The following is a 106,029-nucleotide window of genomic DNA, read 5'->3' as shown; positions in this document are numbered from 1 at the left end:
GCTGAAGTAATTTCTTAAATCCAACACCACCAACAGATGTTGTTTCAGTTCTTTATATTAACATTGTATGAGCTTATGCTGATGGTTTTGTATTTATTGAACGTTGTCTCATGCACAGGTGTGTCTATATGAATATATACAATAAATATTAGGAATTAATCTTAAAATCAAGTCAACAATAGAAATCTTGGAGTACATTACAAAGTCCTGGATCACCAATAAAAAAAGATTATTCATTGTTGACAATATAATCTAACTTTTATATCCATTTCTCTTCAGTTATGGAGCTTTTGATCTCATCACACTGTCTTCCGATTGTCTTATTATGGAATAAATATAAATATATTTTAATAATATACAATATAATAAAGGTATATAAAGGTGACGACTCAAATACATGAGTCAAAACACAGATATAGGTGCAGAATTCAGGCAAGTTTAATGACAGTAGAAGGAAAACAATATTCCAAATTGGTGGGGCAGTAGAAGGGCCCTGTCAGCACAAGAGGAAAGAAAAAGTATGTGGCAAATAACGTAGAGCTGGGGGTTACGTATAAAAGAGGCTAAATGTCCTTAAGGTCAGGCAAGAGCATGTGGAAGAGCTGGTATATGGTGCAGCGGCGGGTGGGGTTCAGGTGTGTTAGGTAACTTATTATGCTAGAAAACTTAAGATACATAAAGCTAATTGTGTCTTGATTTTTCCTTCTTGCATTATATTTTAGCATTAACTATGATCAAGGTATTGGTGTCCAGCAAAAGATACCCAGGTTTGCCTTAAACAAGTCCTAAAGAAGATGTTACATTTCATATAGATAAATACATAAAAAAATAGAGAACGTTATGTTTTAATAAAATGAAAAACACCCTGTGCTGCATGACGAAGATTAGTTATGGATAAACCTGGTCTAGCTCCTCTTTACTTGCCTTGCTCACAATGTCACATATTTTGGTGAGTCAGGTATTCCCAGTCAGAACAAATCCATGTCTGAGGAGCAGTGTTTCCCTGCTTATGCTTCCAGGTGTGAAGTTAGATAAGGACAGAGTGGAAAAAGCCTTCTGCAGCTCCCATCCCCTCACTATGTCTGCCTGACGGATCACTGCATTCCAGTCCAAAATATCCTGACCGAGGATAATTTGGCCTGAAGTATGTAAAAAGCGAAAAGAATGCACAGAGAAGTGAGACAACATTGTAGGCACATTAAAACGGGTCATTACTTGAGAGTTACAGCTGAAATACATATGAACACATTCTTAACTTTAACAATCCCTTTGGGTCCTGTTTTTTATCAGCTGCAACAGTGGATTCAATACAATATGCTAAAGCATCTAAACTGATTGGATTTTTATGTCCCAAATGTGATCATGTTGACAAGTTAAAAGCACAGATGAGAAATTGTATTTGTCTCAGGTTGTGACTTGTATTTCTATGTTTCCTGCTTGGCTGGCTCCTTAGGCAACTGGATCACCATCAGAGTCAGGACGGCTAATAGTATTTCTTCTTTGTGTCATTCTCGTTAACTGTGGCAAAACCGCAACAACACTGAGTGAGGAATTAAGATTAATTAGCATATTTCCAACATTAATCTGTTCCATTCTATTAGGAACATCTTAATGTATACATTTGTGGTTTTATGAGAATTTCCATTTTCCACTTTTCTGTTGTGTCTATCCCCAGCGCCGCATTTCATCAGTTTCTTCATTCATTGTTTTATTTTTCTTGTCTGTTTTTGTTAACAGGCTATGTGTAGTAGATACTTTTTTATAATAAAATCATTGGTTTCTTTATTAGTTTCATCCAATTCCAGACTCATCCCGTAAGAAGACCTTCACACACAAACACACACACACACACACACACACACACACACACACACACACACACACACACACACACACACACACACACACACACACACACACACACACACACACACACACACACACACACTTTTAATTCTGATGAGCATCTCCACCAATCTCTCTTATCAGCCGTCCAGCAGACCAGGCTGTAATATAATGATGTTTTTTTTGCTGTCGCTCTGCATCAATCCACCATTCCATTTCCTTTCACAATTCTTCTTTCATGTTTCTCTTCCTTTCCCTTCAATTCATTCTTTATTTCAGATGAACAACCCCCCTCCCTTGTCTCTTTTTGAATGACTTGAATTTAAAATGAGAGCTTTACCCACATGAAAATTCTCAGTTGCCTGTATTTTGCTGTGCTGTGTTTACAGCCTACCCTCCCATTACCTCTGAGGTCCTGGGAGAGTGAAATAGTTAGCCACATTTCCAGTAATAGCATGTATGATAGCCTGGCTGACCCTTTGCCCTTGGGACTGTAATGGCAATGCATGGCTCACTTGGTAACAAACTTGGCACCAAACACAGTGTGATCACAGCCCATTAGCTGTCAACAATGGTAATGTAGCAGTGAGCAGTGTGTAACTGGTGAGACCACATTGTTGACATTTTATAATCTTGTACATATGGAATTTAAGCATAATATTTATGATGTCTCATAGTCAAACTAAAGCTTACATCAAGAAAGCCATTGAAAATCTGCTTCAAACACTGTGCAGATCTCACAGTAATTACCTGTTTAATCCACAATTTCATTTGAACTATCAAGCTTTTTATTTGTGGGGAGAGCATGTGTGTTTAGAGATCTGATATCACAAGGAAATGCTTTGCTTAAAGCTGCTATTCTGACAAATAATTTATTAGCAATCAAGCAAATGACAGATGTTGCTAATAATCATAAACTGCTAAAGAATTATCGCTTGTTTATTGTTTCTATAAGCCGATGCAGGAAAACCCGTTATGCATGTTATGTTGCCTTCTCTGACACTGCAGATTGCCCAAGTTGGCCTCCAGCTATCACACACGGTGAAACAATCTAGCTGATAAACGATGGAGATTGCTTGAGTTACTTGAGATCAGAACTGAATATTGAACTTGTGCCAGCTGGCCAGAAATATGATCCCAAATGCACCATAGGTGGTTAATGTGTAATTAGAAAACAGTTTGCCCACAACACTTATCAATTTGATGTTGTTGATGTGTCAAGTTTGCGTTTACAGCTTGTTTATCCTTGTTTCTGCCCCAAGTGGCCAAAAAACAGTACATTGAACAATTAAATAGCACTGGGCAGATGTCTATAACTTCGACAAGTTTGGTCTAACATTTGTTCGTCATCTAAAGTACCAATGCTCTCCTGATATGATTGCCAGAGAACTAACATTCACAGAAGATGGACCTTAAAAGAAAGGTCAACACACACACACACACACACACACACACACACACACACACACACACACACACACACACACACACACACACACACACACACACACACACACACACACACACACACACACACACACACACACATTTATAAGCACACATAAAGGTCAGCAGCTCCCTTGGGTTCCTCTGACTGTAGCTGTGATCGGCAGGCTAAACGCTTTGACCATCCCAACGTGCAGCATTAGCTCCATCTTTTTCTTCATTCCCTTTCTTCCTTATCCCTGCCTTCCAATCACTCTCTCTGCATTTCTCATCAGTCTATCTTAAGCAAAAAGCAGACTATCAATTTGCTTTTGCTGGTCCACATTGAACAACTGACTTTTCTATAATCTGATCAATGAAACTGAATGTCACAGAGGTTTTCTATCAAGCAGAGAGAAGGTCAGTGTGTCTGCCCTGGGTAAATACCACATTAATGTAGCTGCCACTGCCATTCTCCCAGGCCTTAAACAGGACAGTGAGTCAAAATATGGAGGTGCCTTTTTGCAAGGCAACCGTGATGCGAATTCAAGTTGATGATTTTTCCCAAAGGAAAAAAAGTAAGCTGATTTCCAGGTTTTGTCAAAAGCTGCCAGCAATCTCATGTAAAAAGTTTTGACTAAATATTCAGTTGTTTTGTCAACTTCAAACTGTTACTGTACTTACCCAGTACCCAGTAAAGTGATTTAGCATCACATTTCCCAAACCCTTTTCAGTTTCTTCCCAGGCTCCAGGTCACAAGCAGCTCATCAGAAGTAAAGAGAAGGTTTTGTTTTTAAATTGTGACGCAGTGAATCAGCTTTCCAATGGAGAATGTTAATGCCATCTGTTGAGCTTCCCATAGTGGAACAGTTTTGATGAAATGTTACCCATCTCACTCTGGTTTAATGTATTTACTGATTTTTTCACTTGTTTATTTTCCTGCATCATTCTCATTCATCTGGACCAAAAACAACCAACGTTTGTCAACATATACTTATTACAGTGAATTAAATTCCAGTTACACAATTACAAAGTAACATTTAGAACGTTGTTACATTCCCAATCAGATTTCTCATTAAGAAGGATCAAAAATATCCATAACAATTATTTCAAATGCAGCATGGAGACTGTGATAAACAAGGTAAAGTATGAGATCAAAAAATGACGAGAAGAAACAGTATTCAAAGTATCCTAAATCCTTGCAATTTTCACTCCGCAATACATTTGATTAAGGCACAAGAGGGCTTGTGGAAAAATAATAATTTCACAAATCATAAACGGTTCTAATCAAAGATCATAATATGCGCAGTAGGTGATGTGATGATTGGCCTTTACACTGATGTATAATCAGGATACATCTGGACTAGCTTAGTGTTCTTAAAACAATCTTAAACCGTGTCAGACGTTTTATGTCATGGTGTGACCAAAGGAGTGAACAAACCATTGCTGCCGCAATAATTTCAATTCAACAAGGTTCAGACACCTTTTGAAATTAGTTTCAAACAGAAGGGAGCTCTTTAGCTCAGGTCAGATCATTTTAAGAGAAATATTCATAAAAATAAGTCCTGGGAATGAATAAAGCTGTTCAATTATTTGTTAAATAAATACAATATCTAAGGTGTTAACCCAAGAATGGGTTTATAGGTAAGTGTTTGCCAGTGCCTAATACGACCGGTGAGCTGAAACATGACTTCTGGATTATGACAATTTTTTTTGAAAGGAATTACTAAACAGAATTTCACACATGTCAAACACATTACATAAATCATTGTCTAACAAAGGAGTGATTGTCAAATAATTGTAGAGGAAATCCTTTAAGGTAAGGCCAAACAGATTCTAATGCCTTTTGTTTTTCAATTATCCAATCAATGTATCACAATATAACAAAAAATATCAGCTCCTTTAATCGATTGAACTTAAGGAACAACATTTTCAACTTAGATGACAAAATAAGCACAATTTCAACTTGAATTTGTAATGGTGAAGCTGTAAAAACCCACTGCGGACACTTCATCTGATAAATGAGAAGAGTGGTGTCAAACATTTTCAAAGTAGAGGGTTTTAAATGTCCAATGTGGAGGGGTGATGGAGAGGATTGCAGGGTTGAGAGGTTGTCTAATGGAGAGGGTTCTATGTAACTCAATAATTTGTTGCCCCGTGGCTAGAAACAAGGATGCTGAAATGCTGAGATGCTCAGAGCAAAGTAGGGTGGAAGAGTAAGGGCTAATGGTGCACATTAGCATAAAGCTCTTTGTGTGTCCACATAGTGAGGCTAATAGTGACTCACAAAGAGAGAGTTTGGTGAGACATTCAGGATGTACATTACTTCACTTCCAGGAGAGTTCCACATTGATCTACACTCTGCCAGTATCACTGGGGATTCAATGTTTTAATTAAATATTTCCTGGATGACTTCTATTTTCACCCAACATAAATGTACGTGCCTGCGGCAGGGCTTAGTCGAAGGAAGGGAGCTCTAAGTGTTTGTTTTTCTTTGTGTATGTTTTTATGAGAGTGTGTGACTTGGTGAAATACCCTTTCTTGTATGGAAGAAAGTAAACGAGTTGGAAAGTTAGATAGATAGATAGATAGATAGATAGATAGATAGATAGATAGATAGATAGATAGATAGATAGATAGATAGATAGATAGATAGATAGATAGATAGATAGATAGATAGATAGATAGATAGATAGATAGATAGATAGATAGATAGATAGATAGATAGATAGATAGATAGATAGATAGATAGATAGATAGATAGATAGATAGATAGATAGATAGATAGATAGATAAAATGCAAATACACATACAAAATGAACACAACGTTGTTGTTCTATTTTAGAAAAAGCACAACATGTGAGCAGTAAAGCATTAGTAAGAATAGTAACCTATTGTGTAGTGTTAACTAACATGTCTTAACATGTCAAGGAGTGTTGATGCACATTTGGCAGCCATGTTAAACGGACAAAAAGAAAAGAGAGGAACAGGAAGACTTAAAAATAAATGAAATATGAGAGGCTGAAAGGTTAAAATGAAAAGTGCATGATTCAACAAGTTTAAGCTTACTAACCCAATCTCTGTCTATCTGCGCACACACACACACATACACACACACACACACACACACACACACACACACACACACACACACACACACACACACACACACACACACACACACACACACACACACACACACACACACACACACACACACACACACACACACACACACACCACACTTTATTGTTATTCACTTCTAATGTGCAACTCAGAAAAAGAGAGACACTTCATGGCACACAAATAAATTAATGTTTAAAAGTTTTAATTACAAAATGATTGCATAGATTAGAGCACAAGACAGCTTGCCAAAATCAATGCTTAAGGAAAAAACTGGAAAAGGAAAATATGAGTTATTGGGAAGAATTTTGAGGAGTTTCAATTAATTAGCTCCCCCTGTTCAGACTACTGCTTATTAGTATTCTGCAGGAGATGGAGAGAAATCGAGGAAAAAACAAGAGGGAGGAAGACTTAAAAGGCAGATTAAGGGACAGCATACAGAAAAAAGAGATGTGTGACAACGGGAAGTGTAAGTGACAGAAAGAGAACCAAGGGGAATGAATTAAAGAGGAGCAGAGAGTAAGGACAAGGGAAGAACACGCTGAGCATACAGCTGAAAAAAAGAGGGAAAATTGACAGATATGAAAGGAGAAAGGAAGCAACAGAGTGTAACATCTGGGAGCAGAGCTCGCGCCAAGACCGAAACAATCCATCCTTTCTTGTTATTAGAGGCAAAGAAAAGGACAGAAATGCAGCAGTGCGCCGTGGGGTTTTCAAGGCATTTAATTGGAGATGAAAAGAAGCAGTTTAAAATCCCGGTTCAAACTGAGTGGCACTAAAGAAAAAAATGTGATGTTGAGTAGGAACCATAAACCGTATCTCACATAACTTGCAACGTGAACTTTGAAGTTCTGTTTCAGCAGTAAGGAAAAATTATTCAAAATCTGAGGATGCAAATGCAAAGAATGTTAAAATCCATCCTTGAAACATCACCTTAACTAAAACACATGCATAAGGATGGTCATTTTAGCTCTGTTGTGGCAGGTTAATAATGTCAGTCTACCTTAACAACTATTGGAGGCATTTTTAGCTTTTATTTTATACCTTCATGTTCCCCTAGTAATAATCATATTCACTTTGGTGATCCATTCAATTTTCCTCTGATGTTATCACCAGGTCAACATTTATATTTTCCCAATGATTTTGCCTAGCACACTAAACTAAGATGGTTAACATTATAACATTATTCCAGCTAAATATTGTCATGTTAGCACTGTCATTGGCACATGTTTGCATGCTAATGTAAGCATTTTGCTCAAAGCATCACCAAAAACTCCAGCCTCACATGCCTATAGACTTTTCATATATAACTTTCATTTCTTATATAGATGTATCAGTTTTTAACTGGCATTTAATGAACTTCCTTTTTCTCACATGAGTGCAAGACAATCGCATAGTAAGCGTATCAATATTTTTCAGGCCAATCAAAGACATGTGATATTGCTCTATTGAGTGGGACAGCAGCTGACCTGGTTGTAAAGTTTCTATTTTGTCTCTCTATATGGTATGTGTAAAAGCCGAAACATTTCTTTTAATTAATAATAGCTTTCCTGTTCTTAAACAAGGTCATCTCTCTGCTGCCACTGCTACTTATTTATGCATAACTCTCCCTGAACTTTTAAGAGATTATTGTTTCCTCTCTCTCTCTCTCTCTCTCTCTCTCTCTCTCTCTCTCTCTCTCTCTCTCTCTCTCTCTCTCTCTCTCTCTATCACTCTTCTGTTTTTTACACCCTCCTACTTTTTTAAGACCAAAGAAAAGATATGCATGAACGTTTTTTTATCTTCATATTCATGGTCTGGTGAGCATCGTTTTCCAAGCCTAATAAGGTGACAGAAAGGACTCCAAAGGAAATCAGTACAGCTTCAAACATGTGACTTTTTCAGAATCACACACTATCCTTTCATTATTAGCTAATCAATATAAGATTAGCAAAAATATAGATTAGATTAGATAGAAGTCAATATCATTAAATAACAAATATCCACAAAAGAGAATCTCCCGAGCAGCTGTTTGCCTTAGTGTGATAAAGTGGCTGTATGAGTCACGATGTATTAAGAATTACTCACATACAGGTTCCTGAGAAACAGCCTGTCTCAGTTTTGGATGCCTTCATAAATACACTCAAGCTGAAGGTCACATGGTAGAGCGTGGTGATGGGTTGGGCACAGGAGCAGGAAATAGCACCGAAATTACACTGACGGCCCCAAATAAAACATCAAGTCTCTATTTCTCTTTAGTGAATTTTGACCCATAGTAGTTTTTTTTTAATTACAGCTCAAGTGTCAGATGATAGCTTCAACATGATAAAACTTTATTTTTGGGGAAAACAAACGGTGCTGTGTGAGGCCAGGAAAGAAGAAATCAAAGTAGTCTGTGGCAAAGTAAATCTGCTGGACTGTGATTGCTATCTCTCTTTGTAAATTGCATACACATTCCCTGCTTCCTGTTATTTCAAAAGAATGAAAAACAAATTATACTGGAAGGCATATATGTATTAAAATGTGGTCTGTTATCTGTTCAAGCTATATTTAGAAATACTGTCATTTGCTATTATGATGAGATTTAGATGAGAACACTGATACCACCCTATACAGAAAATAAAATGACCTTATCATCTAAATCTCAAAAGTACTGAGTGTACTTTCTTTTTCAAGAAAGTTGCAGCTACTGGAAAAATTGAATTAGAAACTAATAAAATATCCACTTGTTAAAAAGTAACCACTAGATATGAAACCTCAGTTAAAGAGTTGAGATAAAACATCTCAGACAAGATGCAGGGAAAAGGCGAGAGTTGCTTAAGGGTCCTGTATGCCAAACTGCCTGTCTCAGCATAGGCCCCTCTCACTCTTCCTAAATCACTGTGAATTAATTACACCACCATGATTTAGGTGCCAACCACTGTGCCGTGAGCCTAGTGATAGCCTCAGTGAACAGACTGCTTTATGAGCATAGAGACGGGTGGCAGAGATGGACGAGATGAGAGAGGAAAAGATAGACGGGGCTGTTAAGGAAACTCATTATTGAGAGGGATGGATTAAGGGTGTTACACATAAACACTTACAGGAGCTGAATACTGATTACCCTAAGTGCAGATTTATATAGCTGCTTGAAATTATCTATCTTTGTATTGAATGGTTGATCCCCACCTTCCTTCCCAACCTTTACAAGCTGGAGGGGGAGGCTGTGTCAAAGTTGACTTGAATCCATGTTGACTCCTCACACATGTGACTGTTCACTTCATCCTCCTAGCTGTCCACAGAGTCCGGTCACAAAAGATGAAGTATAGCCTACACCACAGCTGTTACAACAGATTCTTTTTGCTTTCTTTCTTCCTGTGGGCTCCTGTGTCACAGTGGGATCTTTCTTTAGGCTTTGTCTCTCTTTGTACTGCTCTCACTATCCATCTTGTTTCCTCACTGCTGCTTCATGAGTCCTCAAATAGCAGGCCAGTAAAGACAAATGACTGGCTAATAATCTCACAATAAAGGATATTGATTGACATGTTAATAGGACCTACATCATGCCTTCCTGACCTCCTGTCTCTTTCCTTTATTCCCGTCTTTGTGTGCTTCACGTGACACCGAGGGACATCCTGTCACCATGTGAATAGTGGCCGTTCATCTCTGGGTACAGCTGTGCCCTCAGTACTGTCTTTGTATGACCCATATTCTGTCAGCAAAATGCCCGACCAGTTATTATGTACCCCCCCAACTTGTTCTTCTTCAGTGATCTGAGGGAAGAAATATTCAGTAAACTGCAAATTCTGTCACTGGAGCTCGCTAGAGGCTTAAGGTTATAGCATATGCCTAAAAATAACATGTGGTGTTCTGATTGTAGTTTGAAGGTTGTGTCAAGTCTTTTGTAAGTTTCATGATTATCTTTTACAAATAAGCCTTTAGAGATGGAGGGGAACATTAAGAAAACATATTTTGTGATTTTCTTTTTCATACTTCTGCATGTTTTTACTAGGTCTGCGTCTAAATAAATTGAAAATGAATGTTTTACTGTATGGGCTTTTCACAATCCCAAGTGAACCTTCCAACCCACCAAAATGTACACTTACCTGAAACAGGAACTGAGATAGGCCATTGCTTTGAAGGCTAACCAGGCAGTTAGCATGGTACTGATTCCCTGGACAAAAAGGCAATGGGATTTTCTTCATTATTTCTTTGCAGAAAATGAGTTTTGTGGCAAACAAAAGGTCACATTGCATTTGCAACAGCACCGCAATCGCATCAATTCAACTTTAGCATCACTAATGCGATGCTCCCACTTGATGGTACGGCTACATTTAACTGGGCTCAGTCTTTTTAGGTAATCCACCAGAAATAGTACCTAGCTTCCAAATTTGAATGCTGGTACACATATTGGGTGTTGCTATAAGGAACAGGGAAGCTTAAAAAATAGTAGCCAATACAAAATTTAACAAGGGATTCAGTTACATAACTCTTTAAAAAAAACAACCAAATCACCTGTCTGTTTTTCGCAGCGTATGATGTTAAACTCTGTGATGGAGAACCTGCAAAATCAATACATCTCCTTTTCCAGGACAAAATGATATTACTCTAACCTGCTACTCCCACTCTTTCTTTCCATTAACACAGGAAAAAACACTCACAGTCCCTTATGGTGTACACACACAAACACACTTAATGTAATCCCATACACCTGCATGCTCATACACACTCTCCCACATACACCCTGGGGAAAATTAGATGTCTGAGCAGTACTCCAAGCAGCACTCAGTGAATGTCAAGTGGTGACTAAGCAGAAAGAAAAAAAAGGGAGGGAAAGATAGCAAAGGGTTTAAGTCAAGGTGGGGTGGATGGTGAACACATATAGAAATTAGTACTTTGAAATAAAGGTGTCAAACAGTGAAGAAGATGAACATTTTTATCTGACTAACTTTTTGATCATCATGCATCACCCCTGGAATTTCCTATCCATCTCTTTTTGTTTGCACATAAAACCCTTAACGATGCCTGCTCTCTCTGAGCTGTTGTTTATGATCACAAGGTAACACATCATCATTTTTTTAATGCATTTGCATCTCACTATTATAACTCCTGCCAAATCTAATACTCTGTGAGTATCTGTGTGAATTTATAGGCTCATTTCAGCCACCATTGCATTGTTCTTCATTTGGGCTCCTCTTTTTGTTTTTTCTTTCTTTCTTTTTACAATTTGTCTGATGATCTTTATCTCCCTCCCTCTCTTCTCATTATTGCCTTCATAATGAGGTGAGCATTAGTCAAAGGGTCAGTTTAAACAAAATCTCTAACCTTTTTATCAAAACAGGTACCCTTTACATCATTGTTTTGTCTCTATCCATAATTCAGAAATTAAAGTGGTCACATTTTAATTGTATTTTTCGGTATTTGCCTTCCCTGAGAGCTTATTAATTATATGACATTTATTCTGTATGATTGGACAGTCACGGCTGAGTGTTCACAGTGCAACTCCTTTCTATTTTTTTCCCACATTTCAAATTGGCTGGGGATGCAATCTGTTTGTACTCAAACACCCAGAGTCATTCACACACACACACTATTCAGCCATTGTTGTTGTTTTATAAAGAACCTAATTGAAAAGCCGGGCATGATGATCGGGCAGTGGCAAGTGAGATTCATGACGCGTTTCGGACATAAGGTCATACATCATACTTTGTGAGGCAGGCGACAGAAGCTGCCATTATTGGATCAGCAATGCTTCATTAAGTCTCCACACGACACATTCTGCCACTTATGCCTGTGGACAGAGAGATGGAGAGGAGGGAGAGAGAAATAAAGTTAGGACAAAAGCCAGTAGAGGGAAGAGACAATGAAGAAGGAGCTTACAACTGAGTGATGGAGAAAAGAGAATGACAACTAGTTGGGCATAAGGCAAAGAAAATTAAGATAAGATGGAGATTAAATGTTAAAAAGAAAAAAAAAAAAAGAAAAAAAAAGATTTTCTACATTTTTGCAATTCATGTTCATTTGATTATTCTTTCGGTAGATAATCTGACTTAAATTGGTGAGTAAGGAAACAATGCATTAGAGACAATGTCCTGAAGCTTTCTGTTAATGCTTGCTTTGTCAACACTTTCCCAGGTACTTAGGCAGTGAGTTGGCAAACCCTCCAGCAGCTTACTCACTTACTCAGAAGATAATTTCACTTCATCAATCCATCATCCATCCATTCATCATCTTTATGTGGCAATAAACCTGAAAAACATTGTTCACTTAAATTGTATGTGGTTAGAGGAATACAAAGCACCAGGAACAATAATGTCAACCTATTACAGTATTATCATATTCAAAAGATTTAAATGCATCACTCCATTGATTCACAAACATGTGATCGCAGATATCCACATTGTGTACACTGCAGGACTGTGAGCCCACATTAACAAAGAGATGGTGCTATCTGCTGGTTGTTCTGTGCATCACATGTTTGAAACAGCAGCAGGCATTTTGGTTTTTCTGGAGACGGATGCCTTACCTATGACTGTTTTCCGACATCCTATGAAGCTGCTGCAAACCCGCACAGGTTTTTTTCAATAATTTTGGTTAATTAGACAGGAGTGTAAAGCACAGGAGGTTTGCATTCATCAGTAACATTGACTGAATACACCTGTTTTGGTGTACCAGGACATGGCCATACCCATACTACCAAACTATTTATATGCCAGATATAAAGATGCCTGAAACAATTTAGTATGCTGCAACACAAGGTATGTTAAATGCAGCACGGCAAAAACCAGGATGACCTATATTGCATCCAGCCACATTTTGCATTATGCAAGCTAGCATGTTTTCTGGATATTCGGACCCACAATCTGCCGGGCAAAGGTATGTCCATGTTTTTGGTCAAGGGGATCAAAGTACAAGGAGCCAAGTAAGGACAAATTATTATTGCCTATTGTTTGCACTCTGCATGCAGCAGTGCATATTTTGTAAGGTCAGCTTGAGTACAGAATGTACTGAAAATAAAAAGTTTGGGATTTGGTGCAATTCATCTCATTTTTAATGCTAACACTGACATTGACATTATCTCCTCGACAGTTTGTGTATGTTAACAGAATTAATTGATTAAATATTTCAAGGTAAACCTCGACACACTGACAACCTTTCCTAAATGAAGTCACATTCAGATTTTATCAGTTCGTGTTTCTCAAAGAGAAGAGAAACACATTGCTATCTCAATTAAAATCTTTGTTCCTAATTAGAAGCTTTAGTGGGTAGGAAAAACTAATGCATCAAAAGAAGAGATATCAATAACAGGCTTTTAACACCAATATTGATTTTGAGTCATGAGTGCAAAAAAAACCCATTTAGAATAAAGCTGTTAAACATTGGACCAATTTTCTTGTTTGTAAAATGATTATGATTACGCATTAACTGTAATTATCAAAGTCACTGCAAATAATCTGTTTTTGATTATAGAATTACGGATATAAATTATTTAGTGAATAAATCCAACCATTGTAATACAATTAAAATATGTATACAACAAAATTGATCAAGCTGCTTTACTCTTCTTGATAATTAAAAGTATCTATGTTCTACACATTTCACCAAGTTGGAGATACATTGATCAGAGAGCCAGCCACCAGTATCTTCTTTAACTCTGTAATACAAATGGCAAATGGCATATATAAATTATGTTGGCCTAAGCACTAGAAACAACACATTTATTCACAGTCACAGTCTTACATTATGTACAGGGCCGGTCCTGGGCATAGGCAGTATAGGCGAATGTTAAAGGCGCATCCATCCATGGGGGTAGCCGTAAATTGGGGAAAAAATAAATAAATAAAAACTATTAACAATATTTGATAAGAACTACAGAACTACGCCTACATTACCCTGTACGCAATGTGGGCGCAGCACTGGCCCACCTTGGTCAGGGCCGGTGCATAGTTAAAGATGCACCACTGTGACCAAATAAAGTTATGACTCAGAGTTACGTGATATCACTGTTCCTGTTTTAATGATTATCGATATTTGGTTGATATTATTTTGGCTTTGTTAAAGACATAGTTGAAAATGTGTTACACTATATCTAAAAGAACATAGAGCTACCAGCTGGGCTTTACCCCCACCTAGTGGAAAAGTCACATCATTGGTTAAGGCAGAGCCAGGCCAGATGTTTCTCCCTGTCTTTAGTTTTTGCTATTGTTTTTTTGGTTTTGTTTTGTGGAGATATTTATTTAGCTTGAAGGAACACAACTAAAGTATACTCCCCGTATACATACAATAAGATGTCCAAAGAAAATTCTCCTTAAGTTAATTTGTACATTTTTATTACATTTTTATTCATAACAGCAAGAATCAAAAATAGCAATGCAGGCCCCGTGAAATGACAAGATCTTTTTTCTCTTAAGTACACATTTCCATCAAAGCAGGCCCACCGCAGGTTATATTAGCTACATTCATGACTTCAGTTTTTATTGACATGATGTTATAGGTAATAAAATCCCAACAAACAGCTACCAGCTTCAGAAATACAGTTTCTCACCTCAATTTAACTTCTGGATTCTTCAAACACATTCCGTTGTGATGAGATTATATTTATGGCTTTAGACAATCAGCGTTTTTTCTCTGTATTTGTGTGCAAACATGAAATATCCTTTCAGGGGGCCTGGAGCAAAAAAAACAAGCAGAAACAAACTGCAGCAGAAGACAGAATACATCATATATGCACTACAAGCAGAAAAACAAACAAGAAAGGAAAAAAAGTGTACATTATATCATAAAGGTAAGCATGCGTGCTTGTAGGAGATGAGAGATGACAAAGATGATCAGGACACAATTTCAAACTAACAACTTAATGACCAAACCACAAAACAGTATTTCAATCTGAAATGATTCATAAATTCTGCCTGAACTACATTCCCTGTTTGGTCAGTTTCATCTACTAGAAGCACAGCTTACATAAACATAAAGAACACATTTATAGCTATGGTGTTTGTGTTGCATGTACTCTCCAAGTGGTAAAACTTGAGAGTATATTTTTAGGAATCTTTTTTTTTTGTTCTTGAATAAATCACTATTCTATTTTTGTATTTTTATATATATTTTATTCCATTACATTGATAGAATATTGTATATTGTGAATACATCTTTCTGTGTAACATTTTTTCTTATTCAATATTACTGTTGTCATTTTTTTTTTTTTTTTACGGAATATGTATTTCCTTTAACATGCATTCCTCTTGGTGTAAAGTAAGGAGACAGGAGATGTTGTGATTGGTTGGGCCTGTGGGCGTGGCCATGAAACACAGACCTGTCAGTACAGGCAGGTTTGGGGACCAGACCAACCCAGTCAGGCCCTTACACTGGAGGGTAGTGGACACCTCCTCCGGACGGTTACCTGGCAAACTACAAGCTGCTGACAAAAAAGAAGAGCAACACTTGGCCTTTTCTGAAACGGGTCGGAGAGTAAGAACTCAGTGCCCTATTGATGCAAGCAAATTTATTCAGCCTTTCATTAGATTTTTTTTGTTATCCTAGCAAAATTCCTTGTCATTATAGACATTCTTTTTTTTATTCAAAATAAGATCTCAATATACATGATTCTCTCTTTTTTGACTATGTACAGAGTGCAAAAAAGTCAACCTTTATCACCTTTATCGCTTCAAGATTCCCCACCCCACCCTTTTTGTTTGCAGATGGTTAAGTAAGAGACGAGTGTGCAGACTCAGTGTCCTACTCACCATGTTAACCTGACCCCACCAGTGACGTCCCAAAAGTGATCAAATATGCAGCTTGTTTTCCAACATGGCCCAATTTCCAGGGAGAGTAACAATATTAAAACAATAGTTACTATTTGAAATGGATACAGTAGAAAATAACATTTTTACTCTAAACATCTAAGAACTAGATCATTATAATAGTATTTTTTTTCTCATATGACTAGTTACAAACCTTACAATCGTTAAAATATTACTCAGTTATCGGCGATGGTTGCCACAGTGACAACTTAGCCTCTCTTCTATTATTTCATCACTGTTAGATACTCATATAAAACATCTTTGTTCAAAGAACACAAACAGACTAGAGAAATGGACAATATGCATACAGTTCAACAATATGCATAACGTAGAAAATATTCAGTTTACAATCATAATGATACTAAAGTTAACATTACATGGAATTTCAGGAAAATGTGCATGAGGAACACACAGACATATTTTTTAACCTTATATTCAGAATAAGATAAATATGAGCAAAACTTAAATTCAAACTAAACATCAACATACTATCCAAACAAAATAAAGTAAAACACTCCTCATCTAAAAGAAAACAACAGAAAGTTCAGAAAACACTGACAAAAAAGTGACAATTACATAGTGCTTTGTGTGTGTTAAAATGGCGTGGATTAGGCAACTGGATGGTTCAAAATGGCATGTTGCATTGTGCTGACCAGATGGTACATTCTAAGGCTTTGGATGAGTTATACAATCGTTTATTTTCCTGCCACTTTCCCTGTTCTGTCCACCAATTAAATATGCCTGAAGAACACCCAGAACACAACCAAAACACAGAGCTCTAGAGATCTACTCTATACTCCCAATCCTACTTTGGGCTCACTTGTGCTACCCACACATGTTAAAATAGTCCTACCCACACTCTAGTAACAGTGACACAAAATACTTTGTCTGACTATCTGAAAGCAGCTCTCATGTAGACATATTCAACAACTATTCTTAAATATGTCAAACTACAAATACACTACACTGAATCTTCTTTGACTATCTTTCTTAAAATCTGCATAACCATAGAAATGAAAAACAAATCGGGTCATATTAATACATCACCAGTTGCACCGTCATTTTTAAATTATGTCTCAGCATTGAACCGGTAATTTCCTGTCTAAACATCTGACATCAACAACAGAGTCTAAGCAGAAAATAAAAAAAGCTATTCATTCAGTAGAAGATTTGATTAAAGCAGACATCTGGGTAAAGTAATCTAATCAGCAGTGATGCTATCAGGAATCACAGGTGATGACAGGTCACAACATTGGACACCACATGCTGTCCAACAAAGAAAATAGACGTCTTAAAGGGAATTGATGAGTTTAACACTTTGTAGAACTGCTTTAATACCATTCATTTGCGTTTGAGATGTATGGCACTTTACAGGGATGCCTGCAAGGTTAAATACATGTGTTTAAGAAATAGAAAGGTAGGCTACAAAGGTTTGAAAGACAGCTTACAGACATTCAGTTGCTATTTTGCCTCTGATGGCGCTCATGTAATTCCCCTTTGACCAAAAAAGAAATCATAAACAAAATGGCTGTGCATGCATATGTGATTCAGTCAGGTTCTTTTTTTTACTTCAAATTAAATACAAGGTGCACCTTTGTGTAAACACATTTAGGTCAAAGACCACCAACCAATGAACAAACAAACATCATGGTTCTTGGTCAATGGACGTACCAATCCAGTCGATATTTCTGGCGACTGCTCCACTCGTTTACCTCATGTTAACATTCAAAGTGTTTCCGGTGAATAAAGGTAAGTTGCCTTCACAGATCGAAAGGCAGTCTCTAATGCAAATGATGGTCTTTCCTGTTGTTGTGTAATAGTGTGCATGAAGTACACGTGAAAACAATCCTAACCAACTGTGCCTCCTATGTTAACATATAGATTTATCTCAAACCAATTGCGATTTGGTTTTCCTTTTTACTCTTGATGTTACAGGCATTATGTTGGACTTGAAACCAGCGCAATCCACTCCATCTGCGAAAACACTGAAAAACAAATGTGAATAGTGCATAGTTTAGACAGTTCTTGAAGTCATGAAATTGGACCGTGATTTCACATGGCAAGGACTAATGTCAATTTTTGAAGATTCTACAAAACTCTTTGTTTGTTGTACTTCAATGGCAAGAAATTTGTTTGAACATTATTGCTTTCAAAATATTTGGCTCAAATGCATAAATTTGTAAAACCACAACATTTAGTTTTTACAAATTAGTTTTTCAGTGGATAAAAAAAGTAAAAAAGGCACTTAAAAAGATAACAAAAGCGAAAAATAAAGTTTAGCATCCGCACTGTAACTTGAAAATTGGATGGAGTTCTTTCTTGGACCATTTTACACTCTTCCAAATATATTCGTAAAAACTGGGTAATACATTTTTACGGAATCTTGCCGACAAAATAACTAACAGAACCAAGCTCCAAGTAACTACTTGACCAAACACCTTGGTCAGCTGCTTAATATGAAGTTGCAGCAAATCCTAAATTGATAAAAATATCTGACAATATTGTTAACACAAGACGTTAGAAGGATGTTCAGTACGTACTGTTCTGATTGGGACTCCTACATCTGGGTCACATACTTGTGACTAGTCATATGGTCTGCAGATATTATTGGAATCTGATTGAGGGGGAGAGAGAGAGATGGAGGGAGAGGGAGAAAGGCAGACAGAAAAAAAAATAACAAAGAAGGGGTCAGACTTCTATAATGAGGACAAACAGCACTTCAAGTTGACAATTAGATAAGGATTTATCCATCAAAATCATTGTATAAGATTCTCTGGAAAGCTAGCACATTAAACACATATATATACTGAGAAGTCAGAGCTGATACCAAAAGTGAAGAGTGAAGAGTGAAGAGTGAGAGTGAGAGTGAGAGTGAGATCAGAAGAAGACAAACCTGATTGGCTGTTGCAGTTGCAAAGGGAACACTTGTGTGAGATGTGGTGGCTGCAGACACAGTGACTGGTGTAGCACCGTGCATCATGGGTACTTGGAGGGAAAGATCACACAGGTAGTTGAGCCAGAGCAGATTTAATGCTTTTCATGTATTTATTTACTGTACTCATGTCTATCTATAGATGATGATAATAACAAAAAAAATAGGTGTATAGTTTAGATAGCTATAAATCAAATCTATTTTAAGTGAACTTTAGAGTTATTTCTTATAATGTGGCGCTGTAGCGGTTAAGACACTCCGGGACGGAAGTATAATAAAGCAAGGGTCAGGGGGGGTTTGAACTGCAACAAGCATTAGGTGACAGATCTGTGGCAGAGCAAAACGAGGTTTATTCAATACCACAAAGAGCTATTGCAGGGCATAATAAAACACATAACTTCTAATTAAAATGACATATTTGCATTCACAATTAAAGTGTTATCAGCCACACTGTCGGCTGCATTGAAAAGTGATTACATACAGTATGCTTCTAGGCTGATGTTAAAATCTCAATTCAAGAAATGGCAATTGTGCTCACAGTATGTGGTGAGTTAAATGACTCATGAATGAGTGCAATGGGCTCAGAGAAAATCATTAAGGAAAGCTGGCACCTACCAACACTTGTTGCAGGTGTCATGCAAAAAATCGAGCCTGCCCATCATGCATTGCAACAGGAAGTTGAGTGAAAAGGGAGGAGAAAATTGAAAAAACAAATTACAAGTGTTATAAAAACAGACATATAGGCTTTATCATCAATCATATACTTGGCCAACAATGATATATCTATCAATATAAGAAATTCTGAGTCAAAAAGGCAGTGTATTCTTTTGAGATCAAAGTCCATGAATCTTTCAGAAGCCCTCAATGAAACTTATATAACCAGAATAATAGATAACTGTGGTCGATAAAAAGACCAACTATAACACAATGTGAATTGGCAAATACTACACAGATATACATGCATAAAATAGTAGGCCTAATGCCTTTAAAAATACTAATAATGAACCTGACTCTTCACTCCATGCTATAGAAACACATACATTTATGTGCAGTTAAGTCCATGCATGTATCTTCCGCCTCATTATTAATAATGAAATCACACATTCAGAGATTCACTGCTCATGTCAAAACATAATAAGTTGTGAGACATGTGATTTGACAGCCAATAGCAATGGGATCACACAACACACATGGATCAAAGAAGGCTTGGGCCTTACCTGACGGTATGAAGGCAGCCTGCTGCTGAAACTGCATGTTGGCCAGGGCCTGTTGGTACTGGAACATGCCAGCATTGAACATTGTGGTGGCACCATTGGATTTTTCAAGTGCAGGTCTCTTTGGTAAAGGAGGCAACATGGGAGGGAGCCCCTGAAGAGGGGACAACACCAAAATAAAGGGATGGGAGTGAGGGAAACCAAAGGATGGTAGCAGTGACATTCAGGACAGAGAGAAAAAAGAATTTCATTAGAAGATAAAGTTGCCCTTTCATCAAGATATTACAGACACTTGCAAGCAAGCAGTGAACAGTGGCGCTATAGCTGACAAACTGTGACATTTATCTTGCTCATCATAACAGAAAAGTGTTTAAGCAAAATGTCACAGATTTATTATATGATTTTGAATTAAGCAGTGTTTACCAATATTTATTTTGCAGGCTAAGGCCTAACTAGATCTTTCTTTTACCATAACCATTAGCTTTGATACTGGTTTTTGTATTGATTGTTGGGCCGACAACAGAAATGATGTAGTAAGAGAAAGCTGCACTGCCAGCTCCATGAGAATAGTACATTGTAAGCCATGTTGAGACACCTTTTTAACACTTATACATGCATTATGGGAAGTGACAGAATCATGCAAAGACTGTTTCATTTGCAACTAAAATGTTATATTTGCATGCCATCAATAACTTGCTTTTGAAATGCACCTAAGGTGATGAACTGATCACTGCGAGTAAAATAAGTAGGGGTGGTCTACTACGTTCTTTTTTTAGTCCTTATGTCTAGGTTCAATATTCAAAAGGGCATTTTATAAAAAGGAAAACAAATGTATATACGAAACGAATGGCTTCATCAGTTCATCACCCCTGAGTGTTTACTCATTACATCTACTTTGATTTTTACAACTTAAAGGGTATATCTACTACACCACAGCTACATGCCAAGCTAAAAGGTGAAAGGTCATAGTACCAGGTCAAAAGTTGCGTCGAGGGGTCGCTTCAGTGATTTGACAGCCGACTGAGTCTTAATTAGCAGGCAGCGAGCACATGATGGCAATGGGCCAATGGGGTTCAAGCGCATTAACATAAACCAGCAAGCGAAGGTGCATCATGGGGGCAGCAGTACAGTGTGGGTTGGTGAGAAAAAACAAAAAAACAAAACAAAAAAAACAACAAACAAACAAATAAAAACAAATCATTGGAATGCAATATATACCAATAACAAGACTAGGGCGTGCAGAAGTAGTATGGTCTTTAGATTATGGTTAGAATCAAATTCTGTTACATGAACGATAATGTTAAGTGTGTGGTGTGCTGGGCCAGAAAACAAGATCCAGTTCAAGATCCAGAGCCAATTAACCAGAATTGCTGAGTTCAGAGTTAAGGCAATCCTTGATAATTGTAGAAAATACATTAGTATTATTAAGTCAATTAGAATGACCAATGCTCCAGATACCTACAATCTGTAATAATATATATAGTATATATACAGCTCCTAAAGATTGGCTGCAATTTCCATTTCCATCATGTGAACCTAATGACACACTGTTGTGAACCAAGTTCTGCCCACTCACCTTAATCTCTTCAATACAATGGCCATAATACAAAAGTTGTGAAAACTTTAATTCATTACACTTTTAACTATTTAATCCTAACAATTGGAGCAGAGGTAATCTTCCATTAATCCGTTAAACATTACCTGCGTGCTCAGAAGTCGAGAATCACTTGAAATAAATCAAACATAATATTATTTTTTCCTTATTATTTGCTTCAAGAATATATTTTTTTAATCTATAAATTAAAACCAATAATTGTATCTGCTTATCCAAAGTCTAGATTTGAAAAGGCAACAAACTAGAAAGCTTTACAGTTCTCTATTTAGCAACAATTGAACAACCATTGACTGCAAACAACAACAAAATGTACAACTATCGAAGCCGCAAAACAAGGAAGAGCAGGAGAAGGGGAGCAGTAGGCTCAGTCACAAACTAGCATGATCACAGCCAACTGCTAATAAAGCACACATAGACTCTGAATCTTCTCAGTGCATATTGGGTCATAGCTAAAGGTAGTAGGAACAGAGGAGACTGGGATATGTGATGGAAGGTTGAGTAAAAGCACAGGGTAGAAGGTGTTCACTTTAACAAGTAGTTTCATAAGATCTGTAAAATCTCGGCTCAAATGAGCACAAATGCTTATGTGCAGGTCATGTTGAATAAACCCAACATTAGAATAGCTAAAATAATTTGTTTTAGGACAGCGCATGATAAATCAAGTCCTATGACATAACTATATATGAATTACTTTAAGTTCAAACCACATTTAAGGGGTTTGAACTTTATCCTGTTGCGCAAGCTGAGGATGCCATTATACAGTACATTTTATTTAGCTTGAGTCTTTAGTGATTTTGTGATCTGTGGACAGATACCTACCATGGCTGCAGCAGCCGCTGCCTGGTTAACTTGGTGTTGGGCGGCTTTGATCTTGGCCTGCAGGTGAGCCGGGGGGTGAAAGTACTTGCACTTCTCCCTTGAGCAGCGACCTTTTATGTAGTCCATACACACGGTGACTGTGTTGTCGTTGGTGTCGATCATCGTGCTATCTGAAGGGTGGGCAAAGCGACAGTCGTTCTCCCCACGTGTGCAGTTACCCCGCTGGTATTCCCGACACACCTGGTGCACAAAATTACACAAATAAACACACGTTTTCCAACTTCTTTTTGTTAAATGTCAAGAACACAACATAAGAACACACCTTAATGAACACACACATCATGAAGTTACTGTTCACTTTACTTCCCATTTGATGAAGTAATCAATCTGTTCACTCATTTCAGACCTGACAATCACTTTACCAGACAGAGCTTACCAATCTTAGTGACATGTTCGACCATTACTGTTGATTGATAAGCAGCATAGACCGTAACCAGTGTTTACAGACTCATCAATCACACAACATTTATCCATTATTCAAATGAGATGTGTTGTTGTTTTTTCTGAAATAGACAGAAGGGGGCAACATCTGCTTGAGCAGCTCAGAAACTGGTTGCCTCAGCTTGAGTGTAGAGATTCAATGAGGCTCAAGGGAAATATGAGGCTGGTTACCCTCAAGGGTGGCTGCAGCCGACGTAATCTCCAGCCCACGCAAAATGACACACACACACACACACACACACACACACACACACACACACACACACACACACACACACACACACACACACACACACACACACACACACACACACACACACACACACACACACACACACACACACACACACACACACACACACACACACACACACAAATTATGAGGCAGCATTTTTTCCCCTAATTAAATTTTGACAAAGCTGTGCAATAACTTAAAATCTCAGGGCACAGTCAGCCTCCATTGTGTCTGAATTGCATTCAGGATCCTACTGAATTGTAATTTCATGGTGTGTTGTATCGATCTATCAGTTGTTGTAGTAGATACAAGCCATTTACCAAATGTCTGTTTACCAGTCTCACTGTCTGCATGAGTAAAGGATTTGATTTGTGGTGGAACGGCTGCCAGACAAAAGGCCACCAACAGTGTAATCTACAAACTACCCCTGCTCAGTGTCCTGTCATGACAGCTCATCATCCCCAATCACCAATCTGTGTGAGCGATGAAGCAGGATTCACTCTCTCTGTCTGTCTCTGCTTTCACATATGGATGTACACGTAGCCAAGCACACTCACACACAATAATTCCTTACCCCTGGCACCATTACCACCGCTGACACTCGTCTTATTTTAACAATTGAAAAAATGCAGGAGAGAATGCCTTGTTGTCAGGCAGATGTTTGAGAGGCAAGTGAGGGAGGGAGGAAACAAGGGAGAGACAGGAAATGTGAGAGTGGTTGATAAATAAAGAGTAAAGGACAGACAGATGGAGAAAGACAGAGTGAGAATCATGGAATTAGGTGAATTTGGCGGACATTGAAAACAATGAGATGAAAAAAAGAGACTGATTGGTAGAAACGTAATGTTCTCTGCACCAGGTGTGGACCAGGATTTTTAAACAGTGGTTAAGAATGCATTAGAGAGAACAAACCCAGTGGAAGTGCTTAGTTAGACAAACAAATAAAGGGCCCATTAATCATATTTCTGTCCCCATGGTAACTGTCCCTCTGGGCCATTTACATCACCATGGTTTCATGTAAGAAACATTATGATTTAATGCCCAATGAAAGGCTGCAGTATAGCCCCATAAAAGATAGAGACAGAGAGACTGTCCGGAAGGTATTACTCAGGATAACAGTCTGGAGGATTGTTTTCTGCAAAAGGAATTTCTGTCAGCCTCAAGGAAATAACCTGTGCCATATCTGCTCATGTGTGTTGGTCCAACAAATTCCAGCTATGTTTATTTTGAATGACACACACTAGAAACTAAAATATGTTCGTCCCTTTTCTTTTACATATTTTTAGTAAACCTAACCACTGGCTCTAAATCTTTTTGAGGAAAAACTGTCAAAATGGGCTGATTTTTCCTCCATTTCCAATAATTGTATTTGATTGATCAATATTACATATTTATTAGTCTGTTTACTAGAATTTGGGTAGGTTTCTCTCAATCCTTTGCTAGACAATCCTTTCAATCCCAGTTTGAATTAAGACCTGTATGTTCTTACTCTATCAACAACAAATTCTGGCTCATAACATCTCTGCAGTCATGTCATCATAACTTCTACATTTTGTTTCTGTTATATTTGTGTTAACTTGCACAAGCAGCTTTTCTGACACAAAAACAGGCCTACAAATTGATTTTCTTTCTCGCCCTCCATCTCTTTTTCTGTGATTGAACCACTCTCTTGCTCTGCATGTCATCCACTGGTTCATTGGGCCCAGAGACTTCCTCAGCCTCACCTCTGTTAATTACCAAGCTACCAAACATTACATTTTAAATGTAACCTTCCCAATGTTCTTGCACGCCTCCTGGCTGCCTCTAACGATTTGCCCATTATTCCACTTTGTGTTTCCCGGGTAGGGCTGCATAATGGAGTAGATTGACTTACTCTCCAATTAATGATCGTCTGAACACAGCTAGAGGAGCGGCACTCAGGTTTTAAATAACTGATTGCCTTCATGTAAGAATTAAAGATGTTTCTAAAAATGACATGATACAGTTTATCTTTAGCTTGTGACAAACAAAGCTGTATCCTGCTGGTTGATGGGACGCAGCATTGAAAATGGCTGTGTTTATAGAGATACTCTCATTAACGTCTATCTTTGCTTAAGTCTGGGTAATGACTTTATTATGGTAATTGGATGTAGTTACTGTACCATAATTGTGGGCTGGATACATAATTAATGTCTACAAACAGAAACAGTTAAACCAAGACTTTCCAAAACATTTCTTTAATATTCAAATAGGCACTGCCCACTTTTCAAAGCACAATATGTTTGCATAGCTGAGGAATAGAAGTGGGCGTGCTGTTTAGTAGAGTCACGTTGGTCTATATTTTAAGCTGCTACTAATATTAAAGAGAAAAAAAGATAATAAAAATCCAACCATCTGTTTGGTCTATGAAATATGTGTGCTTGTTCACGTTTAATATCTTTATACGTCTGTGTGTGTTTCTGTGAATGTGTGTGGGTGTTGCTCACCTCCAGTCTGTCTGTCCTCATGAGTTTCTGTGCGGCAGCGGCAGCAGCAGCAGCTGGTACGGGTACATTGGGGTTGCTGGTGACCAGTACTGGGCCACTGGGCAAAATGTCAGTAGGCATCAGGCCAGGCGAAACAGGGCCAAGGTAAGGGTTAAACGCAGCGGCTGCTGCTGCAGCAGCATTGACATTGGTTGCAAGGCTGGGTGTGACTGAAAACATGGGCTGTGGGGACAATCAAAAAGTCTGGGTTAGAATAGAAAATCAAAATAGATCTAAACCAACATATTCACATTTTTCAAGGTCTGTAAAAACATTTGAATAATTACAATGCGATCCTTCTGGCTCCTAAAAAAATGATCTATTACAAAGAAATAGCCCAATATAAGAGATGGATGCATCATCAACAGCCAAGAAGAGGATAACAACTGTCGTTTGGGTTGTGAATGCATAGAAGGTGACAAAAAAAGGCTATTAGTCTGGTAGAAAAAACATCTTATTAAAAAAATTGAGATAACACATAAATGAGGCATAGACTCTGTATGTGGTGTCACCTTTACTCTCTACATGTATCAGATTGAATCATACGCTTCACACACCAGAGATCACACACATATACAGTAGGAGTAATAAGGCGGTGGGATGTCAAGCTGTGTGTGTGTAGGAGGGGGGAGATGGGTTATACTGTAAAAACATGTACCGCCTGTATGGGCTTCTTGAGTTTGAAAGACACATTATGTGAGTGGAAGGCTAAGTAGTATGCTAGCTGACCACGTTCCTGACCTCAGAGCCAGTCTGAGGATTGTCTCTTGAGCCCCTGCCAACACGACACAGTGAGTAACATTCCCCCCAAAATACCTCATTGCTGCTCTGGGATGACTCAGAAAGTCAGGGATAATGGCGTGTAGATTTTTGTAATTCTTTCTGGACTCCCATATATGTAAGATGATTTTTTTAATGATATTAGTGTGGAATTTTTGCAGCTGAATATTAGTCTGATCAGTCAGTGAAAAGACTCAAAGTCAAGAGGTTGTAACAATACAGTGATGTCATCCTGCAAAAACGTTTGTGATCTTGAATGGCCTTTTCTGGAATCTACTTTTCTTTCTTTTGCCTTGATAGGTTTCCTACAATGACATGCCATTGCAGATTGTTGCTATAAATCACAATTGCAAAAGATTGAAAACAGTTATGTTACATTGTGCATATTTACACAGAATGATACAAAAAAACTCTCACTGCATGCCTCCTAACCACCGTCTGTGTGTACACATTAGTGATATGGAGTTTGTCAGGTAATATAAAGATTTCGTATTTTAAATATCCTGAATACAAAAAGTTAACATTTCAAGTGTCATCTTATTTTCCTTCTTTACACTGCAGAGGTAGTCTCTACTGTAGTCTGCAGTTTTGTTTTTTTCTTTGACATTAGCTGCGATGCAGCCACCTGATGGGGTTGAGGCGCCATCAAGGCACTATTGTTTGAAGCGCGGTCAAGCCTCTGTCGTAGCCAATCACATCCCGATCCGGCCGCAAAGCACTATCCCCGTAAACAAACCCACAGTTGCTATCAAGCAAACAATTTTCAAAAGTCTAGCTAGCTAGGTAGCTAGCTAGTGTTAATTTCTTCTTAAAACGTGGATATAGGAACATTTCTCAAGGAAACCTAAAAACCGCTTGAATCCAAATGCCAACAGAAGTACCTGCAACGATGGAGCAACAGCTGGTGTCTTTGCTAGTATCGAGTCACCTGATACATGTACACGAGGGTTCCCATGTGGTTCTGCCGGGAGCCAAGCCCGGAGCCGAGCCGTTAGCAGAGACTGTAGCCGAGAGGGGAGCTGAGCCAGGCGGTACCAAAATCGGTCAGCTTGCTGATAGTGCCGGGAATCTGCCCTATATTAGATATACTGCTACTGACTTCGGAGTTAGAGAAAGAGGCCCTTTTCAGCCCACCCTGCCGGATTATTCGAAAACGTCATCTGATAATTTAAAAACCTATACACAGGGTGCGATTTGACAAAAAAACAGAGGGGGGGATGTTTTTTTTTATTTATTCATAGACAAGAACATTGGACTTTTAACTTGCATAACTAGGGAGAAAAAAACGCAAAAAGTAGACAGGCCCTTTTTTCGGGTCCGTGGATTAGTCCCCATCACAACATGGCAAAACTTTTAATAACCCATACATGGATTTCTATTCAACGTCACAAAAACATGCGTACGCACTAACAGGCAGAAAGCACCATAGAACAGCATCAATGCTCTCCATGAAAAGACCCTCCAATTAACTTAAATCAAACACTCAAAATAATTCACTAAATAGCACAACGTGCTGTCAACACTCAGGGACAGGTCTGGAAAACTAGGCAAAGTAAACAGTCGGCTCTGGTGACAAATTTGTGGTGGCTTTTTCGTTTTTCCTATCGGGGCATTGTCTGCAGCATTTCGGCCCTCTTCTATCCACAATTCTGCAAATGGGTCCTGTAAAGTAAGATGATATGCTGCTCTGAACGCGTTTCATGTTTGGTTCAGCGCTGTTTTTCCTGCGAAGTTCCCGCACAAAAATGTTACAATGTTTTTGTGTTCGATGACGTTCAGAAATATGCACCGTCTGCCAGAAGGCTGCTGAATAGCCTACTCTGATGTAAAGACACTGAAGATCGTTAGATTTCAAGAGTTTAAGTAGGCTAGCAGTTAAGTTGCATTCATCGCTATCAAGGGGGGGAAATCCTTGTCCCCACCGGAGATAAAAATAATTTAGCAGAGGTAGGGATAGGAAAACCAGAGGGGGGGAAATCCTCACCATCCCCCCCTACAAATCGCACCCTGCCTATACATAGAATACAGCGAACATGTAGGCGCTGTGTCTTGCCTTCAGTGCTGGAAGTTTCAATGCAACAGAAGAGAGTAATGGTGTTTATGATGCCACGGCCAAGGTAAGATAAATGAGTTAAAGTTATAAGCTACCACGCATTATATGGACACTTTAAATTATTTTTAATAGCATTTAGTTCAATATGCATTTATTATTATAATTATTATTGTTATTATTATTATTATTATTATTATTATTATTATTATTATTATTATTATTATTATTATTATTATTATTATTATTATAAGTACTAATGATGATTTCTACCAGCTCAGTTAATTTGTTTCGTCAAAACACCGGCCACAGCCACTTAATGCCAGCCTATTTTTTTGATTAAACTTTAGTGGTTAGCTTGATTTTGTCTGCGTTTCATTTTTTCAATACTTTTGTGATGGGAACTTTTGTTATATGTTGAACTCTGCAGCTCTCTGCTGTTTTAGCCCGGCTCCTTTTTCAATATAAAAAGTAAATGCTTTAACAAACCACACCTGATTTTAGTAAAACATCTATGCCCAATTCATTTCCTCAATACATGCATAGTCTATGTAGACAGTTTTCAAGTAGGATCATAACAGAATATGTGTTCTTGCAGGATCAACTGTAGCGGTTAAAGTCCCCTCATCCTTCACTTTGCACCAAAGCACCCTGGGTCGCTTCCTTTGGATGTTAAGCAGGTACATATTATGTTATGGTGAAGGAATGATGATGACACAAGAAACTTAAGAAAAGTCTCTCACTATTATACAATTCTAATGCATAGGTCAAAATAACCATAAAGTTGAATCATCACCTTTGTAACTGTTTAAACAGGTCTAATGTTCAGGAAGATACCATTTATTGCAGGGCCGTTGTGTATCAGACTGCTAAGATTTAAATTGGTTTACCTAAACTGAGAAATTAGTATTGTATTTTATTATTGTATCCTTTCAATCATTAATGCCACATTTGGATGAATAATATTATATTTATTGTCACTACTTCTACTGGCAGCAATGCACTTTGATTGTGATGGCAGCTGAGGGTTCTTCGGACCAGTGACTGATGCTAAGTTGGGTTTTAAAGTTCTCAGAATGAATGTCAGTACTAACAAGTGCACCAGATCTTCACTTTACATCTATCAAACATAACCATGTTGTATTGAATTGCCTCACAATCTACATTATGGACACTCTGGGCTTTGTAACACCCTTCTTTAAACATATTTTCTACACTTTTTGCATCAAACAAGTAAACCAACCAAGGAGTGAGTAAAACAGTACTGTAGATAGATGTAATTGTTAAGTGGGCTGTCCACTGACAATGACTGTAATAAAAAGAATCACCAATACCATCACTCACATATAGCTGTAATGGACTCTAATTACTTCACCCTCTGCACAGTTCCATGCATGAAATAAAAACACTCTCCTACACCCGTGGAGAGAGGGTGGACAGCTTTAGACAAAACAATGGGAAAGCAGTAGATATAATTGACTAGAGATACTGTCCAGGGACAGGAAAACTAAGCTATGGACACAGGGGAGTGATGGAGGAAGAAAGTCTGATTGTTGGAAAGGCTAGTACCTGAGTCTTAGCGTTGGTTACCTTTGCATGCAAAGTAGCAAGGTTCTTTGACTTTTCTTAGTGGCGCAGGTCTAAAGCACTTTCTACTCCCTGCTGGAGTCATATCTCTTTCACTTTACCTACCTGTCTTTACTCTGTTCATTTATCTCTTCCTGCCTCACTCCTCCCTTTCTTCTTCTGCTGTGTCCTTCTCTGTCAGACTGTCTTCCTCCTCGTCTCTTATCCTTACTTTCTCTCTCCCCATGACGTAAACAGAAAAGGAAGGCTTTGCAGTCCCAGGGAGATCTATTGCTTCTTTAAACCCTTTCATGGTTTCCTTCGGTTTCTCTCAATGGGCCTCTCAACTCAGCCCCTCTTCCCTAGATAAGGGTGATAAGCCATCAGCTAAGTGTGCATGTGCGTGCTTGTGTCCAAGCATGCAGCATCTGAAGCTCTTTTGAAAAGTCTGAGACAAATTCCCTCCACCACTCTGACTTTAGCATAAAGGGACAGAAGCGAAGACAGAGGAATTTCTTCAAACCTGACTGACAGGTCTCACTGGCTCTGTGAGGTTTCATGGATCGGGGAAAGATTCATTTGAACTGGCTGACTGGAGCTGCTGCCCTTACCTTAAGATTGTTGGATCATGCAGCACAGTCACTAAGCCAGTTATGATTTACTGCAAGTGCATGTAGGTGTGCATGCATTGACTTGTGCATGTATTGCATGACAAATATATCGTAATATATATATATATATATATAAGTATAAAAACAATAACGTTTCATGACGTAATCTTTCAGAGTTGTGATCCTACTGCACGGAAAATGTAATTCAACAGTTGAAATCTGAAGTGTTTTTTATGCACCATGTGTCTAGGACAAAAGTCAAATCTATATTTGTTCATGATCATGTGAGCTGTGCATGCCTATGTGTCCTCTCACCACTGGCTGTAGCTGTGTGCCGGGCATCATGGCGTTGGCAAGCTGCATCTGCTGGGCCAGCATTGCCATGTTTTTCTGCTGGATAAGGTTGTTTCTTCCATTGATCTCCAGTTGGGTCTTAAGGTGGGGAGGAGGATGCAGGTACTTACAGTTCTCCCTAGAACAACGGCCCTGATGGATTGTGGTGGTAGGAGGAGGAAGTAGAACACAGACGAGGAAAATAAAGGAGGGAGGGATAGGGAAGATAAAGGAGGGAGGGATAAGGAAGATAGAGACATGGAAAGAGCATGATTAGAATAGTGTTTCCTTTAACTGTTGCCTAATGTAAAGAAGTAATGAGCCTTGACCGAAGTGGGGGCCTCTGATTTAGCAGGGTCTGACCAGACATCCCTAACATTTGGGCCTGCCACTGGCTTTGTCGTAAAGAAGAATGATCAGCTCTGCTTTCTTTTTCCCCCTTTTGAGCCTAGCTGTGCGCTCGCTAACTTTCCATTTTGAGACAAATTAAATATATTAATAATGATAATAATATATTCATTTAATTCCAATTTGTATTTACTTTATTTTTGAACATTAAATTGTTACATATTGTGAGAAATGTGTTGTTTCTTACAATTTGGCTTGGGAACCGAGCAAGTCACCGTTCCCTACACTGCTCCCCGGGCTCCATACATAATGGCAGCCCACTGCTCTAACACTAGGATGGGTCAAATGCAAAATGTAAATTTCCCTTCTGTGGAGTCGATTAAGGGTTCCTTCTCTTCTCTTTTAATTCTGGAGGTTTAATTATTTCCTAGTATTGTCCTTGAGGCCACAGGGATGCCTACCATTATAACTGAAAATGATTAATTGGGTATGTTGTATATTTGGGTTCTGTCCCTTAATAAACATAGCCTTGGAGAAAAAGATAATTTCATCCCAATCCAGATGATAAAACATTTAACAAATGTTCTTTGAATTGACACAGCATTTCCAATACAATTTTTTTCTTATAAATCCACTTGATGAACCAAATGAATCGGGAGCCATTTAGTACGGAGTATCTACTGATAGCAGGCCCCGATCCAATACTTCTATTTACCAAGCTACTTCCAAGCTATTCATTATTGTTTTAATAATAATATGTCAAACCCTCTTTCTAAACTTTTTGTGAATGTCTCTCCTTTTGAAAATGTCTCCCTCGATTATGTGTTGTTCAGATAGCCTTTTAGTCTAGTTTTGTAGCATTGTGACCGCACCAAAGTGTTGTAATACAGGTCCTCAGCACATAGAAACTGCCGGATGCTAACTTGCATATGTTGGGCAAATAGCACAATTAGCACAAGTTATGTTAATTAAAATGGATGGCATTATAGCCTATTAGACAATAGGAGAATGGTTTTTGGGGTATACATTTCTAACATTAAACTTTCGGGTACTCAACCTTTCACAGCTGGCAACCTAAATGTATGTAGACAACCTACTACATTTGTACATCTTGGGCGCACATTGCGTAAAAACATAACTCCTAACGCCTTGATTGACATTGCTAAAGAAATTCAACCAAACATTTGTCCTGTAATCGAGTAATCGATCTGTCCACCAATGATTGTTTCTGTCTTTTTATATTCAAAAGGTATTTCTTTTTTATTTGAGACAAATGATGGTACAATGAAGGGAGGCTCAAGTTCAAAACATTAACAATATATCTCTTTGTATACCCATAAAGACAAGCAACTAAAAGTAAAGCCCAATTTCTGACCAATTGAGACAAATGACTCAAGTGTCAATACTTAACATTATTTCAGAACAGAACAGGCTGGAGAAGCGATGGCGGATCAATAAAGATTGAAGACTTACAATAAACAAACACATCATAGCACTTCATCTGATATTTTGCTAGTGTCTATAGTATAGGCAGTGCAATGTGTTTCTGGGTCCTCTGAGCTGTGGGCGATTATATTCATCCAGCAGCCAGCAGCCCAAGGGGAGTAGGAGGGAAGGTAATTTACACTCTCATAATGCCTGCGCCACTGAACACTCCCCCAGATATGTGTAATATTTTATATATCTCCTCCTCTTTTTTTTTTACTCGCCTTCTCTCCTTCATGCCCTCTTGCCTCAATCCCCTATATATTCCCATCCCTGTACTGATTTTTATTCTCCTCATCATGAATACAGAACAGCTGAGGTGCAGACGTGCTGCTGTGATCTGTGCATGTGAACAGGTTCACGCATGTGTGCAAAGCTGAAGTACACCCTCACTCTGCTTTTGTCGCTTCCACTCTTTCTTCTTCTCTCGACTCAATCTTCCCTCGTCAAAATGAATCCTCCATGCGTCTTTTCCTATTACTTCTTTATATTAATATATTTTCAAGGGATGGGGAAAACAACCCAGTGACAACTACACAGTCCCACCTCCCATGGGGAATTAAAGGTTGGCTGTCATGCTACAGCTTATCTCAGTGAGATTACCTGCTACCCATTTCTGGCCACTATGACACCTGCTTTCATAAGCTAACACATACACTCTCCCACTCCTCCTCTATTCTTCCCACCTCCCCTATATCTTTCTCTTTCTCTGTCTCGTGTCTCTCTCTATCACTAATCTTATCTTTATTTCCTCATGCTGCCTGCTCTGCCTAGCTACAACAGGAAAGATACTCTCTATTGGAGAGCAGCACAATGTCAAGAGTTCTTCCATCTTCATTGGCTGAGAGCTGAAAATAATAGCACTCCCAGAAGGCTGATTGGCCAATGAGGACACATTAACATTGCTTAGTCTGGATACTTCCCAGTGTGTGACTATTGATCAGCGCTAATTGGTTAATGTCTTTTGATTTTCAATGTCACTTTCCGCCTGGGTGACTAGACTCCAGCATGTCAACTGTATGGAGTGTATTTGCCAATGCAGCGGTTTTTTTAAAACTCCTAAAGCATACTTTGAAAGCAATCTCTTTATTGATTTGCAATGGTCAACTTAAAGGCAGCTGTACTCAATATTTGTGTTATTTATATCATTTCAGATCAAATGATTACAGTATATTTAATTTAAAAGGGGCTTTGGCAAACCCACAAAATCCATCACCAAACTCTGCCTGTCTAAGCAGAAGCATTAAGGGAATCTTTGAGCTCATAACTCAAATGCCAATTTACAAAAAAGACATAAATGACAATCATCAACTAAAGAGACTTTGTTGTGTTAAAGGAGTGGGTGGAGAGCAAAAAGAAAGCAAAATAAGTGAATACTGATTGTACATTCCTCAGGTGGCCAGAACTCCAATGAGTGCAAATTTAACTAAGCGTCTGCTGAGTGTGTGGTATATTATTACATATATTCATAATACATATCTGATATTTTAAAATATGTGAATTTACGTTGGTTATAGTGAACAGCTCAAATTCTTCTTTTCGTAAAATGTAGTTTGAAAAACCAGCCCTTTGTAGAGAAATTGTAAAATCAAAGGGAGTTTCATTTCCATCATTTGAAAACCCTTCGACTGAATGAATGTTTATATGTTTAATCAGAATAATTAATTTTCTGGTCCTGATATATCACGTAGAATACCACAGGGGGATGGATTTGCTCATAATACATTGCAATCTAAAATGGATTATTTTGTTCCTTGGGGACAGACACCACTGTGAACATGTGTATACTGTCATCAGGATGAAGGTGCAATTATAATCATTATGCTGGGAGTAATGAGGATTTGTCTCTATGCATTTTATCAGCAGCCTTCAGAAAGGTCAGTGCCTTCACATACTATAGTCATCCTACCCCTCTGTTTTTACCATTCGCCCCAGTATCTTTTGCAGTGTTGTCTGAACAATTCTATCCTGCAGATTAGTCCCCATTGATCAGTTCACGCGATGCTTATGTCCTTGTTTTCCCTTCCCCTTTTCTCTGCTGTTCAAGGCTGCCTAAACAGTGTCAGAATAGGTTAATTGTGAGCCTGTCTGATCCAAAGCAGTGCTCCCTCTGGCTAAAAGTGTTGACTACCAGACTCCACTCATGTTGACTCTGTTTTGCCTTCACCTGTCTGACAGTCCTCCGCCGAGATTCTAATAGGCTAGTATACTACGTCTGTCTATCATGCATCTATGTTCTATTTTCCTCCTGTCCCTTCTCTGTCTGTCTCCCTCCCATCCTACTTTTCAGGTCATTGTCTGAACTGGTCTGTTTTCCCAGAAACCCGTTTCACCAAACAAGATAAACATCCTTTTAACATGTCAGGGCAAGGTTTTTGTAAACAGCCTTCACATACGGTGGTCTCATCACCAAATATAGATTCAGAAACTTGAACCTAATTCTTTTGCCAGGCTTTGGCTCTGACAAAGCATAGTTTCACTTGCTTTTATTTGGCAAACCATTTAAAGAAAGTGAACTGAACCAGCTGTCTCAGTCCCACTCTTAAGAGTATGTGTTTGCATGTGCACACAGGAGAATGGAGCATTCTGCACTTATAAATCAACTTGGCCTCATTACACCAGATACCTTTCAGACATATTTCAACTCCCAGACATGCATGCACACACACACGCGCACACACACACACACACACACGCACACACACACACACACACACACACACACACACACACACACACACACACACACACACACACACACACACACATGCACACGCACACGCACACGCACACACACACACTTGAAGGCTGGCACACTATGCACATAAACACAGACAAATATTTACAATTTCTTACTTTGGGGGGACATAATGGCATTTCTGTTATAATTGAATCAAACAAAAACACACAAAAGTACACACAAACGTGCTTATACACGTCCTCACCTTGAGTTAACTTTAACTTGAATAACATTGCAGCATTTTCACTGCAAGTTTGTTACAAGTTTCACATGTGGCTGGTTCTGATTTTAGCAACAACGTAGTTTTATTCAGTATCACATAATCTTCTATGAAAAGGTTACATCAACAAGGCCGTACAAAAACTGCTTATTACGTGTCACTTTTTTTTATAGTCAGCAAACTGTTAGTGGTAAAAAGGCTGATATGGGATTTGGGAAATTTGCTATGTGAACTAGATAATGCAGAATAATTACAAGAGATAAATCACATTTTCAGCCAAGAGGTCTTACCCTAAAGACACATTTTTACATGTGTCTTAATTGCTGGTCAATATCATTTTGTCTTCCCTTTGTCCGTCTATTCATTAATTAATACATTTAAAATGTTCTATCTGTTTATCCTGTTACTTTCTTTTGACGAGGATTATTACCTATTTGATCGAAATCCTGTTATTAAGGGTCTCAAAGTGTTTATTTGTTTGCCTTTGCTACTCCGCACCACACGGTTGTCTGGAGTGAACACAACTCAATTCGTGACAATATTTGCCAGATTAAGGGTCAAGATACTTGGGATCACATGATTATGAAGTCATGGACTTTTGGAATTATATGATACAAATATCTGTCCTATTTGTAGCATGTGATACTTTGGCAGCTCTCTGAAGAATGTGTCTATGGAGTCCCATCATAAAAGCTGTGGCAGAATTCCACTCACGATCTAGCAACAGAGACGAAAACAAGACCAGAAGAAAGGAAAGGTAGACAGTGAGAGAGAGTTATAAAAACAGACTGAGGGAGATTAATATGAATCAAAGCAGTCTGTCTGGCTGATTTCAGCAGTGACTTAACTGGCAGAAACCTACATCCTCAAAGGGTTGAATAGTGCATATCTTTCCACTAGACTGTGTTCCATGTTCTCTCCTGTAATCAGTCATTGAAGTGTTAATTATCATTAAATCTACCTGTCAATAATGACTCATTCCCATTTGACCACACATAATTCAGAAGCCTGTGATGTTTTACCCATTCTCTTTCTGCACAGGCTGTGTCTGAGCTTCCCTCAGACTACCAAATACCGTGACCAGTGTGACAACTGTAGAGCTCAAGTCTGGACAGCCACTGTCCCAAACCCTCGTGCTCTGTGTTATTTATTCTGCCTCACCCTCCTGCTACCAAAGACAACCATCAGTCAGTAAAAACGCCTTCTGGATGATGGGAATGGCAAAGCTACATAAACACACACACACACACACACACACACACACACACACACACACACACACACACACACACACACACACACACACACACACACACACACACACACACACACACACACACACACACACACACACATGCTCTCTTGACCAAAGGTTCTTGTTGGCAAGCACATGTCCGACAAATTATGACATCAGACACAGTACAAAGAACAGGCTGTCTGAGGACTGTGCATGCTGCCAGACTGGCCAATAACAAACACACTCACTCACCCACATACACATGAATACAGCACATTTATTAGGCAATAGACATCACTGGACTATTATGCCACATTTTAAAAGAAAACCTGAAGTCTTTACAGAAAAACATCCTGTAATCTTTGTCTCTTCTTTCTCCATCTCATGGTGTGCCACTGCTAATACTAGATGTCTTTAAGTCTCATTATCTCTTTCCAATCATTTATCAAATCTGGAACACCCCTGGTGCATTAGTATAATAGCCTGGATCAGTTAATGACTTTAAAACCTCATTTAACTGGGCAGAAGGAGAAGCCTTAGAGACAGTGACATAGATAGATATTGGACTCCAGAATCACAGTGAATGATAGACGGAAGTGACACAACACAGCTAGTAGAGACTGTAACTGAAATAAATCTGCTGATGAATCCACAGGAAAACACTTCTTAGAAACAAGTGAAGCTCCTTTTCGTCACAAATGACGCTAAGTCTGCAGAAAGCTTTTAGCCATAGTGCTCAATTAGCCATAACACCAATTACAGCTCCCAAAAGCACTACTTAGCCTGGCAATGTGTTAGCATGCTTTGGGTGGATGCGAATACAAAATCGTTAGCACAGGAAGCTAATGATGGAGCAAAATCATTAGCTTTCATGGCTAATAACAGCACTCTGCCACCGTCAGCTGGGCGGTTTCTTCTTTGTGATTCACTTTAAGGCTATGTGTGGCAGAAATGTTTGGTTAAGGTTACCCATGTTTAACTTATATTTTACTGGCTTCCATGATTACTTAAATGATCAGTGAACTAAGGTGAAAATAAAACTTTAACAGGTATTCACAATCAACATTAATTCACATCAATTACAGGTCTATATTGCTACAGTTCTTTTATTTTCCTAATATGACCTTCCTTGTATGATAGCAACATAAAGCTTGTCTGACATTGTTGATCGTTGGTTCGCATAGCTTCATATGATCCCATTAGTTTTCAATATAATGATTACTCATTTAAGTGCCAGCTGTTTTAATGTCACAATATCAATTATGAGTCATTCTCTTCAGCAAACGTGTGCATAAAAGACTAAATAAACTCCATCCGCCATGAACCCCTATGTACTGTTGCTGAATTCTTTGGATGTGAACATCCTCCATTGTCACAAATGTCAGTTATTAGTCAGATGTTATAATCACACTCCCTAGGCGAAAAGATAAGCAATGTAAAACCAGATGGATTCGGTAGAAGTCATTTATTTCATTAAAGTCATTTATTGGACTGGTCTTAGGTAATTTACATTTATAAATAACAAAGGAAAGAAACATAACCATCTTGAATCTGCCACATAGAGAGATGGTCTCAGGATCTGAATCAATCTCAAAAAGGGACCACACATACTACTCTACATAAATGCAAAACACTGTAAGGGTTTATCAAGTGGGTAGGATGCTGTCCAAGGACATAATAATTAGCATCTAAGTCGTTGGCAAAGGGATTAAATGTAATGCCAAGGTCACTGAGTCAGCAGCCGATCGTCCTTTTCATCTTTGCTTACCATTGTGGAGACCAAGCTCCTACAATGACCCCGCGGCAGTCATATAGCCTAGACTTGTTCATTTATTGGTTGCTCGTCTGCTTGAAATGTAAGTTATGATATTTGAAATGAGAGTCTCTACTGCTTATCTTTCTCTTTGGGTGCAACGTAGGTGGCAAGTGTTGTCCTGGCTCCTGTGGGAATGTCATTATAAAATGTGCAAAATGTGCATGGCAAAGCCTCTAATTAGCTTTGTTCTTATTAGATCTACAACACGATCTCCCCCCTGTCTCTCTCTCTCTCTCACACACACACACACACACACACACACACACTAGAGAGAGCCACTGCCCCTGAGACCTGGCCCTTCTCCATGTCTCTTTCAATTAACCCTCTTTCTCTATCCTCTTATTTGTTATCTTTTTTATTCTGCCTTCATCTTTCTGAACTTAAGCATTCTCTATTCACAATATCTGAAGTTTAGTCTAATTTTGCTTTATTCTCCAATACAATGTGCCAAGGAGTCCGGCAGAGACCAGACCCATTAAAACTGTCTTAACGGAAGACTGGTGAACAGGCAGACAGGATTCAACAGCTTTTAGGCCTAATTATTTTTCTGCCCATCTTTGTAAAACTCATTCTGCAGATATAGGAGTCTCAATGGCTGCTGGAAATAGACCTCTTCCTTTTTTCACATCTTACTCTTTCCCTAATGTCAGTCATTCCTTAGATTGCGTTTTTAGCCATTGTCATTGTGTTCAATCAAGAGATGGGGAACATTTAAATGAAAATCTTAATTCGAACACAGAGAGGGGAAAAGTGAAGATGAACAAAAGATGCTCACTGACAAAGACTGGCAGCTGCCTTTGGTTTGTGCTGTGATCTTTAGCAGCTACTCTAAATGCCTCAAATGTGAAAACAAAAGACGCTGCTGGCATCAAGCACTCGGCTGATTTCAGTGTGTAAAAACCGCATGAGTGGACACAAACAAGACACAGCCGCATGAGTGCACAGAACTGTGTAATATGACTGTTTTGTTTGTTGATCTTTGGAGGGATTTAGTTTCAAATGACTTTTTCCTTTTCTCCTGATTAAGCAAGTCAGTATGAAATGCAGTAGAGTTGTTGGGCTGGAATGTGTTGTTTTATTCCACATCTGATGACTCACGGAAGACGTGGCAGATAATCAGAAGACCATACTGTGAAGCTCTCAACTCACAAAGTGGGAGAATGGTTGACTGACGGAAGAAGAGACATCTCTTCTTGGATACAGTATGCTACATTCCTGCACTTGCACATAGTGTCACACACTCTCTTATTCTACTTCAACGAAGGGTGTCACTGCACTGGCATCAGCAGCTAGTGTCATTGCTGCGAGGTTAAAGCAGATAAGAGAGGATTAGCATTCATTACTCCATAAAGTGATGATACCCTGTGCAAGCACAGAGCAAAGCTCAGACATGCTCTAGGCACACCCATACACACAAACACAGGCCATTTTTTCTCCATAGCCAAAGCACAGTTTCTCTGTTTCTCTAAAAGACAAAGTGTCAAAGCTAAAACCAAAGGGAAGTGACACTAATATAGAGCTAGAGCATGTATCCTTTGTACCAACAGCAACTTCAGAGCTGGAAAAAACTGTGCTTGACCCAAACAATTGAAGAAAACAATTGATGTACATTGTTTAATTCATTGATATTTTTTATAACATTGTTTTCATTTAAGACTCATCACACATAACTGAGCACAGTTAAAATAACAGGTTCTTGCCTCAGGACCTCGGCTTCACTACTGCAGAGTACCATTCGGCAGGCACGATGCCATGTTCCCATAAAGAAGCACAAGAGAGCAAGAAGTAAGAGACAAAGAGGCAGAAAGAATGAATAGACTGAGATAGAGTATTTTATAGGTTAAGGATGTATACTTTGTTAGTGTGATACATCATGTAGAAAAGCATGACAGTGTGTCTTAATTCCCTACCTCACACACGTACACACTGTGCGACAGAGCAGAGGGCCATCATCACGTAGCGCCTTCCGGCTGCACACTCATCCACATCAATCTACATTGATCAAAGTTGGCTTGTACCACTTCAGCATAGAGCAGGGTGATCACCTTCCCTAAACCTTCCTCATAATGGATTCATCCGGTGTCAGTGAGACCATTGCCATGTACTGCATTTGGAGTCAGATTATAACTTAGACGAGATAAAGGTCAGATAACAAATGTGGTTTAAAATTTAAGTGAGGTTACACTGAATCTAAAATATTCTTTGCATGAACACTGTGGTGGTAATCTCTGTTATTTATATTATACAACCTGTTGTGTGATAATATATATAGTCCACTCTACATATTAAACATGAGCAGGAAAGCTGCAGTGAGAAAGCGCGGTTACAGACTGAACAGAAGTCAGCAGCTCTATCGCTGTCTGATGGCTGAGCCTGATACCGCTGTAATCCAGTTAAAGCCTTTTGAGGAATCACAATGTCCAACAGCCATCCCTGCGACATGCACAATAACAATAAAGGGATATTACAGACATTCTTCAATCTAGCACGCAACAAACCACAGCCATTCATCTCAACATTGTTCTCCTCTGTTATTACTTCCTCTCCATCTGTCCATCACTGTCCATGTTACATCATTTGATGTCTTTGCACCCATCTATAGTTCCCTTTCATTGCTGCAGTCTTGTTTCCTCTTTAGCTTTAATCTGCCTGTTGACGCCACCTTCCTATCGGTCATTCTCTGCAGGGATCACATTATTTGCCTCATATTAAATATCATGCTGATGCGATTACAGATGCCGGCATTTCCGCAACCAAATTGGCCTCTGAGGTCATTTACATGACAGCTATTTTTGTCTTTGCTTTTAACTTTGATGTTTCAGTTGAAGAGAAAAATGGATTTCACTGGTCGCTGTAAGACCCTTATTTAGAGTTAGAGTCCACTCCATAATGGTCATCAAGGATCAATAGTGCATTTGCATGGAGACAAAGTGCTGCTAAACAGTTTGGTTTCTGTAAATTAGCACTCTTTAAAAATGTGTCTCCCTCTTTCTTTTCCCTACATCCTCCCCGCACTCTCTCACTTACAATACTTCCCTACCACTCCCTTTTTTTACTGTTCCCTTTCATTAAAACCCTCTCTTTCTGGTATTATCACTTGTTCATTGCTCTGTCTAAGGATGTTGAATCTGGCCTCCTAACCAATGTGCAGACTCTGCTGAGAAAACAAAGCAAGAGAAGGTATCTGAGTTCTTTTCATAAGCGTGATAAATATCTCACTCCTTTTTTTTGCTGCTGATGACTCTCAAGGATGAGATTTAATGAACCTCTCATCCAACTCTTATTATTTTCTAATTAAAGGAGTGAGTGATGGGGCAATGACTAAATTCATCAATGCATGTTTATAACTGCGGGGGTAAAAAATAAAACATGGTAATGACAGATGCAGGGACAGAAGTCTCTCACAGTCATGGCTTGTTTACTGCAGTCTCTTGGGAACAAAGGTCGTTTGGCAGAAAGAAATGCGCAAAACTTAAACATCTAAAATAAAAATGGAAATGCAAAATTTGATTGTGCACAGTTTATAATGAATATTAAAAGGTTTTGAGTGTCAGTTTCATAAAAAAAAAACATGACCAGCTTGCTTAAAACTGTTCTGTCCGCAAGGTTATTGTTCATTTAGCTGTCGTCTAGTCGTAGTCACAGATACTAATTTATTAAGGGTGAAGATACTGATTTTAGTTTGTCTCACATCTTCAGTACATTTTTAATTAACAAATATTTAACCAGAGCAATTACTAATCCTTATCAATGGCACTGCTGCTATTCTCTCACTAGATTATATAGGGACATTAAACAGTTCACAAACACACAATTACAGGCTACTCAGAGCAGGTCAATGTCTTTTCAAAACACATGCAAACAGTAACCTTTAGTATCACTTTGATCCTCCAAACTCTCTACCTATATAACGTTCTCTATTCCATGAGGTCATAGTTTGAACGCTTTGCGAAGTGGCTACCACAAAGGCACGCATACATAATCAATTCTAAATGCCTTACAACTTATGAGTGAGGGACTTTCCTATCCTCCAAAAGTCCTGTCTGTTGCAGCCTGCAATGACCTTAACCACGCACCAAAGCCACTCCTTGATTACCTCCCTGATTTCCTTGACTCCTGCTACTGACATCTGCGTTTCTGTGTGTATGAGTGACAATCTGTTAGCTGTATGGGTCTATATTTATGTGTTCAATGTTTTAAAGCAAAGGATCACACTGCATTGTGCTTGAACTCCTAAGATCAGATGAAGAACAGAGGGTCAGAGACATATAGAGAAAGAATAGATGGGAGAAAGTCAAGACAGGCGCGTTCAGACAGCGCTGCAGAACAACAAAAGTGAGAGTACAAGTTGGCAGACGACTGGCTGTCCTGGGGTGAATAAATGCTTTGTGGCTCCCATTCTCCACTTACTTCTCCCTCCTGCAGTACACCTTAATTGCCCGCAGTTTAATTTAAATGTTTGTTTTACTGCATCACTCTCAAAGAATTACAAATGGTGTGCATCTGTGAACTTGAAGAAAGACATGGGGTTAGATTGGTGAGGCAGAGAGGGGGACAAGACACTAGCAGGAATGGATCAGGCCATATAAACTAATTAGATATTCTGTTCACAGCAGCAGCAGCAGCGGGAGCAGCAATAGCAATGGGACATCACAAGAGCACGCAGAGATCCTGATATTACCCTCACACTGTCTAAACATCTAGGGCCCTCCAGCTGTAAACACATACGTTATGCTAGAAAACTATCAGTAATCAGAGGTTACATTAATGAATTGATAATGTCAGGATTAAGAGTAAATCAATGAAGGGGTTCCTAAAGGGGCGAGAGACGGTTCCCTGTGGTTTTCCTGAATGCCATTGTATGTATTTTGGCTCCAATGTTGTTATGTCATGGCTCCATGCTGACACAGCATGTTTAAAGAAGTGAGTGCGTTTTTGTGTGTGTGTACGTTTGTGTTTCTGTGCTGAGGCAGCGTATCCACAGATGGATGTTTAAACTGGGATCTCTGAGGACAGACCGACATTTAGAGGAGACGTTCCAAGGGAGGACTCACTCATGAATAGAGCCAGACAAAGTTAATAGCTGCTAGCTGTGCGTTCACTTCTTACTTAGCGAAGTGCTAATAAAAGCCTCCTTTCATAATATCCTGTGTAGGCTGGGCTTTGTGAGAAATCAGATATGGTATGTCTTATTTTGGTGGGCCCAAAATATATATCCTATAAATGGATCTGCAGAGGGTAGATGATAATGGTTAGGAGTACACCCACTTGCTATTGCTAACTCTAATGTTTTTGAGCATCTCTTCAACCAATAACATCACTAAACAAAATAAAAAACCCAGAGGTTCTCATGTTCAAATGAAAGCACTTGAAAGACACAATTCAAAATAAAGATATAATCTGCAGTAACAAAAGCAAACATCCAAATGTTATGCTAAGAGTCGCTGTGCTTACCTAGGCTACTTGCATTTCACAGATTAAGCAACAGCAATTAAATAAATATTAATAATCTGACTTTACTGTATGTTTGTAAACATTAAAGTTAACCTTAACCGGGTAGTATATAATTACAATGTTAATTGTCCTGTTTTACGTCAAAGTTTTCATTCAGTTAAAAATTCTAAAACATGTTTTCAAAATATACATGTAAATAATGTATACAGTAAACGCACTGGGTTGATCAGTAGCATTCTGTTTCTGCAATAGCTGGGGTTACATGGACAATATTTCTTCAACCAGATTGTAATCAGTACAGATTCCATACTAGTGTTTACATAAATGCTAATTAAACTGATCCCATAAGGTGTGCAATAACAGGCCCGTAAGTATTTAATCAGAAACCGACTTTTTTAACTTGAGCAAAGAGGTTACAGCCACTGTGAAGTGTCTGCCAGAAATATGACAAAATATGTTTTTCTACACCTTTAATTGAGATAATCCAATTCATATTAATAGATTTGATGAAAACTCTGTTCTTTTATTTTTCACATGCAAAAGCAAAGCTCTAATTATCGAATAAATACTAAGTAAATTATTTTGAATGGTGTTCTATCATTGTTGTCCGGACAGGGAAAGTTTTGGACGAGAAGTTTAATGATGCACAACGAAGACAAGTAAGCAGTGTCCTTCATTAAAGCATGATTCATCTCTCCTTAATGGTTGACACTGCAAAAAAAAGAAGACAGAGACAAGCAAGCGTCTCCCTAAAATATGTTGGAAAAGATGAAGGATTTTTTTTTTTAAATCACTGTGTGTGAAATGGAAACAAAAGTGTCTGGGAAAGAAAAAAAAGAACTGGAGAGAGGAGGGGGGAGGGATGGGTTGAGACAGATTAACAGAGGTAATGAGAGAATAGGAGGAGAGCGGAGAGCTTGACAGAATACAGATACAGAGCAGATTAACACTGTTGGAGTATGTTTCCCTTTCAAAGAGTTATTCTCCAATATACAGCATCCATCTGTGCATTGACACATATGCAGACACACACGTACGAACACACACCTCTGTTTTCTACTGGGATCTCATTTCAATACACATTGCCTTACCTATTCTCCTGTTATCTGTTCTCTTTGCTTTCCTCTCTCTATCTTGTGCTCACACTCAACGTTTCTTGTGTCTTTCCAAGGACTCTTAAACTCTAGATGTTTCTAGGTCATATTGCTCAGGTGTGAGTTTGTCATTATGAAAATGTGCGTCTGCTTGTGGGTATGTGTATGTAAGTTGCACTCTCTAACATAAAGCATATAATTATTGATCACTCTGATGGGGGGAATAAAGGGCTACTTATAACTCTAAATCAGTGACCAGGGGTAAAAAAAAACAGCACTTTGATTAAAACGCTAGGCTTTGACACACACTGTACATTAAAGTACTTAGAAGTTACTTCAAAGGGTAGGCCTGCATTGTGGAGTTTACAAAAGCTGCCAAGTTTCCATTATTTATTTTCATATTTTCCATCTTTAATTATGTTGTTACTTTTGGGAATTGTAAACACATACCATATATTTGGTTGGTAACAATAATGCTTCTCGAATAATATCCTAGATGCTGTTTTTTTATTGTATTTGTATAATCATGCCCGTGTTTGTGTTTTAGGAGTTATTACACTAAAGGGACTTGGCGGAGACCAAAGCAACACTGTATCTTTTGTAATGTTTCTACCCTAAGTCATATTTGGCATCTAGGGAAATTGTGCTTCTAACGTATGCAACTTAAGGAAAATATTTAAAGAAAAAGCAGCACTGGCTCCAATTTACAACCGCCATACTGCCCTTGAACATGTTGTTTAAAGTGATATGGGCTGACAATTTGCACGGTTTTCCCTGGGTTGCCTCATAATACTTGTGTGGTAAGACTTTGTATCACATTGTATTTGAATTATGAATACACACTTTGTGGCAATTCATAACTTTTTTGTCAGATCATGGTCTTGATTACAGACTAAAGGAGAGGAGTTTGAAAACAAGTAAAATGTACAAATTGCCACCATTATCCTTTCATTTGAACACTTTTCAAATAGTGAAATCCAAGGACATGCAACATATTTTGCTTTCAAACCTTTTAGCGAAATGCAGCATAATTATAATCAGAAGGTAATACACGTGCAGCTTTTTTCGTATCTTCCCTACATAACTTTAAGTACATTTCTTATTCCTGAATAGGCTTGTGAGAAGTTCTGCTACCACTGAGTAACAATTTCTATTTAAGGCTAATATATAATTGGGACAAAAACACATATTTGTAGATATGAAAACAATAATTACAGCATTCACCCTAAAGAATAAAACTAAATACAGTTTTCCCAATGTCAAACATCTATAAACAAATGAGTAGTTGTTTAAAATTGTACAATTTAGGTCGCTTAGAAGGGTTCCTGTGATTTTCACCCGTCCAAAAGTCAGTAGTGTCTAACTATTTAAAACTCTTTTTTTTTTGAGGATCTGATGTAGGTCTTTGACTAACTCTCACACGTTTCCCGTCACATCCCTAGCGATGAGTCTATTGTAATGTGTCAGCCTAAACACCCTCAAGATTTTATAAATTCACAATGAAAACAGCCTTATCCCCAGCTGCTAATAGCAACAAGCTGCTGAATTCCTGTCAGGAGCCAAAAGGATGAGCTATTACCTCCTTTTTGTTCTGTAATCATAGACAGCCCATCAGTTCCAAAACCTTTGTTTGTCTTTGCCTTTTTAACATGTGTGTGTTTACTGATTCGGCACCTCAAAATCTTGATTGATTTTTTTGAAGTTGTGCTGTGTAGCCAGACAGACTCCTCGTTTTTTCTTTGATGCTGAAGGGATTCCAGACCCTAATGGGCAGTCTCTCTTTAATATTGGCCAATCATACAGAGTCTCTCCCTCTGACATAATTCCTATTTGCCTCTTTCACTCGCCACCAGTTGATTGGATCTTTACACTACATTCACTGCCAAAAAACACCCTTTTTTAAGTTCAGTTTAGTCAGTTCATCAGAGAGAAACAAAGATATCTAAACATAAGGACCAACTGGTCACTGAAAACCAAGGTTTTAGAATGAAATAAGATACATAACAAAGTGTTTTTAGTAAATCTGAGAAGGAAAAGCTAACTGAATAGAAATAGATACAGTAAATGAGTTAAAAGGATAAATATCCATATCCCTTTCCATTTCTCCAGCTGGGCCCTCCCTTCCTTGCCGGCCTGCATTTTTATCAGGAATGAACGGTGGATTGTACTCCAAATTGTCTGTGAGTGCGAAGACACGTGTACCATCATCCATTCTGTTACTCCTTTTTTTTCTCTCCAAATCTTCCTTTCTGTCCTTCCCTATCCCATATCCCCTTGCCCCTCTCTTCATGCCTAGCTGTGTATTATGAATTCATCTGCAGATAAGGGAGATATATCATGCTGTCATGGAGGGGAGGTAGACTGTGGAATGCCCTGGCACTGAGAGCAGGGAAGGGCGCTAAGCATAGTGCTACGCTTCCTCGCACATTCCCTGCTGCTCCTGCTCTCACCCTCTCCGGCTCAGACTGCATGTCTGTTTCCATGATCCTTGTGATGCCCCTGCAACACCGTTTACCAGCACTGCCTTACCTCTACCAACTAAACCCACCCAAGCCATCGGAGCTGCATCCAAGTATCCCAGAACTGTAATAAAACAATGCCTGGATTATTAGGAAATCTCCCCCCTGTTATAAAACAAGGTAGGCGTGGGTCTGGACTGGCCTGATTGACTTCCAACTCTTGTCTCCAGTTACAGAGAATAACACCTTGCTTGCCAATCAGATAGAACACAAAATACCGAACATGTGCACAGCACCGTAGACATAACTTAAGGATTCAGAATCAGTGTGCTTCTTTGAGCCAAAATACTGAGATTGACTTAACTGCTATAAGTCGATCCAAAACATTTCCATTATCTGGAATAATGAGGCAGCAGGCTGAAATGCAGCAGAATGAGTGTGTGAGAATGCCATATGTGCAATTCTTGTGCACATGTACTTTGTCTTCATAAACTATATTACAGAAGGCCAGTGTTTATGTTTGGCTCTCAGCCATGACACATGCTACCACAGCTGACCCTTTATACTCTCTACTACTGCTCTAGTAACTGAAGTGTGACCAGATGTATATTCACAGGGAATGAGCTCTCACAAACTGTGGACAGTCATGTTTATTACTGAGAATATGAGCTTTGTTTTTGAATCCCATTAGCACATACAGTATGTACATCTTTAAGTGAAATCTTTATACATTATACAGCCTCACAAACTGCTAGTGGGGCCGCATATTTTAAGTGTTGTTTAACATTTAAAACAAACTATCTATCTATAACCACTATTACATCTAGGTTTTGTTGCTAAAAGCTAATAACTTATGGGCCTCATGACTCAACCATCAGTTTATTGTGTATTTTGTAGCATATGCAGAATATTTCATTTCTAATAGACGGTGTTGGATGACACCTAGCTTGACAAATGTCCATATAGGAACCCATAATATTTCCCAACTTTTAAATTCTAGTTTTTCTCTTGTCTGATTTTCTTCCCCCATGTCTCTTAGAGATCAGGGGAGAGAGTGAGGAAAGAGCTGCATAGTGGGAGTGTGTTGTCCCAGTGCCAGGGCAAAAATAGACAGTAAATTACAGAGCCTTCTGAGAACACCCCACTGTGCGGCATGACCTCAAAATAACACACACAGACATACACTTGCAGACTTACATACAATTATAGAATACACAGTGGGCTACCCTATTTCTATATTTCCTATTCAGCCTGTTGATGTGACGATCAGAAAACTTTCCTGCCAACTGAGAGTCCTGGACTAAAATGATGTGCCAGTGAAGGAAACTCTGACTGTGATTCACAGATGTTTTTGCGATTGCAGCTCCATCTCAGCTTACCAAGAGACATACACCCAGTTTTTATATGTGCATGTTTTCATCCCTTCCCCATGGCATAATTGTGTATAAAGAAACAATATCTCACTTTTCACAAAATGTACTACAGACTACTACTGTTTCTTTAGGTATAACACATTCTGGCATCTGCAAAACCCCAATATAGAACTACTGAAAAATATGTCTTGTCAACGCTGCACACTAGGAAAATGAGACAAGACAAGGCTGTGATGAATGTATGTTATAGGTGCTTGTCATACTCACCTTGAGCGAGTCAAAACAGGCAATGACTCTGCCGTTTTCTACTTGACAGCTCTTGGCAGGGTGCGCAAACTTGCACTCACTGTCCGGTCTTGAACACGTTCCTCTCTGGAATTCTCGACAAACTTCCAACGTCAGCCACTTTGTGTCCCGTATCTGTGTCACATTTATCGCCATTTCGAATCAGGCAGGAAGGGTCGATCAATAGGAATAGATATCCAACAAATGCAATTATGTTTTTGTCTGTTTTTTTCTATTGACAATGGGACAGATATTGAGAAAGAAGAGGTAAAGGACATGGGAAAATGCTATTTTAAGAGGTTTTTAGTCTCCAAGGTGAGATTCTGAGGTGAAGACCTGGGAATTGTCTACCACCTGCGCCCCATCCTAAGAGTCCTTTTGTTGCTGTATTACAAATCCTTCACAGCATGTCCCCAAGGCCTGGAATAGTGACGGCCTTCTTTGGATGCTTTGTAATCTATCTCTCTCTCGATTTCTTTCTAAAAACCATGCGCCAGTTCTGGCTATTGCGTCGCTCCTCTGCTGAACTGTCAGATGAGACAAATGGCTAAACACATTATCGATCGAGCTGGCCCATGATGAAAAGATGAAGGGCTAGAGGAGAGGAGGAAGAAGGAAAAAGATGAACAGAAGGAGGAGGTTGAGAAGGAAGAGGCTGTAGTGGAGGGGACAGTTATCTCCTTCCGATCACAGGAGCCGATAAACGCTGTATGTCTTCGGTTTTAGGCTGGGTTGGTAGAGGAGTCTGGGGGTGTTGACTTCCACAGATTAGGGCTGACTGGCATGGATAGTAAAAGGTATGGCTGGCAAAAAGCAAGAGATGGAGGGTTGGACGAAGGTTGCAGTAGTGTGGAGACTGGATCAGTGGATGGCGTTAGCAGTCATGGGGCTTCTAGGGTGGCTGGCACCTCAGGCAGACATGGACAGGCACAGAGGCAGAGGCAGCTTCAGCTAAGCCAAACAGCCACAGGGGTCAGCGAAAGAAGGCACTTCTCTCTGTGAAAAAGGAGGGAAGAGTGTCAGTCGGGCAGTGATTAAAATTTGCACTCACACACAATCACACAACCACACACATACACACTACTGTTAAGGCTCTCAGGCACATATTTAGATTCATACATACTGCTTTATTTGAACATGTTTCCAAGTCATTCTATTGCACATCCTCTCTGACGTTAGGCCTCACAGAGACCGCTGGGCTCTCAGCTGGAAAATCAAATCAAACACCATATAGCTAACAGTGAGGCTCACGCATTCAGGTGAAGACAATTCATTACAAAAGGCGACATCAAGGAAGAGAGAGAGAGAGAGGAGAGAGGAGAGGAACGGAAGAAAATTGTAGTAATTTTAAGTTATTCTTATTTACACATATCAGCCTCAGTCAACATTATTACACAAGACAAAACATTTGACAGACTTTACACTTTCTTAGGACTTCTAAATGCCTTTATTGAGCTTGTGTTTTAAAAGAAAACACTAACTATTTATTATTGTACTGTCCTCACTAAGGTGTGGGAACCCAGCTAGACAGTGAGCTAAACTTTCCTTTATCCGTGATGCAGTCTTTATTGAAATTCTTCACAAAATCACAAAGTCAGGAAAGTGAAACTAAAAATAAAACAATGAGAAATATAATTAGGTTCTACTTGGTTGGAAAGTTAACATACATCAACTAGACAAGCTAAGCTAATGACCTTGACATTCACTGTTGACTGCAGTGCCTAAACTGACCTGTAGCTAACATTTAGCTAACATCTTCAAAAAATCGTTTTTAAACCATTTACTTTTATAACTGCTTTTTAACAACATGAATTCGACATAAACTATGAAATTATAAATTACAACAAAGTTTAACAACATTAAGAAACAAATACATACAAGTGATGCCTCTGCTGGGGCAAATGAGTCCGCGTTTCGTGAGAAGGAGCCCTTTCACAGCATGTTAACATTAGCTAACCTTGCTCCAACTAACTTCCAACTCCCTACTTCCTGTTTCTAACACTGTGACATTATGTCAAAATAAAAGTATTCCTGCTAAATGAATTTCACATTAAATAAAAGTCCCAAAATGTTTTATATCTGCCTGAAGGCAGCACACTCCCCGTCTGACCTTAAAGGTCACTATTAACCAATAAATGTCACTGGCCTAAAGTTTCAGTCTTTCGGCAGCAGAATAACTAATTCTGACGCCGGCCTTTGGAACAGCTTGGTTTCTTTGCCTGCTGTCTTCAGCTCGACCTTCCTTACTCTGCCGTCCCTGCCAGGGACGACCACTGTAATCCTTGCCATGGGCCACGCATTGCGTGCGACTTGACTGTCCTTCAGGAGCACAATGTCCCCTTCCCTCACATCCCGTCGTGTCTCCCTCCACTTCCGCCGGGGTTGCAGAGTGGGAAGGTACTCCTGCCGCCAGCGACGCCAGAAACAATCTGCAAGGGCTTGCACCTGTCTCCATTGTCTGCTGAGAAGATCCTTTCCCGTGAAGTCCCCGTGTGGTGGCGGAACTCCCACCTTCTGGGTGAGAATCATAGCAGGGGACAGCACGAAGGGTGACTCTGGATCAGTAGAGACTGGAACGAGGGGTCTGGCGTTGAGTATTGCAACTACCTCTGCCATGAGAGTGTTTAAGATGTCGTGGGTGAGCTGGACATTCTCCTGCAGCAGGATGGCATCCAGGATCCTTCTTGAGAGGCCTATTAAACGTTCCCATGATCCTCCCATGTGGGATGAGTGAGGTGGGTTGAACACCCATGAACATCCTCGCTGGCTCAAGAACTGCTGGACTGAGGTGTTCTGACTGAGTCCCAGCTTAGCTTTCCCTAAGACAGTGGTTCCCAAACTTTTTCTGCTGGGACCCCCTTTAAGACCTAAACATATTTTGGAGCCCCCCCTAAACACCGAAACTTTTAGTTTCTTGAAAATGTATTTTGAAATTCACGCAAACAGTACAAATAAACAATAAGGGCATAATCACCATTACAAGACACTTCAAAATAACATTTATTCATGTGTTTTGTGTGCAACAGCACTGTTTTAACAACTTTGCAACTGCAACTTCTCTTCTTGAGTGACAAAATAACAAAAAAAGTAACTTACATTTACTTTTAATTGTACAACTTTGAACCTATTTCATCTTTTTAACATCTGCACTGAATTTGAAAAAATACCCCAGATTTGTTTTTTCATAAAATATTTCATACATCTCAGTGACTAGTGTGGGCTTGCTTTGAACTGCAGATCTTTTCAAATCGTGGTGGCAACTGTGAGATGGCCACCCTCAGTTCATTCTCAATGTCCAGCTTTGACCTGTATTTGGTCTTTATGGAGGCCACTGCAGAAAAGCCCACCTCACAAAGATAAGACGTGGCAAAAGGGAGTAATACTACCATTGCCTTTCCACCCAATAGTGGGTAGTCCTCCTCCACCCCAATCCAAAATGCAGTCAGTAACTTGGCCTGAAACTGCAGTTTCAGTGTGGAGTCTGATGTGATATCAATGAACTGCTCCTCTTCAGCAGTGCTGAAGTCAGTAGGTGCGGCTGCAGTGAAGGGGTCTAGGATCCAGTCATATTGTGCTGAATCCTTCACTGAAAAATACCTCTGAAAATGTTGTTGTAGGGCAGAGATGTGTGCTCTCATACAAGGCACGATTGTGTTCTGAATGTTGTTGGATTCAAGGAAAGCATGAAGGTTCTGAAATGAGTCTATGTTTCCCTCCCCAATTTTCCGCTCCCACATTTCCAATTTCCTTGAAAATGATTTTATTTTATCTGCAAGATGCGGAAGGTGGGTGTTGGTTCCTTGCATCTGCAGATTTAGTTCATTTAATTTCTGGAACATGTCACTGAGGTAGGCAACTTTCGTAAGAACATTTTCATCACTGTAATTAACCGCGAGGTCATGACCCTCCTCCTCCAAAAAAATCTGAATTTCCTCCCGCAGCTCAAATACCCTGGACAGAACCTTCCCACGTGACAACCATCGCGCTTCGCTGTGAAACAAAACAGCTGTGTGATTGGATCCCATTTCCTCGCATAGCGCAGAGAAAAGTCGGGCCTTAACAGGGCGCGTTTTGATGTAGTTCACTGTGGCAATGACGTCCGTCATCACCTCGTTCAATTCGGGACTCAGCTGTTTAGAAGCCAACGCTTCTCGATGGATCATACAGTGAGTCCAATGAACGTTGGGCGACACACGCTTTATGAGCGCTTGGAGCCCGTTGTGCTTCCCAGCCATTGCCTGAGCCCCATCTGTACACACCCCAACACAACCCTCCCACTTCAGATTGGCCTCTTGCAAGTAAGTGTCAATTACTTTGAAAACCGCTCCAATGGCCTTAGTGCTTGCGTCAGAGAACACACATAGCTCTGTGTGCTCAGCCTTGGAGAGTGATGTCGCAGTGTAAGCACGTGGGATGTGCAGCTTGCTTAAATCATGCAACGACTCTCGCCATGATTCCCATTGTTTCAGCTTTTGTTCTGGGAGCGGTGCATCCCAGTCACACATGTCGACACTAAGTTCTCTCAGGAGACTTTTTCCTTCAATGGTCACGGGTGCAACCATGCCCAGCGGATCAAAGATGCTGTTCACCGTAGACAACACTCCTCTGCGAGTGAAGGCCTTCTTCTCTGGTGAGACGGCAAATGTGAACGTGTCTGTTGTGGTCTCCCACAATAGTCCCAAGCTGCGTTGCACAGGCGTAGCTTCGCCGCTGAAGTCAAGGTCCTTCACGACTGCCCTGTCTTCTGGAGCGAAGGCTTGCAGGACGACGTCGCTGTTTGAAGCGAACTTGTGCAGCCTCAGGTTTGATTCACTGAGGGACGCCTGTGTTCTACGCAGGAGGCTGATGGCTTCAGCATCGGTGGGTAGGCTAATGAGCCCGTCATCAACGTAGAAATGACGTTCCACGAACTGGGCTGTGTCTGCTCCGTGTCTGTGCGCACCTTCTTGGATGGCCCTCCTGAGACCGTAGATGGCCACAGATGGGGACGGACTGTTGCCGAAAACATGGACCCTCATCCTATAGTCGATGATGTCCTTGGACATGTCATTGTCCCTGTACCACAAGAACCGCAGATAGTTCCTATGGTCGCTACGAACAAGGAAGCAGTGGAACATCTGCTGTATGTCGGCGATCACTGCAACCTGTTCCTTCCGAAAGCGGATCAGCACCCCAATGAGTGAGTTATTGAGGTCCGGTCCTGTGAGAAGAACGTCGTTCAGAGATGTTCCTGAATACTTGGCGCTTGAATCGAAGACCACGCGAATGTTCCCAGGCTTTTGTGGGTGGTAGACTCCGAAGGTTGGCAGATACCAACACTCTTCCTTGTCTTCTAGTGGCGGAGCCACTTCTGCGTGTTTCTTTTCAAATATTTTCTTCATGAATTCCAGAAACTGGTCTTTCATCTCCGGTTTCCTTCGTAGTGTCTTCTCCAGCGCAGCGAAGCGAGGGTATACTTGTTCGCGGTTGTTGGATAAACGCTGTCGAGGGACCCTAAAAGGTAACGGAGCGACCCAGTTGTTTGACTTGTCTCTGTAGACTTCTCGGTCCATGATCTCCAGGAAGATTGTGTCCTCGATGGACGGGGCAGGTCTGTTGTCATACTCGGTCTCGTTGAACACTTTCTGTCCAAGGGCGTCCAGTGATGGTTTTGTGGACTTACTGTTCTGCTCCCCGACATGAGACACGGTCTGAGTCAGCTTTATGGAGCTTTTACAGGGTGTGAGGAGAGAGGGACGGCCATTCTCCAGCACATTTGTCTTGAATGTCCCCACGACTGGTCTATGTGCACTGCCTAAACACACATCCCCGACAAGCACCCATCCTAGTTCCAATTTTTGTGCGAAAGGAGCGTCTGGAGGTCCGCTCACTTGCTGCCGGACTTTATGGACTCTGACGAGATCTCTGCCAAGCAGGATGAGTATTTCCGCTTTGTGGTCAAGCTCAGGTATGTATGGTGCTACGCTCTTGAGGTTTGGATGGTGGCGGGCTGCATCGGGTGTCGGTATTTCAGAGCGATCATTGAGTATTTCATTACACTCAATTAGAGGCGGAAGTGGTAGCTTGGTTTGCCCATCCAGAGATTCGACTTGGAACCCTTCAGCCTTCCGGCCCGACGTCTCCACCAGCCCTGCACAGGTCTTCAGTGAGTAAGGGAAAGGCTGGCCTTTGATGTGGAAAAGTTCAAAGAAGTCGGATCTGACCAATGAACGATTACTTTGGTCGTCCAGAATTACGTACATGTTAGTTGCTTTCTCACGTTGACCTTGGGGATATACTCGAACTAGACAGATCTTTGAGCAGGATCTTGCTGTTCGGCCTGGACCACAAACCTGAGTGCAGCTGGAACTGATGACTGTGCTGTCACCAGTTGGTACGTCTTCCTCCCCGCCATTGTCTGGTGCCGGACGAGGCAATTTCGCAGCTTGAGGTGGAGGACCTGGGTGCATGGCGGCATGGTGACGGTCACTGCCACACTCTGCGCACTTCAGAATTGTCTTACAGTCTCTAGCGAGATGACTAGAGGACATGCAGCATTTGAAACACATCCCATTGTCTTTGAGAATGCTCTTCCTCTCCTCAAGCAGCTTTCCTCTGAATGTTCTGCATTTCCACAGCGCGTGTGGTTTGTTGTGAATGGGGCAATTTTTCTCTGGCCCTTCGGCTTTTTTCTCAGGTATATCTGTAGGCGGATCTTTACCTGAAGAAACCCCTGTCTTCTGAACGGATATCTTGCTTCCAAAGTTGCGTGAAGTTGTTTTGTCTGATTTCCAGCTGGTGCTGTTGCTAGATGGTAGGACGAAGCTGGGATCGTTCCTTCTTCGTGCTTCGTGACAGATGAAATCAGAAAAGACATTAAATGGAGGGAAATAGCCTTTGTTCTTTTCTTTAAACTTTGATCCAATTGCAAGCCATTTCTCCTGAAGCCCATAGGGGAGTTTTTCAACGATGGGCCCTATTCCCCTGGCTGTATCCAAGTATGCCAGCCCTGTGAGGTAACCTTCTTCTCTAGCACCTTGCAGTTCCATTAGGAGATCACCTAGGTCTCTCAGTTTCTCGTAATCTTTTGTAGATATTTTTGGGAATTCGTCCAGTCGTTTAAACAGAGACTTCTCCATGACTTCAGGCGCAGCATAACATTGCTGGAGGCGCTCCCAGGCCTTTTGTAGTGCTACATCTGGGTGCCTTACATGCACCAGGGTACCCGCGAGGTCTTAAAAACGTGAAAAAGTCTTAAATTTAGTTTTCGTAAATTAAGGCCTTGAAAAGGTATTGAATTTTGTTCACAGGTCTTAAATTTTGTTCAAAAAGTCTTAATTTTCATCCACCTCCTTATTTGATACGGCGCCACAACATGTATTTTTTTGTTCGTTGTTACAGCGAATCTTAGAACACCCAAACGTTGCATTTTAGTAGGTTACATCCTAAATATCAGGCAACCTGTACCGATTCATTGTAAACTGATTGAGACGCTGACACCCCCCTCTGCATTGCATTGTGTTCTCTTTGGTACAGTCTTTGAGTTCGCGCGAAGTGAAATCCGAAAAAAATGTGTTGACATTAAAGTAGGCTACTCTATTTGCTAGAGATGGGCAAATGTCGGTTCAATCCGTCGTGGGTACACGACCCTAAGTATAACTGGGTTCAGCCTGTGCCAGGGGATGTGTGGGAGGCACAGTGTACTTTATGCAGAAAAACCTTCAAACTTGGGACCATGGGGCATATAGCCTTGAACTCCCATATGAAGAGTGCTAAGCACACAAAATTGGTTGAAGTGCGTTCGAGCCAGGCACCGATAGCAACTTTCTGTGTGCCACCTTCAGTGCAGTCTACCTCCGTGGCTAGCGCTACACCACTGCAGCAGGTACCACTGTCAGGGTTACTGTGCGGGTCAACACCAACTCTGCAGGCAGAGGTAATATGGACTCTTAGGACAGTATACGAACACCACTCCTACTCCTCCAATGAGGGCATCACCGATGTATTCAAATGCATGTTCCCTGACTCTCAAATCGCGGCAACATTTTCATGCGGGAGCAACAAGACAGCGTATCTTACGAAGTTCGGTCTCGTCCCTTTTATCAGTAAGGAGCTCACCGAGCAGGTAAACCAGGCTGTTGGTTTTGTGCCAATGTTGGACGAAAGCCTCAACAAAAGCACAAAAACCAAACAGCTTGACATCCATCTCCGCTACTGGGACGGTGACCGTGTTCGATCACGATATTTTGGCTCGCAGTTCATGGGCCATGCAAAGGCGGTGGACCTTCTCAGTAATTTCAAGGTAAGTTGCTACAGATAACATTTCTGAAGAATACTTAATAAAAGATAATTCAATATGTAATCTAAAGGTAAAACAGGGATGTTTTGAAATTAAAGTCCATATAGGCAGAGCATATCCGTGCTACAGAGAGGCTCTGCACAAGAGATAAGCTAGGCTACTTTATGAAATGGTAAACAGGGCTGTACAATTATTCCCATGCTAACTTCAGAGCCCGCGCTAATGCGCTACTGCCATCTAGAGGAAATCGTTTTTGTCAATATTGAGTCATCACGTTTTCTTAGTTGCTTACCGTGCATTACCTAGATAAGAATTGCGATTCTTAAAACAACTGAGCTGAACAAGTTATTAGCAATTTGTCTAGTATAGCTTTGTTAGTAACTTTTCACACAGTCTGGCAACAAACTGCAAGAATAGCAGTACTGTGGAATAATGAATAGGCCTTCTATAATCTTACACAGTAATATGTAGTCTATTACTGTTAAGACTGACAAAATGTAAAACAAATAAAAAAATCTGTTGCCCTTTCATATGAAAATGTATATAGTGTAAACTGTTATATCAGCAACTTGTTCAATCCAATATTCCCCTACCCAAAGCATGATACAAATGGTTATAGAGCACTTTTATATTGTATGACAGAATACTGCAAAGGTGTTTGAATTTTGTTTCTGATATTTCTTGTAGGAGTGTTTACGTGACCTTGATTTGAGGAGGATGGTCTCTTTGTCCATGGACGGACCCAACGTCAATTGGCGTTTTCTTGAGATGCTGCAGACGGAGCATGCTGAGCATTTTGGGGGTGCCCAGTTGGTTGTAGTGGGAAGTTGTGGGCTACACACTCTACATAATGCTGTCAAATGTGGATTCACTGAGTGGCATATGGAGAAGTTCTTAAGAGCTCTTCATACTATTTTTCACAATGTGCCAGCAAGAAGGGAGGATTTTTGCAATCTTACAAAGTCCAAAACCTTTGCTTTGCCTTTCTGTGGTCACCGCTGGATCGAGAACCTCCCAGTAGTGCAGAGAGCCATTGAGATCTGGCCTGACATGAAGAAATATGTTGATGCTGTTACAACCAAGAAGCTCCCAAACCCTGGAACGTCTTCTTATGACACCATCGAGGTGGCAACCAAAGACCCTCTTATTTTGGCAAAGCTGCATTTTTTCATGGCAGTTTCACGAAGTGTGACACCCTTCTTGACAAAGTATCAAACGGATGAACCTGTGCTTCCATTCTTTGCCAATGACTTGGCTGAATTACTGAAGGTAAGCTGAATCTTTTAAGTGAATCTGTGTGAATATATGTCTTTTTATTTAACATCATCTCTTTTCATTACAATAAGACTACTGCTGGTTGATTTGGGCCAATATGTGACCACAGACTACATCTATATAATCAATTTCAAATAGTTCAAGTGTATTGTGACAATGATGCTACTGTGTCCCAAAGACATTTTCATTCTCGGATATGTTTTCCCTGTTTTGTAGAATTTGCTGAGGCGATTCATCAAGCGAGAGCTACTGACTGATGTCACACCTCAGCACTTGGTACGGCTTGATGTCACTGACAAGCAGTCGAGGGTGCATCCAAAGGCAGTGGACATCGGCATTGGTGCAGAGACTGCCATAAAGGTATTCTGGAAATAATCATGGCCGACAAGTAGGCGTTTCACAAAATTGCAATTTGGTGGTTAAAGGGAAAGAGCAAGGAGAGTTGTGTTGTAAACAGTTGTGTTGTAATCAGGGACAGTTCACTTCAGCTAGTCCTTATTCATCCTTAGGAACTCCAACAGCGGAGTAAATCCTCAGAGGAACTTTCCATCCTACATTTTCAAAACCAATGCATGGAGTGTCTATCCAAAATGGTCCAGAAGATTCAGGAGAGGAGCCCTTTGAAGTTTCCGATTGTTAGACAATTAACTTGTCTGAACCCAGCCTTTATGTACAGCAACCCTGAACTGTGTCAGAAACAGATGAAGAGCATAGTCAGGAAGTTTCTACAAGACAGACAGTTGGATGGAGGAGTTGCTGCTGGTACATATTCATACATTATTTTATTGATGAGGTCTAAACATAAGCATACAATTTACTAATGTAATACCTGTACGTAAGGGATAAAGAACATCATGGTATTCTTGTATCAAAAAATACTGCATGTTCAAAGTGGTAGCACAGGCGTTACACCTCAAAGTGCATTATTTGTTTTATCTACGAATGCAGTTCGTTATCCTGATTATGCCATTGTTGTCATGCCATTATAAGTTAGAATAATGCTGTGCAGTGCATAGCACTAAGTGTATTGTAACACTCTTTAATGTGACAGTTCATTGAAGCTTCCCAATGCGGCCGATGGTCAAAAAATAGGAACTACGTAATAAGAATTATAACATAATGCATATGCTAACACAGCACAATAGGACATTAGATCAAGCAGTCGTATGAATAATAATATATTACTGATATTGTAGCTATACATTTATTTGAATGCTCTTTCATCCACTCTTCTTAGGTGATCTGATCACCCAGAAGTTCTCAGAGATGCTGTCCGTGGAGGTCCGAACTGAAGAATTTCAGTCCTTCCAGCCATTCAAGAAAAGACTGGATGTCTTTCTAAGCAACATCATCAGTGAGACCTACCCACAACTTTGGTCCTTTATCCAGAAGCTTCTACTTCTATCACACGGGCAGGCAACAGTTGAGCGGGGCTTTTCGGTGAACAAAGAAATTGAAACTGCTAACATTCACGAAGACACCGTTGTAGCGCAGAGAATCGTCTGTGACTACATCTCTCTCCATGGAGGGGTTACCAAGGTCCCCCTCACGCCAGCCCTGCTTTCCTCGGTCTCATCTTCCAGAGCAAGATATAGAATTCATCTTGAGACGGAGAGAAAAAAGAGAGAATCTCAAGCAGAGTCAGAAAAACGAAAGGCCATTGAGGAGAACCTGGAGCAACTGAGAAAGCACAGAAGATCCATCAAGGAGGTAGCCGAACATCTGCTCAGGGATGCTGATAAGTTGGCAGACCAGGCTGAAGCCAAGCAAGCAGGCAGCAAGATGGCGGAGCTAATAGCAAAATCGAATGCCTTTAGAAGGAGCCACAAGGAAAAGATGGCTGAACTCATTAAACTGGACGAACAGATTGCTGCCAAAAGAGCTGAGCTCCAAAAGCTGTAGGATCTATTGAAATGCACACAGGCACACCCACAGACGAATGCAGGCACACGCACACACAAACACACACACACACGTACACCCCTCACAGTTATTGTTTTAAATTATTCTGTCTTAGGACTTAAATACAGTGTAGATTGCAACAACCGCACACAGGCACACCCACAGACGAATGCAGGCACACGCACACACAAACATACACACACGTACACCCCTCACAGTTATTGTTTTAAATGGTTCTTAAATTAATGACTTAAATACAGTGTAGACAGGCTGTAGGTTACTTTGGGAAAAAACATCCATACAAAGGCGCACCCACAGACGTGTGCATGTGCATACATGCACTCCTCACACAGTTATTGTGTTTAAATATGGTGAATGTTATGTTGAAGCAGATCTTTGAAAGCTGTTGTCCTCAGAGCATATTGTTCATTAAAGTTATTTATTTGATTGATTGATTGATTGATTGATTGATTGATTTTCAATTTTTTCATTAATACGCATACCAGGGAAGGTGCGACGTTGGTCTTAAATTTTATTGAAAGTGGTCTTAAAAAGGTCTTAAAAAGTCTTAAATTTAAGACTAAAAATCCTGGGGGAACCCTGATGCACAGAGCGTATGCGTTTAATGTGCTTGACAGACTCTGGCCCAAGCCACTTAATGAGCAGATCCAATGATTCAGTGTATGTGAGCCCCAGGCCTGCAGTGGCATTATCGAATTATGACTGCCACGCCATTTAATTTTCGGGTTTGTCATCAAATTGGTAGAGGCTGGTACTCACTAGATCGCGGCGAGCCAGGTAGCGTGCCAGGTGTTCTGTTTCAGGTGCCACGCGTGAGGTTGGTGGGACATAACTGGGAAAATATGGCGGCGTCATTGCGTTAAGTGCTGGTTTCTGAGGGAAATGCGCTTTCTTGGGCACTTCGGGGCGTCCACTATCTTGATTTGGAATTGTTTGGTTTCCAGTATGAGGCGCACTCTGACTCAATGGCTTGCTGTGGCCAGGTGGTCTGCTAGGGGCCTCGCCCTGTTCGTGTACATCATCCTCGTTCGGGCCTATCGCTGACAAAGGATGCCATGTAATGTAACTCTCTTCAGACATTGCTGCATCATGTGCTTGGTCAGGGTGGGACACTGGAATGCTTGCTCGGTGCAGTTCAGTTTGTGCTGCAACATACTCTTTTGTGCGTGTTACAATTTCCTCTTGGAGGACCTCATGTGAAGATGAACCAGACTTAACTGAATTCTCTCGATATTCAGCCGCTTCTAATGCTTCAGCTTGTGCTTCAGCTGCGGCTGCCTCTTTTTGTTGTTCAAGTGCGCTTAATTCAGCTTCCAGCTTTGCCTTTCCCAACTGTAGCTCTGCCTCTTTTTCAGCCTTTTCAACTTTAAGCCTTGCTTCTTTCACTGCAAACTCAGCCCGTACCTTTGCAGCTTGTGCTGCTGCGCGCGCCTTGACTGCGGCGCTGGATGAAGATAAGCGAGAGGTCCTTGACTTGTGTGATACATTCTCAGCCTTCTCACTCATTCTTTCTGCCATTTTCCTTGTTAGATTTTCCTTTTTGCTACTTGAGATGTTGCGTTCCAGCTGAATCACACTTTTCACTGTACTGTCCTCACTAAGGTGTGGGAACCCAGCTAGACAGTGAGCTAAACTTTCCTTTATCCGTGATGCAGTCTTTATTGAAATTCTTCACAAAATCACAAAGTCAGGAAAGTGAAACTAAAAATAAAACAATGAGAAATATAATTAGGTTCTACTTGGTTGGAAAGTTAACATACATCAACTAGACAAGCTAAGCTAATGACCTTGACATTCACTGTTGACTGCAGTGAAAAACTATGAAAACTATGAAATTATAAATTACAACAAAGTTTAACAACATTAAGAAAGGAATACATACAAGTGATGCCTCTGCTGGGGCAAATGAGTCCGCGTTTCGTGAGAAGGAGCCCTTTCACAGCATGTTAACATTAGCTAACCTTGCTCCAACTAACTTCCAACTCCCTACTTCCTGTTTCTAACACTGTGACATTATGTCAAAATAAAAGTATTCCTGCTAAATGAATTTCACATTAAATAAAAGTCCCAAAATGTTTTATATCTGCCTGAAGGCAGCACAATTATACTTATCAATAACAATAAGCGAGTTCTTGAGTATCAAAGTAGTGATTTGATAATAAATACATCTTTCAATCAGCTGCTGAGGTGGGTTTTGCATTAATGTGGTCAGGTGGCCAGGTAAGACAGAAGTGATAAGGACTAGATGTGGTCAGTATACGAGCAAAAGAAGGAATGTGAAATATTTCTCCTGTTTTGCCACACACATTCATGTAAGATCCTTAACCCACTAATCTAAACACTTCCTGATCTCTCTGCTCACATTCGGATATTGAAAGAACAGACTGCCCCCCAAATCTCATACAGCTGCTTCGCTTATAGTATGGCCGTAAACCCTATATCCCACATGTGGTTACATCACTTCGTAACCCCCACGCTCAGATGTAATGCCTTGAATATTTGCTGACATGCACTGCACTGTGACCCTTAAAGCGACCAGACCAAAGTTTGTGAGGATGCCTAAAATAAAAATAACCTTTATAAAAAATGTACAACATAGAATGGTATGAACTTTGTTTCAGGGAAAAATGTAACATATTTCTCTGATCGTTGATTGATTAACTGGGAAAAGTTTAAATCTTAGCAGACTATTATTAGCCTACTGCAGTAGTTGTGTTGGTGAAGTTAGTGAATTTTCTCCCGGACTATCACAACACATTCTGGAAACTGAAAGAAATCATTAACTGAACAGAAGAGTTGGATTTAAAGGGTAAATTGCACTATACAAATTATAAAGCTACAAACCCTTAACATTTCCCTGAACCCAACAAACTAAGGATATATATATATTTATATAAATATATATATATATATATATATATATATATATATATATAACAGTAATAGTGCATCGAGAGCATTGAATCTGGAATCATTATTCCTGCAAAAAACTGGTGATTTTGAAGAAACATGACCACAATGGAAGGAGAGAGCAAGAGCAGAGGGTAGGAACATACTAAAGTAAAAATACTCCTTTGATCAAACATTGATTGCTTTTGTGTCATGCTCTCTTCTCGTATTCAGGCTGGTCACATTTCTGGTGAACTACTTTTTCAGCACAAGGCTATTTCCGGCTCTGAGTTTTAAGGCCACGGCAGTCCACTGTATCTGGCAGGAAGACTGTGGTAGGGAGATAGAATACAGAGAGGGCTACCATTACCAATGCATAAAATGTGGGGTAGAAAATTGGTCTTCTACATCATTTATTCTTACTCCCTTTCTGACCTTTGCTATAACTTTCTGAATTACACAAAATAATTCCAGATGTTAGCATGGTAGAAACTCAAAAAAAGTCTGTTTCATTCGTGGCCATTCTGAGTGTGGGTTATGCTAACACCTCTATAAGACACATGAGGGGTTTATGGCGCATCCTTCAGATATGCTTATTTTTTTATCTAGATATCCACAATTTAAACCTGTTTCTTTGTCATAATCATTATGATATTTACTTTATTTACTATTAGCGACATTCATTAAGTTACAGCAGGCTGTCGACACTTATGCTGTTTCACAAATGTGAGGAATGCAAACAAGCTGCTTTCATCTACTTATTCGTGAAAACAGGAAGTACTTTTTTACCGTCTCTTTATATTCCTAAAGCAGACTCTCACTGGAGTCGTACAAAATCCAGTGGTACTGAACTCAAGCATCGGATGACATGAGAATATGCCCCATTTCCAATAACTGCATGTGTGAAAGGAAGCAAAAGCTGAAAATGTACACAAATTACAAACCTAACATAGAGTCCTAAGGCAATGCCATAGTTTTTTCCACGAGTCATGTTTTATTTGAGTTTTAATACAGCTCTTTTGTGATATCTTAGTTGAAGCAACTATGACAAAATGAGCAACCGTGAAGTTTGACATTAAATGAAGTAGATTTAATAAATTGGGCTCCACCTATATGTATTATTAGCCCTGGTTCCACATGGATATATCTTGTGCCAAATGCTTGAACTACATTCCCATCAAACAAGCACAACCCATTTAAAAACCCAGAGTGAGCGAGGCTCATTAGACGAAGCTCATGTCAAAACAGAGGATTCAAATTTGGGGGTAAAAAATGAAAGAAATTACTCTGGCAATGAGGAAATATATAAATAAAGGAGTCATCAATAAGCATCTTAGCATATATGAATAATGCATTTGGCCATTTCCCATAGCCAGAGGCAGGAGATATTATTACACCATCAGATCAACTAGCAAAGGTAATACGTAGGAGAGGAGAGATAGAGAAGGCTGGGGATATTGCAGTATGCAATCCCCAACCCACACTAAAGAGACTCCTCATGAGTAAAATACAAGTTAAACCTTTTGTCTAAATTGTGACCAACCTCAGCTTTTGTGGTTCTCACAAAGCAGGGTGTAAGGGCAAGAGTGTCACCAGGTTCATGTCTCCATCTCCTCAGTCAAAGGGAGCCAGCTGATACTGTGCTAATCCGTCTGCTAAAATGGTGCTTCTCGATTGGCAGGACTGTGAACTATTTAATGGCTATGACAACGCTCTAAGAAAAAAACAAAGATTTAGTCTCTGTGACACCACTGTTGCTCAATTACTGACTGTTAAGACCCAATTACATACACAGTTAATGTGTTATAATCCTGTGTGGACCCCAGGAAGAGAGGCCATTTGAGTTACAGCTAATGGGGATGAAGGGAAAGGAAAAATAACAGACTACATGAATTGGAGTGTTAACAAATTGTGGTGGACTGTCCCTTGCATTGATTTAGCGTTAGGCTAAGAGTGTTGTTGATAATCTATAGTATAGTTTTAGTGATGTTTGTTTTAGTCTTATTTTACATTTTTACATGGTTGACAAATATTTTCCATTGCTGTTGTTGAAAACAATGTTGCCCATAGTGAGATGTTTATGTGCCATGGTTAGTGCAAACCAAAAAGAGTGGAATTTTACTTTCTCCTCTCGCCCTGTTAACACAAGCCAAATCCAGACCTGCATTTTAGAGCAGAGGGATAGAGACAACGAATGAGGAAAGCTGCTGTAAACACGGGCCAGAAACAGGAGAAATGTATTCACCTTGAAAAATGAAGGGAAATCAAGGAAAGAAACTAAGACAGCAAGCTGGTATGTGTTTGATTACCTATGGCCGAACTGAAAACCAATCCACTAGAGTTACACTGTAAAATCGAATCAGTAAACAAATCGTTGTACATGCTGTCTAGAAATCAGAAGCTTTGTTTATCCGTAAATTTGACGCTTCAGACATTCCGTTAGTAGGAAAGCTGGAAGGAGGGAGGGGAAATTCAGTAATGCTAGAGGTTAAAGGGCGATGGCTGCAGCAGCAAAAAGCAGATGCTGGACGCTTCATATTACAGCGCATCACGAGTTGACCAGGATATCATCTTCATATGACCCGAGCTGCCCTTTATTCTGATAGGAGTATCAGGAAGAAGAGAGAGGGAGAGACTGTGAGAGACAAATGTAGTAAAAGAGACCAGAGGTGTTGAAAGAAAAAGGATGGAGGCTTGAGGAAAAGTGCTGGGAGAAAAACAGAATAAAAAAAAAAACAGATAGAAAGAGGGAAGAACAAGTTCAGCACTGACATGTAAAAAAGAGGAGAAGCCATTGGAAAAAGTAGGATTTGGAAAAAGCTGAATTGTGTACAAATTCAAAGCACTGCTGGTGCTCTCCTGTGATTCCATGTTGACATTTTCATCTCTTCATTTTTCTTTTTTCAGATCCCCAACTGTTTCCTTTTATATTTCTTTTTACGCACATGCTTCAGTGCTTCATGCTTTTTTTCCTGTCAAACTCTCAGTGTTTCTCTTGAAATTTGCTTTCTACTGGGTTGCACTCTGAGTATCATGTGACACCTTTGTAAACATAGCTAGTCTTTTAAAGGTCCCCTATTATGCAAAATGCACTTTTTGATAAATGTGTGTCCCCGGTGTGTAAGGAGCTGCCGATATGACGTCATAACCGAAATGTGGGCTGGTTTTAAATTGAACTCCCGGCAATGTCCCGCCCATGTGACACGTCCCAACCTATCATCCGCAAAATATACAGTTGCAAGCTGAATCCCCTCGAGTAGGCAGCTCTGTTTGTGTGTGTGGGTGTGGGTGTGGGTGTGGGTGTGGGTGTGGGTGTGTGTGTGTTCAGCAGGATGTCTGCAGGAATGACTTAGCTTTGCTGTATATAATACATATAATGTCACTGTTCTAGTGGTAAACACTGAGAAGTGATTCAGAAATAATGCTTGATGTGGTTTTGAACATAATATGGGGTTTAATCACGGCAGCGTTTTGCTGAGTTTCTCCATTAGAAACTTCTCTCTTCAGACAGAGAGCTGCATGCGCTCCAAAGGGGCGTGGCCAGCTTCAGGTCCGCTCAAATTTAATGCGACAGTCACAGAATCAGCACCTCAGGAACAGGGCTGAAATATAGGGGTATGAGGCATGCTACAATGGGTGATCTGTTTGGTATTTTGAGAAAAACACTTCACAGACATGTTTTGTATAGATAGTGCCCTACTATATATTGTTCAAATATAGCACAATAGGAGACCTCTAATTGTTGCTGTCCTCATTTTGTTCACCCACTGTCTCAGCCCCTTGTATCTTAACATCCTGTTCCTTGTTCACACGACACCTCATGCTGCAGTAACCCGGTAATGTGCTGCAAGGTCGTCATTGCCACGGTAAGTAGGTAAACCTTGTCTAAAGCAAGGACAAAGTGGTTAATAGGGTCAGGTCCTGCGTGATATCATAGGAGCATGGTGGAAATCAAATGACATATACACACTTATCAAATGAGCTCTATGACATCTGCAATAGACAATGTCTCACACCTGAGAGCCATATTTTCAAAAATCAGATGAGTCACAGACACAGTCTATGATCACAGCCTGATATCAGCCCAGAACAGAAATGAAACATTAAGAAAATATATCATTGTTGTTGACAATTACCAAAATATATTACAATTTTTAAAGACGAAACAAGAGTAATTAGAAACTCATACAATGAACAAATGCTTGGACAATTCTTAGAAAAATGCAATATGCTTTTGGATTGTATCTATGATCCTGTAACTTTAACTTTGCTTTCTGTCTACATAATATAATATAAAACATCCTGTTATTTGTTGTGTTTTTAGTATATGTTAGCTAGTGTAACAGGATGTGGCTCAGTGGGTGACGTTGATCTTCAGATCAGGGGAGCACTGGTTCAATCCCTACTGCAGTCATCCTGTCATTGTGTCCATGGGCAAGACACTTCACCGCAAACTGCTCCTGTGAGGATTGCCCACAGTATTGACTAAGCTTTGGGTAAAAGCGTATAACAAGTGTCATGTAATAGCAGAATGATTTTTATTTCAGACTCTTATACATGTTTGAAATATTCCAAGTTGTATGGAATGTATTTAAGCATAAAACATATTTTACAATTGTTCATTTAATATAAATACAGCAGCACACACCACTCAAACACACAATGTTGAGTTATCAGGATAAATTATTAGCCTTGTAGAAGCCGTTTTTGTGCTACCTTGGGATACAGTATATAGATGGCTGGCATTGTTACAGGGTGAAATCTTAGTATTTTTTATCTTCATATATAAGTAATATTTAAGATTAATAAAAATAAAATAAAGATAATATCTCAATCAAGGGGACATGGCTCATAAACAAAAACATCAGATCAGGTGAGGCTGAGTAATGGATAAGTTTACGCCTTCACTTATCAAACGATACTTTCTTTGGCCCCCATAAAGCTATTGTATATCGTCCTACAATAAAATAATTTCATTTGTATTACTCTCTCCTTAAACTGCCTCAGGAACATTCAATGATGGACATCTCTGTGACATTAATGAGCTTGAATACCTTGCCAAAGGGACACAATCATTCATTCTGCTCCAATCTGAACCCTGTAGAACAAATTCCCAGTCCCACTTGTGCAAGCCTGTGATCTATTCCTCCAGATGTGCTGGTCATTGAGAAATTATGCTCCATGGATATTTGTATATTGTACCACCGAGGTAATTCTAGACCTCATATAATGTCGTAGCCTGAAACACACACACACACACACACACCCACACACACACACACACACACACACACACACACACACACTAGTATTGACCACAAACCATGAGACAGCAGATCTGCATCATCCACTGAGCATACACAACTACAGAGATGAATGGAAGGTCAGTCGGTCCATTGATATTCAATACACCACCATATGAGTAATATGTATGCATATGCACAACATCAACTATTTCTCATGAACGCGTTCTCTATCTCACACACAAAAACCCACCCAATCTATGACTCCCTCCTTCGGCTGTAAGACAAACAGAGGGGAGGGGAGAGGAGACGACAAGAGCAGTCAAGTGGCACGTGTGCAAGCTGTCGTCTGCACTGTGATATCAGCGCCAGTGTTTAAACAGCCTGACGTGCACAGAGAGACAGGAGGGACGGGGTGAGGCAGTTGTAGCAGACACCCACCTAAATAATGATGTGAGATATTGTACCTTTATATACATTGTTACCTGTTCATTTGTTCGTGATAGAAAGGGCAGGGGGAAGTAACATGATTGTGCATATATGCATATGTTTTGTATCATCTATTCAACTGCTTTCCCTCCTATATTCACTGCAGTGGCTGTGGTAGGGCCAGTGTGGTGTAATGCAGTGGCGGGGTGTCATTGAGTTCATGGACATAAACCACTGCCAGACCAGTCTGCTCCTTTCAGGAATAGCAATGGAGGAGGTGTGTATGAGTATATATTTGTGTGGGCGGGAGGGTGGAACAAGAGAGATTGGAAAACGGCGAGAATGAGAGGAGAAGTCACCGAGACGAGGAGACATATAGACAGACAGACGAGGTGAGAAACAGACAGTGAGTGATAGAAAGGAGACATCCAAGAGATATAGATGTTTTGGTTGGGGGCTAGGCAGACGGATGCCATGAAAAAGTACACTGCCCACTATGGAAATGCTCCTTTGTGTACATGTTCCACCTCCTCATGGCATTTCAAGCATGGAGGGCCTTTATCAGACATTAAAACGGTGAACACTCACAGACAGACACACACACACACACACACACACACACACAGTATTTCCTTTTTTTCTTTCAGGGTGTCTCTCTCTTTCTCTAGCTCTCAGATACATGCCGAGCTATACAGACACCGAGACATGCAGGCAGGGAATGATAAAATAAAAACGAGGAAGACCGACAGGTAGACAGAGGGCAGGAACAGGTGGCATGGCCCGAGAAAGACAGGGTGGAGATATTCAGCATGTAATGAGATGGGAGCAGAGTGAGAGAGATGATTTAGACACAGAAAGATACAATAAGTGCAGCAAGATAAGGATAATCCATGACACTGGAAAATCCTTGACAGGAGACGGTTCAGTAACAGCTGATTAGAAACTGAATGGCTGAAAAGCTTAATAGCAGAATTGTTGTAAAGAGTATGAAGCTCAATAGATGGAGATGACTAACTCTAATTATTTGCCCTTCTGCAGTCACGTAATTTGAATCAAATCAGGAAATACCGAAGGAGTGGATGCAACCCAAAACGAAATGTCTGCTATCAGTTTACAGAATTGCAGCCACACACACACAAAGTGCAGTATCCCTGACTTGTCATCAGAGCAGCATTTGGCCAAATTGGGGATAATCTGTAGTCTTCAGCTGTCTATGACCAGTGATTCAGTTTGACACCTTAATCTGTGGAAATCACAGAGGGCTCCACTGAGGAGCCAACTGTATTTACTATAGATTACTTCTTCCACTAGTGCACATTAGTCCAGTGACAGCTTTGCAGATGGCAGGGAAAGCAGCAATCATACGCCATTGACTGACTCACCGTGATTTTGCCACTTGCTGGAGGACTCCCCTAACCATTTGCCTGAGTGACCCACTGTCCATCTGCCAGTTATATGCACTGTGTTGATTTAAGGCTTGGGATTCAAAGCCATCTTCACTTACTTCACTCCTGCTATCACCTTGATCAGAGAATCTGACACATTTTCTTATTCCCCTATAATTGAATAATGTAAATTAGGTTGCCCATGTCATTATTCACATACACATTAATTGTCTCACCCACACACAAACACACTACTCATCTGTATTCGACACAGACTGCCCTGTGCCGGCTGAGGACAGCAGGGAGATGACATCACTTCTAAAGGACAGATTAGTTGCAGAATGAACAAGAAGGTGGGGGAGGATAAGAAAAGAGGACGAATTCCTTATTTCTCGTATTTTCAAAGAATCATTAGTCAAATGCAGGTAACTATGCAGTCTTTCCACCTCACTCTTTCTCCCCTATATTGCCTTCTCCCACACAGTTGTTTAGACGCTATCGTGTGTGCAGTGAAATTCAGTATGTATCTGAGTGCCTCTGCGCTCCTGTGTTCTATACTCTAATGACCTTGTAGATCTGCCCACTCCGATCTGCAGAGAAGCTTATTCAACCCACTGAGAGTCAGAAAAAAACAGAAAAAGAAACGGAGCAAGCCACAACAAAAGCCGATTGACAGGGAACTAGACGCACTAAGGGAGTGAAACTGTGAGGAAGAGACAGATGTGTTGAGATCTGGGTGTGTACACAAAACAACGGGAATATAAAGAGAGACGCAGTGTCTTTTGTAGCATCAGTTGGATGAATAATAGAAGTTAATCACTTTTTGTTACAAAAACTTGGGACATAAAAACACTCAAATTTCAATCAGCAATCATGCACTTTGACGTTTCTATTCAAGATTTGAATTACTTTAATTTCATTACTTTTAGTTTTTTGAGCCGCTTTGATTTGCTTGAAGATTGAAGGAAATATATTTGACCAGCAAAAGACTGATCAATTTTTATTGGTTGGTGTGTTGCCTTACTCAGGCTTTAGCTACCATGAAACTTTTGTATATATAAAATGAAGGTCTACATTAACATTTAGGTTTTCTTATTTATCAGAAGATCAGTTTTAAACATTGTGACTGAGAACCTTTTAAAAGTGTTGCGGCTCAATGCAATGCATTAAGCTTTAATAACAGTTTGATGGAACCTCCGACATGTAATCCATGCAGGACTTTGTTGAGACGTGTCAACACGAACTCTGATCACAGTTTACAGTACAGTGCAGCTGTCATAAACATATTGAAATGAGGAGACTGAGTGTGCATGCTCTGAACAGATTAATGGAAAAGAGTTAAGACCCTAAAGCTAATGCATTTCAGATACTTTGAACCTATTCCAGTAATTACTGTAAGCTTTTAATGAAAACAAACAAAAGGTGTTAAAAAATCCTGCTTGTGTTCAAAATTGAGTCCGCTCTATTTAATTTATTGTTTTCCCCATTAAAGTGGTGCACACGTATTACGCAAAGCCCTTTATCCATAACGTAGGTCCCCCCTCTTCCAATATGGCTCAGTTTTTTTGTACGCCGCTTTAATAATTTAATAATTTTCTTTCCTCATTGACTCAATCTTAAAAAAGGAATATCAACCCATTATATCCAAATTATGCTAGATGTTTGGCTTTTTCAGCAATGATTTTGTCTGTGCCCATGTATGTGTTAACGTGTTTATGTGTCAGACTGGTATAGGCAGCCTGGGAAAGCAGGAGTCTAATCATTTCCTGAGGGCAGCTGTAGTGCAGTCATTATACAGGATTGTTCTATAAGTAAGTGTGTTTCTGAGGGAGTCGGTGTGTGTTTTTATTAATTCATCCATAAACGTAAGACATATGAAGCTTTAGTGTTAACAGTGGGGGTAACACAGCAGGGATTTCAGTGAAGTACAATAGAGAAAGAAAGTTAAGTCTTCCAGAAAAGGGAATATGTGTCAGTGTGTGAGTCTCTGCATGAGTGTGTGTGTGTGTGCTAATCATTCTGCAGAACATTAAACACTAACATTACCCTTTCTTTTGTCTACTCAGCTCTTTTCCACATTAAAACTGTCCCGCCTCAAACTACCACACATTAGCGTTGACGCACGGTAGCCATCTGCATATGTACACACACGCTGTAACAGACATATAACTCACTCAAACAACACATCACACTAAACATCCAGATGGTGAATCAAAATTCCAAAGCAAGACGGCAGAACAGACCAGAAAATGTTACACCTCAGTCCTGTTTCGAAACACACGCAAAGTAACACACGTACTCAGAGTAACAGCAATGACTTACTGTATCTCTGCAAGGACTCATCTGACTGCTGCTGAGGGGAGAATGGAAAGTGAAAACCTCATGCTTGCTTCGCAGCACTCCTCTCTTTTGCTCCCTCCTCCCTCTTTTTTCCTTCGCTTACTCCCTTCCCTGCTTCTATTCCTTCCTCCTCCTCGTCCTCCTTCCCTCCCTGTCCTTCACTCCTTCCCTCTTGGCAGAGCCCTACTGTATTCAGATACACCAGTCTCCATATACGGCAGCACAGCTAAACATGTCACACATAATTTATCCACAGCAGGCTGCAAGTTCACCTTTCACAGCTCGCGCTTGGATCGTATGCAAAAGAGGGAGGAGAGCAACGCCGGGGAACTTAACTCAGACAAACTTCTTCTGTCAACAGCCACGATTTCATACCGCATGAGTGTGTGTGTGCTTGTCTGTGTGCATGTGTGTATGTTAACAAATGCAGACAATCAGACCGTGAAAATGCTACCCTAGACCAAAATGCAATTCACCTGCACTGTTTCAACATTTCCCTCTCCCCCTTTTCTTCCACACAGTCTCGCCTCCATCCATCTGCAGGCAGTAAATCTCATACAGATGCTGTTTGTGAGACCTGTCCACCTGCACATTCCCCCCTCTTCTCTTCCCTCTGCTTTCTTTATCTGTGCTTCTACCTTTGTAAACCTAACAGTAACAGAGAATGGGAGAACAACAAACTGAAAGCAATAAAGAAACAAACAATGAAAAGGGTTAACAAGAGGCAGAAAATACAGAGGATGAGTTAAATACGTTTGTTGTGTGAAAACAGGGTGATGCAGTGAGTTAAAGTGCAAGGATGGCAAGATTAAAATAATATGTCAACAAATAAGACGTCATCGAGAGTGCTGTCTGATGATTCCCTCTGATGTGTCAGGTTTTCCGCAATCGATTGTTTTAAAAATATATGCCTGCTGACCTATCGTCAGCCTGCTTGACTTCCCCTGGTTCAGCTTGTTTTTCAACTCAGCCTTCATATTGCACTGGAATGAAATAAACCATTTGGTACGAAGATAGCAGTGAAGAGAAGGAAAATGGAAAATAATAGAATAAAGGGAGAAAGATCGGAAATAATAATAGCTGCACTTGAGTTGCGGTGCTAGTTGGTAGCTTTATCCTCCCTCCTCCACAGCTTCAGTCCACTCACAGGACAGCAAGAGTCACAGCTCTGTTGCCATGGCGTCTAACTCCATCAAACACTACGTCAGGTGCATGTGTTTCTATGTGAGCATGTGTGACTGCGTGGTGTTGTGTCTGTTTGCGGCGGTGGGTGTGTATGTGTCAGGTGGGTGTTACCAAGTGACTCAGAGCAGCATGGCTGACTTGTGGCTGCAATATATCAAGGTGTTTATCACTATTGGCTTGTGGTGTGTGTGTGTGTGTGTGTGTGTGTGTGTGTGTGTGTGTGTGTGTGTGTGTGTGTGTGTGTGTGTGTGTGTGTGTGTGTGTGTGTGTGTGTGTGTGTGTGTGTGTGTGTGTGTGTGTGTGTGTGTGTGTGTGTGTGCAGTAAAGGTGTTGATTGAACTGCAGCCTGCAGCTTGCCCTCAAAAGAACCTATGATGGATCTCTGTGCTGCTTCAACTGTTAATGTTAGGCTCGAGCTTCTATAAATATTTATCAATTTGTTCATAGAGTCAAAGCAATGCACTACAGACGCTGGTAATATGAAATTTGCATTTTAGAGCTGACAACTCACTGACATGTGCCCAAAAAAGGCCCTGCAGTTGTCTTCCAGGAATATACTTGGTTGGGAATGGTATCTCCATGCTGTATTGTGATTGTCTAGAATACAAACAGACTTCTACTGCATAATCTGATGTCAGTTTTTCTCTAGAAAAAGCGTTGTCTCTCAAGTATTTCAGGGTTATGGTAAACAATTTAAATTCAATACTTTAATGACAGTACAAAAAAGAAGTATTCAATCTGCATTAACAGATTTTCTGGCTTCTTGATAGCAGCAGAAACACACTGTAAGCGTTGTGTTGCAAGTGATCTGGCAAATCAAACATGTTATCTCTTTTTACCTCTGGTTTGGTCTCTACCAACCTTATTTATCTGCAGTTTGGAGCTGGATGGTTAGTGCACAATGTCTGTTTTTAGACCCTTTCTGCAAAGAAAGCTGCTAACTGCAATGAAAAACAGCTGATGGGAGCATTGCGAGTGAATCAGTACAGGTGCAGGCCTACCAACAAAACAATATGCTTTAGGTTACTAAAAGGTTTCATGAAGCTATATATATATTTACACAGTTTCTACATACTATTAAATATTAAAATATGTTTACACACGGCAGCATCTTAACCTTGTAATTGAAATGAATTTAAACTAGCTGGTATCATGTTGTTGTAGTGTGATTTGCTGTGAACTTTTTAAAATAGGAAAATGTTAAAATATGAAACTACAAAACACTCAGAGAGTCACAGTGAAGTAGAAGTGAGGAGTAGAATTAAATTGAAATTCTCAAGTAAATAATAAGCACTTCATAATCATTTATAAGTACTTGAGTAAATGTACTTTCCATTTCCATCCTTTTCGTCTAATGGGAGAAACGCAGTGATGAAGAAACAGGGCACAGTGAAAGACTCGCAGATAATTGCTGCAATTGCAGATAATTTAATGCACACTAAGGTTCCTGCTCACTGCTCTGCTGATGTCTGTGTACAGAGGAGAGACTGCAAATAACTTTTTGGGCACTGCTTTCTATCACAAGCCAGTGTCTCTCACATCTCTGCTCATTCTGATCATATAGCAAGGAGGCCATGGATCCATGAACATGTGTCCGTTGTGTTCCAGATCATTAAAGACAGGAATGAGGGAAAACAATTGAGAAAAAGAACAAAGGCAGGAGGAGTTGGACAAGGAGATCTGGATCCATATATCACCTTTGATCCATGCTGCTAAGCAAATCCAGAGCTGGACTCAAAAGAATATCCACTGGAGAATCTGGAGTAAGGATCTTAGCGTATGGAAAATCCAGCAGGGAGACCCACTGTGAATCTGTGATATTTTAAACATTCATAACCGACCTCAGCTCTGTTCTTGAGTTTCTAAGGTCACACATGATCTTCAAACAATGGTTACTAATTTCAGTCAGGTAAAATTACATGACTTGCAGAGCATCTATGTCTTTCTCTTTAGTCTGAACAGCTCAGTGTTCTGGTACCAATTCTGGGGCCCCTGAATGTGACCTCAGTGGAAAATGTGGGATCTGTCAACACAGAACTCTATAACAGACCAGTAGTGTGATATATAAATGACCATTGTTCAAAAAGCTCCTGAACCCCCGACTGAAATAATTCTAGTAGGGCCATTGTTATTTTTTAACAAGACAACCATCTGTACAGTGTTTCTCTGTATCATCTAGAACTCTCTTTAAGGAATAGCTTATGTACCCAGATGACTATATAGTCACATATATGTGCATGCATATCAAGCAGCTCTCAGTCTCCTGAGCACAAACGCTGAATTATTAGAGAGCTGAGGCAGAGATATATAGCTGCTACTGTCATATAGGTGTCTGGTGAATAGTTATATCACATGACAACATTAAAGTGGAGGGGGGCTCTTAATAAAAGGAGATTAATAAAAGAGAGGAACCTCACCATTTTGATTATTGACAAGTAGATTTCTGTGGGGGAAATGCAGATAGAAGCCCAGCTCTGTCAGGGCTAAATGGAGACAAAATGAATATTCAGAAGACTTTTTGTCTGATCGGCATTATTTCCTTTTTTGCATTTCATTTCCCAAGTTGCAAAGCTGTTTGCATAGTCTGTTAGAGTGTTCAGCATAAACAGCCTCCCACATCCACATAATACTGACTATCAAAAGGTGCAACATACACAAGTCAAACAGTCTCAAAGCTGTTTTGTGTGGTAATATAAATAACATTACCTTGAGCATTATTATGTTTGAAATATGGATTTTTAGATAATGCAACTTATGTTTAATTGTTTTCTTCAGGGATCTCTATGATCCTTTGAGAATAAAGTTTAATTTAGAATTCATTAAGTTTCATTTTTTCCATTAAGCTCTCATTTGGACTGTCTGTTTTGTCTCCATGACAGTGTTGAAATGTGATTTCACAATGGGGTCCCATGGGTGGAGACTTGAAATTTCCCATTGGAGTCATTGGGTAATAAAGTTAAAGACGCCCTGCTGCAATCGCAGTTTCCAGCCTGCCTGTGTCTCTGGTGCAACAGATACGGTCACAAGCCTCATTGGCGGTTAAACCACAACTTACCCGTCATGGAGAAGCAACATTTTTAACCACCAATCAGCTTTCAATACTTTCCCTTGGCATAACATATATATAAACCTCAAAGACCTGCATAGTTCATCAAAGTATTTGTAATATTGGGAAAACAAGTACTGTATATTCAGATTTAATTACAAAGAGATTTTGAAAATGCTTCATCAGTGGTTGTCATTATGAAAGTGTGAACTATGATGCATCGTTCCATTTTGACTGACACATTAGGTTTACATTTTAAATACATCATTTGTCAGACTATAGAGTTAAATGAAGCATATTGGCCAATAAAATGTACTGCATAATTTACTATTAAACCTTTCAATACAGACAGTGTATCTTACTTTTGAATTCCTTATGTTATTTTAAAAGTTTTATTTTTTTTATTTTTTATTATTCTATTTGATTTATATGTCAAACGTGCCCAATTAACATGTAAATGTAAATGAAGGACAACGTTTGACTTACTGTCCTGTACATTTTAATGACATCATCTTTTGCATAAAGTTACACTATGTTCACCAGCACCCTGAGTATATAAGTACAGGCAAAACATTCCCAGGCTATTCAGATTAGCTATAGCTACTGTTCACCACTATCTGCAAGCTCTAAGGACAAAAAAAAAATGCTATGAAACAAACAATATTTTACATGCACATCAGTTATTTCAAATCTCTCTAGGATAATTCCATGTTTTTAAAAAAATCCTGAACTCGGCCCTTTCCAAGTGGGAAAAAATGACAGCAATTACTACTATAGCAACAGGCAGGGAAGTTGTCGGAATCATAACATGTCAAATATTAATGACACCCTGTAATCTCCAAAGAGCAACCCTCTCCTCCTCTTCAGAGGCAGCATCAGATAGATCAACAGATCATCCCATAAGAGCCGGTGGCTGTCAGCACGGCCACAAAAAAGCTTTCTTACCTGCCTGGTTGTCTGTGTGTTTCCCTTGCACTCGGTCTGGGTTTATGAGTGTGTGTGCACTCACACACAATCCCTCTGAACAGGAACTGATGAATCTGCACGACTTCAGCCCTGCAGCGTGCAGTGCATTATGGGGTTTCAGTCCCTCTCTCGCTTGCTCTCTCTCTTTCTCTCTCTCTCTCTATTGGCACAGTGTTAGAGGGGGATGTCCTCACCTCCTGTCTGGAGAGAGGAGGGTGAACTCAAACGCGTTGTCCACACACACACACACACACACATACACAGAAATTTAGAAGAAGCCTCATGATGACGAGCGCCGCTGCTCTGGTTGCCATGGCAACAGCTCCCCCCCACCCTCTCGCTCCTGTAGCTCTACAGTCTCGCTCGCCGTGTATACTGTTCAAATTGTGAAAGAAATAAATTCACTCATTGTATTCCTTTAATTCTTACATGTACTTCTTTATTCTAGCCTGAGCTTAACGGCTAACACAGAAAAGAGGAGGGACTGTTGCAGTTGAGTGACGATCACTAACTGTTGCTTCTGGTTCTTGGAATAAGACTTGCTGGTGTGTTGTGAGGGAATACAGATAGACACAGATAATCAAAGTTTGTGTGTTTGCACATGCATCTTTGAGAGTGTTTGCATTTCATTGTGTGTGTTTGTATTGATATCCTGGTTCCTAAAAAGCAGACTTTAGTTCCTGTTTTGAGGTTTCTTTCCGACCCTTCTGCAGCCATTTGATACCACACATTTCAGTCACATTACCAACGAGGGAAGCACAGCTGAATTGACCAATGGAATGAATGGTTCATGTGCACACATGCATGCAGGGACACAGGCATGCAGAAAGACTGACCGAGACCACTGGTGTAATTATTTACGTTTGCATCATTATTCACCTTCCTGGAGGCTGGTTCTAACTGTTATTTACTGGCTGATTCAGAATGATCATAGCTTGGTGGATTATCAAGTAAGGGAGGGTTGGGGGGGGGGGGTGACAGCCAGAAAAAGAGCAGAGGCTGATAGAGAGAGATAGCGGGATACGTACTGTAAAGGAGAGAGAATGATGGTGAGGAAGAAAAGGAGACAAGACCTTCTCTCCGCCGTCTCCCATGGCGACAGAGTGGGTGGAAGGCCTTTCTGTCCTCCAGGCCTGTAAATCAGCGGCTCACAGCTGAGTCCTGCATTGCAACCATCACACTGGTGACCCCCAACGCTAAATCTTTCAACATCTAGCCTGCCTGTTTTTGTCTCACAGCTTTCATCACTGTCTCTTCCCCACTGTTTCTCAGTCGTGCACTGCCCCATTCTGCTGCCAACCCTTACTGATGTACATGTTCATCCTTTACATCATGTTGATCAAGAGTGATACTATACCAGAAACAAACTGTAAGGAGAAAACTACATCTTCCATCCTGTTCTCTGTCTTTCCAGTAGCTATGGGACCAGGTAGGAATTGGGATTCACTGAACATTGATTGTTTCAAATCTTGGGAGAGTGATTTAATCAGTGCACTTGGCAGTGGAAGAGGAAAAGAGCAAGGTGTAGACAATGTGGGAGGCAACAGATGGCGGTAGGTGTGCTTGTTTGTCAATGCAGGAAACCAATTAATACTTGCTGCTCTACTTTACTCTTTGGGTCCTTGGAAAATGTGCCACTAAGTGAAAGCTGCCCCTCTAGGTCGGGTGTGCTCTGTGGGAGAGAAAACTGCATTGAATCAAGAAAAGGGTCTTTTCCATTCTGCATTTTTTAGCTTCTGGAAAAGCATAAATCTGAACAAGCTGGCATTATCCCCAAACCGTCATGTCCTCCGCTTAATAAAGGGTCCTTGAGTTTAAGGGACACTGAATAACCTGATCAGATTCAAAAGCCACGGTGATTAGTCTGCTCTTTGTGACTAATGGCAACAGCAGGTGTCCACAGGCCATGTGTGCCAAATCTATTCATTAGAGACATAGCTCTAACTGCTCACTCAGAGGCACACACACACACATGCACACACACACACACACACACACACACACACACACACACACACACACACACACACACACACACACACACACACACACACACACACACACACACACACACACACACACACAGAGCTTACTGCACATAGTAACTATTATTAACAACATTGCAATTACCATTAAGCCAAATCACTATTAGGATTGTGAATAATGATGGTGGAATAACTGCTGGTTTAATTATTACTACCACCAGACTTTTGTTTGTCATGTTTTGTGTACCGTTTTACACCTGTACATGCATTGTGCCTTTTTCTCAATTCTAATCATAAAGTGATAATAAGTGTACGCTTACAGCTACATTACACATTACATTTCATTTGGCTGACACTTTTATCCAAGCGACTTACAACAAGTGCAAAAAACAACAGTTTTTGCTGTCCTGATGTCATTGGGGAGCTCATTCCACCATTTAGGAGCCCTGATAGAAGACCGACATGTTTTTTGAAGCTAAAGACTTCAAGTATTAAAAAAACAAATGCTCTTTCTCATTGGGATTCTGTGGGAATTCACTTATTGGCAAATATTCATTTGCAAATACATTTTAAAGTATTTGCAATCTTACCAGGTGCTTTTTCGAAAGGAACCACAGGATATTGACATTGATTACAATAGTAAATGCTGTTTCATCCACTTCTTGGGGTCGCAATTTGAAAATGGTTTGTCATTTTACAGATACTTTTCGAACAACTGTTTGATATTCTATCTCTATTCTCAGCATTAACAGTAGCTTCAGCAATTTGCTGTCCCTCTAATTTCAGTCGGGCATGGTACTCCTGCTCTCCAGTGCTTTGCTGTGTGTAGGTATGTCTTTTAGGAGTGCCTTTAACAATCCTTTGAGCAAAAAAGCATGTTAGGATTTTCATTTTAGCCTCACTTTCCTTTCCGACCTTTGCCAGATTGCCTTGTGCTCATGCCAAGCTCTCTAGCCACTTGAACAAGCCTTGGTTTCTTTTACCCGTTAGTGATTTTTGCCCAATTTTCATGGATTTCAAAGCCCTTGTATGTACCTCTACCTCACTTCCTGACCTTTTCATTGTTTACTTTGGCTTGCCCTCTGTTTTTGCTTCTGCCCTGTCCTTTTTTTTCTGACTTTGTGCTCAGTTTGTATTTATAAAACTACTGATGGATGTCCCCGAACCCTATGCGTTTTCAGTCTGAATTGTCACTGTTTTGCACCGTAATGCCATTATTAAAGTTTCTCTGGTATTAGAGTGGTGATGTTAGCATATAAACTAGGGATGCACCAATTGCAAAAAAGTCGGCCGATGTTAAGAATAACAATTTTTGCCGATACCGACGGCCGATTTTTTACTATTTAAACTGTAATAGTAGCATAAGGCAGCCTGTCTCTTTAAGAGAGAGAGTGGGGGATACATGTGTGCATGTGTCAGAGCGAGAGAGAGGTTGAGCGAGCCATAGTAAATTTCTGGAAGTTAACGGGAGTAGCACCAAATATGACAAAGTCACAAATATATACGAAGGCCCCCCAAGAACACTGAAGGATGGATTTAATTTACCGATTTTACCGATGTACCGATTGTGGTAAATAGGACTAACATCGGCCGATGTGTTATCGATGTATCGGTGCATCCCTAATAGAAACCGAAGCTAATGTGAATATCCTGAGTACTTGCTGCCATCATATTGTGGCATAAGCCGTTTCTTACAGGCACATTATACCAGCATTTCATTATGCTTTTACTTGTGATAGTGGCAACGTGTGTAGCCCATGAATTTGTTCCACTGTTATTTTATAAGAGTGTGGTCGTGTTCTAGTCACTATGCTCATTGTTACTGCTTGTAACAACTTTCTCCTCTTCGTACCTGCCATGAACTGTTATTCAAGTAAATCTTGCCACAGCCTCAGAGGTTCTTGGCTCTTGGAGCAGTTTTTTGGTGCTAGTTAAGAACTAGTTTTAGTGTCCAAAAGCTGGCCATGCTGGAGTGGAAACAGGGAGAATCTATTTTGGTAGGAAAGGGGTAACTGTTGCATTACTTGCAAAACTTCATATGTTGTTTACTTTATTATATTGTCTGTAAAGAGAATGTGAAAACAGAACAAATATTCAGTTGCAGTGGATATTTTTCGTTTTCCTTGTAATAATCATATGCAGTGAAGCTAACACAATTTCTGATGGTGCGATCACAGCACTCTATCAGAAATATGTCACATTAGGCATCTTAATAGCAATGCCCTTCTTAGTTCCATATCAGGGGGTCTGAGTTCTATTTGCTGGTGTCAGGTTGAACTGTCTTTTCAAAGTGCATCGGACAGCCAAAAATGATTTACCCATTTATTTTTAAACACATCTCATCTCTATCTGAGAGATGAGGAGGGAATAGGGGATAAGTTGGAGGTCTGAGTCTATTATAATCAGTAAGAAAAAAATATATATATTTTATTATTATTTTTAAACTATAAACTGCCCTATTAGTATATTTACAACAATAAATGCTTTTGTAGAATAATAAGTAACGCAATATGCTTTCAACAAGGTCACCTTCCATCTTTGCTCAGGGTATTAAAAAAACTGCTTATATTTACTCCCACAACCTGTTAAAAGGCAGCTCACAGAAACAATATTCAGCCATCTGCTTCCTGCTCAGGCTGGAAACTAAACAGATTGTCGTCATCCTCGCATTTAAAATTCTTGCTGTTTGAGGCCGACACTACACAGCACCAATAAAATGCAAAGTGCAAGTTCTTGAAGTCATGGAAGCAAAAAACAATGACTCAGTAGTTCGGCAGAATAGCGTCAACTTGTTTCTCGGTACTAACTTGTCATAATGGGACGATTTGTTAGGAACCCCTTGTAAATGTTTAACCATTAACATCTCCTAAATACAAAATACATTAAAAAAAAGCCCTTTAATGTGAAGCTTTGAGCAATAAATCAATGTGTGCTTTTAAAGCAAAGCAAGATATTTTTTGTTAAATAATTTGTCTGCAATTTTGCCTTCATGGGGATCAACAAACGGCACCATAACTTAAAGACAATGTATAACAATGGATGAACAATGCAATCAAAAAGCTATCATTCAATAGAAATTATAAAATCTCCACTTGTTTCAGTTAAAAGCCATTCAGTCTTACTGTACTTTGACAACCAGTTCATAACTGCTGCCTCTGTGTTTCACATATGAATGCCAATCTACTGTGAGGACAATAATGTGAATTGTTGAAAAATGTAAGATAGAAGAAAAAATTCCTTATCAACACAACTCAGAATGCTGCTATGTAACTGCAGACCTTGATAGTGTTTTGCTGAGTTTAAACTGAATGCTCACAGCCAAACCAGAGGGCAATTTACAGACTGACTACGTGTTGTAGCTACAGTTAGTTACACAACAATGCAGAACATTCTTATACTGTTATGACATCTGCGAAAACATGAATAATGATATGAGTATGCAAAAAACACTTTGCATTTTAATCTACAGCAGGTTAGGCTTTATACATGGGAGAGATGTTCACATCACCGATAACATCTGTTACACTGCGGTTTGATCCGATTGCCTGAACCTGCCTAGAGTAGCGTACTGAATTGGAATACTCAAATGTGCAGTCTGAAGTCCACAGGAATGCTCATGCATACACATGAAACAGACTGGGGGTGAACAAAAGTCTGCCAATTGCCTTTAGCAACTTACTGTTGGTAAATATTCAGAGGGACATACCTTAGACCCATTGTAACTAGCACAAAGATATGTGAATGTGTGTTAAAGATCTCCCATTATGTTATATTTTAACAATATATTGCAGGGCAATATCTAAACAAAACATGTCTGTGAAGTGTTTTGCTCAAAATTCCAAACAGATCACCCATTGTAGCATGCCTCATACCCCTCTATTTCAGCCCTGTTCCTGAAGTGCTGATTCTATGACTGTCACTTTAAATTTGAGCGGACCTGAAGCTGGCCACGCCCCTTTGGAGCGCATGCAGCTCTCTGTCTGAAGAGAGAAGTTTCTAATGGAGAAACTCAGCTAAACGCTGCCGTGATTAAACGCTATATTATGTTCAAAACCACATCAAGCATTATTTCTGAAACACTTGTTTTCTCAGTGTTTACCACTAGAACTGTGACGTTATATGTATTATATATACAACAACTTTACTCTTAAGTCCCTCCTGCAGACATCCTGCTGAATACACAGACACAGAGCTGCCTACTCAAGGGGATTCAGCTCGCGACTGTCAAATCGGCAGCAAATCTGGATCAGCTCGTTTGTACCCCCATTTTTATAGATGTGGGTAAGGAGGAGAAGCGAGAGGGTTGCATTTTCTGACACTTTGTGTGTCTCCTTATACACCGGGGACACATATTTATGTATAAAATACATCAAAAAGTGCATTTTGCGTAATAGGGGACCTTTATGAAAAACAATCCCTCAAAACCCACCTCTTCAAACTTACTTTTCCCTTGGATCCCCCACACTAGTGGCGGCTGGCCAATAGAGGGCGCTAGGGCGCCGCCCCACCACTCACCTCTCACCACATTTCCTTGAATAAGACATAAAAAAAATTAAATTAAAATGAAATAATAAAATAAAAATATTTCGAAATATATGTATATATTTTTTTAGATGTGCAAGATAAATATTTCTTAGTTAATGATGAGTAAAGTTGTGTCGTTCGTTGACATTGTCTGATTGGTGACGTATTTCGGCCCTGGGGCGCAGGAATCTTTGCCCATTCGCCTTATTCACCTGGCGGCCATTTTGAAACTCGAACGAGGCTGAGGGGTACACAAACCCGGAAGTTTGACTCCGACGCATACGTTCTATGGAAGATTCAGCAGCACCAGCAATGGAAACTCCAGTGTGGACCACCAACCTTTCTTGTTTGCCAGAATTAACAATTCAAAATGTGGAGCAGTGGGCCAGTACCGACTGCAACATCCCCCGGGCGGTGTTAATTAAAGGATACAGTAACTGGATCGAAGGTTTTATCCACGACATTGAAGGTAAGAATGGACGCTAATTTACCTCAGTTTCTGCTAGCGTGTAGCAGCTAGGGGTAGTAAGCTTAGCTGTGATATGGAGTTGTTGACTGTACTATGTTTGATTTTATTTAAAACTTAACATGTATTTAATCGACAGTTAATAGGAGCCCAACACACATATTTGTGAGGGCTAGGTCTTTTCCCTCGGTGCGGAAAAATGAGTCACCGTACAACATACAGGTATCATAGTGCTAAGTGGGCAATCTGCTCAGTTCGCAGAGCAGTGCCACAGTTTAAACCAGCTTGCTAAATGTTCATTATGAGTTTTATCAACGATGTACCTTTCCCTGTCTGACTGAAAATAACATGTTGATTTTATCTCATTAACATGTTATCTCTAGTTGATGTAATATCACATAAGCCTCATTGATATCTACTCAAATACAGTATTATCTTGTTTCAAATTAGCAAAGCCAGACAGCGCTAGGTGCATGTTGCTATTGCTTGTTGACAATGATAGTATAATGACAGTATAACTATCAGGTAAGTGATAAGGTAAGCTAAGTATTAACATTCATAAGATAAGAGTTGCTCAGTTCTTGGAGCAGTGTATCCAGGGTTGAGGAAGGTTCACTGCACACTCAGTGTATGTGTGTGTGTGTGTGTGGAGCAGTCGGTACTGGCCCACTGCTCCACATTTTGAATTGTTAATTCTGGCAAACAAGAAAGGTTGGTGGTCCACACTGGAGTTTCCATTGCTGGTGCTGCTGAATCTTCCATAGATCGTATGCGTCGGAGTGAAACTTCCGGGTTTGTGTACCCCTCAGCCTCGTTCGAGTTTCAAAATGGCCGCCAGGTGAATAAGGCGAATAGACTCTCGTTAAAAGTTGTACATGCGCAGTAGCTCCTCTTCAATACAAGAGATAGGACGATGTTGGGGCGCACCTCTCCTGCGCCCCGAGCTGAATGCAGCTGGATTTGGCGGCAGGGCTGACGTCACAGCCTTCTGTCATAAAGTATGTGTATTGTCCATGTTATATATGATATATATTATTTAAATATATAGATATAGAGATATATCTAGAGATAGATAGAGAGATAGATATAGAGATAGATAGATAGATAGATATTTATTATATATGTATATTGGCCATCTGTATAGTAATATAGCACATCTGTATATTTGTTCATACTACATCTGTTTATACTATGCCAATTATTCCCACCTCTTTATACTGCCCTTATCTTTACATAATCACTCTTAACTGCATATACTGTACATACTCTATATATCGCACTTGTTTCTCTTTGCACTTCTATCTATCTATCTATAATGTTGTTTTTGTTGTTTTCATTTATGTAAATACACTCGTTTGATACCTTAGTACATGTATGCATGCTTTTTTACATTTTTTTTATACATTTTGGAGTTATAGCCCTCCCTGGAGAAAACTCCACCAGCCACCACTGCACCACACCCCATGTCTTAACTCCGCCAATCTGAATGTTAAATTGTCACTTTTCATGTACGACTGTGTTTGTTAAATGTGACGTTTGTAAAGCGTTTTTGTGTGTCTTGAATAGCGCTATACAAATTAAATGTATTATTATTATTTAGTGGAAATAATGATCATTATAGAGGGTGTAGCGTCCTGTAGGAAGAGAACCCATGCTACAAAGGATAAGTGTTATGATTGGTGTTGGTATTTTAAACACAGCACAGAATTAACATGCTTTAGTCAAACATATCCGTCTACCTTTTTCAAACTAAATGGAGAGTACAATACCTTATTGAGGGAAAAACAAAATGTAACCGATTAAAGATGCATCCAGATTTGGTGATTCCATTATGCAGCATAACTGCAACACTGACTTTCTGAGCTTATTTGATGATAAGTTAAAAGAGTTAATGTCAACATCTAAAATTGCACTGGGAATACCAAAAATGTTACTTTTGTTACGGTGAGAGAGAAAAAATCAGACCCCAGGCGATATGGATTTGAGATTTTCTGTTTGATTAGACAAAAAAATGCCTCATGAAATAATATCGCCTGTGGTGAATGCGGGTCTTGGCAACAGACTGTACATATTCATAAGGCAAGGTTTTTCTCTAGAAGATATGGTGTTTAATGATTTACACCTCATTTCTTACTTCATAATTCAAAGTCAGAATGTTTGTTTCCCTGAAGGCACACACTTTTCTTCAGCAGTTGGTTATAGATGAACAATATACAGAGCATTTCAAGGAAAAAGAAGGCTATGGGTTATTGTTAGTCGTCAGAGCAGATCATGTCCAGTCAGTGCACCATTTATACTATAACTAGCTCAGACTTCTGACAAGATGCTGACCTTCTGTATTCCTTTCAGGGTTGGATATTTTTTCTTGGATAGTGTACCTTATCTTAGGTCAGGATGTTTGTGTTGTCCTTCTGTATTGATCTCAAGCAACATACACGCTGTGCAGTTTGCTTGCAACCTAAAACAAATATCTCCACTGGACTGGGTTGTATCATTTACATAGACTATAGGAGGATTAAGTTGTTGCAGAGGCGGAAAAGCACTAAAATGGAGCATGCCATATGTGCTGACATAATAGAGGATCAGAATTCTACTTTGTCCTTATTAAACAAAATACTAATCAGAGCACCCATCTCTCCTTTAGCTAAAATAAGTCTGTTTTTAAAAGGTGCTGGCCATCTTAATAGACTAATTACCTCAAACCCCAGGAGTACTGCAGCCAAATGGAATTTAAAAACACCTAACACAACACTTTGCATTCGATCCAGTGACTTCGTATTTTTTGTTGATGTGTAATGGCTTTCATGACTATACCTTTTTAAATAATAAAATTAAATAAATACATTTTTTCTCTCAAAGACATGTACAAACATGCAAATCTGTCACTTCACAATGCAATGATTTTTCACTTTTCACACCCTTTCCCCTTTCCTTTAGAGACAGTAATCCCCAGCAGCAGCACTAATAGTATTAGCAGAGCATATCCAATCCCTTTAGTACCCAGACAGGGAGCACAGAGCTCAGAGCTACACTGACACAGACAAACTGGGGGACTACAGTACCCACACTGCCTTAGGAAATGCACGCATGTTACTCAGCTCATTATTGATTTAAGTGAAATGCCATGCTGTGTATTATCATTATAACAGACACACAGTCACTGCCGATCTTTATGGTTTGTTGCTGGTTGGGAGGAATGTCAAAAAAGCTGTGCATAAGCCGGTGACAGAAAGTAAAAAACTGAGAAATTACAATGGAAATGTACAACCAAGATAACTACCCCACAGTGCTGGTACTAACAATGTGATGACTGCATTGGTGTCTTATTAATAGGCCATGCAGTATTCTACCATAGCTAATTAGTGCTGCCTAATGTCTCAATTAGTCTGAGTTTTTCTGGTAAAGAAATAAAATGAAGGCTATAGCTATATTTTATTCAAAGGCTCTTAATAATATATTGCATTTTTCTCATTTAGGGTTTGCTTATGTGTAACTAGTAAGACATGTGCGCCGCCGCTTCTTCGCCATCCAACTAAATGATCAAGTAACAACCAAAGGTGGATATGGAACTGTTAAAATAATTAACTGGAAGAATCTTCTTTATTTCACACGTCTTCCAGCACCTATTTGCTAACTATTAATTTACAGTGACTGTAAGAAACTCATAGTGGTATAAGTAAAACAAATTATGAAAAACATATTTGGGAATATTCCAAGTATATTTATGTGTTTTAGACGTGTAAACACTGTGGAACAATGTTAACATGATTATTTCAGATTGGAATTCACTACAGCATCCTGGTGCGAGTGGGATTTCCAGCATTGTTGCTGAATTATTCATTTACAGAGCTGACAAGCATTTAAATGTAAATGTGTTTGTGTGTGCTTACATATATGTTGTATGTTTCTGCAAAACTAAAGAGAAGGAAAACATGGATAGATGGATGGATACATTTGGGCAGTCATCTCTGAAAGGTCCATTAGCCTTGCAGTGCAAACAGCCCTTGTTCAAACACAGCCTTCTAAGGCAGAGCAACACAAAGTCAACCAGCCGAGGACTTGTTGGCCAGCCTGCCAACCACTCCACTTCTGACTCCATCTCCATCTCCCAGCCGTTATCCACTGCTCACAGTGAGTCACTGACTTGAAAACAGGCTGCAGTCTGCCACAGCAACAGCTTTAAACTAATCATTCTGCTACACAGAGTCAATATTGTTTTTCTCTTTCCGTGCATGTGTTTTAGAGAGAGAGGGAGAGAGATATAGTGAGAGAGAAAATGATGTAGACTTAAGGAAGGAAAGAGGAACCTCGGAAGGAATGAAGGGGAAAAGAAGAAGGAAAAAATAGAAGCAGTTGTGTGTCAGGCCTAAGAATGAGCTGTAACCTAATGAGTCTCGATGAAAGCTGACTGTCTAGGCTAACTCAATTCTTTGCTCTGCTAGTCACAGTTCTTAGCTTAATGATGTTTGCTCCAGACTACTGATGCCACAGCCAATGCTGTATTGCCTTTTTTTGGTCATATGTTTTCCTGTGTGCGACGACCCTCCTCACCGCTTGCATGCGTAGAATGTTGAATTTGGCTCAGGACCGCATATAAAATGACATCATCCACACTGTGCAGCAGACATCCGTTTAAGACGTGTTTACAGTGCTTATAACCACCGGCATGCCTCTATCCCCGCTCGTATAAACACAGAATGTGGCTGACCATGTGCACACTTGTATGTGTATGTGGTGTTTACACAGAATAGATAGAGAAATTGTACCGGAGCATGAGGTAAAGGCTGCAATATGGGAGGTTGTGGTTAAATACAAAACAAGATCGAGCAACACAAGAGCTTGGATGTTCGAGAGTTTTATTTAAAAGGGTATCAAAGCTTTTGAGAGGGAAGGTGTTTTATGTATACAGAGGTGAACAGAGGGAAGGAATCTTTCTCAGGACTGTTGTAAAGGTGATGGTAGCTGTGTGCTCACAGTTGCAAAATTCACATAAAATTCACACAGTTATAGTTACAGTATGCACATTCAACGAGAGGATCCAGAGCGGAGAGGCAGCCAGTCTTGCAGGGAGCAGTTGGGGATTCCAGGAGGTGATCTGGCTCCTCTCCAGTATCAGGCCACACTCTGTCTTCCTTGTTCTGATCGGGACGTGAACCTTCCGAAGTCAAAGTCCCTACAAACTAGACCACTGCCGCTTCTAAGTGTTGGAGCTCCGCCAAAGCAGTAATGGGAGAAATGAAGACAAAAAAAAATAAAAATGATAGAATGGGAATATAAGAAAAAAGAAAAACGGGATCCATAAGGAGAAACCTCAGGTGTGTTGTCTATTGAGGAGAGTTTTATACTCTCCATAAGAATTCAATCCCAGGTTTAATGAAATCAGGGAAGCTCTCATTAGAATTGAGTCAAAGCTTTTCCTGCCCTGCTTCCCCATTTCCAGCTCCACTGCAGAATGCATTCATCCTTTCTGTTTCATGCTGCCTGTCTGCAGCACATCTGTTTCACACATCACTGTGGTTCCCGAGCACATTTCTATACCCATCTTTTCAAGCAAGGAGTATGTGAGTACGTGTCCCTCTATGGAGGCAAGTGAAAGAACATATACATCATAGAAATTATCCCTCTCACAGTCAGAGGGAGTGAAATAAAGGGCTAATAAACCTGGGTTGGTAAGAATGTTTCTATACACATTCCAAAATGACACATCATGCAGTCACTGAACAAAAAGGTGTAATTAGAATAATGTCAGGTTTTCCATCTTTATTTCACAACATTGATGTTGTGTGTAGTATTTTAGAAAGAAAGATGATTAAACAAGGAATGTATATAGTGGCTTTGCCAAACCAATTAGAAAACATGGGGTAATCAAGATTACCGGGAATATAAAAGGAAACTGACCCAAATCCCCCCTTTGACATGGAAGCATGTGGGTTGTCCCAATTCCTCCCAATTGGCTGATTGCAGTAGTTATGAGTCCTCAGCCCTTAGCCACACCCTTTGCTGAACCAGGAAGGAACCTCCCCGCACAACCAAGGTAACTCAAAGACTAAGAAAGTCATTAATACAAACAATGACCTGTGTTAGCTGTGCTAAAATATGTGAAACTAAATCATGTCAGGTAACAAGTTAATTGAAAGTTGACCATTCAAATCAAATGTGTGGTGTTCATTTTTCATTTGGTTTATTGCAACTGAAATGAGGTAAACTTTTGGAAGTGAGGGTGTAGTATAATGGCTTTACCCTCTGTTGCTGTGGCCCTGACAGCATATAATCCCGATGGTGGCAACACGGTTTTGATAGATCAAAGCTAATTTGAGAGTAATAAGTGGTGCAAGATTCATTGTTCTGTAGAGCCGATACAGTCTATTCTTATATACTCATGCTAGGCTTCAAGGATAAGAGTCTAAAGCCATGTGCACATCCCTTTGAGTCTGGATTTAGGCAAAGCTTTGAGCTAAATGCTAACACTTTCACAATGAACAATGTTAACATGTTGATGTTAACCAGGTACATTGCTTACCATGTTTATATCTTAGAGTGCTAACATTTGCCAAACAGCACTAAACAGAAAGAACTGAGGCTAAAGGGGGATGCCATACAGGTAAAAACCAAAGTGGTGGAAAAACGCATATTTACCTTACGGCTGGGCTAGATGAAAAGTTAAGTCTCACCAAAATCATAACATTTCATGATGGTAGGGGGAAATATGTGTAACAACTAATTGACAATCTACGATAAGAACCAATTGTTGAGATTTATTACTCAAAACCACATGCCAACACGTGGCAGCGCAAAGGGACAGGTCAAAGTGTCACTAAGTGATGAGGATTCATCCTCTGGGGGCCATGATAATTCAACCTGAGGGAGAAGGAATGTTTGTACCAAATGTCATGTGTATCCAATGACTTATAAATTAACCAACATAGGATTCTTTATCTCAACGTACAATGTTTTTTGGCAATTGATCCAGTAGTTGTGAAGATATTTCTCGATCCCTGAAGCCATGCCTCTAGCGAAATAAAATGTGGAACTATAACAATTTAAAACAGAGACATTAATGGGATGGGACAGTGCTTTGAATTAAAAAGCAAATAGGAGATAAAGCAATAGTGGAGCGAGCAGAGAATGTATGCTACTTCATTTTAGATTTATTTTCAACCAAACGTTTAATTTAGATCCACCCATGCAGCCTCCCCTTTTGAGCACAACATAACATAAGGACAATGAGTCAGCCAACCAATATGGGCCTAATATAATATGGGATGCTGAAACCTGAGACGCCATGAGAGGACTAGAAAGCTGTGACACAGCAAAACATACCTGCTGAGAGAGGGAGCTGCAGATGAGAGAAACTGGCTGTCTAATTCTAACATTGAGGATGTTTTTGTTTTGTTTTTTTCCTTGTCTGTGTGCAGCAGAGCATGAAGTTGAGACATCGGTATCATGCCACTCATAATCACCACCTGGGGATGAGTGAGTGAAAGCAGAGCGACTGACCAATGAGGCAGAAGCAGAGATGGAGAAATGAAGATGAGGAAGCATCAGGTGCCTCGAAAAAACACGATTGCAGTCATTACATGCACAGACGAACACAAACACTCCAGCATGCTTGCACTATTAACTGGGTTTGACTTCTAAGAGTATTTATGCTACATATCTCTCCGTATAAGGAAAAAAAAACAGGAACCCTCCTCAACCCCAAATCGAACCTTTAAACTCTCAGTTACTTTAGTCCTGTGATCACATCCAAAAACAATCTCTCCATATTTCATCCTTTTTTTCTCTCAAGACCATCAGACGTAGACAATTTCCTTTGGTTGTGTTACTTAGAAGAACTGTTGACGACTTTGACAATGGCTGGCAAAGTGAGTCCTCTGCTTTGGTGCCAACACATACAAACCAGGAAGTCAAAACACCCAACAGGCTAAATGTATAATTCCCTACTGCAGCGGTTCCCAAACCTTTTTTGCGGCGCACCCCCTTCTACGTCCCAACCGGGTTGACGCACCCCCCAAAAAAACGCAACAAATACAAAAACAAACGCAACAAAGCTGTGTTTTATCGCCATATAAATAACTTTCTCATGAGACGTTCCACTTGACAGTTTCCCTGATTTCAGCCAGTTAATCATATTTGAAAGCAGTGGCGGCTGGTAGGGAGGGCTATAACTCCAAAATGTATATATAAAAAAAAAAAGCATGCATACATGTACTAAGGTATCAAACGAGTGTATTTACATAAATGAAAACAACAAAAACAACATTATAGATAGATAGATAGAAGTGCAAAGAGAAACAAGTGCGATATATAGAGTATGTACAGTATATGCAGTTAAGAGTGATTATGTAAAGATAAGGGCAGTATAAAGAGGTGGGAATAATTGGCATAGTATAAACAGATGTAGTATGAACAAATATACAGATGTGCTATATTACTATACAGATGGCCAATATACATATATAATAAATATCTATCTATCTATCTCTCTATCTATCTCTAGATATATCTCTATATCTATATATTTAAATAATATATATCATATATAACATGGACAATACACATACTTTATGACAGAAGGCTGTGACGTCAGCCCCGCCGCCAAATCCAGCTGCATTCAGCTCGGGGCGCAGGAGAGGTGCGCCCCAACATCGTCCTATCTGTTGTATTGAAGAGGAGCTACTGTGCATGTAAAACTTTTAACGAGAGTCTATGGGCAAAGATTTCTGCGCCCCAGGGTGGAAATACGTCACCAATCAGACAATGTCAACGAACGAAACAACTTTACTCATCATTAACTATGAAATATTTATCTTGCACATCTAAAAAAATATATACATATATTTCAAAATATTTTTATTTTATTATTTCATTTTTTTATGTCTTATTCAAGGAAATGTGGTGAGAGATGAGTGGTGGGGCAGCGCCCTAGCGCCTTCTATTGGTCAGCCGCCACTGTTTGAAAGAATGAATGAAACGAGTTGGCGCGCATATATCCCAGCCTACAGTGAAACGTAGAAGAAGACAGCGGTCTTCTTCTACGTTTCTATCAAAAACTAATAAATTATAGTTTTTTAATTTAAAATAAAAGGGATTACAAAGGAAATGTTTATTTTTCCTGTTTTTTTATTTTTTTTATTGTAGCCTATGGAAAAATCCCACTTAAAAAACAACACTGTGTAATATCTTATGTTTACACCAGACCACCATTACATGTTTCATCTCGCGCACCCCCTGGTGGCAGCTCGCGCCACCACACTTTGGGAATCCCTGCGCTACTGTATCTCTGACACGGGTCATGACATTTTTTTAATGTTTCAATGATTTTTTTTAGATCGTTTTTTGTTAGCTCAGCCAACTTCTTATGCGTAATATCTTATTTCACCGTCGTACATTTTATTTTTCTAAATTTACATTGAAAAACATTCAAATTTTGTCAGAGCTCCATGCATTGCTTTGCTTGAAGGGCAAATTGCGAACTCTCTTTTTCTTGAGTGCGGAAACCAATTTGTGTCAGTGACGTCCTCTGGGTGCTATGAGATTTTCCATGGCCCTGACACCATGTGACACCAATTAGGTGTCAGCGAATATGACAAGCCACTGGTCCAAACACTGTAACTGTCAAAAAAATGTGGGGCTCTGTTTCTTTGTGTCTAATATCATAGAGAGATGGGAGGGAGCAAAACGGAGACAAGTCTTAAGAATTACAATGATGAAGAGAAAGGGGGAGGTGGGGGGGACGGCTGATGTCAGTGTTGCAAACGAAGTTTTCTGTCGTCAGCCCACGCATGACTGTCAACAGACCAAGCTGCCGATCCAGGCCTCCGAGAAAAGCAGTATCAAGAGAGCTGATTTGCTATTAAGAGTACATTTGATATATAAAGAGTGCTTCCCCAGTACTGTTTGGAGTAATTTCCAGTATTTTACAATTACCCCCAAGGTTTACAAAATGTCTAAACTAACCTTACTTAATCATTACAATGTGTTTTACGTATTATACCCTGTTTTACTGATCCCAGGTGGTCTGACATCATACCCCTGCTGTGGTATGATGTCATCAAGTCAAAAAACAGAACAGGAGGGCAATTATTTTCTGTGCGGTAATGTTCACATCTGTAAAACCTGGTGATGCAGGTAATGAAACAAGAGAAGACTTTGTAAAGGCCCTGAAGTGTCTGTCTGTGTGCATGTGCGTGCTCTTGGAACATAACTTGTTAAGAAAACGTACAACTGCCACCTGTCGAAATGTACGGTGTTGATTCACATGAACTCTGACAAGAACTGGGAAATCACACACAGATGTTGCAGTTTAGGAGTGCACCCCTGCATGTAACACAACTGCCAGTTTAATGCAGGAAACAAGTTTCATAGCTTGTGAAAAATCCACAAAAGCTCTAAAGCTACTGCTTAGGATAATTAAAAGCAGGCAGCTGCTTACTGCTATTCTGACTGTAAAGTCTCCATACGCCAACCATGGTCTAGCAGAAAATGTTGTACAAGCTTCACACTTAAAATGTGAAGTGTCTGAATATCACAGCATGACATTCGTTGTGCTTGTCTGACCTGAGAGCTTGCTATCAGAGGCTGAAGAGGAAAAACATGGCAGAGTCGGATATATAGATCCTGCTGAAGCCAGGAAATCTTCGCTCTGCAACGTGTCCAGTGACTAGCGTGGTGATTAGCTGACAGTTAGCTGACCTGAAGGTGGTTTTGAATTTATACGTCCCCATAGACAGCAGAGGCAATCATATCAGTAACCCTGAGAACGCCTGACACAGCATACACCATCAGCGTGTGTAAAACAAGCCTCCAGAGCTGCCGTGACTGAAAATGAAATAGATCCACAGCATGGCAAAGAATACAAAAAAGACATGTAGAGGCACAGGAATCAAACTGAGGGGGGATGAAGGTCACAGCCCACCTACACATCTTAACATAGCTTACCATGTGGGGTCTTGGGTATTTAATTACCTTTTTTATATGATTAAATTACCCTGACATGACTTAGTATCATTACTTTCTCAGCTGACTTGTGTGTTTTCATCCGAGCTTGGTAGATTTATTTTTCCCCAAAACATTTTTATACCTTCCAAAATAATAGCGTGATATATTTTCATAAACAAATATTTATAGTTATTCTATTTTGCAACATTTGGTGTACAAATAACCTAAAGTGCTTTGATTTATAACTCTTTTGAATAGCTTTATTTCGTTTGTATGGGCTCTATTAACCACAAACTGCACTTTTTGAAATATCCCAGAAATGTTAACCAAAATCTGATAATTACTTCCTTCATCAGGGTTGGGTTTTATTTTCTTTCTGTGGTTGTCAGGAGGAACAGAAAGTGTAGCTTCATTTGACAGTGCCTCTAACACAGATAGCATGAGCCCAACTGTTCTTCTTACTGAAGTGAAACACCAAATAGGCCAAAAAAGCAATAGCTAGCTGTGTGTATCCACTGCTATCATGTTTGACTGAGGTAGAAATACATCTGAAAAATTAAAAAAACAACTGTTTTGGAGCTTTTAAGGACATTTTTATTTTTGGTCCACAGTGTGACCTCGACAAAAGGATGAGAGCATGCGAAGCCCTTAACATCACCACTGTGCCAGGTTGACTGCTGCTCAAAAATGCACTGGATGAATTATTGAAACACATATTTACTCAAGCTTATGAAAATACATTGGAATTTGATGTTTGGAAGAAAATAAGAGACAGGATTGGAAAGTGGGAGAAGGTCTAAATGCCTATAAAGGAATACAGAAGACTAAAAGCTCAAAAGAGGGAAGAGAGAGGTCATACAGAGTGCGAAGATAATGTGGAAGGCTTAAGGAGTTTGTGCTTGAACTTTTAGGTGTAAATGAACAACCTTAACACTATGCAGTAAAAACATCTCAGTCTCTCCCTTTCTCTGCCTCCATCTCATGTGAGACATACTAAAACATTCTTAAGCTGTGTTCTATATCAGCTTTTATTCAATTAACTTACTGTCAAATGTGAACCCCGGTGATAATTAGTGCAGAGTTGTAGTGAGCAAGCTGTAAGTGTGTCACCTTCCAGAACTAGGACACTTTAAGCTTCACAGGCTAATGGGGACACCCAATCACAACATGACACACACTCATTCACATGTGTTACATGACAATCTAATTGAAATAACACACATACATGTGAACGAAAAGGGTCATATGGCAGAATAGGGTAGCTTTAAGTGTTAATCTGTGCGAACACATTTATGGTGTTTGAGAACTGCATGCACAGATTTACAAATCATCATTGGCTTTCTTCAAGCAAATACAATCTTACTCTTTGAATGGCACTCTTTCTGCTGTTATAGAGCTTAATATCTCTAAAGGGAACTTATAATGAATTTATGTTAATGAATATTGGGCATCAATTAGGGACCTTACCACCTGCTGGCCATTGCTGTTTAATGCACCTTCATTGGTGCCTTTATGCTGTGTCTTGAGAATTTATGAGGCGTCTGCTTAACTAATTAGTAGGTTACATTAAAGAGACCTTTGTGTTCTTTTGGCATTTTATATTGATATCACTTTAAATGTTGTATTGTATTTTAATAAATTAAACTTCAACCACATTATAGTGAGCTTACTGTACTTCCGGGCATTTTAATCTATCAATTTAAATGTGGTTCTGTAATATTCATACAAGTGTTATATTCCAACATATTCGATCATGCAGTGTTTCAACTTTCAAGTTCATTCATTTATACAGTTAGCTCCATAAATATTTGGACAGAGACAAAGTTTTTCTAATTTTGGTTCTGTACATTACCACAATTAATGATTATTATTTTATTTTTTTCCCACTTTATTTATGGTGATTTTAAACAGATATCAGATTACATTTTCACAGTTGTATAACGTATAGTTATGCATAACACTAAAAACAGACATCTCTCATGACACGCTACTAGACAGACATAAAGGAAACAATAATAAAATAAATAAGTACACACTGATGAAAAAAATAAAAACACTAGACCAAACTAAAAACAAACGGGCATCTCATATTCCAACATGAATAGGACAGATCAACAGCACATGGACAATGACAGCATATACAGCATACTCATATATTGAGTAAATCGATCCCATGTTTTATGAAATGTATAGAGCCATTCAGGGTACATCTAATCTTCTCCAGTTTTATATTTTGCATCATATTTCTGATCCATTGACTGTATGTTGGAGGCGTTGAATCCTTCCATTTAAAAAGAATGGCACGCCTAGCCAACAAAGAGGAGAAAGCAATGACCCGTTGCAGGTATGCTGGTGGATCTGAGTCATCTAGGCAAGGTGTAATACCAAAGATGGCCGTTAAAGGGGAAGGCTGGATATTGTAATTATACGTCTGGGAATTTGTATCAAAATAAGAGTTCCAGAACTCAGCAAGCTTTGAACAAGACCACAACATATGACCGATGGTCGCAGGGGCCTGTTTGCATCGGTCACATATAGGATCGCTACCTGGGAATATCCTTGCAAGTCTTAACTTTTGCATAGTGTAGGCGATGTAATACTTTGAATTGTATTAGTGCATGTCTCGAGCAAATAGAGGACACGTGTACCCTATAAAGGGCACTCCCATTCTTTGTGTGTGTGTGTGTGTGTGTGTGTGTGTGTGTGTGTGTGTGTGTGTGTGTGTGTGTGTGTGTGTGTGTGTGTGTGTGTGTGTGTGTGTGTGTGTGTGTGTGTGTGTGTGTGTGTGTGTGTGTGTGTCAAATTGCCCACATAAGGAGGAGAGGGAGGCATGAGTAGAAGTGAAACTAGTGGATACAGTCCATCACCTTTTTTGTTAGTTCATTTCACACACAGACACGCAAAGACGTGCACACAAGTGATGAGAGCACTGTGACACTGATTGCACAGCTCCACCCTGTACGGACTAGTCCATCAAGATCTTTCATCTATTTATCTTCTTTCTCACTGTTCCTCATTCTGTGTCCTTCTTGACAATTTAATTTCCATTTAAATGATAACAATTAGGACTTGCTGTCATGCTTTGTCCACCAATAATCTCTCAAATTAATTAACAACTTTGATACTCTATTTAAGTTGATTTGATCAAACCCTAAACTGTTTTATATTTAATTGTTAGTTTTTCATCTATGTATTTTTCCACATCCAAGGAACGACACTTGTGGAGTTTAGCCCACTTATTGAGCTTTGGGATAATACTGCCCTCTGCTGGATATCATTTGTATCACATGATTTATGTCAGTGCTGGTACATAAATTGCAGGAATAAATGTGTTTACGATTTATATACAATTACCATCCTTTTTTTGTTGGATGGATCTCAGTTGTATGAGGATTGTTATTTTCAAGCTTAACACCCATTTCACCACTTTACAAACACGTACAGAACAAGGTATTTTGAGATCACTGTTTTATTCGTAACAGCATTCACATTTAAATCAGACAGTCGATTTGGAGGTAGTTTAGTGCCCAACATGACAATTGGGAGGATTGGAAGAAGGCACAAGACAGTGCTGTTAAGATGAATGACACGTTTCTGCTACAACCTGTTTTAATGTTTTCCTCTTCTCCTTACTTTTTTTTCTGCCTAACTTACAGTAGGCTACTTCTTCACAACTCTGTGAATTACTCAAAGGAAACCAAATCCCTTTGATTCAACTGGTCAAAAAGACATGCTGTATATGAGTCATTCTATAATGTGGGGTACATTTCACATCAACAAAAAAGGGCAAAAACAATTTTCTTTCTCAATAGAACAATCAGTGGTTCGAGTTAGTATATTCCTTCAGTGTAACATATCCGCTAGTTGCAAAGCTTAAACATTATTATTATTGTAACTGTTGCTGTATAATTTGTTAAGGGTTTCCGATAGTAAATGATTTCATGTGTAGGACTTTTATTTTGAAGCCTCGGCGGAGCCAGGATAGAGCTCGAGATAGAGACAGAGAAGATGTACGTACTGTAGTGAAACACACGTTTAAGAGTTATAAGAGGTCATTATAAGATTAGTTAATGCCTTTTGAAGGAGAAAAGTGTTATAAAAGAAGAAGATTTCCTTTCTGTGCATGCAGCCAAAGAGTTTTCACGGTTGGATGGGGAGAAGACTTCATAAAACCCGTTTATAAGAAAACCACTGGTGTCTGACTGTGCTTGGGAGGGAGTCACAGTGAAAACTCTGACTGTTCGTCGACGCGAGTGGGCGAAGCAGCAAGAAGTCCCAAGACTAGCAAGCTAATCTCAACGTGGTGGCTACGGTGGCTACGGTGCTTGGAACGTTCGTCGAAGGACTGGCAGATGAGTCGATATCACGCACTTTCACACAGTTGAAGACGCACACACACACTCATTTAGCAATCGTTTATATGCAATGCCATAAGAACTTGGACACTAATAAGAGTGGGCTAAGAAGAGGGCTTTACAAAGTTTGCTTAAATGTTTATTTGGATGCTAACATTGAAGCACTGTTGTGTGAGTGGTGAATGCAACTTATTTGTTCAGCAAGTTCAACTGAATCTTGCCATTTACTGTATAGCCAGGTTTAAGAAGCTAAAGGCTTGAAGTTGTATGCTACATACTTTTTCGTTTTGAATTTCTAATATACAAATTTAAAGTGTGTGTAAAGTGGTAATACTAAGTGAAGGCTATTTGCCATTTGATATTTAAGTTCTCAATTAGTGTTCCAAGGGAACCAAGGTTTATTTGTACATTTTCTAAGTGCATTTTGAGTTATTTAGGTGTAAAATACCCACTGACTTTACTGCTATTTATGATCATAGCTAATGATTATTTTTTCAGTTTAAATATTAAGACACTGCAGGTACACACATTTTATACATATTTGAGTAAGCTTTAGCAATTCATCTAGACATTTATTATACTTCTGAGTTTTAGTTTTATTTACAATTTACATGTAAACTGTTCAAGACATTTTGATAATGGCAGAGGGTAGTGAGTCTCCAATCCAGGTAAGGGATAATGTTAGGGATAGTGAGAATGAGCCAGCCAAAGATCAAGCTAGAGACACTGAAGCTCAGCAAGAGGAAGTGCATCAGCCAAGACGCGGTGAACGAGTCCGTAATCTAACAGAGAAAGGCAAAGAAATGCAAGATACGAAAATTAAAGCACTGCAACAAAGATTTAATTACATTAACCAAAAATGGAGAACACAAGTTAAACAAGCTAAGCAAGCATTATCACAATTATCAGATTCATTAGAAGACAGTCTGCTTCATGATATCATTGGTGACGTCAGAGGCCTTTGTGCAGATGTCCAGCGTGCTTATGAAGAGCTGCGCGGAGTTACAACACCAGACCAAGACACACGTCGAAGAGTGGATTTGTGTGTAGAGATTTCCAGCTTCATCGTGTCCAAAGCCTCAAATCGGGTTAGTGGGAAGACGCCAGAGGGAGAAGAACAAGGTTGGCCAGATGCAGGCTCTCTTTGGGACTCAAGCATTAGCGAATTCGGAACTGTCCCCTCTATCTTAAAGGTTGCCTCAGTGCATTCAAATAGGTCTTCTGTGAAACATCAAGAAGCTGCCGCTGACGCTGCTGCAAGCCAAGCTGTTCTGGAAGTGTTGCAAGAACAAGAAAGAGAACAGTTGGAAATACAGCGCCTGGAGGAAGAGGTTAAAAGGAAGATTGCTGCTCAAGAGGCCGCAGCTCTAAAGCGTCGCTTAGAACAAGAAGCAGAAGAGGTGAAGCGAAGAATAAAGAAAGAAGAAGAGGATGCTGAAATGAAAGCTAAGCTGGAAGAAGAGCATATGGCTATACAAAGAACTCTTGAGGAAAGACGGAGAAGAATAAAGCAGTTGGAGGCCATGAAGGAGCTCAGTGCAGCGCAAGCAAGAATGCAAGTGTACAATCAAGAGCCAAAAGACATCCTAGGCCATCGGTTGGTTGCAGATAACCAGCCACGGAGCCCCCCAAGACACCTGCCCCTGCCTGTGTTTCCTGCCCCTCAAGCCGTCACTTCCTCCACGAGTGAAAGCACACAAGAGCTTGTCAAGATCCTGGCAGATGCTTTAAGTGCCAACAGAATACCAGTTCCTGAACCATCAGTATTCAGTGGCGATCCATTGATATACAGTGACTGGAAGCTTTCTTTCCAAACTTTGATAGACCAGAAGAATATTAATGAGAAAGAGAAGATATACTACCTCCGTAGATATGTAAGTGGACAAGCCAAGAATGCACTAGATGGGTACTTCCTATTTGGGACTGAATCTGCCTATGTGTCTGCATGGAAGCTTTTGGAGGAAAGATATGGAGACCCATTTACAGTTGCAAAGGCATACAGAGACAAACTCCAAGCATGGCCCAGGATCGGCACAAAAGAGAGCTTTGAGCTCAGAGAGTTTGTTGATTTTCTCAGAAGTTGCGAGGCTGCCATGGTCCACATCAAAGCATTGGAGATTCTAAATGACTGCAATGAAAACAGAAAAATACTGTCAAAATTACCAGACTGGTTAACTGCAAGATGGAATCGGAAGGTCATAGAAATTGACGAGAAAAGCAGCAAGTTCCCCTCCTTTAGTCAGTTTGTTGAATTTCTGATAAGAGAAGTGAAAATTGCGTGCAACCCGGTTACATCATTGCACTCACTGAAACAAGGTGAAATTGAAAAGCCAAAACAACAAAGATATCAAAGTATTACAGCAAAGACACTGACTACAAGCTCCAATGAAGAGACTGTGCAAACCTGCGCTTTCTGTGAGAAGATTGGGCACACTTTGCTCAAATGCAGGAAGTTTGTGGAAAAAGCAATCTCAGACAGAGTCAAGTTTGTCCAAGCTGAAAAGCTGTGCTTCGGTTGCCTTAAGCCCGGTCACCTCTCAAAGAGTTGCAACAAAAGGAGCATTTGCGACACATGCAACAAGCGCCATCCTACTTGTCTGCATGAGGAAAGAGAGAGAGCACCACAAGTCAAGCAAAGCTTAAGCCAAGACAGGTCAACTATACATCAGGAAAGGAGTAGGGAAAGGCCCCAAGCCACACAACATGAAACAGTGGCAGTAGCTACATCAAATAGAGTAATCCTTGATGAAACTAACAAACAAACGTCTGCAATAATTCCAGTCTGGCTGTCATCTGCAGCTCAACCAGCACAAGAAGTACTTACATATGCTCTTTTGGATTCACAAAGTGACACAACCTTTGTTCTCAGTGAAGTAGCTAATGCTTTGGAGGCCGACAAAGAGCAAGTCAAGTTAAAACTTTCTACAATGACTTCAAGAACAACACTGGTAAGCTCTCAGAGAGTAAACAACCTTCAAGTCCGTGGCTTTTACTCCAACAAGAAGATCTATTTACCACCAACCTACACACGTGAATTCATTCCCGCCAACAGAACTCACATTCCAACAGCTAAAACTGCCAAAGCTTGGTCCCATCTAGAACACCTCCAAGATGATGTGGCACCCTTACAAGACTGTGAAGTAGGTCTGCTCATTGGGTACAACTGCTCACAAGCTTTACTCCCACGAGAAGTTGTTTCTGGTAAAGAAAATGAGCCTTATGCACAGCGCACAGACCTTGGGTGGAGCATTGTCGGCCATGGGAAAGCCTCTGTAGATTATGGAGATGCCATCGGAATCAGCCATCGCATAGTAGTGAGGCAAGTGACACCAGGAGTTAACCCCTCCGTCAGTCTGAAAACAGAAGTACACTATGCAGAGGTTGCGCTAGACTTTTTCATTGTCCGTCATTTTGACGGGCAGGGTCGTAAAAAATCCGTCATTGTCCATTATTATCTGTCATTGTATTTTAACTTTTAAATGGTTATATTAGGCCTAAGCCATAATGCTTATATTTAATAGCCTCAATTGTTTTTTATTGACTTATTGTCATAAAAAAAAATAATTCACAGAACAAGCGTGTTTTAATAATAATTATTTATTATGCATTTCTTTTCTGACGATCAGAACTTTTTCAGCTGTGAAAACATAGCGGCTGTGCCTTAGAACGATGGGCTATTTTAGCCGAACGAAGTCAATTATAGTGAAAATACAAACAGCTCAAGCAGCTCAAACTTTCCTTCTTGGCCGCATGGATTTGAACAGTGCGCTTGCCTGCGTGTAATCAAAAGTGTCAATGGATTCTGCTGCCGAGGCGATTGACATTAAATGCTGCGCCTTTGCCTCCGACAGACGACTTCTCGTGGCGGTTTTTATTTTATTTTGAAGGCTGAACCCCCGCTCAGCTGCAACACTAGACACTGGGATAACCAGCGCCACCTCAGCCAACGCTCTAAAATCGGGAAACATTTCCCCTAGCGAAGTGATGAGCAGCCGACAGGAGCCCCTGAACGAGGGATTTCCCGACCCTGCCAGCACTCTCTTCATCGGGAGAAAATCCCTCTGCATGCGGTACAGGAGACAGCGAAGTGACACAAACGACTCAATGCATCTCTTTTAAATAGCAAAATTACGCCCACATGCTTTCTGCAGATGATTGAGAAGGGGAAACAGCCCACTGAAACAGGTAGATAGCCTACACTACTGCAGCCATAGGCTACATCTCAGACTGTGCTAATGGCACAGACCGCTAATGGTTTTAAATCGGAGCATGGCTTTGAGTGCGATGGAGCTGAACTTGCGCAGCTGGCTACAATGTATCGACCCACTGAACACCAGAACAGCCGTAACGTCGGCTCAGATTGAAAGTTGGTGTCGGCAATGAAGCTTATGCAGAGTAAGAAAACTGTCACAACTTGCCTGGTATTTCAATTGTGATTTTTATTGTTGTGTTTATTATTGGTAATGATCATTGTAAAAATCTGTCAAAATGACGGACGGCCTTCAGATTTTTCCGTCATAGCTAAAAAATATCCGTCAATGACGGACATTTGTCGGTTAACGCGACCTCTGACACTATGTGAATAGAACCAAAGTCAAAGAAGTCACCCCCTCAGACATCCTAAAGGTCCTCGAGTCAGACTTCTCAGAAAGAGCTGGAGAAGAGGATCCTGTGTCTCAAGACGATCTCAAGTTCCTGTCAACGATAAGAGAAAACATTACACAAAAGGAGGATGGACACTACGAAATGCCATTACCGTTCAAACAGGAAAGACCGAAACTACCGAACAACAAGATATGTGCAACACATCGTCTAAATTGTCTTCAAAAGAGACTAATGAAGAATGAAGCTTACTGCAAGGATTACGTGAACTTCATGAACGACATCATTTCACGTGGCGATGCAGAGAAAGTGCCTGAGGAGGAAATTGACAACACCCCGGCTTGGTATATTCTACACCATGGAGTTTATCATCCG

At 40.0% G+C, this 106,029-nt stretch overlaps 2 protein-coding genes and 1 long non-coding RNA gene across 9 annotated transcripts; 1 reads left to right on the top strand and 2 right to left on the bottom strand.

The window, feature by feature from the left end:
• Nucleotides 1–14,664: 14,664 nt before the first annotated feature.
• LOC134880111 (muscleblind-like protein 1) lies at nt 14,665–78,870 on the bottom strand. 7 transcript variants are annotated; one of them, XM_063906827.1, is made up of 11 exons: nt 78,761–78,870; nt 49,805–50,818; nt 31,294–31,464; nt 25,933–26,154; nt 22,732–22,971; nt 21,270–21,323; nt 20,301–20,451; nt 19,699–19,734; nt 19,045–19,136; nt 18,692–18,765; nt 14,665–18,136 (listed from the first exon to the last, which is right to left on the bottom strand). In XM_063906827.1, the coding sequence occupies exons 2-10, from the start codon at nt 49,976–49,978 to the stop codon at nt 18,709–18,711; spliced, it is 1,197 nt and encodes a 398-aa protein (XP_063762897.1). In that variant the 5' UTR covers nt 49,979–50,818; nt 78,761–78,870; the 3' UTR covers nt 14,665–18,136; nt 18,692–18,708. The 7 variants fall into 7 exon arrangements, with proteins under 7 accessions (XP_063762897.1, XP_063762895.1, XP_063762898.1 ...); XM_063906825.1 differs by lacking the exon at nt 78,761–78,870 and adding an exon at nt 73,567–73,676; XM_063906828.1 differs by lacking the exons at nt 19,699–19,734; nt 78,761–78,870 and adding an exon at nt 73,567–73,676.
• Nucleotides 57,034–61,725, top strand: LOC134879736 (uncharacterized). The gene is made up of 5 exons (XM_063906223.1): nt 57,034–58,103; nt 58,788–59,369; nt 59,592–59,735; nt 59,885–60,137; nt 60,613–61,725. Exons 1-5 carry the CDS (start codon nt 57,411–57,413, stop codon nt 61,275–61,277), a joined length of 2,337 nt encoding a protein of 778 aa, XP_063762293.1. The 5' UTR covers nt 57,034–57,410; the 3' UTR covers nt 61,278–61,725.
• LOC134879737 (uncharacterized) lies at nt 59,163–61,680 on the bottom strand. The gene is made up of 2 exons (XR_010167868.1): nt 60,741–61,680; nt 59,163–60,061 (listed from the first exon to the last, which is right to left on the bottom strand). It is a non-coding gene; the product is annotated as an uncharacterized LOC134879737 (long non-coding RNA).
• Nucleotides 78,871–106,029: the final 27,159 nt, after the last annotated feature.

The sequence above is a fragment of the Eleginops maclovinus genome, chromosome 18, assembly GCF_036324505.1.
Source record: "Eleginops maclovinus isolate JMC-PN-2008 ecotype Puerto Natales chromosome 18, JC_Emac_rtc_rv5, whole genome shotgun sequence".
NCBI lineage: Eukaryota > Metazoa > Chordata > Actinopteri > Perciformes > Eleginopidae > Eleginops > Eleginops maclovinus.
This window is presented reverse-complemented; position numbering and strand designations above follow the sequence as displayed.

Bases quoted from the DNA above. Each gene is read 5' to 3' on its own strand.
- LOC134880111 (XM_063906827.1), bottom strand. From the start codon at position 49,978: ATGGCGATAAATGTGACACAGATACGGGACACAAAGTGGCTGACGTTG. The intron at 19,735-20,300 runs GTAAGGCCCAAG...CATGATGGGCAG, and splicing joins GGCTGCCTTCATACCGTCAG to GCTCGATTTTTTGCATGACA. The intron at 18,766-19,044 runs GTTTGTCTTCTT...CCCCTCAATCAG, and splicing joins CAACTGCAACAGCCAATCAG to ATTCCAATAATATCTGCAGA.
- LOC134879736 (XM_063906223.1), top strand. From the start codon at position 57,411: ATGGGCAAATGTCGGTTCAATCCGTCGTGGGTACACGACCCTAAGTAT. The intron at 59,370-59,591 runs GTAAGCTGAATC...CCTGTTTTGTAG, and splicing joins ACTTGGCTGAATTACTGAAG to AATTTGCTGAGGCGATTCAT. The intron at 60,138-60,612 runs GTACATATTCAT...CACTCTTCTTAG, and splicing joins GGATGGAGGAGTTGCTGCTG to GTGATCTGATCACCCAGAAG.